At 47.9% G+C, this 144,179-nt stretch overlaps 1 protein-coding gene across 13 annotated transcripts; it reads right to left on the reverse strand.

Annotated features, from left to right (window-relative positions):
• Nucleotides 1–14,203: 14,203 nt before the first annotated feature.
• Nucleotides 14,204–119,816, reverse strand: Fgfr2 (fibroblast growth factor receptor 2). 13 transcript variants are annotated; one of them, XM_075972466.1, is made up of 18 exons: nucleotides 119,339–119,815; nucleotides 115,343–115,640; nucleotides 95,694–95,960; nucleotides 94,501–94,578; nucleotides 81,322–81,491; nucleotides 71,267–71,390; nucleotides 52,896–53,086; nucleotides 51,666–51,813; nucleotides 48,284–48,480; nucleotides 38,391–38,542; nucleotides 35,189–35,310; nucleotides 33,041–33,151; nucleotides 30,697–30,887; nucleotides 24,027–24,149; nucleotides 22,882–22,952; nucleotides 21,075–21,212; nucleotides 19,426–19,531; nucleotides 14,204–15,827 (listed from the first exon to the last, which is right to left on the reverse strand). In XM_075972466.1, the coding sequence occupies exons 2-18, from the start codon at nucleotides 115,506–115,508 to the stop codon at nucleotides 15,663–15,665; spliced, it is 2,520 nt and encodes an 839-aa protein (XP_075828581.1). In that variant the 5' UTR covers nucleotides 115,509–115,640; nucleotides 119,339–119,815; the 3' UTR covers nucleotides 14,204–15,662. The 13 variants fall into 13 exon arrangements, with proteins under 13 accessions (XP_075828581.1, XP_075828579.1, XP_075828582.1 ...); XM_075972464.1 differs by having other exon boundaries at nucleotides 38,391–38,541; nucleotides 48,277–48,480; XM_075972467.1 differs by lacking the exon at nucleotides 51,666–51,813 and adding an exon at nucleotides 50,419–50,563 and having other exon boundaries at nucleotides 119,339–119,813.
• Between the last annotated feature and the right edge of the window lie 24,363 nt (nucleotides 119,817–144,179).

Here is a 144,179-nt window from a genome sequence, read left to right on the forward strand (position 1 = left end):
TCTCATTCCTTCCCCATCACCCTCTCTCATTCCTTCCCCATCACCCTCTCTCATTCCCTCCCCATCGCCCTCTCTCATTCCCTCCCCCATCACCCTCTCTCATTCCCTCCCCATCACTTTCTCTCATTCCCTCCCCATCACCCTCTCTCATTCCTTCCCCATCACCCTCTCTCATTCCTTCCCCATCACCCTCTCTCATTCCTTCCCCATCACCCTCTCTCATTCCCTCCCCATCACCCTCTCTCATTCCCTCCCCCATCACCCTCTCTCATTCCCTCCCCATCACTTTCTCTCATTCCCTCCCCATCACTTTCTCTCATTCCCTCCCCATCACCCTCTCTCATTCCCTCCCCATCACTTTCTCTCATTCCCTCCCCATCACCCTCTCTCATTCCCTCCCCCATTACCCTCTCTCATTCCCTCCCCATTGCCCTCTCTCATTCCCTCCCCATCACCCTCTCTCATTCCTTCCCCACTCAGAAAGCCTCTTCTTTTTCCCACCAAGCCCTGTTCCCTTTTATGTCTTATCTTTTTGTTTTGTTTGTGGTCCACTGCATTGAACTAGGGTTTCTTGCTTGATCATGAAGGATTTTTCTACTTGAATAGGGACAGTTTACCAGTGGCTATGCTACTGAAGACTATGACTGCCTCTTCACCATCAACCACTAACTATCAATATAACTCCTTGAGGGGAAATAGAGCCCGACGAGTCCCTCCTTATCTGTAATGAGATGTTGATGGAGCCCGTATTGTTCAGATGGCCACTGTTGTTCTAGGTTCACGTGTACAACAACCATTCCAGTGAACCTGAGGTTTCTCACTGACTTTGCTTCTATTTGAAGCCCAGGAAACTACTTGTGAGAAAGAAAAGACAACCAGACAAAAATCTCTTCTTGTCCAGATGTCATTTGTGAGCCCTATATCATCAAAGACCTTGGACCACTAAGCTCCACTCAGGAGTGAATGGCTCAAATGTTCATAAAGACCAAAAGACACTTCCAGGAGTGAGGTCGGCTGACTATGTGGGCATTGACCAGATGAGACGTTATATCCAGTCTAAAAGGAATAATGTCTTCCACACACCCAAGGATTGTAACTGAAAGGAAAAGTGAGCCAAAGGCACCAGCATTGAAATTTCTAAAAGACTCCTTGAAATATGCACAATCTCTTGAAGGCCTCTAAATTTTAACATTGAGAACAAGTTCCAAAATATCTTAGACACAACACGGGCCAAACAAAGCATAGCACACTGGCGCCCTTCAAGATCTGGGCTCTGTTGCCTCCCAATGTTATCAAGACAGAATTTCAACACGTCAGTGGAAGGAAAGAGAGGCCTTGCAGCATGCAGAATCAGGGTGCAGCCAGCTCCCAGCCTGAGTCCCTTCTGCAGCTCATCTACCCACCAATACCTATGTAGCTCCATCTCAGTTTCTCAATCTATGAGGAGAGGGAAAGAGGCAAGGTGGACATCAAGTACTGTCTTCAGCCAGTATTCTCTACCCATGGTTAATAGACCCATTCACTGAATAAGGTATTTTCTGCAAAGCAGAGAAGGTCATTAGCTTTTGATGGCTCAAGAATTCAGGTCAATGGAGCCGTGGGTACAATGTTCCAAGTCTTGGGTGATGGGTCATGAAGACTCTCGCTAAAGTGGTTGAAAGTGAGTTAAGAAGATGAAGTCACACCATGTGAGATACATGTTTGCATAGGTATCAGACCTCAGCTGTATCTTTCATCATTATCTCTACAAGAGGCTCAGAAGGTAGGGACTTTAGCAATATCTTTATCTACATTTGGAAAAGGAGGAACTGGAGGCTCAGAAGGGCCAAGCCAGGCAGGTCAAAACAGGAGAAACAAGGAAAACATGAAGAAATGTAAACTGCTTCTTATTTACAACTGAATCCTGTCTGGTTATTTTCCGGTTTCAATATTGGTTAGTATACTCAAGAAACTTCCACTTTAAGATTGTCTTGGTTACTTAAGTGAGGTCGCTAAGAGGGAGAGGGAGAGAAAGAAATCATGGAACAAATATAGGAGACAGTAGCTTTAAAAAGTCACTAGAAAATACTCATAGATCTGTAAGCAGAGTCTGCTCATTCGTTTCCCGACTGCTCAGACCCAAATAATCACACAGAAAGTAGTTAATTACAACACTGTTTGGTCAATAGCCTAGGTGTCTTTCTAGCTAGCTCTTATATCTTAAATTAACTCATTTCTATTAATCTACGTATCACAGTGAGGCTGTGGCCTACTAGGAACGTTCCAGTGTCTGTCTCCTTCAGCAGCTACATGGCATCTCTCTGACTCTACCTACTCTCTCTCTCTCTCTATTTATCTCTGTTTGGATTTTCCATCTGGCTTTACTCTGCTAAGCCATTGGCTGAAACAGCTTTATTCATTAGCCAATAAAAGTAACACATATACAGAAGGACCTCCCACATCATAGATCATTGCCTAGCACAGTGGTCACTGGAGAGGCTCCACTGGCACCTGATGGGAGGAGATATAGAGATCCACATTAGGCACAGACAGAGTGTCCAAATCAGATCTCTATCAGGTCCTTCCCCTTGGAGCTCAGGTAAACCCCACAGAAGAGGGAGAGGAAGAATTGTAGGAGCCAGAGAACACAGCCCACAGAATCAACTAAGCAGGTCTTATAGGGGCTCAAAGAGACTGAAATGGCAATCAGGGAGCCTGCTTGGGTCTGAGCTAGGTCCTCTGCAAATATGTTATGGTTGTTAGCTTGATGTTCTTGTGGAACCCCTAACATTGGGAGTAGGGGTGTCTCTGACTCTTTCACCTGCTCTTGGGACCCTCTTCCTCCTACCATGTTGCCTCACCCAGCCTCGATAAGATGGTTTGTGCCTAGACTTATTGCAACTTGTTATGCTGTGTCCAGGTGATAACCCTGGGAGGCCTGCTCTTTTCTGAAAGGAAATAGAGGAGGGGTGGATCTAGGGAAGGGGTGTGGTAGGAGTGGGGAGAGCTCCTGTCTGCCCTTAGCCTATGCACTGTGTCCCAGGAATCTATACCCTCAAGCAAAATCTTGAAGAAAGCTTAAATCTGGGCCATGGTGCCCTTCCCATGGACAGTAGTTGGCCTTTTTTTTTTTATTGGTACAGGATCTCATTCTGTAGTCCAGACTGACCTTGAACCCTCAGTCTCCTTGCCTCAATGTGGTAGCAGATGTGTGTCACTACACCCAACCTATAAACTCCTCTGTTATATTTGTACATTTGCTTGTTTTGCAGCCCTAAAGATGAACCCAGGTCCTTGCAACTGAGCTATGTCCCCAGCTGATCTACTCGGATTCCTTGTTTACACACACCTATGTATCAGACCCCTTACCAGGGATTTTTCAAGGTTACCCGAGAACAGCCATTTAGAAAGCTGCGCTAGGGTTGTGATCTTGCCCTTATGCTATGCCTGAGAAATCTGGCAACGCAGGGCCTGAGCGTTTCACCAGGGTCACCTGGATGGTGGGGGTTGAGGTGGGTTTTTGAAGAACAACTTTCAGACTTCACTGATGCTGAGATTCCTGGCTATTGTACCCTCTCTTCTCAGTCTTAGAAAGTGAAGGGTCTCCTTGCATCCCACACAGTGTGTGTCTGATGAAGGAGGTAAATGTTAGCCTTGAAGCTGTAGTTGCTCAAAAGCTACCCCGCTGGTCTGGGAGTGCCCACAGCTCACACGTTCGTCTGTGAGGAAACCTAGCTTGTGTGTCTTCAGCGGATAATATCCAGGACTAAACATGACAGCGGGACAAAAAGCGAGAAAGAGCAGCCTCTGTGGTGTAATTCTGGGAAACTGTCATGAGTAAACTGAGCGCATTGAAAAGCCGGCTCTGAAAGTGGGGTTGCCCTCCTGTATTTCAGCCCCATGCATGTTTGTCTCAGTGTGTCTTCCACAGCCTCTTGTCTAGGGACGGGCTTCCCCTCTGTGACAGGGAGGAGAAAGAACATCAAAAGAGCCCCAAAATAAAAACATAGTATATCTTTAACAACAGCTAAAAGTGAAACATTTCCAACAGGGGCTACTAGTTTTTATCCCACAGTATAAAGATACCTCCAGTGGGTCAGGGAAGCCCAAAGTTCAGCCACGGAAGCTCATCTGTGGAGGGAAAACTCCATCATGAAATCCAGTTGGATTTTGCTGGATGTTGTAAGTGCTTGATGGGATGCTTTGTCTCTCTCTGTTGCTGTTTGTTCTTTGACTTGGAGGATGTCTTGCCCAAGGGGACATGATGTCACTATGTTTGGGGGCTCTCTGTTGGGATCCCCAGATGATTGCCTCAATGGGCTTCCTCAGTTGATTTTTACAGGAGGCTTTACGTCCCTGACTTGATGATGTCTTTCTATCCATCATCTATCAAACTACCTCTTGCTATTTAGTCTTCCACTTCAGCTTGCTGTATACTCAATAAACTCGCCCACTCAAAACTGCGAGCATGGCCATTGTAGACTGGTTCTGGGCTACGCAGAAGAAGAAATACTGAGTTGAGCACACCACACCTTTCCATCGTCACCACAGTCACACATTGATGCTCCAACCCCTAATGTGAACATAGGCTTTGGAGACAGGACTGCACTAAGGGTGAAAAGGGTCTGCGCAGGCGGGACCTTATCTTAGTGACTCTTTCTTTAGCTATGATAAAACGTCATGGCAAAAGCGACTTAAATTAAAGGGTTCATTTGACTTATAGTATACGGGTTGAGCTGCAGAATTTTGAGGCAATTCGTCAAGTTGTATCCACAGATAGGAAGCAGAGAATGATGAACGTCCGAGTTCAGCTAGCTGCTCTCCTTTTTATGCAATCTAGGACCCAGCCCTAGGGAACGGTGCCACCGGTTTGAGGGCGGGTCTTCCTGCCTTAATTAGTCTAGTCAAGATGACCCCTCACAGGTGTGACCCGAGATCTGTCTCCTAGGAGATTTTAGATCCTGTCAAAGTGATGCTATTAGACATCACAGGCTTTATCCAGGAGGATTGGTGTTCCCATAGGAAGAGTCTCTCTCTCTCTCTCTCTCTCTCTCTCTCTCTCTCTCTCTCTCTCTCTCTCTCTCTCTCTCTCTCTCCTCTAATGTTCCCCCCTCTCTGCCGTTATGACTAAGCACCAAAGAAAGAACACACATGGACTCAAAAACTTATGACCATCTGTGAGCCAGGAAGAGAGCCCTCAGCAGACCCCACCAGACTGCTCCCTGACCTTGAACTTCTAGCTTACAAAACTGTATGAAAATAAGCTTCTATTACTTAAGCTTCACATTCTAATGTATTTTTATCCTGGCAGCCAGGGCTAGAATCACAAGGGCAGACCTAGAAGACGAGGGAGAATGAGGCTGACTTTGCAAGAGCCAGGCACCACCCCACGGTCTCTCTACCTAACATTTCCTCCTTCCGTGATCTCCTCCACCCTAAGGTATCCCATTCTCACCTGTCTCCAAAATGCCTTTGCTCTCACAAAAACAGGCTGCGCCTATTGCTAGGATCTACCAAGACCCTTGGCTCTGGCAAATAGCAAAGCCCCTCCCTTGCGGGCCCAATATTAAACACTGACCTAAGTCCCCTTTGTCTCTGACTTGGAGGTCACTTCAGTTTTGCAAGCCTCATGTGCTGTCTGTCTTCCTCTGAGGGTCAGCCTGGCCCTCCAGATGATTCCACAAGGCAATGTAAGGGGTGTAGGCAGCAATGGAAGGATACCCCATCCTCCTTCTCATCTGGCAGAAAGAGGAGAAGGGGTGGTCAGACCTGGGATGTGATTGACTGAGATCCAAAACACTCAGGCTAAATGAGACTCCAGATGCGGCAAGGTCAAAGTGGGTGTCAGGGAAGATTTTGATACTCTCTGTTTATCTCAGACCCTCACATTCAACCACCACCTAAACCATGTGGTTTATATGCAAACAGTGTGTTTGATACACAAAAGTGCTCTGAGCCAAACCCCCCTACTCCCCAAACCCCTTTATATATAGACTTAAGCCAACTTAGCCCTAAAGAAATTCTAGAACCATCCATGCCTCCCTTGATCCTATACCCACTGTCCTTTCTCAGCAGCTTCTCTGCTCGCCAAACCCATCTGAACTCTCCTGTTAAGATGTTTCTGGGTCGTGTTAAGGATCGTAAGTAACCAGCTGGCCCTACATGGTGTGACCACTCTAAGACTCTTGAATGTTCTTATTGTTCTGAGAAGCTGTAAAAGCCTGATCTACAAGAGTGTGTGTGTGCAGATGCTCACACAAACAACTCTAAATGCCCCCTCCTCAGGCTTGGTCTACAGAGTACATGTGCACATGCTCACAGAGACAACTCTAAATGCCCCTTCTCAGTTTCCTCCCAGGGTCTTTCCCAGTCCACAGGTGCCCTGTGAAGCAGGAGAGGCCAACAAAGCATTCCTTCACTGGGCTCTCTGCGTCTTCACCTTCTCCCTGGAGCCCACCCAGTCTTTGAAAAGGGCCTAAGTTTCCACCCCGGGGATCTGCACAGGGCTCAGCTTCCCCAGAGCGGCTGTGTGTACCCAGCTTCTTTTATGAGGGGGTCACCCCTTCATCTCCTATCTCCTGCACTTGACTAAATTTACCCACTGTCAGGTCAGTAAAATAAGAGCTAAGTGCTTGATTGGCTTTCAGCCTCATTTGGAAGACAAGGGATGGTTGAAACCAGATCTGACCATTTTGATTATCAGTCTCCATCACCTGTACACATTTACAGCCTATGGAGGGTTTTCTGTGGATCTGTTTACATGGGGGAGTTGCGTGCGGATTTATGGGGCAAGTGACTCTTGGGTCATTTTAAGTCTTCAGCAACTGAAATTTTGTGGATGCTTTTAACTGTACTAGTTGAGAAGGAAAAAAGAAAAGAAAAGACACTCATAGTTATGTGTCCAGGTGAACTACAGTGGCTCTAATATAAATCTGCCCTAAGTGACCTTTGTGTTCTGAAGGAAAGGCAACAAAAGACCTCTTAGCCACAGAAATCTGAACACACACAACAGTACCACAGTGATAGAAACCCCAGCTGGGCCAGCAAGTCCATGAGAGGGCCACCTCCCCACCCCCGCTCTCCAGGCCAGTCAAGGAAGATGGTGTTACAGGGCGAAGTAGTCCCTCAATAGAGAGGACTGGTTTACTTCTTGCCAAACAAGCATCCCTCGCAGCTGAATGTCAACCTCTTGCCCTCTCTCCTTTTGGTGGAACAGTGCTATTTACTTAGCCATGGGTTTGTAGATCTCTGCGGCAACCCTCTTTGGAGGAACAATGGCATGCTGCTTACCTGGCACTCCAGGGGTGAGATGGTATCAGGAGGGCTGGGTTAGACATACACATGGGCCATCGGTTATCTCCAAGGCACCTTAGAAACATTTGCTTGGCCAGAGAGGCATGTTTGGTGATGCTCACTGCACCCCTCATCTCTCTCTTTTTAGACTTTTTTTATATGTATGTATGTATATGTATATCATATGAGTGTTGATCTCCATGGAGACCAGAGGTGGGCATCAGATCCTCTGGAGCTGGAGTTACAGAGAGCTGTGGGCTACATGGTGTGAGTGCCAGGAACCAAACCAGGGTCCTCTGCAAAAGCAGTAGGCGCTCTTAACCACCGAGTCATCTCTTCAACCCCACCAGCTCTCCCTTTCAACTGGATGCCATTCTTGAAGCATCATCTAGTTTCAGCATCTTGCTACCTCAAAAGTCCTGCCTACAAGCCTTCAGGGGCCCAGCATCCCACCAGCACGTCCTATCTAAAGCAGGGGCCGTCAAACAATGGATGGGTGGCAAGCATAGTCATTCTCAGCTCTGCTGGTCATCTCTGTTCAACCATCTACTCTGCCAACATCTACCAAAGCTGCCCTAGACATTATGTAAATGAAGGGGTATGGTCAGGTCCCAATAAAACTTTAGTTATGAATGCTAAAACTGGAATTTTATATATTTTGTATATATCACCAGATATATATTTTTCATCCATTTTAAGATGGATGAAAGTCTTTCTTCGCTTACAGTAAACACAAAAAGCAGGCAGGAGGTCCAATCAGGTCCACGGACCTTACTTTGTCACCGTTTGATGTAAGCATGACAGAGCGAGCTCTCCCACTACCGCACTCCCCGCCCAGGGGTTTGCTGTGGGCTTTATAGGTTAGTGTTTGGAATTTGCCTCTCTTCCTTGCAACCAGGGCTGCTCGTGGATGGTGACAACACATGAAACATCTTCTGCATTTTGGTTCAGCCTAAAGGCAGCAAGAGGCCACCAAAGGACTGGGCTCCTGGGGAGAAGAGCTCACAGCAGGAAAGAGGTTTCCTACTGCCTTCTCTACAGTGATAACATGCACAGAGAAACTCACAAGCTTTCCCATAGGAAAACAGCAAGGCAAGAGTTCTACATGAAGGGGCCACCCTGAGTCTGCATGGCCCTCCCTTCCAGCTGCCTTTTCCCACAGAATGCTCGGCCAGAAGGTTGGGGATGTTGATACAGGGCTTATCTTGCATGGAGAGGCCCTGGTTTATGCAGTCCACTCCCCAATACCACATAAACCAGGGATAGAGTTGTACACCTGCAATGCCAAGCCCTCAGGAGATAGAGGCAGAAAGATTAGAAGTTCAAGGTTACACAGGGGTGCAGGGTCAGCTTGGGAGGTGTGAGGCCCTGCATTTAAAAAGAAAAGAAAAACAAACAAAACCAAGATATTCTTCTGTTAGCCAGGACTCAGAGACCTTCCCATAGAGAGAACAGCTCATGCCAGGCTCTCCAAACCCCGCCTCGCACATGGCAGTCTATCCACACAGCCGAGTCAGCGGCTGACTTGAAGTGTGTCGGGCTGCTTGATTCTTTAATGTAGACTTTCCCTTCGTCTTAGTCCTCATTTTGGTTTGCTCATCACAACACCACCCCTGGAACTAGAGTCTTGCCCTAGAGAAACATCAAGAAATGCAGTTCCCATCTGGTTGAGCTTTTGGACCATGGTATGAAAATCCATTCACTAGCTTGGTCTATTTCATCCTCAAAGTGGAAAATGGTCCTTCAGAGACCTGGTGGAGCGTTCATGGCCTGGCTATGTCGTAGAGATAATGCCTGTTTAAATGGTGATCACACCAGGCTGACTGTTGTTCAAACATCATGATTACTCAAGATTTTGATCATTATTTTCAGTGATATAGAACACAGTAAATGTTTGTGTTTGTTTTTCAGAAGAACCCATTTGGTAGCTCACTGGGTGAAGGCCCCAAATCTGATGACTGCATGTGACCCCTGTTATCCATGTAAAGAAAAAAACTGAACTATTTCCACCAAGTTGTCCCTTGAGCTTCACAAGTGTGCTATGGTGTGTGCATGCCATACAGACATAAAAAGTAATAAACGCATTTTAAAAAAAGAGGAATGGGAGAGAGACATGGTCCTAGCCATATTCATAACCAACTAGCAGTAATAATCACACACACACATATACACTTATTTTATCTTTATTTTTATCTCAATACCTGCGGGGGGGGAGGGAGGGAGAAAAAGAGAGAACAGCTAATAGTTGAGTGCCATATAACAGGGATAATTTGGTTCATCCCATATAAAAATCCTATTTAACCCAAATTCCATTTGACATGGAAATCATTTATTACCCCATTTAGAATCAAGAAAACATTACTATTCTTTTTTATTTGCCTTGGTGTTTTTAACTTGTGTGTGTGTGTGCGTGCAAGCACACGTATGTACATGTGCTATACATGTGGAGTGTAAGTCAGAGGACAACTTGAAGGACTCGGCTCTCTCCTTTCATCATGTAAGTCTTGGGGATTGAACTCGGGTTGTCAGGCTTGGTAGCAAGCGCCTTTACTCACTAAACCATCTTGCCAACCTTCTGTTTGTTTTATTTTTGAGATAGGGCTTCTCTATGTGGGGTAGGCTGACCTCAGTCTTGAGATAGTCTTACCTCAGCCTTCTACATGATGGGATCATAGCAGTACACCGCCATTCTAAGCTCCTTCTTTATCGAATGATGTGTTCTGTCTCCTTCTAAGTACATCATGCTACAGATTTTGACTTGCAATGGATACAGGCAAAATTCACCTAAGTATGCTCAACAAAAGAATTACAAGAGGACCAAGTGCCTGAACAGACATCCCCCAAAGGACACAGAGTTCTTTGTGGAGAAGCAAAATCACTTGTCCACATATATGTTTTAAAATTAATGCTCCATGACCTGAGGCTCCACTTCAAAAATATTTGGCACTGACTGTCTGTGCCTCTCATGACTCCTGAGTCAGAAGTGCAAAGCAATTTTGAGGCTTCCATTCAAAACTTCCCCCAAAATGCCAAGAAAATGGGAGCCAAAGGGGGCTTATTCAGAATGGCAGGTAAGAAGCGGAAGGCTTCTCCTGTCCCTGCCCAGAATAGACTGCCAATTCCCTTGAAGGTTTCCTAGGATGAAGTGTGGGAGGAGATAAGCTCGGCTTTCATCTCTTAAAAACATCAATAAATAACTGAATAAATAGCATGAAAACACGGCTGGAGGGCCCGAGTGTGCATGCACGAGCAATAGAACACTTATCAGTCCCCACAGGCTGCTCAAGGTTGCCAGGCTGTATTTGGAAGAAAACTGGAGATTCGAGGTAGAGATGAAGCAGAAAATCTCTACCCATCATCAAGTGCAGGCTTCTTCCTTCATCTCTCAGCCAAGAGGGAAAGGGTGGGATTGTTTGACATCTCAGTGTTGTGTGCCTTTGTTAGGAAGACATAGTCAAATGTCCACTCATCCCACATAGGACACCAAGAGACCACCAAGCATGGCTTGGTTAACCACAAGCTACTAGGCATACTTACAGGAGCAGAGTTGAACAGTTACATACGGGAGCGTAGGTGACCCCCAGTTACATCATTGAAGTCACCCAGCATGGATAATGACTTCCCCATATCTGCATGGACTATCCCCGTAAGCTAACCTTCTATACTCTATGAGCCCCAGCATCTCCCAAGACCCTGTGTATCTGGGGCAGAACTACACATGCTGGGAGAGACGTGCAGAACAGAGGCAGATAGGGGCTGGAAACTCAAGTGGGTGTCTCTGGGGGAAGTGGGGTATCCATAACCACTCTGGATGCTACATTCAGAGGACAAAATCAGCAACACTCAGTCTTTTCATTCCAAGAGGACCCATAAGACCTCCTAATTGTTGAAGCTACCTTGTAAGTGTGGAAGGCAGGCCAATTCATTTGGAAGATACTGCCTTTCTCTGAAAAGCCCAAGAACGTTGTCTATGCCTTTGACCCATGATCTGAAGGGTACCCACCTGCTCAGCTATGAAGTCCATAGGACAGACAAATTCACACCTGGGAGTATGCAATAAAAATATAGACAACAGCAAGTATTAGCAAGGATGTGGGTAAATTGGGATATTGCTAGTGGGAATGCAAAACAGGGTAACTGCTTAGGAAATAAGACGATAATTCCTCCAAAGTTTAGACACTGAGTTATCCTGTGACCCAGCCATTCTAACCCTAGGCATACACCCAAAAGAAATCAAAACACTTGATCCCTCTCTCTTAGTTAGGATTTCTATTGCTGTGTCGAGACACCACAACCACAGCAACTTTTACAAAGGAAACATTTAATTGAGATGAGGGCTTATGGTTCAGAGGTTCGGTTCCATATCATCATGGCAGGGAGCATGGTGGCACGCAAGCAGACATGGTGCTGGAGCAACAGCTGAGAGTCCTATACCTTGCAGGCAATAGGAAATCAAGGGAGACACTGGGCAGTCTCCCGAGCATAGGAAATCTCAAAACTCACCCCAACAACGACACACTTCCTCCAACAATACCATGCCCACACCAACGAAGCCACACCTCCTAAAACTCTCTGAGATTCTGGGGGCCAATTACATTCAAACTACTACCCACCCCTGAAAACCCCTATAGATGGATGTTAAAAAGCAGGGTTATTCATTAGATCCATTAGTAGATGAACAAAAACGTAATACACCCACACGACAGAATATCATTGGAAATAAAGATGGCACACTGATACACTGCGATATGGATGAACCACATGTTAAATAAATAGAACCAGACATGAAAGCCACCTGCTGCAGGACCCAATGTATATGAATCGTCTCATCAGAGGACAGGTGAGAATTGCTAGGAAGAGAGCTGGGCAGTGACTGCTCATGGGTACTGGGTTTCATTTTGAAAACTTGGAATTAAATCTGAGACATTCTGATATTAGATCATAGTGAAGGCTGTATGACATTGTGAGCATACTTCACAAAAACTACTAGCATGCACAAAGAATCCCCATGAAGAGGGCGGCCGTCTGCCAGAGCTAAGCCTCTACAGGTCATCCTTATGGTAAGACCCATGATGAATGTCCAAGTAGAACCAGGGACTTGGCCAGCAACACCAAGCTGTACAAAACATACATACAAGTCGATTCAATCCCAGCTCACCTGCCAGGTCTTTCTATGGCACCAGGCAGGCCACAGTCTTAACTGTTTAGGCTATTTCCCACTTGGGTGACTCTTAGAAACCTGCAGTTCAGTTTCAAGTTTCTATCTGCACTACCTAAGCCCTCTGGAACCTTCTAGAAGCTTCTATTAGCCAGGGCAAGCTGGAATCCCAAACTGCTGCTCTCAGCATGGTAGTTGGGTCTATGAACCATAGCTGTGCACACATATGATAGGGGGAATTTGTTTTCATTTCCTGAGTGTGGGGTTCAAGACGATCCCCCAACATCAGATGGTGAGAAGTTCCCGGGGAAGAGGCTCGGCAGTGGATGAGAAGCCCTTTGTGCCCAAGGAATCCACAGTACTCTCCCAAAGGGGCTGTCTTTGTAGCCTGACCGTCCATCCTCCCTGTCCTATCGTAGGGCACAATTAGCTGGACTTTGAGGCAGCCTTCTAAATGTGCCCCTCCTACCTGGAAACAACGGGGCTCAGGACACACCCAAAACATCTACCATCATTTGGTTCTTCACAGATGAACTAATTTCCTGGTTCACTGACAACCGTCTACTTCCCAAATCTTTCCTTCGGTCTGGGGTGGGGTGGGGTGTGTGGATGTGGCCCTGAACCTCAGGATTCTCATCAAGCTCTGTTTATATTTCTTTGAGGTATTTTTTAAAATGGTATTTCCTATCTTCCCCTCCATGACAAATCTCTCAAACACGATTCTAAAACTAAAATCGCCAATAACTACTTTAGGATTCCTGGCTGACCTAGCGCCCTAACACAGCCAAGAATGGCAGTCCTTGGTGTCCTGTGAGGTACGGAAGGCTCATCTAGCCAGAGACAAATGAGCATTAGATCCTGAGCCTGAGTCTAAATACATGGATAACACCATCCTGCCCCATGCTGAGGGCATCCAAAGGATGGGGATGGCCGGGCAGCAGCAGACCGACTGTTTTCACATCCTCACTCTCCGAATGCTCTACTGGAGACGGAACCCAGGCCCTGAAGTTTGTAAAGCAAACACGCTACCACCGAGCTGTGCCCCAGGCCACACCCACGTGCTTTATCATCTTTCCTTACCCACATTCTTTGGGTGGGGTCATTACCTCGGTCCACTAGTAAGAAACCAAAGCAAAGACCAAGACCTGATGCCACCCTCCTGGTGCCTAGTGAAACTCTGGCTTCCCCCACGACCCAAACCTAACAGGGACAACAGAACAGCACTGTTTAGGGACCCTCAACCCCGCACAACTGCAATGCCAGTGAAGAAGCGGCTCCTGAGCAATTATATCGGAGCCATATTGACCTCCACACACAGACAAGCAAAACACTCTTCCGAATTAAACCATCTCTCCACGCACCACAAGGATGGCAGGCTAGAAGGCTGCAGGTCCCAGGACACAGACAGTCTAAGGATCTTGTCTTTGACACCTCTTCATCCTTAGGTTACCTTTAAGGTCTCTTCCACGTTGCTTCTCTGGGAAGTATAAAGGACCCAGGAAGGACATTGTCTCTCTCTGTTGAGGTGTCGGTAAGTAGCCTAGCCAGGGTTGAACCAACTTCTGACGTTCCACTGATCAACCTGCCCCAGGAACTGCTGTTCCCAGGCAACCCTGGTAAGTCACCTCACTATGTGGCCTTCCAGATTTGCCTTTCCTGCATCCATAGCACCACGCACTCTGTCAACACCTCCAAGCACAGGAAACCATTGGGGAAGACACAAGTATTAAAAAAATAAGCTGCGTGACATTTATTTTGTCTTGTTAACATTAATATCTGTAGAAACATTTTTATTGTCAGTATAAAAATTAACAGGTTTTATTAAATACTTTCTCCAATTTCAAAACACATAAAAATCAGTGTAATCTGCATTCATGTCACATGACTGTAGCAAAGTGAGTGGGTGTCTCCAAAGCAGAACACAATACTTGAATACGGAAATCAACAATAACCGGTCTCTTGTTGGGTGCAGCTATCAGGCCAGCTCTTTGGGTGAGGTCTTGGCAGACGAAGGCGGAAGCCAGAAAGAAACCCTCTACAAGAAGGAAGATGCTCCCAAACTCTCAACAGAGTAACACTGGGCTTTTGATATTCGGAGAGAACGGAGAGTCCCCAAAGGAGTTTCTGAGGCTGAAGAACATGAAGCTGTTACTAAACCTCACGGAGGAGAGGTGAGGCTCGCGTGATGGATGTGTAACTCAGGCAGAAGGCCAGCTGCCAGACAGAACCCACCCTGCTACCATTCCGATGGACGTCTGTTCCCAGAGAGCGGATTAAGGCATTTTGGGATGAGGACGCTGGTACCATTGGTCTTGGGAAGTCTGGGTAAATGTTACACGAGGGTGACAGAGCTTAACAGGTTTCTTGTAAGTGGGCATTGAGGTGGCTAAACATGATCATCGGACAGCAGAGTTGAAACACAGATAAGTCGAACACGTCACTTCCCCCCACATTAATCATAGATCGTAAATATTTCTCTTCTTAAAGGATCCAATAGCCAGTTAAGTCCAAGCATAGATTAACTAGTCCTCTGTGCTGCCTGCATAGAAATGCCACTTAAATTACAAACAAAACTATAAATGATTAATCATTTCGTATATTACCAATTGGTTAATAAATTAATGTGACACCATTTTCCCTGAAAGCAAAAAGTATTTTCCCACCTCTGCTCGGTGAAAATTAAGAAATTCTAAGAACAGCATTTAGCAAATATCTATTTAAAAAAAGGAGAGACCAATTTTCTAGGTGCATCAGGAACATCCATTTAAAATCAATACAAAAAATAATTCCTTGTAAATATATAATATATATTTATACATAATTTGAATATATTTACATACATCCAGCACCTATATACTGCATTTGTGCTCTGTAAGTGTGTGCTGACATATATTTTCTCCAATTCTTACAAAATTAACAAGGAAGGCAGAATGCGCGTCTGCCTTGAGTCCGACCGGGGCACAATCCAGGACACACGGTGGGTCAGAGAGGGCGGTGTGGTGGCTTGTGGCTGTCCACTTCTCAAGAAACATTCTTCCTCCCCTGGGAAGGTGACATGTTCCCGACTCTATAAATCTTTACACATGTGCCAAACATGCTTCCCATTATGTACTCCTCTGTTCCATATATATACAAGTGGAGGTGTGTCACATGCTCTGGAGGCTCAGCCTCTCTGTTCAGTGTATGTAGGTTCCTGGTGCCGTCCCATTTGGGGACAGGAAGACACGTTCGCTCATGTTTTAACACTGCCGTTTATGTGTGGATACTGAGGCAGGCAGGGTTCATAAGGCATGGGGTCTGGAGAAAACACAGAATCGTCCCCTGAAGAACAAGAGCTCCTTGTGTCGGGGTAACTAGGAGAATACTGTTCGAGAGGCTGAGTGAGGTCCAAGTATTCCTGCAAGAAGGGAAGAGAGACGTTTTTATTTCATCTCGGGTCAGGATAACAAGGTGAATACGGTTCGAGTGGCTGAGTGAGGTCCAAGTATTCCTGCAAGAAGGGAAGAGAAGAATCTCATTTCAAACAGGAGTTTCTGAGACAACTCTATCAGACTTGGGAAAGGCCAGGCTCACCCCCCACTGCACAAAGACCTCCCCGAGACCTCAACTCCATTCATTCCAGGCTGCCCCAAACTTTTATAAGAAACCACCAGCAAGTAGCCGACGACAAACACACCGTGAACTGCTGGTACTGGGCGGTCAGCTCTGCCCACAGGACCGAGGTGACCTACCATAGCCCTCCTCGCTAGAGCTCGTGGATGGAGTTCAAGATTCAGCGAAGCAGAAACACAACAGGACCCCTTTAAATAGCCAGGCCATGAATATGTATGTTCTGAATCACGTTCTACAGTTGTCATTTCTAGGATCATTTGAGGGGAAGGCTCCTCCGTTCGTTGCATAATTTAACAGATGTAATTCATTACTCCCAGAAGCTCTCAGAGTTAACAAGGTAAACAGGTTGGGGAAAGGCTTAGATACCCTCGTGAATGTTAAATCCATAATGGGCTGTGAAAGAAAAGTCTAGGAAAAAGGGTTCCTCTGCTCCCCAAAGCAACTCTGGCTGTTGCCGAGGTCCCTCTGGCTCACTCAAAACTCCTCTTCCTCCAGCTCTGGGCAGGGTGCGTGCCCTTGTATGTTTCTGTTTGGCCCACAAACTAAGGCTGCTTTTCAACATTAGTACATGCGTAGTAGAAAAATCAAATTAAGAGTCATATCTCATGCCAGCCAATGACATGAAATGATATAAATTCCTATGAAATTATATAAATTTCCCCATTTCAGAGTCCATAAAGTTTTAGTGGAAGACAGGCACTCATTTATTTATGCAGAGTTGGGGCTGCTCTCATGCTGGGACCACAGAGTTTCGACAGAGACCATATGGCCTTGAAGCTGAAAATGTTTACTCTCTGGCCCTTACAGAAAGTACTAGACAACACTGGTCGGAAACCAGGAAGAGATTTCTCTCTGTGTCTCTTCCTCAATGTGTCTTTCTCTGTCTCTCAGTGTGTCTCTGCATCTCTCTGTGTCTATGTGTCTCCTTCCTTCCTTCCTTCCCTCCTTCCTTTCTTGCTTCCTCCTTCCTTCCTTCCATTTTGAGACATGGTCTCAAGAATTCAAGGTGTCTCCTTCCTTCCTTCCTTCCCTCCCCTCCCTTCCCCTCCCTCCCTCCCTCTCTCCCTCTTTCCTTCCTTCCATTTTGAGACGTGGTCTCAAGAATTCCAGGCTGGCCACCAACCTGCTATGTATCTGAAGATGCCCTTGGACTCCTAATCCTCCCGCATCTATCTCCCTGAGTGCTGGGATCACAGGTGGGCACAATCATGCTCAGTTTACGTAGGGCTGGGGGATGGAGCCCAGGGCTGAGTACACGCTAAGCAAGCACTCTTATCAACTGAGTTACATCCCCAGCTCTGAAAAGATTTCTAAACAGGGGCCTTTCTTGTCTCACTGCTTAAAGGCACTGGCACAGTAGGGTAGCTTGGCTTACATACCCAGAAGCCAGCAACTCCTCTATGACATGTGGTTTTGCTGAGAGGGGGCAAAAAGCGCAGACTACAGCATAAACAGCCCCAGCGTTATCAGCAGAGAGTCCATGGAATGTTGGCGACCGTACGGTTTAAAAGACAAAAAACCACCATAATTCATCACCAGGGCTGGCAAGAGAAAGAGTCGCCATCCCAGAAGGGGGATGTGTCGGCTCCAACAACATCAGCATTAACCGCACAACCAGAAACAAACACACCCACCACATCAAAAGAGGACTTTTTGCTTACAATGATAAAAATGAAATTTTGTCCTAAATGGAACCATTTTTCTTGAGCATGTGGTAATGATTTTAAGAAGGAAAGAAACTTCGATTTTTATATCCGCTAGACAATATGGCACTCTGCTCTCTTATTTTAGGATACGCATATAAAGTTCAGTAGAAATGGGTCCCACTTAAAACATAAATATATCAATACACAACATTGAGTACGGACCTGGGACCATTAAATGAAAACTTTAGTACCCTTCCCAGTTTCTAAATGAAGTTGTAACTATTCAGATCTGATAGGAAAATAAAAAAAATCACTGGATTCCAAGCCTAGGGTTAAAGGAACTTAGGCTAGAAACAACAATTTTGGCAGGAGAAGAAAGTTGGGTTCCCCCCCCCACTTGAACTATTCCTTTCAACTTCTGAAGGTCAGCTGTGTTCATTTAAATGCAAGCTCCCCCTTCATCCAGCACAAGCCACCGCCAAGAGCACGAGATAAAGTTGCCACAGGAAGGTTTTATATCTCTACATTCAACTGTTTCTCTTTTTCTCTTTAATCATTCTATTTTTTAAAACAGAAATTAACTCTATTCTTTTCCTTTTAAGTATTTGGGAGATATTAAAAACTTTTATCTACTGTTGTGAAAACATCAACCTTTTTGTCATAAGGGAATATTGCTCGGCACCTTCAGGGAACATCTCAACATTCATTTCCAATTCCTAGCAGGAGGTTTCCCTGGACTGTGAGGCTCTCTCAGCTTTTCTGCTTGTACAAAATTCTTCCTAAAACCCTAGAGGTCATTCGGTTAACGTTGAAGCCAGAGACATGGCTGTATTTAGGCAAAGAGTAACAGAAAATGGTGTCTTTGGTTGGCGTAAATTATAAATACAAAAACTGACATATTCTGGGTGTATTCACGTGTGTGGGTGTACGTGCATATGGAGGCTTTGCCTTATGGGACAGGATCTCTCGTTGGAGCTTGAAGTTTGCCCGTGAGGTTAGATTAGCTAACTATTGAGCCCCAGGGATCCACGTGCTGGGATTACAAGAGAACACCATCACACCAGGCTTCCGGTGAGAGTGCAATGCTCGTGTGGCTATCACTCTACCCACAACTAGCTACCACCCCTCAACTCTGCCCCAGGGTGAATATTTTAACAACAGGCACCAACTGTCAACTTAAAAATCCTCTAAGTCACTCATAACAGAATTATTACGCACATATCAGCACATACAGGATATCACACAGAAAGACCCAAGCCACATGTCTTTCCAGACAGGCTCACCCAGGGCAGTAGCATACAGAAACGACAGACTCCCACTGCCTTCCATCAAGCTGGTCAGCCCCTGAGCAGAGACAGCATTCACACCAACCACCAGGACATAGAATCCAAGGCTCATATTACATACCAGTGCTTCCGCACACACCAAAGCACTACCACAGAACATTCCCGCCTCTTCCTCCCTCTCCACACGCCACACACACTGGGTGACACAGCACCACCGGTTGCCATGAGGGCAACTCAGGAGGCCTCAGCCTCATGAGTCAGAATTCTCAAAATTCAGTTCTGAGGGAAAAAAAAAAAAACTGACTGAAAAGGAACACACAGTTTAACTCTGCCCAACTCCTGCCCAAAAATGATAAAAGCTACCACTGGCTCCAACAGGGGAGCTTGCATTTAACAAATGGGCACCTCCCAAGGCAAGCAGGTCTCTAGGCTTCTGGAAGGAGGCTTTTACCTCATTGGTTGTGAGAGTTAGAATCCGGTCCAAGTCTTCCACCAACTGCTTGAATGTGGGTCTCTGTGAGGGTACAGCATGCCAGCAGTCCCTCATCATCATATACCTAGGAGAGAGGGTTTCTCCGGTGAGTTGATGTCACTAAGGACTTGATATACAGACACAGATGGTTTTCACAGGTGCCATGGAGACATACCCTAAATAACAAAATATAACTACACAAATACTAGCGTCACAGAAACTTTTCTGCAACCCAGAATGCTTTAGGAGGGTGACTCTGCATCCAAAAAGGGACATCTATGTGCTTCTCTACTACCTCTGCGACAGTGTGACCAACCATGATGTCAACACACTTTCCCGCTCTCTCTAGAGAATGGAAGGAGACACGTTTGTAGTCTGTCTTCTCCCTCCCAAACACTCCCGCCTCAACTACACTTTGGTTTTTTTCCTTTTTTTTAAAAGTCTGTTGACAAAAGTCCCTCAGTTTAATATATATATATGTATTCAGAAACCACAACTTGAAGGTTTATGCAATATGCAAGTTAATCCGCCACCACGGAGCTTTGAGCTAACTTCCTGATTAACTCTTGGATAGCTCAAGCTTCCCGCCTTATCTTGATTATGAGTTTTGACAGACCCTCTATGTTAGAAAAAGCAACAGGAACACAGGCACACAATAAATGCCTTTATATAATTCGCTATAAAAAGTGGCCATTCATCAGCCCTTCACTGTACACCAGAAAGTACTTGTCGGGATTACTGTTCTGAAATCCCCATGGAACACACAATAGAAGGCAGTCTCTGGGACAATCACTTTCTTAGTTTGCCCCGGAGGAGGGGCAACACCTCGCTGCCCAAGGCACGCGTCATTAACACAGCACAATTTCACTTACAGTGTGGGGAAGGTGTTCCTAGAAACCAGCTCACACTTTCAGAAGCAGAAATGGTTCCCTAACGGGGGCACCAGGATAAACCTTGGGTTCTCTGCTTTAAAATATGGGTGACCAAACACACTAATCCATTCAGTCTGAGTGAGCGTGGTTCATGTAATGGCAATTTTCTCTCTCTGTATACTTGTGTGTGTGTGTGCATGCGTGTGTGCACACGTGGAGGCTAACCATGGGTACTGTTCCTCAGAAACCATCTGCTTTATCCTTTGAGATAGGGTTCCTCACTGAGACTCGAGGTTTGCTGTTTTAGGCTAGGCTGGCTGGCGGGCTGGCAAGCCCCAAGGATCCTCCTATCTCTACCTCTGCAGTCTGTGGGACTACAAGTGCATATACCACGGTGGCCAGATTTTTAGGTGAATGTTGGGAATGAACTCAGGTCCTCAGGCTTGTGTGGTAAGCACTTTACCAAATGACTGACTCCCTGTCCCCATCACTATGGACGTTCATGTCGCTGTGGCAGAGCTCACTCCTTCCCATTCCAGACACTTCAGCAGAATGTTTTCTTTTGGACAAGCCATAGTTGTCTGTGTAACCTTCTATCTCGGGGCTAGGATTGAGCCCAGACCACCTCAACAATCTGTCTTCTTAGAGCATGTTTAGAAAAACGGGGGCCTGAGGAACCCAAGCCATGTCTGGAGAAACGGGACAGATGCGGTGAGCCCGCTACATTGTCAGCAGGGGTGGCCATGGCGCCCTTACAGCTCATTGGTGCAGTTGGCAGGCTTGTCCATCCTGTGTCCCTCCTTGAGCAGCTTAAAAAGTTCCTCCACGGGAATCCCTGGGTAGGGTGAGCCCCCTAAAGTGAAGATCTCCCACATTAACACCCCAAAAGACCAGCTGCAAAGAAAAAACACAGCATTAGTAATGTGCCCGGCTTGCAGAAACCTAAACATGTCAGTTAAAAAAATAAACAGTCACTCACTTCTAACATCCATAGATAAATGAGCTCTCCCGCAATCCATCCTACGTGCCCTTTCCTGACCCCCCAGGAGCCTCCCTAAATGAGGACGACAGTGGACGGTCTGATGGAATTTTCCATTAATTGACAAAGCCGCACCCCTGTCTCTTAAAGCTCTTTGTCTCTTATGTGGTGCTAACCAATGTGGGAGGTCTAGACGCCTCGACTTCAGCTTCTTCTGTCTAAATCACCCTTCTCCCTTTGTGGTTGACACAAGAACCAGGATCTACAGATGACAGAAAAGGCTGTGTGAGAGGACGCCTGCCCTAGAGGGCTGGCGGAGCACCCGCAGGGCAAAGACTCCGTGATGCTGTGCGGGGTGAAGGGAGCCAGCACAGGGCCCGGGTGAGCATGCCCAGAAGAAGAGGCTCATCCAGCAGAAAGTGAGAAGACCTCACAGGGTGCTGTTTATATTCGACTTCTCAGAGAGCCACAGCTGATTTCCCCAGCCTTGTTTGGTAGACTCAAGGCTCGGAGACAGTCAAGCCGAGAATCGTAGGTTACTTGTGTCCCGAGGTTCTGGAAACTCATGCGTTCCGACTCCAGGAGGTCGGTCCCAACGCTGAAACTGTCCCTGGTTGTCTACCAAGTATGAGCAGGGGCCACAACATAGCTAAAACAAGTTCAGAGCCTCAGTATATTGTGTCCAAATAAAAACTATGATTCCTTCCTTCTAGGAAGGCTGGCGGGACCAAGCATGCTGGTGGTGCAGAAACAACAGCCACATCAAATGCCTTAAAAGAGAGAGAGAGAGAGAGAAGAAAAGAAAGAAAAAAAGAAAAAAGAAAGCTTCCAAAATAAAAACAAAATAATACAAAACCCATAGAAGCTTGCAAAAATAAACAAACAAACAAACAAACACAAGACATCTTTTACCCAGTTGTTTCTCCAGTAACATCTTTCAGCTAAATTTCCCAATCTACAACATCAGTTGGAACCTGGCTCTAACAGTAGCTTCAAAGATTCATCTGAGAAATATGTAGCTTCTATTGTATTTCTAGAATGCTATCAGAGACTAAGACAAGACTTAAAAATTTAAAACAAGCAAAGCGAGCGGATGTGTGCTCATCCAAACTGACCACGCCTCCTCTAGCACCGGCCTCTCTGAACAAGCCCAGGACCACAGAAGAATCATAGACACCTAACTAGGAAGGGCTCAGGGCCTTCTCTTTTCTAATTTTTAGAAAGATACATTCATGATACGTATCCCTGGCTGGCCTGGAACTTGCTACGTGTAGTCTAGGTCGGTCTTGAACTTGGGATCCTTCTGAGTATTAGGATGAACCCGTGCACTTCCAGGCCCAGCTAAGGGAGCAAAGAGCATGCCACCCAGTTGACCGAAGTGCTGAGTATCTGCCATTTGCGATGGGCGCATGGTGCTTCCACGTGGCAGCAGGAGGATGGTATCCCCACCTTCCAGAGGCAGACAGGCCAGTAACCAAACCCTGGGTACCAACCTCCCGCAAACCCATGCCTTCGATGAGCATGTGAAACCTGAGTATTTCTGCAGCGTAACCCTTAAAGGAGTCAAGGACAGAGGCTACTTACACATCACTCTGATGGGTGTAAACCCTATCAAAAAGGGCTTCAGGAGCCATCCACTTGACCGGAAGTCGCCCCTGTCCAAAAAAAAAATGTAGAAAGGCCTAGGCTTTACAAGAGTACTACAGTAGGCCCAACAGGGTCATACCCTATGTAAGAATACTGTCTCATTTTTGTAGCCCAGACAGGTCCGCCACTTACAATTAACCCAGGGTAGGATCAAACTCTTGGCAGTCCTCCTGCCTCAGCTTTTGAGCTCCCACGCCTGGCTTCCTAATGCTATCAAAATTTAAAATAAAGGACTCAAAAACTACACCAGTTGGTTAGGTCCTAGAGGGCCTTCCCGCATGCGTGTAGGGAGACGGTGTGCCTAGGAGACAAGTCTCTGCATTGGTGGAATGCAGAGGGAATTACTGCGGTGACAAGCACAGGTCCCATCTGCTTGTCTATAGAAAAACCAAGGTCCCTGATCAAGTCAGGACTTCCTGGCTGGTTCCAAGAACCAGGTCTGAGAAGCAGATTTAGGTCCCTGTCTCTTCCTCATTTCCCTACTTCAGCCTGCCTTGAATGTGGGCTCTGAAGCTGAGCTCCCACTTAGCACCCAGGGGTGGGTGATCCGTGCTCCCTCCCTCACCACTCCGGGGTGCTTCCTTGCCCTCTGAATGAAGAGATGGCCTTCTAATGGCTTTCATCAGTTTACCACTAAGGGTAAACTTAGCTCCAGCTCTCTCTGTACACAGCGACTAAGATACATAGTGTCAAAGTGTGTCTCTTTTTGCTCTCTTTGTCACCCATCTCCCTAGTACATAGGCATACCCCAATCAGTCTCTAGGTGAATTGAACGGAGCAAACTTCAAAGCTCTCATCCTGGCTGTAAGAGCTGAGCCATCTCATCATCCCGCAGTTATGAAGGTTCCTAAGAAAGCCGCAGAAAGCCGTAGAGGCTACTGACTGTTATTCCATATAAATGAGTGCTCCAGATATACTAAACCTATCTCAGATGTAGCCTAAATTGGCTGATTGAGAGTTAAGCAAAAAACAACAGAACGTAGTAACGTGGAGGGAAGCCCCCAGGGTTCTCCCACTGATAAACTTGGCATCCTTCTGCGACCTTCCCTGCCCCGCCCCCAAGTGTGACGTCACACACTCACATTTGTGGTCTTTTTGTAATAGTCTATATTGTTGATATCCCTGGCCAGGCCAAAGTCTGCTATCTTCATCACGTTGTTTTCTGTTACCAACACGTTTCTGGCTGCCAGATCCCGATGGATGCACTGCAACCGAGGAAGAAGAGAGAGAAATAATCCCAATGTGTTTTAAGACTCAAAAGAAAAATAGACCCTTAAAAGAAAATTGTAAGACAGAAAACATACGCCAAGTCGAAACTGGGTGCAGAAAACTGCAAGAGGCATGCTGGGCTGTAAAGTCCACAGGCTGCCTAACATTGTCAAGAGCCCCAAACGTGACACAACAATCACTCAGTCTAATTTAAATAAACAAACAAAGGCCCTAATCATCTTCGAAAGTAAAGGGTGATTACATAAGCACATTCTCTTTTATCTGCTAGTGCTCCACAACACCGGTGTCTCTGGCAGCTTTACACAAACTTGACATCAGATACCAATCAAAAACCTCTGAGTGTAATACCTGCTCTCCCCAGCCCACGAAAGCCCAACTTTCGGGTGACAGGGTTAAATTCCACTGTCTTCTTCATCACATGGTCCCTTCTCTAACAATGGGACCTCATGTCCTACAAACACTTGATGTTGGCAAGGTCTACTTCTGTCATGTCTGTCTTTCCTTTTCCTATGTGATGTCTGTCCCATCCTTGCCTAGGCTGTATGAGGACCATCCTCACTGTTAGACCCAACTGGCCTCCTCTACTGCCCCCACTCTTCCCCCTCCGCAGATAGACACTGTAGATGTCTGTTTCTAGAGATGGTGTTGTTACTGCAGCCTCCCCTGTCTTCTCTCTCTTGCTTGCTTCTCTTCTTCCCCTTCCCTCAAAAGCAGAGAAACTACTATGCACTGTGTTTCTACTATCCTCGTGGCACTAATTCTTAGCTACATAAAGCAATTGCAAACCCCTACCTCCCTCCTGGCCTCTGCTGGGACCGGAGGACTCACTGTCCAGTCACTCCGGGACATTCCCACAGCCAGCCATACCCTCTTGACATCTCAGAGTCAACGTTGCTACTCCCCGGACTCCTATCCTGCTTGGTCCTTAAACAGAAAGGTTCATACTCTACACTCAAGCCCTGATCATTCCAGCTCCAAGTTGTCTCAAAGTCTGTCCTCTACTGCTTATCCCTTAGGCCAGGCTGTGGTCACTGCCTTTCCCCTACCTCTGGGGACTGCTGTGTTGTCTGCCCAAAGGCTTCTGGATTCCCCTTTTATACCATCTACACTATGTGTGTCAGACACAGCCCAGCATGTCCTTCCCTGGCTCACTGCCCAGCCAATGTCCATCTATCCACATTCTCGGTGCAGGCTGTGCAGAGGCAAAACTGTGTCTGCGCATACATCAGGACCTGGCACTTCTAAGCTTGTTATGATACGTCTGATGGGGGATGTACTGCGCCAACACTAACCATGGCCTCAGGAAGGTCTGGCCATCGTTATTTATGAAGGCCAGGCCTTCCAAAGCTATTGTGTTTCAGCGGCACTTTAACTGTCTACAGTTTCATTAAGATACCCGGCAAACAGAATCCCTGACCACCCACCTCTATTTTTAGAAGAGATGTGGTACAAAGAAGCAAGCATCGCCCTCCAATGCCTTTACATAGGTGAGGAATCAAGGTTAATGATCACGGGAAGCAGAGATACTCCATCCAATGGATGAGCAAACTGGGAATGACCTATTGTAAGCTCTCCATGAAATGACCGCATAAAAATGGAACAAGCCTAGCTGCTTCTGAAACATGAATAAGGAATTATTTTAACTCTGCCCTCGCCCACGCCCGAGCATCCCGTGCTCACTTGCATGCGTGGGTGGGCCAAGATCAGAGTCGAGGAAGCAGCGAGCCACCCAAGTCTGCCTGTCCCTGGCCAGACTAGGAGCGGGAAATGTGAGAGCCCCCAGGGCTGCCTGCAGCTCTGCCTGGGCTGGAGTGCATTGCAGATTTGGAGGCCTTTTCATATTCAACTTCCAAGGCCTGGGCCAAGTCCTCCTGGTGGTGTGTGTGCTCCCGCTGACATGTGTTCTCTGTGTTTGGCAGGCTGAGTGGTCAGAGGAATCTGGCTTCTCCTGCAGGGGGCTCCGACCACACATGAGGCTGGGACAGAGAGGCTGCTGTAGGCTACTGCTACCCTCGTGTTCACTCTATAGCCCAGGGTGCTGGGAAATACCGAGGGCCAAACAGAAGATGAGGAACCAGCGCTCAAGAAGAAAAGAATTAAAGGTAAGCCAAATCCCACCACACAGAAGTCTGAGCTGTTTTCCAGCCTAGAGTCCCTACTGTCAACAGAATGAAGGCCCTGGGGAAGCTTCCCCACAGGTTCTTAAGGAAGGGAAGCCCAATGGCCCTGTGATGAAGACAGGGTGCTGGGCCGCATGTCACCTTATCTAATTCTCATGGTGACCCATGACATGGATGTCATAGATGGGGATGTGGAGCTTTCTTTTAAATAAAGTTAGTGTCCTAGAACTGGAAATAGCAAGGGTTTTTTATAAATACTTTAAAGCAAAAATACCCCCAGTGGGTATTTTGCTGTCTAGTTAACTGTATGTGCCATACCGTCTCTTTCCTTGTCTGGCTCCACCTCCAACCCACACAAAAATGACAGCGGACTGAGGTCAGTCATGGTGGCTCCTCTGGATACTCACTGGGCTGGGCATACACATCCATCCCAGAAACTGTCCTCTGGGTTACCTTCAGAGTTCTTCGTCACCTTCTACAAACTGCATCTCTGAGGCCCACCATTCCCCCACTTCCTCATCTTTCCCGTTCCAGAGCTTGCTCCTCATTTCTAGAAGGAGAGCCTCCTAAGGGAAGCCTTCTTAAGACCTCCATCCAGCACCCTTGCATCCCAGCCTTCACTGTAGGTAGGCATGAGCTAGAGGCGTCAGGGCAACACAACAAACCAGAAAGGCACGTAGAAGCATTTACCCTGGGCCCCTCTGCAAAGTGATGGAGCCAGCCACACAGGGTGACGATCCACAGCCTGGGGCAGAGACTCTACCGATCTGCCTGCATCCAGAGAGAATCGGGAAAGCCCCAAGGGACCCAGGTCTGGAACCAGTCTTTCCCCTTTGACCCCTAGACATACAGGTCTCATCCCAGAAGAGAAGACAGTGATTCTGCCTACCTGTACACACAGCATCCCTAGCATGCCCTCGCTGTCCCTGGCACCCTCCTCCGTACAGGGATCCAAGCCTATCTATGGTGGATGACCTTAAGCACCCATGACGCACGTGATGTCAGATGTTTGCCTCGCTGTGTCTGGCTGATGTAGGCTCTCAAGAGGTAGCTGGCAATTAGTAATAAGAGTAACGACAAAGGTCATCATATTTCTGCAAGGACAACCTATTCCCACTGCTTCTCAGCCCCAGGTGTACTCAATCCCCCTTGATTGATGTGACAAAGTTGATGTGACAGCCCTTGTTCCACTGTACCTAGCGGCTGCAAACCAAGAAGTCTCAAGTCCACAACACTGGGGGGGGGGGGGTGCGGAACCACCACCAGTTCTGTGGCCACACGGAGCAGCCCCTCCCCCTGACTCTGGGCAGGGCTACACAGCTGACCTCAACGTCAGTCCAGAAACCCTTTTGGGGGCACCCAAGAGTGACTTCCTCACCTCTCAGCCTCCCTCACCTCAGCTTCCCCCCAGTTCACCACCATAATGACAGCTGCCTAAAAGGTGTGTGTGTCTCAGGGCTGAGTTCCAGCCTATGGCTTGCTGGTTGACACCTTCCCTTAACCAGCTCTCCAATGTGAGCTCTGTATTTTCTACTGAAATTACTTCCTGACCCGCCTCCAGGCTCCCAGGTCCTCCTCACTATGGGAAGCCACAGGGCCATTCAGTTTCTCAAGTTGGGCATCAGGTGACCTTTAATCACCCTGCTTCCCCTCGCCTAATCATCCCACTACATGACAGTAAAATGTGCCCAACTTCCAACTACCAACTTCTTTCTGTGTCTTAGGATCTGATAAAGTTTGGCCCATAGAGGAACTCAATATTTCCAATGCGCCACCCAGGGGCAAACTATAAAGCACACACCTGACCCTAGTACTCACTCTTGATAGCTTTGCACAGCCCCAAAGGGTCAAGCCCAGGGTCCCTGCCTGGCCCTGCAAGGCCCTGAATGAGTAGGGCTTTCTCACAATGTTTCCAGTTGTTTATCTACGCAGTTTTGTTCTGTGTTTATTGGCATTTTTTTTCATAACTCGTTACAAGAAATCAAAGATGACACATGTTCTGGTCACCTCACTGGCCATCCCAGTCCAGAGAGCAGCCATCAGTGGAATCTCGAGGGCTGAAGAGAATGAAGAGGCACTTCTTCATTGCATCAGCCACAAGCCCTGCTCAATACAAACACTTCCCCCATCTCCCACCAAAGAGGATGCCTAGCAGCGAGCAAGCCTAGAGAAGTTACTAGGCTAACTGCCTGGCCCAGGCTTCCATGTGAAATAGTTCAAGCATGTCAAGGTCAAACAGTGCCACAGCTGTGCACATCGGCCAGATTCATGATGCTCATTCGCTCACTCCACATGCAGCCTACACATACAGAAAACACATATACACACATGCACGCATCTACATACACCTGTACACACAGACATGCATGCACATATGTACACACAGAAATGACACAGGCACACACATGCACTCACGTGCAAGCACACAACCTGCTTGTTTTTATTGCCAATCATTTTAGAAGTGAGCTACAAGCATCATGGTTACTTTACATCTTGGTTCCTCAACATTTCCTAACACTGTAGCGTTGACGGAAAGCCATGAGTGGAAAATTACAGACCATAAAACCTTGTTTTATGTACAAAATCATTACAAATACTATGTAAAGGTACCTTTTAGCTATGGGAATAAGGATCACAGAAAACAGTTGATTTTAACAGACTTGGGCTTCGTTTAGATCATGTCTCATTATGTACAGGTAAATATTATAAAAACTCACCCTAAACCTCTAACTCTGGTGTTCTTAAAAAATTTGCGGCAAGAGCTATCCCAACTGTGCATCCTCCATCTTCACACAATGCAGGGTTACCCCAAAATCCAACTTGAACATAGCAATGTCACTGAAGATTCAGGCCATGTTCAAGTGCCAGTCACTTACAGTAATATCTGACCTTCAGCTCCCACTCCAAAGAGCCAGTCCAGGACTGTCATACCTCTGCATCTGGTTGGTCTGTCTCTCTAGTCTCTTTAATCGCATCTGTCTGTCTGCCTCTGCCGGTGTGTGTCTCTCTCTTGCTCTGTACTTCGGGTCATCCAGGCTGGCTTCAAACCTGATGCTCAGCTGAAGATGACCCTGGATTTTCCTTCTTCTGCCTCCACCTCCCGAGTGCTGGGACTATGGGTCTGTAGCTCCACGTGCGGTTTATGTAAAGCTGGAATGGAACCCGGGGCCTCATATGTGCTGGCCAATAGCATTCTACTACATCCCCAGCTCCCCCGCGATTTTTTAAACCGACATGAATGCAGATATTCTGAGGCAGCATCTTGTCCCACATTTTAGGTCTGTCTGTCTGTTTCTTGATGTCAAGGATTTTCTGGGGCAACCCCCCCCCTGCCATGTGCACATATACGTGGATAAAATCAGAACTCAAAACTGCTCAAATTTGGCGTCTAAAACCCTGTATGTCAAGAGATTTTACAGTTGCTAAGAAGAAAAAAAAAGAAAACATAGGTTTTATAAGCTATAAACTCTGAAGAAAATAAAAAAAATAATAAAACAAAACAAAGTGAAACTGAGCACAGGATAACTCTAAGCCATGTCCCCAGGAGATGGAGAGCAGGGCTCAGGAACACACATCGCTGCCACCTGCACCATCAACACAGGCCACCTCCTTCACTCTAGACACTAGCAAGGCTGTAGAATCCAGATTCGTGACTCTTCAAGCAGCCCAGGCTCAGAGTGACAGAGGCGCACCCTGCCAGGGGATCTTTTTGTCTTTGGCAACCACAGGAGCTAAGGACAAGGGAACCGCAGCCAGCTCCATTCCAGGTAGGAGCTGAGCCCATCTCTGCCCACACCCTTGTGCCCTGCCTCTGAGCGTGGGGTTGAGGAAGGGTGCCCTAGGTCCTCAGAAACACCCATGAAAACTCTGAGCACCTGCCCAACAGCTTCTAGAATAACTAGAATGCTTAGAGTTCCATTGTGAGTGGTTCGCTTGGAATGCCAACCATTCACCTCAGGGGACCTGGCCAACTTCTGACCACAGGATCACCGAAGGAGACAAAATAAACAGAAATCCCAGACTCTCAATGTCAGGACTACTCCTGGGCTCAGTCTCCGTTCTCAGATCATTTAATTCCACATCAAGCTCATTGTTCTCAACTTCACAGCCAGGTCCATGCCCCAGGCTCACTCTGAATGAAGCCCGAGCATCCCAGGAGCATCCCACCTGCCCGCCTCCACACAGAGCTCACTCTCCTGCAGCCATTCGGAGTCTCTGAGGCTGCTCTGGTCTTTCAAGAGTCCATTAAACTGGAACATGAATAAAACCACAAATACTTTCCAGGGTGTACAAGACATGCAAGGACTTGATCAAGCAAATGAACATGTCTGAACTGCCCAGCTTCTTCAAAGCCTCTTCACTAGCTTTTGCCTCTAACCGAGCAGGATGAGGAAGGACTCACTTTTTGGGAAGCCAAGTACTCCATGCCTCTGGCCAGCTGGTAGGTGCAGGACACTAAGTCCTTGAAGGTCATCTGCTCCTCGGGAACTCGGTTAATGTCATAGGAATACTCCATGCCAGGTGGCCTCCGAGCTCGGAGGTACTCCCGGAGGTTGCCTTTGGAGGCGTATTCAACTATGACGTAGAGCGGCCCTGTGACAGAGAAAAGAAGCTCCCTAAGGCAGCGAAGGCAGGAACTACCCTTGGGTGACTCAGCAAAATTTCTTTCTTTCTTTTTTTTGGTTTTTCGAGGCAGGGTTTCTCTGTGGTTTTGGAGCCTGTCCTGGAACTAGCTCTTGTAGACCAGGCTGGTCTCGAACTCACAGAGATCCGCCTGCCTCTGCCTCCCAAGTGCTGGGATTAAAGGCGTGCGCCACCACCTCCCGGCCTCAGCAAAATTTCTAGTCATTTACAACCCACTGTGGTTCTGTAGTGTTTGAGCATTGAACCCGGAACCTTGGGCACACTAGGTAAGTGCTGGGTAAGTAGTCTATCACTCAGCAACAACCCTCACTTTTTTTTTTTTTAGTGTTATCACATGCAGAAAGGCATGGATAAAAATAGACCTCCATTTATAATCTTCCCAGAATGATGATGACCAACATGATAACTTCAAGGATTTAAAGAAATAAAGGACACAGTTGGAGGAACCTTCTTGTCAGTGCACTTCTTTCTCTATGGCGGTGGTTCCCAGCCTTCTGGATGCTGCGACCCTTTCGTTCAGTTCTTCAGGTTGTAGGGACCCCAACCAGAAAATTGTTTTTCCTGCTACTTTATAACTGTAATGTTGCTACTGTTATGAATCACAATGTAAGTATCTGATAATATGACTCTTGTGAAAGAATCATTTGACTCCCACTAAGGTTGTGACCCACAGGTTGAAAACTATTGCTCTATGTCTTCCTGGAAAAGCAACAATCACCAGAAGCCTAGCCCTTCTAGTTCCCTTGAGCCACTGTGTGTGTGTGTGTGTGTGTGTGTGTGTGTGTGTGTGTGTGTGAGAGAGAGAGAGAGAGAGAGAGAGAGAGAGAGAGAGAGAGAGAGAGAGAGAGAGAGAGAGCACATGCACACATACACAGATATTGTAATGATAAATAAATATTAAGTTTGGAGGATGAAATGAAAGATGAGAATTTAGATGGCTTCAAACAGTCAGAGCAATAGTGTAGACTCCAGGGCTGGGAAGAGCAGTCCCCAGGCCACATCCTGCTCAATTCCAGTCTGAGTCATCGTATTTTATTGTCACACAGCCATGCCCATTCATATCTGTCTCGTAAGGGCTGATTTCCCAATATAATGGCAGCGATGAGTATTTGTGACAGAGACCACAGGTCTGCAGAAGTCTAAAATATCTACAATTGCCCTTTGGAGAAGAAGGTTCCAAATCCCCGCACACCTGAAGAAGAAGCTGCACAAGCATTTTTCAGGTCTACTAATTACTGTCAAGTTGATTTCCAAAGCGCCAGTAGGCACTCCGGCGAGCACCCAGGGAAGTGGTCCCCCTGGGGGAGACTGCTCTTTCCTTCCACTTTCATTCTGGGAAGCTATTCTTGAGAGCTCAGCCATCTGCTGCCTAGAGCAAGACAGGTTTCCTCAGTCCCCACTTTAAGGGAAGAACTTCTCAAGCAAAACAGACTGACCTTATTTTAAGAAATCTCTCAGGTCCTCACACAACAAAAGCATCACAAGAAAGCCCTTTCAAAACAGCCCCCATACCCCCAGGGGCAGCCACAGACCTGCTGTGTACTTGTAGCTGGTAACATCTTCCTAAGGATAGAATAGAAGTCACCTTTACAAAAATATGTACGTGTATGTGTGCATATGTTTGTTTGTATCCGTGCACGTGAGGACACATGCAGGTATGTGTGCTTATGTGTGGCAGCTAGAAAACAGTCATGCTTTTTAGACAGGGTCTCTCACCGACCAGGAACTCACTGAGAAGGCTAAGCTGGAGGGTAGTGAGTCCTAGGATCCACCTTTCTCCATCTTCCCAGTGCTAGGATCATAAGAGCTCAATACAGATTTGGCAGGTCCTCGTTGACTCTATTGACTGAGCTATCTCCCAGCCTCTACTTTTTTGTATTTTTGAGACAGACTTACTATGTACCCCAGGCTGCTGTCAAACTTGTGATCCTCCTGCTTCAGCTTCTTGAGTACTGGAATAGGTGTGCACTACATGTCTGATGGGAATAGATACCCTTGAGATGCCCTAAGAGCAGAAACCCTACAGCCCAGTTGTTTCCAGATGAGACCTGCTAGCCAGCAGTGCAGTGTGGGGACAGAAAATACACCCTCCTCCTACTTACCATCTTGAGTGCAGGCTCCCAGGAGGTTGATGATGTTCTTATGTTTACCAATCATCTTCATCATCTCCATCTCTGACACCAGATCAGAAAGGTCCTTCTCTGTGGCATCATCTAGGAACGGGAATCATAAATCGGTTGGTTCCTCCCAGTTCCAAGGATGTCACTCTTAGCCATCAGATGATCAACATGGTAACTTCAAGAGTTCTTACTTAGAACACCATGGAGTTGAATTTTAGAACCAGAAATATTTCTCCATCTAATCAGCGAAGGGTTAAAAGCTGAGGCAGGGGAGTGTCATGCTCAGTATCAAAGTGGTCACATGGGCAAGAGTTGGGATCAAAACTAGGCCCCCAACACTAAGGTCAAGTCTTTGGCAACAAAGTTCTTGATCGTGAGCTAACCTCATCCTCTGCTGTATCTAAGGTACGTTCTAGAATATACCAAACTTCCCAATGCCCCCCCCCAACAACTTCAAGAATGATGGGGAGGAAACTGTAGGAGAAACATTGAGAATCACTATAAAATTTGTTTTTACAGAGAAACAATTCCCAATACAACCTTTAGGTTCTTAGAAGGTAGGCCCAGGAAGTAGCCCATAAGTGGCTCTGCAAATGCATGTGCACACCAAAATAGTCTGATGAGCAAAAAGCCTTCTCAATAGTTCCTGATTACTACCCTCAAAGAGAAGTACAAGTCACGTCTCACAGGCATGGCATATGCACAGCAGAGGCCCAACACACACGGGCTCACGGGGAGTTTCAAATAAGACCATTTTCAGTGTGCCCTCTTTAAAGTTAATTCCTCTGTTGTCATTCTGTTTTCTGTAGTTTTAGGATTCACAGTGTCATGTGCCTGCCACTCAGGTATTCTATCACTGAGTTAATTCAATAAAGAAAAAAAATCTGAGCTAAAAGAAAAGAATAAAGGCTGAATGTGTCTCTAAAAACAGGGGCATGGATCTATCCTGACCTTTACGGAGAAGAGGGAAGGGAGGTGGGAATAGAGCAGCCTACAGACACATGGCTCAGCATGCTGCCTTCCCTAGACCTTAGTCGTACTCTGGTTGTCAAAAGGGATGCTAAGAAGGCTTTGGGGTTAATATCCTCTGACTGTGATGAAAAAAAGGATGGTGGACAATCTTGTTTAAAGAGAAAGGCCAACCTCTAAACCTTCCTTTCTGCAACAGCCCCAGGCATCTCAAAACCAGGAGTCCTGTAGAAAATATGATGCCCAGTCCTCCCTACCTTGCCTTTGCTCTGGTACCTACACACTTGCCATCTCTTCCCTGGTATCAACCTTCAAGGCAAGGACCATCCCAGAGTTCCCTGGGAATCTCAAGTCAAAAGCTAAAAAGACAAAATGAATGGTGTTCTGGCCCTTTCTTGTCTGCATGTTCTCAGCAGAAAGGGATGTGGTAAGCATCCTGCTAAAGAAAGAAACAGCCTAACTCCTGAGCATGTATAACATCCTAATGTTCAGGACAGACCCCTGCCTACAAGTCGGGGAACCATCAGGCATGAAATCTTTCTTTCTGAGGTGCCCACAACAGAATTTATAATGTGACTTTTCCCTTTAACTCTTCGTATAAAAGAATACCATGCAAGGATAAGTTAACAGTGAAAAGTAATTTAAGCTCCTTGGGCATCAAGCTGGAAAGAAAGGAAGTTCATATGCTGGAATTATCATCTACATGTCCCCGAGATTCTACATCAGCTCCATTTCTCGTTATTCCTTTTCGGCTTCTAAGTGACTCTTTGGATCCACATTTTGACAAAATGTGGCTTTCTGGTTCCTGCCCTCCCTTATTCCCACTCCAGTACCTACAACTCTTTTGCATGTTAAAGTCTGCGTACCAATTTACCCCCTAAACTTTCTAAGCCCCTGAGTACACACACGAGAGGAGAATCAATGAGGATTTCTTAGTAAGAGTCGGTCAGACAACGACTTGACCCAGCAAGCTACCACTGTTCATAAACTGTCTTCTCTTTTAAGAGCACGCAGCTCAAAGTAAATCCTCTGCCTCAGATGCTCATTTATCCTGAAAACCCCTCAACCTCCAGGTCAAGCATGTGCTCTCTGCCCCCACGTCATTGCAGAGTTCACGTTCATCATGGCGGGCCCTCCCTGCCCTCCCATCCACCCACTCACCTTTCAACATCTTCACTGCCACGGTGATGGCCTCCTTGGGTTTGTCTTTATCGATTCCCACTGCTTCTGCCATGACTACTTGCCCGAAGCAACCTTCCCCCAGGGGTTTGCCCAGCGTCAGCCTAGATGTGTAAATAGGGGATTAGCACAGCGCGTCTGGCTGAGGGGCACAGGGAGGGAAATTCCAGAACTAAATATAAAAATCTTCCAGAGGCATGCATATGGAACCAATGAGGCTTTGGGGCACACACGGGGTATTTTCTTAGTGACGTTTTTCCAGAACGTCAATTACTGTTGGAGCGGCTATTAAATTTCACGTTTGTGCTCTTCATTTGTTTTCTTTTTCTTTAGGGAAGGTGTCCTTGCTAGCGAGGTGGTCAGCTTCGCTGCGTGCCAACTGTGAGGAGCTTTGGTCTTGAGCCAATTAAATATTTGTGATTTAAAATGGAGCCGAGGAAGAAAAAAAAAAAACTGTGAAAGGCTGCTCTGATTTGCTGTCCCTGTCAAGGGGCAGCCTTCAAATGACTGTTATGCAATAGCAGGGGATTTTATGGTTCCTTTGCTTGTCCAGGCTACAGGGTAGGAGCTTCTGCTTGTTTCAAAGCTTCTGTAGTTTCCCACTGAAGGTAACTTCTCGAAAATGGGAAGGACAGTTTTTCTTTTGACAAAAGGTTAGAAATTCTTATCACTCCCCAAAATAAAAAGAAGGAAGAAAGTAGAAAGCAAAAGGGCACAAATGCCATTTTTAAGCACAAAAGTCCTATGCATGTCCGATAAACAGTCTGATATTGTCTTAGGTGTTCCTTAGGGACACTTAGGGAAGTCTTTGGAACACTTTCGAGTGTGTTTTTTATCTTCATTTGTTTATTTTTTAAACTTGTTTTTTATTACGTTGTAGTATGTGTATATGTGTTTCTGGAGAGGGGTATGCACATGTGGCTGCCAGCGCCCATGGAGTCCAGACATATCAGGTCCCCCAGATCTGGAGCTACAGGAGGTTGTGAGTCGCCCACCATGGGTGCTGGGAACTGAACTCTGGTCTTTTATAAGAGCAGTACCCACTCTTTACCACAGAGATCGCTCTCCAGCTTGAGTGGGCTTTTCTTCCTTTTTAACATAAGCACAGTACAGCCAAGTATCGAGCCTTTCTCAGAACACAGCATTTACAGTAAGCACCCGATATTTTCAAAAGCTCAAAAAAGAAAAAAAAATGGAGGGCAACACATGCCATGCTGAAGGGCATCCCCTTTCAGTCCAGAAATAAAATTAAATTGAACATTTTGGCAGAAAATAAACATTTGCGTTGGAAAATGGTTGATTTATGCCCTATTGCCCCGCTACTACATGCATAACAACCCTCTCTTTGTGTAACTTCGGCCTCCAATCTAATAAACCGCTTCTAAATAGCCTTCATTCATTGGAAATCTGCTCCACCTACATTTGTGCTAAACACTGCTTGGAAATGCACGGGGCTCAGATTTTCCACACTTAGGTCCCCCCAAGTGGGAACCGCTGCACAGCATAGACTCACGCTGTTGACTGCTGTCACAGGTGGCCAAAATTACAGACTCAATCTGAAAGCTGCGAGTTTGTAACGTATGAGCACAACTCTCCAATTCAGCTTTGTATACACAGGAATGTGCACACGAACCCAGCTATGTATGGAATCACACTCAGCTAGGGGGCTGGCAGGGGTCAAGCACAACATCTCTTCCTCCACCAAAAGTCTGCAGGTAAAGAAACCATTCTTTGTGTTTTCTCTGGTACCTCACCAGTAAAAATGTCCAGTAAACATTCCCTGGATGAAGGAAGGAAGGAATGAATGCTCCTTTCACCACAGCATACAGATAAGCTGGAAATGATTTCATTGACATAAACTGAAGGCTGCAGCGACAGCTACTTAGCCCTGGATTAGGATATATGTGAGGATCTCTAACAACAGTGGGAACCAAAGTGCTGCAATTGTGTGACTCAAAGACCCAAGTGAGGCTCAAGCTTCCTTCCCCTGCCAATTAGAACTGGCCATCCAGTCTCAGGAAATCTTATCTTTGTGTTCCTGAATCTCTGTTCACACACACACACACACACACACACACACACACACACACACACACACACACAGTATGTGTGTTGAATATACCACAAATAATCTCAGGAAGACACTGCAAAGATCAGGATAGGTGGGCTAGATGTTTTCAAGCAAGCTGAGAGCTTACTCCTGGGTATCTGATGCAGAAAGAGCCAATTATTTCCACCTTCCGTGACCCTCAAGCTGTCTAGACTCTGTTCCTACAAGAAGGAAGCCGCCAGGGTTGATCCCTACCTAGAGGGCAGAGGCTGGTGGGCCACCATCTGCACTACCAGCTCTGTTAAACACACCATCTTGCTGAAGTTTGCAGTTCAAAAGGCCCTGATTACCAGGGCACAAGTGAAAATGAGAGATTCTAACAACCCAGCACTGTGCTCAGTCTTAGGAGGAGAAGACCGTGACCCTCATTTTATAGGCAAGAGGTTGGGAGGACTGAGCAAATCCCTTGGGTATGCCCACCCACTGACTGGCAGAACTGGGATTCAAATCTAGCACAGGCACAGGCCAAATTACACGAAGTTATTCAGCTGGGCCAAAAGACAAAACAACTCCCAGCAATATCCGTGCAAGCCTGCATGGCAACCTTGTGCTTCGACATATAACTAGATAACTCCCTATCAACCAAAAAGCAAAAGTATTGTAGATCATAGACTCAGGTGTCAGGGGCCAGACTTGAAAATTTTCAGTCTAATATCATATTAATAACTACTAAAAGCAAAGCAAAAACAAAACAGCAGCAGCAACGGAAAAAAAAATATCCCAGATCCCTATGGCAATTTCTAGTAACCAGAAGTTTTAAAGTCTGTACAACTCCACTGTGTTCCATCTGACTAGGTTTGAATTGTCTAGAAACTTCAACAATGATAAGCACATGCCATCTTGCTTGGTTATTAGGCAGGACTTTGTAGCTCCGCTGAAAAAGAAATACTAAAATTTTGTTCTTAAAAATTCTTTTTTTTCTAGGAGTTGGTTATTTAGAAACACAATCTCACTCCTGTTGACAATGTCAGAGCGAGACCTTTGCAGCTAAAGGCCGTGGAAAGAAAATGTCAATCCAATCTTCCCATTTATAGCTAGGCGCACACTGGGGCTGTGTGCAGAAGAAGTACTCACTTGTCTCTGGGGAACTCCCACTTTGGATCCTCTGGCAACTCATACTCGGAGACCCCTGCTAGCATTGGGGTATCTGCCGTGGAGGACAGACGAGTGGTTATCCTCACCAGCGGGGTGTTGGAGTTCATGGAGGAGCTAGACTCAGCCGAAACCTGGATACAAAATGCAAAGAGGCAGATGTAATCCTGGCTCTACCTGCGAAGCCTGGAGGTGAGCTGGGACCCAGCCAGAGCATCAGTTCTTACAAAGAAAGGGGAAGGAACCAGGCCAAAAAAAAAAAAGTGTGGGGGGGGGGCAAAATGAAAAGTCACAGGAAAGATCGGGTTTCCTCAAAAAAATTATTTATAGAAGTTTAATCATGGTATTTCTCCTTCTCATCTTAATTTTTAAAGACAGCCACTTAAGAATGCATAGACAGACACCCACAGGCATCATTACTGTCTTTTGGCCTTTCTTCGTTCAGAGCCCTGCATGAGGAAGATTTCCTCAGTGCTGTTCAGGCCACAGACTGATGCCGTGCCCCTGAGATTCACTAACATGAAGGCTGGGGCCAAGTACAGGGCGCTGGCTAGACATGCGCAAGGTTCTAAGTTCCATTTCCAGCACCATAAAAGAAAAACACATCCAAAACTGAATCAGCAGCAGGGATTCACAAGCACTTGGCGGATGAGATCTCCGCTGCCTTTGCCTCCAGAATGTAAAAGGGTATCTCAAGGAAAGAGGGGTGCGTATGCGTGGGAAGGGCATTCTGGGAACTCAAAGGTCTTTCATTCGAGGAAACCCAAGGCCCAGGCACTGGGAGGTCATTCTTCATCTGTCCCCAGTCCTTCTGAAACTTGATGATGCCAGGACCATTTAGTGAGAATGGGCTGGCTCCTGTCACTTTGGCTTCTTCAGTAGGCAGGGCAGTGAACACATGAGACCAAGAGTTGAGGGAAAGACACCGCCACACTGAACCACATAGGAAGGATCCTCTCCCACCTGGCAACACACAGGGCTTTACCAAGTGACTTTCTCGTTTCCCTTGATCCGTATCAGCCTAGGCCAGACACGGTGTTTATCTCTTAAACACACGGTCTCCCCTTGACTGATCCCTGAGAAAGAAAATTTACCCAGAATCCATGTGAAGGCTGTGCCCGGGTATGACTGTGGGCTGCTGGGTACTGCTTCATTCTAGACCACGACTGAGGGTTTGGCCAAAGACACATGGATATGAGGTTAGACAGGCACCATCTAGGCCTCACCCCAAGCCATCCTGGCTTCCATCCATGGCATGGCTGGGGATCCCCAGCTGAGCACACAAACGCCTCCTCAACCCAACTGGCAAAGATGAAGCCAAAAGAACTTTTTCGCAGGTGAATCCTACACTCTCGTCAGAGGAACCCAAGGACCTATGTTGTTCCTGGGACTGTCCCATTTGTCATGCCTGTCTGTTCTTCGTAAATCCCTGCCACCCTCAATAAAAGTGAAAAAAGGTGCCTGTAGTATTAAAATCAAAGGCGTTCAAGGTTATCCTTGGCCATATAGTGAGTTCAAGCCCAGAGATCCTATCTTGGGAGGAAAAAAAAAGAAATAAAAGGAAAGGAAAAAGAAAAGAAACAAAATGTTAAAATCAAGGGATGAGTTTTGGCGTGAAATCCCATTATTTAAAATATACATGGGGACATTTCTGAACCTTCTGAACTTGCCTTTGGGGAAGTGGAAAGGTGATTTCTTTTTAAAATGAAATCTATGTGTGTGTGTTTGCTTGCGTATCTGTGTGGAGGTCAGGGGACAACTTCTGAGAGCCAGTTCTCTCTTTCTACCACATAGGTTCCAGGAATTGAGCTCAGATCATCGGGCTTGCAGCAAGCGCCTTTGCCCATTGAGCCATCTTACCAACCCCTAGAAGAATCTAAATTTTACTACGGAGACAGGGCCTTTACTCATTGTGGCATGACAAAAATTGTTTCTTTTTTTAAAAGAAGGAACCACAGGACTGATAATTGTGTAATAGAGAGCCATACCTCAAGGGCCCAACCTCAAAGGCAAACGCAGAAGTGGCAGGAAGAGTTGGGCTAGGGACGTGTGAGCTCCTCTAGAATCCACTCCCCTTGCTCCCTACTAAAGCCACCAGGTGGGAGCCACTAAGTAAGAGCCTCACCCAGAGCATGAGGAGGAAGACTCCCAACCCCTTTCACGGTCTGCTTGGTGTCCAGCCTCCAGTGGTGAGCTGTCTCATCTGCAGGCTGCGTCAGAAACCGGTTTTCTGACCACATCATGATGTCTGCTTTGCACTGGCCACAAAAAATATCACAAGCTTCATCCACAGGAAGGGGACTCAGAAGATTCTGGAATGGGGTTAGCCTACAGCGCTTCCCTGGAAGCACCTACCTGACTTATTCTGAATCAGGGTTATAGGTTATGCTTGCAAAGAGTGCGTACTTTTTTTATTTAATTATTTTGAAGATCTTTCTGGTAGTATTTCCACACAAACAGGCAAAAAAAAAAAAACCACAACAACAAAAAAACCCTCCAAAAACCAAAAAAAACATCACTTACTGTAGTAGAAATTCACGCCAGAGGATCAGAGGCAAAAAGTCACAGTCAAATTAGTAAGCATCAGCTCAGGAAAGAAAGAGACAGGCCCCAGAGAGCAAAAAGCCAGCAGAGGCTGCTACATGCAGCCAGGATGCTCTTCACAGGACCATCAGCTGGGCCGACATCACAAGTTCCAGAACGAAAGCGTCAGGAACCATGGAATACACACAGACTGCTAGGACCATTGAGGAGGAGACACTAACTGGGAAATTGCAGGGGACCACAGTGCTAAATGGTGCTGATGTTCAGAAGCCAGTGGCACACGGCAGCCTCTGTGGTGTGTCCCTGGGAGTCAGTGCTCACCCTGGGGATGCCACTACAGGCATTTTCTGGAAGGATATCTAAGGCTAGCAGTGGTCACCTTTTAAGGAGAGAGATACAGAGTTGAGAGCAGAGGAAGATACAGGTCTTATTCCAGAACTCTCTGTATCATTTAGATTTTATTACCACGATCTTATGTCTCTTTTGTGTTTTAGGAGAAGTTCTTTCTTTAACAAAAATATCATTTGGAATCAAATAAGAATGAGTAAAGAGAAAAAGGAAGGCAGAGGCTTGAAAAATACAGACTTCAGTCAGAAAGCAGCCAGATCCGTGCCTTCGCCCCCTCTCTTGTGCCACCAGGCTGCTGTGTGATGTTTCCACATTCTTCAGTGTGCAAACCCAGTGACCATCCAGGGCCAAGCTGCCCTGGGTCTGGTGGGCTGCATCCTGCTCAATGGCACTGGGTGCTTAAGGTCAGAGTCCCGGGTCTACGTGTGAGTCTTGGGAGGTCTCAATCCCAGCTCACAGAGTTAGCAGGGCAGCAGGAAGCCAGCGCAGGCTGAGCAGCTGCTGCTGAGCTGGGACAGCCATAGCTCTTCAGAGCGCCTCGCTGTGTGGGCTTGTTCTGATGCTAGACAGGATACACTTTAATTGCATACCTTATTCACAAGATGGGACCCTCAGCTGCCAGCCAGGATGGCCTGGGGCTCCAGTGAGTGAGAAATGCCAAGGCTGTAGGAGTTAGGGGACAGTCCTAAGGTGGAGGAAGGCAAGCTACGGGGTAACACAGTCCTGCTGGTGAATATGACTGAGGGGCTACTGCAAACTGGAGAGCTTTACATCTGGTCTGACAGTAACTGCTCTATGGAGAACCTCGGACCCAGTGGGAATGAACACCAGAGCCCTGCGGCACAAGTTTACCATACACATACACACACACACACACCCTGCAACAGAGCCTCTTCACAAGGTTTTAATGTGAACACTTTTCAAAATGGAAAACAGAAAAAAATTAAAAATAACACAGAAGAAAAAAACCTTGACAGTCTTTGCTGCAGCCCTTGCTACTAAAGTATAAAACTGTGTTTACGTGGGGGAGTTTTGTTCAATAGAAAGTGCAGATTCAGATTCAATGACAAGCCTGGGAAATACCTTTGTAAAAAAAAAAAAACACAAAGAGAGAGAAAGGATAAGAAAATACCCAAAGTATCTGAACATACAGAACCTGCTCTCGCTGTCTACAGAGGTATGTCTTAATTTTACCTTCATGCATTTTACTATACTGTTAAAATCCCCTGTGGGACCGTAAAGTATAACTGGCTTTCTTTTCATTCCCCTTCCTCAGAAATTCAACCTGTCTGGAGGGCTTGGCAGCATCTCCGGCAGGGGGTTCCCCCAGGAACCCTGTGTTTCAGGGGCTCCTTCCCTATGAATTGAGGCCCCGCCGCCCACCTTGAAAGCCATCCGTTTCCTTAGAACCATCATATGGCTGATTTTCTTTCTTTTTTAATTATAACTTCCCTCTTCAGATAGTCTTCAGTCCTTAATCTAGAAAACTTCAATCTGGGAGTTTCCCCTTCAGTGTGCTTAAAGCCATCCCACAGTGAGAAGTTACTTACAAACAATAAAAGCTAACACTCCAGTAAACGGTTCCCCCACCCACCCAAATCTTGGCAGGCGGCTTTTAAAAAGCCATGCGCTCTTCCCAGTCTCCAGCTCGGCTGCCTTACATGGCGGGATCCCTTTACCACGTGCCATAAATCAAGCTTTGAACTCAATGTGCTTTTCATATATTTCCATAGTACATGTGGGAGATTAAGGGAGGAAGTGGGTTTTCTCCCCATTTCTTTTTAAAGGGCCACCAAGAAATAGCTGCCATATCTTTACTGTGGATTAAGCTGAACATTCAGAGGGGACCTCACAGACGACAGAGTAGGCAGAAGCAAAGACGAGGTGGTGAGGAATGTGTCATGCTTGTCTTTATTCCTGAGGACTGACACACAGCCTTGGACCACAGCCTACTGGAGACACCCTCCGACTCCCAGGCAGATGCGGAGCCTTCCACATCAGAACAGAAGCCCAGGGAGCACATAATTCTATTATAAGTCTAGCTCCACACATCTCTACCTATAGCCAAGCAGAAGGTCTGCATGACACCAAGCTTCAGGGGATCTCTAGGGGTGGATTTCGCCCCCCCCCCCCCCGCCTTCCATAACAAAAGTTAGGTAATTACTCAGACTTCTCCTTAAACAGTCCCTACCACACGTGGATGCTTGAATGGCCTGCTACAACAACAAAACACTTAGCCCAGAAATTCTATTACACTTGGGCCTCATCAGAGAAAGGCCAGGCTCAATGGGGGAAAAGAAAGGCGGAAGATTCCTATGAATAAGTGGACTCCACTTGGGGCATCTACAACTATTCAGTTACCCAGATGTTTTCGAGAACCAGTACACGGCAGCACTGGGTTGATACATCACAAAGGGGATTCCAGGTCATGGTGTTGAGCTGCTCAGCAGTGAGCAAGTCAGAACTTACTTTCACTGAGTTTGGGATACTCCAAGACCATGAAAACGTCGCCCCGAGAGCAGCTCTGGAATCAAGGGTTCCTCCTTCCCAGCCCTAATGACCAAATGCCTCAAAGGCATTATGAAATTGTTCTCTGGTTTTCTCAGCTGCCCATGTCAGTGGCTGAGGCTGGGGACAGACACCACAGTCCCTTGTGTGACTGGGTAGGCTATGGATTCATCTGGACACGGCCAGCCAACAGCTGATTCTCCATCTTGCCCTATGCAAGCTTCCGGCTTCAGAGGAAGAGCTGACACACCCTGGGAAACCTCAACAAACACGGCACCCACCGCCTTTTAAGCAAGGCTTCCTCTGTCCATCTCTGCTGACAAGGGACTTGTGGAAATAACAAGGCAAATCCCTCCCCTTGGACTCAGGGCTACACAAAAACTATTTCTCATTGGCCACCGATGGTCCACTTGGCTCACAAGGTGCTTCTCTGGGTTGGCTACTGCCATTTAACACCCTAAGTACCAAGAAGTAAGAGGCAAGTGAGCGGATGCCTACAAAGTGTTCAGTCCCAGCCTTGGAAGGGAGGGATGAATCCCTATTATAGGGAGATCCCACAGGCTTCCTACCTGCTTATAAAGTTACTTTTCTTTCTCCAAGAATCAAAGTATACAAAAAGTCTCCCCAAATCAACGTTTACTTTTAAAAAGGCTATAAAGAATTTGATATTGAAACAAACAAACAAACAAAAAAAACTCTACATTTTTGCCTCAGAAAAAATAACATAAAGTGAAATATCTGTTTTAAACAAGGGCTGGGCAGGGAAGTAAACATCAAGAAGGAGAAAGAAGGGCTGAGAAGGAGATGGTTCAAAGGGTAAATGGCCTTCCTTGACCTGCGAGCAATCTCTAGGACCTACATTAAAGAAGAAGAAGAAGAAAGCAGGCCCTGGGGCTCACAGGCCAGACAGCCTAGATGACTTGGCTAGTTCCAGGCCAATGAGTGAGAAACTCTGCATCGAAAAAAACCAAAAGGGGTAGGGAGTGGACCACATCTGATGAATGACACCTAAGGTTATCATTTTGCCGCAGCACACATCTGCACATACCTACACATCTGCACATACCTACACATCTGCACATACCTACACATCTGCACATACCTACACATCTGCACATACCTACACATCTGCACGCACAAATGCAGCATGAGTAAACACAGCAACAAAGACAAGGGTGAACCGCGTGGAGAGAGCCTGTGAGTCTCCATGCTGTGAAGGTCAAGAATCAAGGCCAGGAGGATCAAAGGTGGACTGGAAGCTGTATCATACGGGAGCTCAGGCTAACACAGAACGAAGCCCAGCCTCTGAATGCCTGGGAGCAGCCGTCCTCCAGACATCTGATTACAGGCTCATCTGTCGCCAGGTAAAAGGCATGCTTGGCATCCCTGTGGTATGCACTCTGTCATTAACCTATCTCCAGGCCTTTGTGGGACTTTTCCCTCCAGCCACAGCCCAATACTCTCTTTATCCAGACACAAGATAAACATCTCCTCCTCCCCGAAGGAGGCTGTGCTTTGGGAAGAGCAGTAGCACACTCTAGAAAATGCTGGGGTCCATCAATCCCTCTTTCACCCATTTATCTCCCAGAGACTTATTTATCCAGAGGGCCTGGTACCCACACACTTTTCTTATACAACGTGACCCTGCTGAAATATTTCAAAAGGACCTTGAGTTAATGGCAAATGGGCAGGCTTTATCTGCCATAAAACTGTTTGATTTATTATTAGTAGTATTACTATTAATATTAGTATTAGTAAGTAGTATTAGTATTATTGGTGATGATGGGGTTGGGCAGGCTAGGCAAACACTCCTATACTCAGCCACAACCCCATCCCAAGAATCCTGGCGTAGGCCCATGCACTAAATTGGGTGCCTGGTTTAAGCTGTGCATTTAGTAAATGACAATGAATGCAAGAGGAGGGAAATGAGAAGAAACCCAAAGTTTCCCTTTGGTTGCACAGGGAATATTAGAAGAATGGAGGGCTCAGGGGGAAATGGATAATGAGGACAGTCATTGGGCCAAAGAGAGGAAAACATGATGAGCACGTGTGTCCAGGGGACCTCGGGGGCAGCTGCCTTCTTTACAGGAAGCGGCAGGAAGAACATGGCAGCCCATGTGAAACTTCTTCTTTAAAAGATGCTGGAGCCAACAAGATGGCTTCTCAGGTAACAAACAGTGCTCAGTACCAAGAGCCCTACCTGCTTGATTCCTTGGAAACACTTGGTGGAGGAAGGCCCTGGCTCCCATGGAAGTTGTCCTCTGGTCACGATAGACACGCTATGGCATGTGCATGCCCACATGCAAACACACACACACACGCACACACACGTACTGCATAAACAAACAAAAAAAAGTAAGAAGAGTTTTCTTTAAAAATGATGAGGGCTAGAGAGATAGCCCAGTGATTAAGAGCACTTGCTGCTCTTGCAGAGGCCCCAAGTTCTAGTCCCAGCACCCACATCAGACAGTTCGAAACTACCTGTAACTCTAGCTACAAGAAATCCAGTGCCTTCTCCAGGCAACCCAAGAGTTCCTGCACACATATAAACATACATACACATAAATAAAGATGCATTTTTTAAAACGATGAATTAATTATGGGCCAATGGCCTCGCTATACCATTACAGATTTTACTTGCTCCTCCTATTATAAAAAAAAAATAATGGAGATGGGGACATCACTCCCTTTATTTAAACCCCCTGTGCCATAGTTCCAATGTGGAAGATGTCATGGAAGATGGACGATCAGGGTAAGAGATGAGGAGAGGCTATGAAGGGGTGGCTATTCAGCCTAAAGCCTTAAAGTACCTGGTCAGGTAAGAATTATCTTACGATCGAACTCTCCCAGCAACTCACAGGGCAAGGAACTGACTTCAGCCCCATCTTGCTTCTCTGATCCCACAAATGACAGTGGTGTCATTCAAAGTCACAATAGCTTTCTCAACGGCCAGAAGGAACCCACAGGACCTCTTTGATCCGCACACTTAACACAGTTGGTCACTGGCTGCATCTACCATGCGCTTCTACTTCAAGCCTCTGCAAGAAATACCTGTTGGGAATGAGGTCTCAAAGCTGACAAGGACCTGCTCAGCCTGTAGTGTGAAGCAGGGCTGAGAACAGCCAGGCCTGTGTCAAAGTCACCACTGGCCAGCTGGTCCCCAGTTCCTTCTAGAACCTTGTCCACAGAAAGGACCTTGCTAGCTGAAGGCCCAGGAACGGTAGAATTAGGTCAAACCCAGAGATTCTTAAAGTGTCGCCTGAGGAAGTGTTTAAAATGAAGGCTTCTAGATCCACTCAAGATCTACTGAATAAGAATCTCAGAGACTAACGAATCTTAGTCTTAATGCAGTCTTAACAAACATCTCCGGGTTCTACTAACATACACAGTGGAGCACAGCCAGTATGGGCCATTTCAATTTCTACCTGAAAAATAATGACAATCTTATCGGAATCAGTTCTAAATCCTTTCTGAAATATTTGCATCTACACACCCTGGCTCTGAGCCTCCACGAACAAGCAGAGGAGAAGTCAAACATTTCCTTTCCTATCCACTTTTGAAGGGCTTTGTTTCCTGACACAGTCAAGGTTCCCTCTAGCCTCACTTTCCCCACAGCTAGCCATCAAAGACCAAGCTCAGGGTTAAAGGTAACCTTCTCCCTGTTCCATACAACAATCATGTTATCTGGGGGCTGGGGAGATGGCTCAGTAGTTAATGAGGGCTTGCTGCTCTTCTAGAGGACCGGAGTTCAGCTCCCACGACTCATGTCAGGAAGCCGTCAGCCGCCTGCAACTCCAGCACTGGAGGATCTGACGCCTTCTTCTGGCCTTCACAGGCACCTGAACACACGTGTTTATAACACACACACGCACGCACGCACACATGCACGCACGCACACACGCTCGCACGCATAAAATCTTATCACTGAATCCCTAGCCACACCTATAACCTATAGGCAATAATATAAGCATACACTGTTATTTTAAAAACCAGACAGATTCAGCCCTAACCCAGTTTAGAAGAAATCGCAGTCCACTCTCATGTAAGCAGTAGTTCAGTTGAACCTTCTGACTGTATGTTTCTGATCTCTACTTGAAACAATAAAGCAAAGAAAACTAAAGTCTCTTTCTTGCCAAGGCGAAAGCGCCATGTGAATATCCAAGCCCGGCTCCCAAAGAGGCAACGTATCCCAGACATTGCTGATCTTCCTACAGACTCCTGTCCTTGAATCTTACCACCAACCCCAGGACGGGGCCTCCCGAGAAACTGCCCCTCCCTCGGAGCAACTCTGACTAGCACACTGCTGTGCTTTCTTCCTTTAAAATTAGACCCCGCCCACTCATCCCAGAGCAACACAGTGACCTGAGGTTCGCAGACATTAGAGGGGGGAATCAAGATGGAGGAAAAGATCCAGGAGCTGGCTGGGTGGTAACGGGGAGTAAGTTTCTTCAAACTCTTTATCTACTTTCTGTTACCTGTCTCCGCAGGGGGATGCGCTTGGTCAGTTTGTGCACAGCCGGCTGGCTGCTGAAGTCTGGCTTCTTGGTCGTGGTCTTCATTCGGCACAAGATGACTGTCACCACCATGCAGGCAATTAAGAAGACCCCTATGCAGTAAATAGCTATTTCCAGGTAATCTGGTGAAGCTGTGATCTCCTTTTCTCTCACCGGCGCTAGATTGCAGATCACAGAATAGGAACAAATGAGTAGGCCACAGAGTTAGGATGCCGGAGGGATGCATCATAGTGTAGCTAACAGAATCACTCCAAAGGCCCCCGTCAATAAGTCAATGCAGAGGGATATTCAGGGGCACAATAGCCGTGTGCCTCCAGCCTGGGTCTCTCCAAATGCTAACAGTCAAGGGCTCCTCAGTTAATCACCACAACCCAGATAGCCACCTTCTCTGTGATCAGTGATCAGCATAGCTGATACCAAACTGTAATAGGAGGTTACAAGGCCACATTTCATGAGGCCCCTGGACAGAGCAGGACACCCAGTTCCCCACCATAGGAATCTCTGGCGATGTCGCCACTAAACATAAACCAAACTGAGAATTGTTCAAAAGAAGCATGTCCACTTTGTTTCTAAAGAGATGGGGACGATGCTTTGTTGTTCCTACGGGGGCACTTCAAGGGAAGGCTCAACGGGGCCCCAGAGGACCACAGCTCCACATGGACTTTACAGCCATCTAATAGGCTAGCCCAAAACATTTTGGTGAGTCCCTTCACACTGTCCAGAATATTATCCAATTAAACAATCAGATGCATCAACCATGAGACAGTCACATATATAATACATAATATATAATACCTAATAACCACTAAAATGTTTGTATATCAGGTTACATTAACTTGTTACTGAACCTTTTAAAAAAACATAGCACCGCATATGGGTAGAGATGTGACTGACTTAGCACATTCTTTGGTCAGCTCTATCAGCCCCTCCTTGGTCCTCAGATGATCCATCTACAAGCAGTGTATTCCCAAACAGTATATCCTCAAGCTGCACTTCCTCAAGGGAACGGTGCTATCAGGCAAATTGGTTAAGAAGTGCCAGTTGGGCACTTACAGAGCACAGCATTGCAAGTATAAGCAAGCTCAACAGGAGAGGCATCTCTGTTTCAAGAATACATACTCACAGAGCAGATTCATAACCAAAGGGAAGACGGGTGCAATGCTTATTATTTTAGAGCTTATATATTTTAATCAGAAAAACTACTTTCTGCAAAGACAGTCAATACTCTCAGCAGCACAGCACAAAACGAAACGATCGATTTACTTTTTTTTTTTTTTACAAGCCATAAAACAAGCATGCAGTACGCATGGTCCTCTAGAAACAAGGCATTAATAACTGGAGTAGACAAGCGTCATGAGCCGCGATATACGGTCTATGCAGTTTTCCAAAGGAAACGCGAGGCAAAGCGTGAGTGAGGGCAGGCACTTGTCAAGAAAGTAGGACTAGAACAGAGGCACTGGTTAGAGACTTGGACAGCAAGGGGCTTTGTTGATGTTGATTTCTCTAGAAGGCAGAAATAACATCAAGCCCGAGACGGCCTATGCATGCGCTGCAGTCAAAGCAAACTGAAAGTCCACCCTAGCGAGGCATGCAGCAAGCCACCGGATTCCCAAGGTAACACACTGCTTCTGCACACCTGCATCCTGAGGTGCTTCCCAGGCACCCTGATCTACATCTAGCTGTACTCAAATGAAATGTAAGCAAGGTGGACCGAGAGGCATCAAACCACATAGGGGATTTTTTAGCAAAGTGAGATTTGCAATGGGAAAAAAAAATGACTTATGAATTTCACAAGTAATTTTGACTTCCCTCTTAGGAGTAGCTCATTGAATCATCAGCTTAAGGATTCACTAAAATTATGAGATCCCTTTGGGTTTTAAAGGTGAAATTTGACTCGACATACGAGTATGGGATCTCCTTGTACATGAATATCTAAGGCGGTTTCTTATCCCTGGGGGTCACTTTGAATATTTATTTTCTCTGCATCTTTATGCAATAGATAAAAGGGGCTATTTCTAAGAACAGAAGCTGTGTTAATTTTATAGCAATCAACCAAGAAAAGAGAAAAACCCACGGAGAGAAAGAGCAGTATGTACCTGGCAGAACTGTCAACCATGCAGAGTGAAAGGATATCCCAATAGAATTACCCGCCAAGCACGTATATTCCCCAGCATCCTCAAAAGTTACATTCCGAATATAGAGAACCTCAATCTCTTTGTCCGTGGTGTTAACACCGGCAGCCTAGAAAACAAAGGAAGCGAGAAAAAGGCTAGACATAGGAATGATTGTGGAGGGGGCCTTGGAACCAAGAGGCCTCGTACCAGCAGCTCCAGGGGGTACCGGCCATCAGGAGATTCCGACTGCAGCCCATCCACAAAGCCCACAACCGAGAGACACCGGCCAGCTCACCTCTGCAGGCCCGTCACCACACCGGCGTCACCACCTAGACATGCATGCAATTGAACACATGGAAAAATGAGCCCACAGAGTTCTCTGACTGTTTTCACTTGGGTTTGGGGGGTGGTTTTTCCAAAAAGTTTGTGGCCCAGAGGGGCTATGGGTTCTGGTCTTGTTGGATGCAAACTCCCACTGTGAGGAAAGAGAAGGTTCTCAGGTGTGATGGAACAAAAAACATGGGCGATAAGCTGTGAGGTAGTCAGCTCACACATTCCTTGGGCTCCATGGGAACCAAGGTGGGAGGTTATCTTAGCAGAGTTTGGTTGATTTCTCTCAGGCTGTTATCATCTTGTCTTACAGAAAAACTGGAATTTCTTTTGTTTCCTTTTTTAATATGAATGTCTGAATGTGGCTACTTCAGTATCGCCCAGTCACACATTCACGAGACGATCACCAGCCTCCAGTGTTGGATAGGACCGGGTATGGAATCAACACAAACAAACAAAAGTTTGGTTGGGCGAATCCTATCATGCGAGCATTTCTCTACACGACCAGTGTAAAGAGCAATGTGAGTCCTGCCTAATAGACAGATACTGCAGACTCAATGCATGCAAACTCGAGGTTCACATGGTACTCAGACAGTGATCAGGGAAGGATGCAGTCCAAACACGACAGACCAGAAAGGAGGGCTTGAAAACCGGGTGGGGGTGGACGATAATCTTCAAGCACTTTGAACATTGTGGGCATTTTTCCATGGCTGCTGGCGTGGTGCCAGCTGCACCACCAAAGAAAGATCATTATAAATATACCAAGGCCACAAGAGTTATTCTAGAAGCTGCCTGCTGCCTCCCAAAGCACCGAGTCTTTTCAACTTCTATATCCAGTTTTCTTTAAAAAACAAAAACAAAAAAACAAAAGCAAAACACAAACACAAAAACGTTGTTACCTTGCTGTTTGGGCAGGACAGTGAGCCAGGCAGACTGGTTGGCCTGCCCTATATAATTGGAGACCTTACATATATATTCCCCAGCATCCATCTCCGTAACATTGAACAGAGCCAGCACTTCTGCATTGGAGCTATTTATCCCCGAGTGCTAGAACAGACATAGGAAAACAACATAATGGCCAACCGGGAAGGACTCGGTGCTGCCTATGGTCCCACCACCAACACACCACAAGAAAACAATCTCCATTAATTACTTCTAAAGGGCTGTGGGTGAGGGAGGAACAAAATGAGTCGAGTTGGTGAACAGCAGTGATCTGATAGTGTAGGGGGAAAAGGGCGAACAGTCGGTGGGATGGGTGTTGCTCTCCCGGCTGGCCGGCTGTCTCCAGCACTCTGGATCCTGGGTACGGCTGGCTAGAGAGAAGACTTATTGGTTGTGAGTTCTTCATTTGCCCCCTGTCGCTCCTACGGTTGTACAGGAAGACTGTTCTTGGTGAGTACACCCCCTGTGAGCATGGCAGACAGGCAGGCATGGCTTAGAATTGACAACGCAGACCTAGCTCACCATGCTGGAGGGGAAGCTAAGACCTGGAAACTAAAGAGTCTGAAGCCACAAAAATGGGAACTTGAGGAAGGGGAAAAAATTGTCTTTTAAGGATAAGTACAGAGAGAAGGGAGTTCTCCTCATTCATTATTTTACAGGTGCAGAAAGAAGACCACACGAAAATCACAAAGAGGTGAGAGAGAATGTTTTGAAAAAGAAAATCGTTGTTCCTAAAAGGTGGCTACTAAAATTTAATTGTAACAAATATGACATCAAACATCATAAAATGTAAAACAACATCAGAATAACATTGGCACAGTGTCTAGAGCTTGTCAGTTGTTCCCTCTATTCTGCCCCATTTACTCTGCACACTACCTTGCAAGCTGCACCTCCGATCCCGGTTTTGAAGATATACCATCTGGCTAACCCTCACTAGCATCTCCTGTAAGACTTCAGGGCTGACCAAAACAGCTGAATCCACCAATTGCATAGGAGCAATTCCCCTACTCCACAGCCCCCTTCAGAACTATTACTAGCAGGCCTGGTGGCTACTAGTTGCTTAACACACTCTACTGACTAGCCCATAAAGAGACCAATCTCTGAAATTCAACAGGAAGTCAAAGAATCTGGCGGAAACCCCAAGGGAGCCCTCACTGTAGGCCCCTTGGGATCTAGAAAGTCCTCACCTTCAGGACCTTGAGGTAGGGCAGTCCATCGGGCCCGTATTTACTGCCGTTCTTTTCAACATGCTTGATCCACTGGATGTGGGGCTGGGCATCACTGTAAACTTTGCAGACAAACTCCACGTCCCCTCCGACCACTGCAGATGCATTTGCAGGCAGTCCAGCTTGGAGGATGGGCCGGTGTGGTGATCGCTCTGACGAAGAGAGGGAGAGAGGCGATGGGAGGGGGAGAGAAAGCAATAAATGAGTTGTGTTGTCCAGGAGGCTGTCGGGGGAACTCAAGCCAAAAAGGCCTCCCGTCTGCTGGCTGACTCTTTTGGAATAACACGGGGGGCCCCATGGACAACACAAATGACTTCAAAGCGGATCGCTGGAGCACACCCCTTGTAAAGGGTACTTATTTACAGAATTCAGCATGCACTACACCGCGAGTTACGGGCTACCTAGTGAATGAGGGGAAGTTCTTTACTTCAGCCATCTGGGAGTCAGATGGAGCTGGTGGAAGGTCCTTACTCACCTATTTGGCTTGAGATGATACCCAGTGATTCACTATGGATGTAATTTAGACAGCATGGGCATGTGACATGGCTAACTTGTCAGGTCACGCTGACCATCAAGAGAGGTTCTTCTATGCATGGTCTCTCCCAGTTCATTGCTAAGAGGGTCTGGGAAGTCTTATCTTCCCCACTTTAAAAAGTAAATTGCAAACTAATGCCCCAAGTGAGGTTGAAACCATACTAACTGGATCCCTCTCTTTTTATCATGACACAGATGCCATTCCGTGGCCTTTTCTTTAGTTGTTCGTTTATTTGACAAGTACCAAGTGTCACTAAGTGCCAGGCACCCGATGTATATACGCAGATATTCCTTAGCTTTCTCAGGTGTGGCACTAAAGAAACACAGGGACAGACCCATTTTCAGGCTGAGTTTCACAGTATCAGAGGAACCCCACGGGAAGATGCTTGGCCATTCTTTTCTAGCCTCAGAGAAGATTCTCAACAAAGCACACTCCTCCTCGTCTTACACCAGAGGGTTCCTCTCCAGATGAGAGGTGTTCTCAGCAGCTATCCAGAGAGGGATCGGGTCAGGTGTGCTGGCAACTATATGAGATGCCTCAAGAAACTAAGTAATAGCCAACTAAAACTGGACTAAGAACTTTCTCCAAAGACATGCAAATGGCTAACAAGCAGTTGGAATGATGCTTAGCATTTGTAATCATTGGGAAAATGCAAATCAAAACTATCATTTAAAGCGTAATATGACCAGAACTATTGAGGGCCTGGAGGGTAAGGCCCTGTACCACTTTCAGTACTGGGGTAAGTATCGGAAGTCTGAAGTAAAAGCCAAAGCAAGTCATCTGATCCAGCAACCCTCACTTCAGTGAAGATCAGAGAGAAACACATGTATCACAGAACTAATCACAACCACCAAGATTTTAATTTGATCAACAGAAGAATGGGTAAAATAAAAACTCTGGTCTCTATAGGCAATGGAAAAACGGCTTTGAAAAGAAGGGAATCGTGCAATTTGATGCCCATGGACAGCAGGAGTGGACCTGGAGGACACTATGCTAGACAAAACTCATCCGTCATTGGACAGATACTGTTTGACCCCACTTCTAGGAGGGCCGTAAAACTCTCAAATCCATATACCAAAGGAATGGAATAGTGGTGGCCAGGGATGGAGAAGAGAGGAAAAGCAGAGGCTAATCACAGACATTCGAGAGATCTGGTCTACCCATGACTGAAGATAAGGCTAAAGCTACATTAGGAGTCCACCACACATAACTGCTCTTCCAACAGCAAAACAAATGACTGAATGAACAAATGGATGAATAATCGAGTGAACAAGAAAGAATTCACAGACTGGGCTGCTGTTTGATCTCAAATACAAAAGCACCGTCATTACGAATTTACTGGAACCTTCCCCACAGCAGCGCTATCAATGGCTGCACGCCATCCAGTTACCAATCCCTTCACAAGCGCAGGCTGATATACTCCAACACTTCTCCTTTCCTCGTTCTCCAACCATGAGTTCCACTGTGCCAGCTTAACAAAGACAGTTCAGACAGAGCTGGGCATGGTGGCACACACCTGTCACCTCGGCACTTGGGAGGCAGAGGCAGGTGGATCTCTGTGAGTTCGAGGCCAGCCTGGTCTACAGAGTGAGTTCCAGCCAAAGCTACAATGGTAAGACCTTGCCTCATAACAACAACAAAAAAATAGTTAAGAGAAACAAGGAGAACGCCAGCTCAACAATGGTCCCATGTTTGAGGTTCCCTGTGCACTGGGCTGGACGCAGCAAACTAGAATGATAGATCTCCAAGTCTTTTTGTATCGGGGGCCTTCCTGATGAAAATATCATTCTGTGGAATTTGCTGAACCGGAGCCAGACTATTTACAAACTGACTCCACTCCATAAGCCCGTTGCTGGCCCTTAAGGAGCTTTGTAAAAAGAAAGAAAAGGTTTGAGCACATTTCATTCTGGAATCTTCCATCACTTCATAGACACCTACATTTCCATACAATAAAGATAAGGATGTCAGAGCCCCCCACAAAGAGTCATTCGTCTGCTCCTTTATCACCCACGTAGGTTGAGCAAAGAACAGAGAAGCTAGACTGTTCGTTTTTGTAATCAGGAAAAAAAAAGTCTCAAAGCTTCATTTCTTCACACATCACAGGAAACTCTCCACTCTTTGGGATGGTGTACTGCTTCTAGGGTGGACCAGAGGGACTTGTGTGCCACAGGGAATGAATGGAGTCTGCTTTAATCCCAGCTGGGCCCATTAATGCGGGAAGTCCCCTCATGCATGTCTCCTCTGTCTTCACCAAGCCTGTGTCTCAGGAGTTCTACCAGCAGGATGGAAGCCCTCGGCTGGGCTGGTTGCTGCTCATTTCTACCCGTCAAATATCAAGGTCAGTTCCTTCCCATAAAAGAAGGAATTGGAGGGCTGAGGTCATGGCTCTGTCAATCAAGCACCTTCTACATAAGCTCGAGGGTCTGAGTTCAAACCTCTAGACGATACATTTAAAAAGTCAGGGGTGACAGCACGTGCCTGAGAGAAACTGGAGAAGTGGAGAGGGGAGGGTCCATGGAATGCCACGGCCTGCCTCGACAAATCTGTGAGTTCCAGGTTCAATGGGAAACTAAGGAGCATCAGTCTCTAGCCTCCACAAATGTATACACATACGTACCTATACACACGCACGCACACACACATACACAGATAGGTGTTTATGCAGATATCTTAGAGGCCAGAGGAAGGCACTGCATCCCCTGAAGCTGGAGTTACGGGCAGTTGTGAGCCCCATCATAAGTTCTAGGAACTGAACTTAGGGGTCCTCTGTAAAAAATAGCACACACTCTTAGCCATGAAGCGCGCTCTCTCTCTCTCTCTCTCTCTCTCTCTCTCTCTCTCTCTCTCTCTCTCTCTTTCTCTCCAGATCCAAGGAAGGAATTTTAAGCATCAGTTCATTCCTTGCCTTGGTTTTCCAATTTTGCATTCACAAGCATGCTTTTGTGCATGTATGCACACGTGTGCATGAGCGGTATCCCTATTGACATTCTCGAGAAACAGGAGTACTACAGGATCTACAGGTTCTGAGCCAGATTGACTGAATTTCACGGCAAGCCTTTTTCCTCAGCCATACTTGTTTCTAATAAACGGCCTCACTGCAAACACTACACACGTAATACCAAATAACATTGCCTGTGAACAAGGAGCGCTTTCAGAACGCAACATCTCCTCCCGAGCCAGCCCTGGGCAGGGAATCCGTCGCTGGGGTAACACTGGCAGGGCCTGGTCCAGAGCTTGCAGTCTTGTTTTACTTGTGGTCAAAGGGCTGCTGAGCTCTGGTTATTAAGTTATTCCAAGCTATCCGGACTATTTTCACCCAAAGGGAAAAAAAGAGACCTTTGCAATGGTTCAATGTTATTGCATGTGCAAATTACAGCAAGCCGAATGTTAGAGCTCGCAGTCTTGAATTCATCTTTTCAAATTTTCTCACCTTATGTGAAATAACCTCCTAACTACTCCCTCTCCCCTCTCTCAGCTCTTTCTCACTTCGGGCAGAAAAACTGCAAGGACGGTTGCTGGGTAATAGAAACCTTACACCGTCTCCCCAAACTTCTTACAGCTGCGCTCAGTATAAAATGAAACCTCGGAGAATGTTATTTAAAATGTTTTTAAAAAGTCAGTAGGCCTCATGTTTCATTTCTCCACATCAGGCTTTGATTTCCTTTGCAACCTTAGTCTCTGCCCTTAAACAAGTCGAAGAATGAGGCTTGAAACGTCTTGGAAAAGGACCCAGGATGCCAGCTTCTGCCAAGTACCACGCTCCTCTTCTCATCCTCCTCAACCCTCGATCTTCCACTGGCGTCTGTGGACCCTTAACAACAGCTATGGGGCTACCAGGGATGGGGGTGCACACCTGGGATCCCAGCACTCAGAAGCCCGAGAGAGAGAGAGAGAGAGGAGGACCACAAATCCAAGGTCAACATGGCCTACATAGCGAGTCCTTGTCCAAAGGGGGGGGGGGCAGACAACAGCCACCAGGAAGTTGGATAAAAATAGATGGAGAACTTCTGGAAAGTTGGGGTGCAAGCAAGTCAGATGAGGAAGCAAGCAAAGCAGGTGGCCTTTCCCGTGGGTATAGGAGAAGAGGGTGTGGGCCCCAGAATGACAGTCCTCCACATAGCTCCCCTGAACCTCATCTAGCCTCAAACAAATCAAGGTCCGCAGGTCTGCGACTTTCCACAGCGCCCTGCAATAAAAGGGTTAGTCTGAATTATTTCTGGATGAGAGACCGGCGCCCAGTGCTGGCTCAGCTCTTCTCTGTGACAACAAGGATCACATCTCCTCCAGTAGGCAGGATTTACAGGGTGAGGCAAGCTTCTCTTATAGCATGTTGAACTCGCAGATATTATAGAAAACACATTTTTTTTTCTCCTTCCAGGGGAGTGAAATAAATACGCGGAAGGCAGATAGGCCGACGGGCAGCTTACCTCTATTTCCTGACTGCAGTTTAAACAGTTACAATTTGGTCTTACAGGTTGTAGATATGTGGACCCAAAAGGGGGAGGGGGAGAGAGGGAGGGGCTTTCAAATAACCATTTGAGGTTCCTGTGTGAATTTCAAATTAAGCCACAATGGCAGAGCAGTCCAAAGTGTGTGGCTGGGGCCTATGGGACAGTTGGCCACAGCTCTGGAATGAGGTTTCTCTGAATAAATGCTTAGTAAATACAGACTGGAGTGCTTTAAAAAAAAATACATGCCCTCCCTCCTGTCTCTCCCTCACTCTTGCTCTGGCCCCCTTGCTTCAAGTGTCCACTTCACTATAGCAGAAAGCCCAGCTGCTGAGAAACTAAATAGACACATTAACTCTCTTAAGCCTTGCTCTGTAGCTGGGAGCCAAGACCCAGCCACCGAGAGTAGGACAACAGCCTGCTTCATTCCAAAGTAATCATGGAGCCGGCAGGAAGGGGGGGAACACCTGAGTGACGAAAAATAAATCTTTGTTAATTGACCATTGAAGCATTATAACATGTCAGGACTCCTCTGGACAGGATGATATGTCGGCCTGTAAGAGACCTACAAGTTCTTCTGGGACAGAGTAGAGGTCTCCAGTCTTCGTAAGCAGCAAACAGGTAGCTCAGAGATCAGAGAAGGACTGGGCTCTTAAATCACACCTATAAATTAATCAAGCCCAGAGTCCCTGGATTCCCGGTATGGCCCAGTATCCTGAGATTTTTCTCCTCAAAAGTTAAGCAGCACTTATCACAGGAAGGAAGGAAGGAAGGAAGGAAGGAAGGAAGGAAGGAAGGAAGGAAGGAAGGAAGGAAGGAAGGAAGGAAGGAAGGAAGGCAAAGTTGAGTTACTTTCTTTGAAGTACACCTGAAGTGTCCCCAGGAAGGCCCTCAATGCAGCCAGTGCCCTCTTGAACAACCCACTCATTCAAGGAGTATGGATAACTTCGCCTGCTCTATCTTTAAATTGAAATCAAATTTTAATTGCCCTTCTTCCAAACTGGCAGTTTCTTAGCAACTGCAAAGGGCTGAACAGAGAAAAGAACGCTCTGCGATTTGGAAGACAAGTGAAAACAAGAGAGTTCTTTTCCTAAAGCCAGCCTGGCTTTTCTCTCAACAATAGGCGGTGGCTGATTTTGCTGCATGAGAATGCCCTAGATCAGCTCATGAGGCATGGCTATTAGGGAAGGCAGTCATCAAAGCTGCTCGTTCATGGGTGTTCAGGGCCCAGAAACCTGCTAAAGGCCTCACGCTCATTACACTCAGCAGAATGAGTTCACTGCCCTGTCAGGCCTCTGCTGACACAGTCACACCAGACGGGCTCAATCCAGCTGGATTCTGAGTTTTGTTTTCCCTAAGCTTTTCCCAGCCCCCAAATATCAGCGCAAAAGATGGCTGGAACTAAAAATGATCAACAGAGAAAGGTAGTGTGGAGCTGGGATCAAGGGAGCACAGCACTTTCAGAATGAGTGCTGGTGCCCAGGACAGGATATTAGTGCATAGTCCTTCCCCCCCCCCCGCCCCCCCGCCATAGCTCTGGCTGTCCTGGAACTCCCTGGGTAGATTAGGCTGGCCTTGAACTCACAGAGATTTGCCTGTCTCTGTCTCCTGAATTATTATTCTATTTTAAATGTGGGGCCCTGCTCTATAGCCTGAGTTGGGCTTGAACTCACAACCCTCCTACTTTGGCTTCTCAAGTATTAGGTACCACTAGGTCCAGAGCTCTTTATTACTTCTTTCCTTCTTTTCTCTTTTCATCTCTCTTTTCTCCTGTGCACACACCCCCGTGCGTGCAGGTGCACACTTTCATGTGGCGGCCAGAGGTCAGTACCGGGTGTGTCTCCCTTGGCTACTCTCTCCCTTAGTTTATGTTACTTATTATCATGTGTATGATGTATGCAGAGAGTGCACACTTGCCACAGCACTGGGTACAGCTGGTTCTCTCCTTGCACATTCTGTGGGTTCCAAGGATAGAAGTCAGATCATCAGGATTGTGTAGCCACCACGGTAATCCCTGAACCATCTCAGCAGACCTTCCCCCTGAGGTCTGAGGCAGGCTCTCACTGACCTGGGTTGCTCAGCGACTTACTTGGTTGGGTGGTCGGCAAACCCAAGGTCTTCCTGTCTCCCTAGACTTTTTGCATGGCTACTGGGGATCTAAACTCACATGCTCATGTCCACACAATAAGCAACTTTACCCATGTAGCCCTCTCCCCAACTCCTTCCCACTCCTGCATCACTTTAAAAAAAAAACATTTATTTTTGTTACCTTTAAGAATGTGAGTGGTAAGAAGGTTCAAAGTATGCACACTTCAGAGCTCAGAGACATTGGATCTTTGTAGAGCAGTTGAGTTTCTCTGTGTAGCCCTGGCTGTCCTGGAACTCGCTTTGTAGACCAGGTTGGCCTTGAACTCACGGAGATCCGCCTGCCTCTGCCTCCCGAGTGCTGGGATTAAAGGCGTGCGCCACCACCGCCTGGCACAGTGTACACTCTTAATGGCTGAACCTCTTTCCAGCCCTCTGTACCACTGAAAGAACAGAGCTTGCACTGGGAAAGGTGCCTGGTTTGCTGTCTTTCCTCTGCTCTTCACTGCTGTTCCAGCGGGTGGCCACCCCTCCTGCTGGAACATCTGCCTATGCAAAGCCCTGCAGAACCCGGCTGGGGCTCTGGCTGCCTCCAACCAACCCACCCCAGACCCTCTCCCACACCTCTGCAGAGACCCGCAAAGTCTGAGGAGCAAGGTTGTTTAGGGAGAGATGAAGTGTCTTCCCTCCAGGTCCGAAGTCACAAAGTTTGTTATGAAGGATGCACCATGCAAAGTGCTAGAAGCCAAACACGGCTGATTCCTTTGTGCTTGCTCACTGGCGTGGACAGGCACAGCAGAGGCCTGGCTGGCTGGGCTCTGGGCTGGGGAGACCAAGCACGAGCAAGCGAAGGACTTTCGCTAAAGAATGTCACAGACGATGACTCGGTTTGACATGGAGCACCTTCTACCTGCTGGGTTGTCAATTTAGATCATCTAAGGCAGATTACAGGAGCGGGGCTTGGCGTCACTTATACCCCCAATGTTTAGGGTGCCCTTGAGCTTTACGTCTTCAGAGGTGTGTCAGCACCTACAGTGCTTACACCATATAGATCTGAAAGTGCCTCTGCTTTTCTTTAAAGGGGACTTGGCTTTGGGGAGATAAACAAGTTCAGGAGACTAGACAAGTTCACTAAACCATACCTTCAAAAAAAAAAAACAGTTTAAAAGGCTCAGTTTTATGCTAGACATGTAGCCCAGGCTGGCTTCAAACTAGCCACATTGCTAACAATGACCCTAAATGTCTGATCCCTCTGCCTCCACCCAGGATTACAGGTGTACACCACCACACCTGGTTTCTGTGGTACTGGGGATGGAACCTGGGGCTTCACGTGTGTTAGGCAGGCACTCATTCCACAAGTGAGCTACAATTCCAGCAAAACCACAGTTTTTTGAGAAGGAGACAGAGCAAATGTGGCAATATTTTTGAATCAATAAAGTTTATTCCTAGGGTCGTGGCAAACCCACACTCTTGGCTAGCAAAGTTTATTACCTTGCTCAGTTTACTAAATGATGGTTATTCTCTCAACACCAAGTCTACACAAGGTTCCCCCTACACTGGGCTTCAGTGTGGATGCTGATGTCAACTCAGACGTCAGCTGTCCACAGGCTCCCTCCTGAGGAGCAGAGGTAAACACAGCTGAGCCGCCCCACTGGGCAGGACACCATCAAGCCCTGCACCCCACTTACCCTGGGGGAGCAGCACAAGGCAGGAATGTGTGATTTTAGCTGGAGTGTGCAGAGCTGGGCTGCCCTCACAGGAAAAGCGTGCTGGACAAGGTTTTGTTCCTTTTTAATTGCTCAGGCATTAAATACACCCTCTTATTAGAAAGGCCGAGCTCTGAATTAGACCACATCTTCTCTCAAATGATTTGCAAAGAAACAAAACGGGGATCACTGGGAAACCCCCAAAGCCAAAATGCTATGCCTCGGGTTTCGAATGCTATGCAAATCCATCTGAAAGGATCAAGTTAGCCTATTTTTAGAAATATGTCCTTGAAAAGTATTCACCCAGGTGCTCAACTAATAGTTGTGTACAAAGCTATCCGAGGCCATGTTTTAATGGAATAAGGGTATAAGCATGATGACATATTACAGCTCCGGCAGCAGCATATGGGTGACAAGAAGAACTGGGGCAGACTGCTGTGTGTGGGCACAAGGATCTAGAAGACGACGTGGTTCCCATCATTAACTTTCACCATTGAAAAAGCCTCTCTTAGAGGAAGTCCAGAAAGCTCCATGCTAATCCCTCAGATGCCTTAATTTGCTCCTGGTGTGGATCAAGCAGAAGCAAAAGCCTTCGGCCCATCTGAGCAAACAAGAAATGCCTTCCCCCAGGTACTGACAACAGGAGAAGCTGAGCCATCCACTGTTTGTTCTCTTGGAGCCAAAACGAGCAGGCGGAGAATTACCGGAGGCCCGAGATGCACTACAGTCGTGGAAAGGCTCAGAGTCATCACCAGATCCCAAACTCTGCACTGTCAAGACAGAGGATCCACCGTCGCAATACAATACAGAGGACGTTTCTAACATTGCTTCTAAACCAGTGACATCCTCTCTCTTCACAGGAGAGATGGAACACCATCCCCATGGCAACATCAGTGTCCTCGGCCACCTCCTCCCTACAGCCTCCTGCCCTGGACCTGCTATGTAAAAACCATACCAGTAAAAAAAAAAAAAAAAAAAAAAACTACACCCTTCCAAATCCAATCCACTATGTTAGCAGCATCTCCCAGCCACAGCCTCCCTTCTCCTCGTCTGTGGGCACAGAGTAAACAGGAAGATGATGAACACAACAGCTGGGTGGCGTAAGGCTAAGGGGGGAGTCCAGGGGAGCGAACCTAAATATATCACTTACAAAGGGGAAACCAGGTGGGAGCTGGCAAAGACTCGACTACACAACCCTTTGGCTCATAACAGCGGGTGCTGACTAAGTTGTATGAATACATGTATTAAAAACTCCACAGTTTTTCTGTTTCAGAATTTGAAATACATTAGGATGCCCCAGACGAAGAGAAGTTGCTCATGAAATTGCCTGCTCCAGAGAAAACGTGCCTCATCCCAAATGCTTGGGCCGGAAGTGCTCCCAATTAGGGTCTTTCTCAGCTATCAGGATATGTGTGCATCTGCTTTACCAGTTGAGCATCCATAATCCCCAAACTCTGAAATCTAAACTTCTCCAAACTCTGAAAATTGCAATCAGTGAGGGAATTAAAATGTTGGAGGTTGACTTGGCAGGTTAGGGATGCTCAACCCGAGGGGCCCATTACCATATACCCTCCCTGCTGTCCACACAGCATCCAGCTATGCTAGCTTCCAGTGTAGTTGAGTACCTTTCCTTCTGCCTGCCCTGCCTGCCCCGCCTGCCCCGCTGCCCCGCCTGCCCCGACCTGCACCTCCTGCGTACAGTCCCAGGAGAAGTCATCTTCACACACTGAACTGTAAGACATTAACCTGACCGCAACACTTCTACATCCTCCCACCCAGATGCCATGCCAAAGATCAGACAGCCAACCAAATATTAGCCCTCTTTGCCAGTCACCTCTACCAGGACTCTTGCCAGAACAGAGGGGAATCAATAACCTTCCTTTCTCAACTGTGGGTCAAAGGGCATCTGAAAGTTCACAGGAACCAAGAAGAGTAGACTATGACCAAGTCCCGACAGGTTCCTGGCAGGTTGGTACCCATGAGCTGTCATCTGCTCCCAGAGCTTGCAAAGGGTGACTTCTTCCGGGGAAAACGCTCATTTGCCAGTCAATGCCTTTGAAGCAGCTGATCACTGACCAGACTTTGCCCCCGGGAAGCCCTGTGGTAAGGCAGGAATGCGGAATCATTCTGGAGCAATGAAATCTCATTAAACGGCTTTGACCCCAGGGAGTTTGGAAACCCCCATCCAGAAGAAAGTACTAAGCCTCGGGTAATGAAAAACAGGCTGAGTGTGTGTCTCAGCCTGGAGGCAGCAAAGAGGCACAGAACTGCCTAATAAGAGTGACCAACGGTCACCTGTGCCATGAGTTAGAGCACCGCTCTCATGGCAACTCTTTCTTCGGTGGGTGCTATAGAGAAAGTAGGATATTGCCCGTTATGGTTGGAATCAGAAAAGGCCCCCATAGGCTCAGGTTTTGAATGCTTGATTCCCAACTGATGGCATCACCTTGAGTGCTCTACGGCCTTTAGCGGGTGAGGCCTGGCTGGCAGAAGTGGGTGGCATACCTGACTATGCCCTCCCCGATTTCTCATCCACTCCACCTCACACCCCCACCACAAAGCCAGCTCCACCCTGCCTTTCCTCCAGCGATGGACTGAAATACCTCTGAGTCTGGGAGGCAAAATATGCCTTTCTTCCCCAGAGTGGTACAGGGCATATGATCACAGCAATACACATGAATCAAAACACCCACATTGTCCAGTTAAAAAATCAACACGCAGAGGTACCAGGGCTTCCCAGGGCCACAGAAGGCGAAAGTGGGACTTGACCGCTTACACCCCACATAATTCTCACCGGACTCCCCAAAGACACAATGTGACAAAGAGACTCTCACATCCTGTGACAGCCACGGTTTGGAAAGGTAAAAACGGCTGGGGGAACCCCAGCGCAACAGTGATGTGTTTCCCACCGGCTCCCACTCGGGGCTATGATTCTGTGTTTGCACAAAGGCCCTCACTGCAACCTTAACCCTTAGCCCATTTGCAGTGGAGGAGCTTTCTGCCTCCCTCCAGCTAGACTTCCTAAGTCCAGAGCTGGTGGTGAGAGACAGCCCTAGCATAAATCAGGTGTCAGGGTACAGCAAGAAACGGGACAGTGTCAATTGGTAGCAAGATCGTAAATATGGACAAATCTAGGCAAGGCCCGGGACACCAGGAAACCACTGCAGGTCCCCCCGGGGGCCCAGTGCGGAAACCTGGCTGGCCCTGGAGGAGCATAGGCCTTCCAACTAAGAATGGAGGGGAAATCGGCATTCAGTGCCTTGAAACCTCCAGATCATGTTCCGGGGTTCTCTCAGTGCTCTAGCCAAGACCGTTCCTGTCACATAAAGCTCTGAGAAGCCACTGTCAGAAGGAAACTGACGCACGTAAGATCTTCCTCATCAGAAATCAAGACGATCCTCCTAGTGGCAGTTTCTACAAGGAACTCGATGGTCAACTGAGTCATTATTAAACTAGCTATTGACATTTCTTTATTTTCATTTTGATACAGGATCCAATATACCCCAGGCTGGCCTCAAACTCACTTTGTAGCCAAAGATGACCAAGGGCTTCGAATCCTTTCCCCAAATATAACCAGGTATGGTATGGCATCACAGACATGCCATACCATACCTGGTTATATGCAGAAATGGAGATGGGACACAGGACTTCACCATATATGCCAGAGAGCTCTCTACCAACTGAACCACACCCCAGCCTGAGCCCCTAATGTTACTTTTCATCAATGACTTGAATACTCCAGACCCACGGCAGGTGCCACACCGGGTAAGCAGACATGGTTTTAGGAATTCTGACTCTTCGGATCCCTCCCTCACTGCTCTGAGATCACACTAAAGTCTTTGCCATCCCAGCCTCTGAGCAGCAAACCAAAGCTTTGTGCAACCTCTCCCTCTCTCCCTGGAGCCTGCCAGAGGTTCCAGGCCATGGGCTGGCCAGACAGCAGGGCTTAACGGTCTACCTGGAAAAAGTCAGACCTCATTCCTCTCGAATGCACACCTGAGGAGCTCAGTACATGCTGCCAGGCTGTGTCCCATCACGTCTAGAGCTGAGCTGTAGGGGATTTGTGTCAAGGGCTAGCCAACCGAGTCATCCTGGCCTGCCAGTGACAAGTCAGGACTGGAGGAAACGCTGAGCCACCCTCAGCCAGCCAGAGGTGAAGAACAGCATATGACAGCCCCGACCATCCAGCGCCGGGGCTGGGAGATGAGATTCCAGAGAACCAAACTAAGAAGGGATCTGAGGTCCTAACTGTACCTCCAACACACTCTGCACCCCCCCCCCCATATCCAACATCAGGAGAAGGGGGTCACCAATAAGTATCCAATAGATTTATAATGATTAGCAAGATCATAATTCAAAGCCAAATGAGGGAGGAAGGGTACTAATCCCCCACTTCTTCATCTGTGTGTAAACATGTATGCTTGAACTTGTATGGGTCCACGAGCGTATGTATCTGTGGAGGTCTGAGGTTCATATCAGGAATTTCCTTGATTCCTCTTCTACTTTACTCTTCGTGGCAGGGTCTTTCAAACTCAGAGCTCCCTGGCACAGCTAATCTCTCTAGCCTGCTTGCTCAGGGAATCCTGTCTCCACCACACTCACCCAGCATTTACCTGGGTTCAAGGGTCCAAACTCTAGCCCTTGAGTCCATTTGCTTGGCAAGTGCTTTATCTACTGAGTGATCCCTCCCTTGCCTGACACTAATTGTCCGAGAGCCATGGAGACCGTGTCTGAGATGCCTGCGCCGGGGTCTTCTCAAGACCTTGCAGACATCACTGACCCAAATTTCCTCAACTTTAAGACGGGGTGAGGGAAGGAAGAAGAAAAAGGAGGTTCTGTGATCCTCTGTAAGCCCAACAGCCAAGCCAGTCTAAGATGGCCTGGGTAACATCAGTAACCAGGGGCGCAAAGTCAACAGGAAACAGAAGTCCACCTCCTGGTCCCCAAATGGTACTCGGTTTGCCTAGTTAAGACACCTGCCTTCCAAGTACGAGAACCTGGTTTGATCCCCAAAACCAACGGATAAAATCTAGGCATGATGGTGTGCACTTGCAAAGCCAGTGCTGGGAAGGCACAGGTACTCTGATCAGCCAGCCTAGCCTAAGTGGTGAGCCCAAGGTCACAGTGGCAGACCAGGGGGAGGGAAGGGGACAATGAATGGCTCCTAAGGACCAGCACAGAAGCTGAAGTTGTCCTCCAACATCCACGCACATCCATGCACACCCCACTAGACACATTCTCTGTCTCTGTCTCCCTCTCCCTCTGCACCCCCCTCTCTCTCCTGGTTGAGACTAACAAAAGTTATTGAAGAGTAACCCACTCGGGGACATTCGTTACCGAAGTTTTAGGGTACTAAAACACCCATCCCACAAGTGATGATAAACATCTTCTTCAATCTTACTGGTTATAAAGCAGGTTCAGAAGGGCTCAGTAGCTCTTCTGAGGCCCAGATGTTCCTGCCACTGGGATGGCTGCTCTTATCACTACACCGAGCTGTATTTGTTCCTAAGATGCCAGGGCCTCAGATCTTGGGTCAGACCCAGTGAAAAGAGTTAATGACTTCTAGATGCCTCTTGATGGTGGCGGGGCACCCATCAAATCAAGAACTTCAGCATCCCTCACTGAGGAAACACGGTGAAGACTCACCAGTTCCCACAGCCATATACTTGGCAGGCTGATTTATTATTGCTACAATCACCGAGACGTGGAGCTTCGTGCTAATTTTCCTTTGCTATAAATGGCTGGAAAGTAATGGTGTCCGTTTTAATGAGGATCAAGCAAGGCTCCTAAAAGGACCTTGTAAATGAAGCGCAATCTCCTCACACACAATGGCCTGCTGTTTTATTCCAGAACACAAGAGTATCGTTTAAATTACACGGCCTTTACACGGCCGTGTGGAGGTGGAGCCTTGCGGTCCTGATGCTGCGTAACACCTGAACCCCAGATGCAGGCAACACAGCATCACTCCGACAAGAGCCAGACTCCCTGGTCACTGAAAGAGTTTCTAGTCTTCTGTGAAGTAAGAGGTAACTGAAATCCTGATACCACACAGCAAAGTACCGCATTTGGACTCCAGGGCCACCAGGAGTTTGTTGCCTAAGCCTGAATTCTTTCTGTTTCCACTTGCCAAGATGTTCAGAATGACTGCCAACCCTGTAAGTCTCTATGTGGCTCCTCAGCTGGCTCAATTCTCATTTTATTAGTGCTTCTCAAAGCAACTGCTGGGGTTTTCAGGAAAAAAAAAAAAGAGTATTTCACACCTCCATCCTTACCGAGAATGTCTTATATTCCATTGACTTTTGGCTTCTATTTATAAAGAAGGTTCAGGGCTTAGAGAAAAGAAAAAAAAACCCACTGGAGTTGTGCTTTAATGGCTATTCCCAACCAGCATTGTGTCATTATTGGCCCGGGCTGAGCTGGGCGATCTCCCAAACTTGTGACATAATCAGGCCTCTCTCTGCATTACTCCATACACTCCACGCTCCCTCCACATCACACCACTGAATCATACGCTCTTTTCAGCAAGACTGATTGCCAGGGGATTAACACGAGACAGCCCAGTGCCATTATTCAGCAGCCCCATTCAAATCCCAGCCCTGAACTCTAAGAGAGATTTCAGAGCTTTCACAGGGATGAGCTGCCAGGGAGCTCAAAGGGGAGGTGGGGCGAGGGGCTTTTGAATGTTCAGCACAACAACTCAAGCTAAAACCTGCTGTAAGCAAGACCCTGAGGCTACAGCGGCCCTGCCTTGACTCCTCGGTTCTTGGAATGGCCCCAATCATGAATAATTTTGTAGACCTGTGCTAGGCTAAAATCCCAAAGGACTCCTACAGAACGATTTTTTTCCTCCGTAATAAATTACTTAATTTTTAAATCTAACTTTCTTTTCTTAATGCAAACACTCCGTGTCAGATTCAGTCCACGCAGCCTGAAGTAAGTCCCAAGTCATGTGCTCTTTGATGAATGGATTTAGAGCCATTTGTGACAAAAGAAATCCCCTCACACGTCACTCCTCTGTGTGTGTGTGTATTTACTAAAATATCTGAGCCTGGCATACCACAAATGTCTCAATAAGAAACAGGACCAGAGCCAGGCCTGATGATGCAGTTTGTAAGATGAGCTACTCAGGATGCTCAGACAGAAAAAATCAAAAGGTTGACCTGCCTGGGCAACAGAACAAGTTCAAGGCCAGCCTGGGCAACTTAACAAGCTCTTGTCTCAATATATCATGTACATATTTTTTTAATTGTCTGGAATAGCTGGCTGATGGTGGTGCACACCTTTAATCCCAGCACTCGAAAAGCGGAGGCAGGTGGATCTGTGTGAGTTCGAGGCCAGCCTGGTCTACAGAGAGAGAGAGAGAGTTCCAGGAGAGCCAAGGCTATACAGAAAAACTCTGTCTTGAAATAAACAAAACAAACAAACAAGAAGACAATGTCTAGAATATAGCTCAATGATAGAGCACTTGCCCTGACTTCAGGCCTCAGTGTTTGTGGATGGGGAAGTGGGAGCCACAAGCTACATTACAGGGGCAAAACCTACAATCTCCAAGCTAGGGAGGCGGAGACAGGAGGATCAGGAGAGTTCAAGGTCATCCTCAACTACACAGCAAGTTCAAGACTAGCCTGGACTATGTGAGACCTCTACCTCAAAAAACATAGAAGCAAATAATTAAGACATAAAAGAAGGCTCTAACACTCTTTTAGTGGATAGAGGGTAAATATTGTGCAATGGCCTATCAAATGTCACATTAAGCCTTCTGAACCACTCAAATACTCTTGTCCCTGAATGCTTATACTCAAATGGAAGTTAAAAACGATATAAACAAGGCTCGGTAAGGCATAGTTTTTGTGACTATAACCTCAGTTAACCAGACAGAAAAAAACCAATAGGATTTTTCTGTTTAACTTTTAGTTAACCTAAATCTTCAATTAAACAAAACTATGTGATTTGGTTGATCCTCTACTGAGGAAGGTTTCTAGTGGTTCTTGGGCAGTTCGAGAATTTGCAAACTCTCCTTTCAAATAGTTTGTATTTTTGAAAGAGACAGAAATACCCCTAAGTAAGAGAATAACCAGGACCATGCATAGGAAATGATGTAGGAGAGCCTCTGTTGACAGAGTAAAGTGGGTAGACGCGAGTGTGGGGTCACCAAAGGCCGTGAAAAATCAAATTGGAATCCCATAAGTGCAGAGCTGAGTCCTCAGTCCACAGTCTGCACATGGAAGAGAGACCCAAAGAAGTGACTGAGGACACGGGAGGAGAGCACAGACAGCTTCTACAGGGAAGAGATCTGAACCCACCATCCCTGCAGCCCAGACAGCCCAGACAGCCCAGCTGAAGACTCCTGTAGGGATGTGTGACAGGGATGTGTGACAGCAAACACTACCAACTTGACAGGGCCTCGAATCGCGCAGGAGACAAACCTCTGGGCAAGTCTATGCAGGAGCTTCTAGGTTAAATTCATAAAGGTGGGAGGGTATATCCTACAAAAGGGTACCCCATTAAATGAACTGCACAAAAAGAAGGACGGGGTGCCTTGTTCCTGACTCCATGCGTTTCCCATCATGATAGACTCAAACTGTTTTGAGTCCGAGTGAAAGCCTCCTTCAGTAAGCTGCTTTTGTTGAGTAATAACAAGAATCGTAACTAAAATAGCAACCAATCAAATCTCTTCATTAGTGACAACAAAAACTCACTATAACCAATAAAACTGTAAAACTTGGGAAGAAATGTTCCTTTCGAGAACTACGGGCTATGTAACCTTACGATGGATAACAAAAAAGGACCTACTTATCTGCGACAAAAATACATTTGTGAGCTCTCAAGCATAGGCGGCTCCTTTGCTCAGAGAAATGTCTCCCAGGAAGAGACACTGAACTACCTAACGACCATCTCTGACACTGACGTTTTTCTTCCAGCCAGACACAGCTCCATCATATTAACTTTTTCTTTCCTCTTTAGCCAGTGTCATAAGCTGCCCTTCTTTAAACAACGTTGCCTCTCTTTAAAAACATAATTTTCCAGGGCTGGAAAGGCATCTTAGCAGCTAAGAGCACATACTGCTCTCTCAGAGGACCTGAGTTCCGCCCTCAGCATCTACACTGGGCGGTAGACAACTGTCTATAACTCTAGCTCTGGGAGACCTGAGGCCCTCTTCTGGCCTCTACAACTGCCTGCCCTCTTTTGTACATATCCATACAGACACACTTAAGTACACAATTAAAACTCTCCCTGCACAGACTAAGATTATTCAGAATAATCTTAGCTTCCAGAATAAGATGATTTACACTGCAGGCACCCGATAAAAGATAATGCTTAGGAACCCAAAAGATCTGCACCTACGACCCCACAAAGGCTCTATAACCTGGCTACCTGGGAAACAGAACACAGTCATATGACAGAAGCAACCTTCTCAAATGACATCTTAGGGGTACAAAAAGGAGACAAGCTGATTCTCCTTGAGTGTGAGGAGAACAATACCCTCCCTGCTGTGGTTTTAAATGAGTTGCGCTAGAACAGACTGGGGGTGTACTGCTCCCAAAAAGGCAAACTCACCAACAACATCGAGGTGGTAGGTGTGGTTGATGGACCCAAACTCATTCTCCACTAGGCAGGTATAATTGCCTTTGTCCGACGGGACCACGCTCTCCATGATAAGGCTCCAGTGCTGGTTTCGTACCTGGAAAAGCCAAAGGGAAGCTGATTACTGATAACAAACAGCACCAGATACCTGTGGTATCCTTCCTTGACTTAAAATGAAGTTGGCTGGGGCTGAGAGTTTAGCTCAGTAGACAGAACGTGTGTTCAACACGCATGTGGCCTGGGTTCAATCCCCAGGAAGTTGCTGGAAGTGGAGTATAGAGGAACTGTAAACTGCCCTCGCAATTAATATTCAGGACGATGATGAACAAAAGGAAAGGTTTCTCTAGAACAGGCAGGTATTGGCATACTTTGAACACATAGGGCTATCCAGGGGTACACAAAGGTGTGCCCCTGTCTTAGATTCGTGGTTCCATTAGGAGAACCTACATGGCCAAGAGGACCAATCACAAAGCCACACAATGCCACACATCACTGGCAGGCAAACTCCTAAGGCTACCCTTCAGTGGGAGCCTGCAGTCCCCAGGGCACCACGGAACTCCCTGGGGCCAACACTGATGATCACGGACTATATACCACACCTTCTGCCCTTGGGTCAGCTCTATTCTTGTTCTCAGAGCCTCTTGTGTCTTTCTCTCAAGAAGCTTCAACTTGAATAAATGGCACATGTTCCTGGTTTTCCCAGAATTCCAGACATGGGAACCAGGACTCCTAGTTACGTATCTGTTTGTAAGTTCCTTGAGACACTCCAAAAGATAAGAAGCGCATGTAAAACTGACCTATTATGAGTCCCAACCCAGTCTGTCAGCTCACACCAGGTTCTAATGAACTCGTCCTGTGAGAACCTAAACTAGAAAGTAAGGAGAACCACCGCATAGCCATGCATTTCTAAGAACAGGGGCAGGGCAGTTGTCCCATGATGCACCTGTGAACAGGGGTAAGAGTAGCCTGTCACTGTGGCTGCAGAGTGGGGTCACTGCTACTGAGCTCACAGCCAAGATCATCATTCCCCAGCAGTGCATCACGTGGTGCCATTGGGGAGAGGAGCTGGATCACTCTTAACAACCCAAGCAAAGGGTCAGGAACGAGGCTGAGCAGTCACCCCGCTTAGATGATGCCACTGACCCCAACCCTTGCACAATCGTGGAGTTGCCTCAGAGTTCAGCACAGGAAGGTAGCAGAGGAAAACTGACTCCCAAGCGAGGCAAGAGGGAATGAATCTGAGGGCTTAAGACTGATAACAGAGAAAGCCCGTGCTCTACTCAAAAGAATCACATTGGTCTCCTTGCAAGGCCTACAAGGCAGCCTGAGAGGAAGTCAGATGTCCCACCCCCAGCTAGAAGTTCCCTACTCCATGCAGTATGAGTTGTCCCAATGGGGGAAACCCATGCCCCATTCCGTGGTCTTGCGGGAACCGATCTAACTCCTGCCCCAGGGTGCTACCTGAAGCTGTCACTCTGGGAGGTGGAGAGGAAGTGACCAGCTCTCTTGCAGAACTCAAGGCAGACCTTCTGCATCCCAGGATCTCAGGAATATCTGAAATGGCTCTCTCCTTGCCAGACACATGGAGGGTAATTTAGGGATGCAGCCACAGGCTCCAGAGTCACCAAGCCTCATAATCCAGCCTTGAGCCCTGCTGTAAATATTCAGTTCTTTGAGCCCCCGCTCAAATGTCATGCCCATAAGCCTTTAATCATGGCAGCGCCTCACTCTGGACCCCATCCAAACTGTCAATGTCTTTCTTGTGCCTGGATTCAGACTCTGGTACATGGCATATTCCAAATGGATTTGCCCCTGAACTGTGAAGGGAGGTGACGTTGGCTGCCCAAGACATCTGATTTTGGCTTGGGGCAGCAGAGTCTGGCAACTGCCTTTTGGGGTACCCCTCCCCACAACCTCCCTTGCAGAACACACGGTCAGTTAGGAGTTTCCTTGGGTCTATGACAGTCTAAGAAAGAGCCCTGAATATTAACTTCTTGGAGATACACTACAAATACCAATAAGTTAACATGGATAAAATATAAAATGCTATTACAATACGAAGCACCTATACCAAGGTGGGTACCTCGACCCTTCTAGAACCTTGTTATTCGAGCAATACCCCAGCAAAGCAGTGTTATTCACATTTTCTTTCCGACACCACTGCTCCCACCATCAAACCCGCACTTTAAAGCTGGGCATTTTTCAAACCGATGCTCTTAGAAGCTGCCCACAGTGGGACGTAGGTACTTCTATACGAGAGAAGAGCCTTATGTTAATTAGGGGCTGTTTAACAGCAAGTCCAACAACGACAGCAGCAACTCTGTAAGACACGGGAACCACAGGCCCCAAGTTCAGAAATGTATTAAATCAGTGTTTGCACATCAAGATTCTGTGTGACCCTTGCAGCCAGCACTTGAATGGCACCTCGCTCGCCCTTCCGTGTGCTCTTCTCAGTGTCTCAGATCTGCAGGACCACAGTTGTTTTGGCATTTGGGGCAAATGCATATACATTGTTTTCGCTTTCAGAGAACAGGGAATATAAATATACCCCCCGCCCCCGTGGGGGGAAAAATCTGCTCAACCTCATTAGCAATCAGGGGAATGCAAATTAAAACAATAATGAGACACTTGTTCACCAGCTGATTAACAAAAATTAGGAAGATCAGTGTCACTTTAGAACTTGAATGAATGTGAGGGAAAACAGACACAAGTGGAGACTTGCGACAGAAAGCCAGAGAAAGCAGTCGAGGAATAATTTGGTGGCACCCATTAAAATTAATGACACTTTTTGTTGTTGTTTAATGCTACGCCTGGGTATCTTGTCCACAGAAAATAATCAGTCTAGCCAACCAGCGAGTTCAAGACCTTGTCTCACAAAGTAAGATAGAAAGTGATTGAGGAGGACATTGGATGGCAACCTCCGGCCTCTGAACACGTGTGTGCACACGCAGGAACACACAGACACACGAACTGAAAGAGAAGGGCTCCTCAGCCATCTGATGATGGGTCCTAGATCCTGTTTTGGGGAATGCCTCTAGCTGACCAAGGACAAAGGGCCAGGGACAGGAGGAATCCTGCATATAGCAACATTCCTGTGACTTTATTTTCATTCCTGCCCACAGCCAAATTTGTGTGGAATTCGTTATTTTCCAGCTGCCAAATAACAGAATTGGCGAACAGAGCTCCAAAACTATGTTCACCAAGGTCTTTCTTGAAATAACATTTCAGCACTGAAACAAAGCAGGCCAAAGCTAAACCCCTGAGCGTGTTAGCTTGGAACACAGAGAGCAGATTCCACAAATGCTCCACACCCCACCCACGTGAAGACAGAAGGTGGTCTAGACAGTTTTTGCTGCTGTTGTTATTTTTGTTTGGTTTGGTCCCCCCCCCCCCCAGACTCTTTCTGCTATCTCGAACCTCTCTTAAGTGCCTGTGAAGGCCTCAACTATGTTCAGGTGACAATAGGGTATGACAATTTAACACCAAAACAAAATCAAAACATATCGCCAGAGAGTCAAAGGCCAAAGGCCCCAACTGTCACCTGGATGTTTGGCTTCCTCATTGCAAAACAACAAAATACTCAAAGATTTTCAAATACCCAGGTGTTTCGCTACCAAGTGGAATAAACATCCAGAAGCTGCACTCTGAGCCAGCTCAAAGGAGGTGTCCATGTGTCAACAGATGCCCCCGTGACTTCCCGGAAAGCAGCAACTGCCGTAGCCTGGGCTTCAGAAAGGTGGTCCACAAACACCCTCACTATTCCGTCTCCAGCCCTATTTCCAGAGGGCTCCCAGGGATGTCAAACCATCCCTTCTGAATACAATTGCGCACGGGGCTCACACGTGCAGAGGGACTGGCACTTGGGGCTGCTTGTCATCACCCAGAAATGACAGCAAACACTTGTTAATGCTTAAACCGGCATTGATGGGTAGCAGCGGTTTGTTTTGCAGGGGTGGGGGGGGGGTGTCCAGAGAGCAGGGCTGCACCATCACTCGGGGAAACTAGAATCTCTTCACTCTGCCCAGTCGGCAACCCCTGAACCTCTGCAAAGGAGGTACACCCAAGGGTACCCACTCAACAGCCTGCTGCCTGAAGGTGCTAACAAAGTGGGTGGCAACAGGGCCTCCGACGCCTTTTGAACTCAGCTCTTTAACAACGCTGACCCTCAAGACCTAAACAAAGGATTGTCATATGATCCAGCAATTCCACGAAGGATATACCCCAAAGAACTGAAAACTACAACTCAGATACAGGCACACAAATTATAGCAAAAGCTGGTAGGTACATCCATCTGATGAGATAGTGATCAACCATAAACAGGAATCAAAACTTGACTCATACTAGAACTTAGATGGATCCTGAATACATTATTTGAAGTAAAATAAGCTGGGCATAAAAGGCAAACATCCTGCGATTACATTTACATGAGGTACTAAGAATAGGCAAATTCATAGACAAAAAAAATTAGACTTGAGGGTCTCAAGTGCTAGGGGAGGGGTTATTTCTTAACGGGTGCAGAGATCTTATGTGGAGCAACAAAAAAATTTTGGAGATAATAAAAATGGATAAACAATATGGTATTATAGGTATTCTAGGACAATGTTTGGTGGGTTTTTAAGTCTCATAACCCAGAGAGGGGACAGAGTTGGAAGAACAAACACACATAGACAGAGGGAGAGAGAAAGAGAAAGACAGACAGACAGACAGACAGACAGACACAGAGAGAATCATGCTTCTGGTCAAGCTTTACTTAGAATCCAACTGCCATCCCCTCCCCTTTCTGCACATACTAAAATATCGAGATGCTAGTGGTGGTGCATTCCTATCGCCTAGTGCTAAGGAGGCAGAGGCAGGAGGATTGAATTTAAGGACAGCCTGGGTTACACAGTAAGTTGGAGACCAGTCACAGCTACCCAGTCTAATTAAATGGCAAGACTAAGTGGAGAATGCCAAATACTTCTATACTTAAATTAGTCTAGGTCCTTTTGGGAAGGTAGGGGTTGCGTGTGTGTGTGTGTGTGTGTATGTGTTTTCCTTTGAGACAGGGTTTCTCTATGTGGCCTTAGCTGTCCTTGGCTTTCCTGGAACTGGCTCTGTAGACCAGGCTGGCCCTGAACTCACAGAGATCCACCTGCCTCCCCCTTTTAAAATTACTTAATTCTTTTTATTTTAATAATGTGTATTACATGGGAAAGAAATGTGCACACAAGTTCTGGTGCCCGCAGAGGCCAGAGGCACACCTGGGTGCTGGGACCTGAACCTGGATTCTCTGCAAGAGCAGGACACGCTCTTCGCCACCAAGCCAACCCTCCAGCCTGAGTTTTGGTTCCGTTTTGCATTGCTCTGATTTCAAGTGACTTTGTGTTTTCCCTTCTCCCTAAGACGGCCCCATGCCGTCATTCCAGAGCATGCTGGGATGTGGTGGCCAAGGGCCACAAAGTCATAAACAAGTAAGAAAACTTGCAGGGCTGGCCTGGCCATCAAAGCTGAGGTGGGCTCCAGAATGACAGGGTTTATGAAGAAAGAAGAAAAGCTGCACAAATAACCAATGTTCCTTTACGGAAACTTCCAGGTCACTGGCTTTCTGGGAAAACACACTGTGGAAAACTTGACACCTTGCTTCATTACGAAGCAAACAGGCAGGAGTCAGAGGAGTGTGGGGTTGGGACTTAGCAGGCCCTTTCTGCGGGGGTGGAAGTTAGGTGGGTCTCTTCAATTAAGTATCTCTTGAAGGATGGCACCGCTCAAGGGGTAAAGGCAATTGCCTCCAAGATTGATGGCTTAAGTGTGGTTCCCTGGTACCCATCCGGTGGAAGAAGAGAACCAACTCGCTCCCACAGGTTGTCCTCTGGCCTCCACATGATCCGCCCCCTCCCCCAACACACAGTCAAATAAATAAGCTTTTCTTGTTTTTAAGTAGGTCTCTCCTTTCCACCTCTGAGGGATGCAAAGCTACAGCCTGTTCCAGATGGCGCCTCAGGTCAAATGTTGGCAGGTGCATTTGTTTAGAAGTTCACATAGCAATGAAGAAAATATCCAAAGGAGAACCCCACACAAGGACCAAGACACCCAACACTGTGCCCTGAAGATGCAGGGGAAGTCTCAAGTAGGCGGTGGTGCCACACCAGGAAGAGGGACCCAGCCCTGGGAGGTGTTGGTTGCGGAACCTCCCACATGTCAGGACCCGGGAACCCTGGGGCAGGTTTAACACATCTTTAGCAAGAATTATGCTTCAGGGAACCATGTTTGCCAAACTGAAAGCTGTTGACTTTCCTAGATCCCAGAAGCCCCTGGGGCTCCACAGAATCTCTAAATTTCCAGTATCACCAAAATGATGTCCCACTGGTATCAACCTTAATTGCCCTGTTGTGAAAATCTCTATTGCAACATCATTTACATTGGACAGGTCATCTCAGCGGCCACCAGACCACAACCTCCTTCTGCACACCGCAGAGAGAGATTAGAGAGCAGTGGGGTCAGGACCACACATTCCAAAGGCCAGCTTTCCCTTTGTCCTTTACACCCCTTTCCTCTATCTTTTGGGGGGTGGGCATGCATAAGTATGTTTCTGTGCAAGTGTGTACAGATGCCAGAGGTCAAATTTGGGTACCCCATCCCCACATTATTTTTGGAGACAAGATCTCTCACCAAACTTGAGGCTCACTGATTTGAAAGGGCTCGCTGGTCAGTGAACCCCAGCCCTGGGGGTCACAGGCACACACTAACATATCTGGCTTTTTTCATGGCTTCTGGTGTCAAACTTGGGGTTTGCACAGCGAGAACGGTTTACCAGCTGAGCCATTTCCCCAGCCCTCAAAAAAAAAATTTTTTTTTAAACATCAAAATGTCCTTCAGATTTAGAGTTTTGCCCCATCCATTCAAATTCCTTTCTTGGCCTCCAGTAACAGCTTAACACTAATTAACAAAAACCCTCAGGGTGGGGTGGGAGGGTTGGAGAAATACCGGGGATAGTTAAGAGCATTTGCTGCTCTTGCAGAGGACCCACGGGGCAGCTCACAACTGCTACTCCAGTTCCAGGGATCTGATGCCTTCTTCTGAACTCTGCAGACACCGGGCAGGCACGTGTGCACAAACACACACGCAGGCAATACTCAGACACATAAAACAAATTAGCTAAATCTTTAAAACAAAACAAAACAAAAAAAACCCAGCAATCTGGGCATGTGTCCTCACAAGCTACAGCCATTCTTCGAGGTCCTCCTGGGTGTTCTTATTTAGCACGGTGTTGTCATGGTTAATTAAAACTACCTGCACCTGTTAAAAATCAAGGGCATTCCCTCATTAAGCCCCTGTGTCTAACAGCTCCATAATCGTAATCACTCACTCACATTTGCGAAATGTTCCTTATCCATAATAATGATGTGCAGCCCATTTATTTTAAGACCAAGAGTCTCTGGAGACTCACAGGCTCGCTTTGTACCTGCTGAGAGGTTGTCTTCCCAAGCAGAATTTGGATCTGACCACCGTTCTCACAGTAAAACAGCTCTTAAGTCAACAGTTCCAACGGCATCGATTCTGAGTTTCCGCGAGCCGGAGTGGACACAGTTTAAGTGGTGTGACCCTCCTTTTCTTTTCTTTTCTTTTTTATAACTCATTTAACTTTATTTTATGTGCACTGGCGTAAAGGTATGAGATTCCCTTGGAACTGGAGTTGCAGACAGCTGTGAGCTGTCATGTGGGTGCTGGGAGTTGAACCTAGGTCCTCTTGGGAGAGCACCCAGCTCTTAACTACTGAGCCATCTTTCTAGCCCCCATGGCCCTCCTTTTCTAAGCAGCAAGGACTAATAAAATCTGTCTACTTGTTAATTTTACTTACTTCTTTTAGGGTCTAAACTAAGAAGAAACGGACAAATCAACCTCATGATTCCTGCTTCCACCAACAAATAGGAGTCCCCGTTGATGATGGGAGAGTTTCCATGTCTGAGGTTTAGCAGAACTGCCCTTCTTTGGTCCTACCCTCAACTGTCCCCAAAATTGAGACAGACTTACAGGCTTTCCCCTATCTTCCTCTGGGTTTGGGCCTCTACATGTTCATTTTTAAAGGTTAAAATCAAATGGCCAAAATTACAGAAGCAAATAAACCTTTGAGGACGAAAGCCTGTTCAGCCAGGCCCCGATCTCTGACAACAGGAAAGAAGCCCACAAAAGCTCAGCAGGCTGGCGTGGGGGCTGGGTCCCACAGTACCAGGTTACACACGGGAGAGACCGTTCTTCCACACACCCTGATGCTGCTTCCACGAACACCTCTCCCACCGGCTTTCAAGAACTGGGCATGGGTGACGTCTATTTACCTACACTGGGAGGTTCTTAGATGGGTCTTAGTGATACCCACACTCTTGGCCTTCATGCCCTTGGTCCATCTCCTCCCTGGGGACCCATTTAATAAGGGAGAAGAGCAAAAGAGCTGGGACATTGCTTCCATGATGAGGTTACAGGAGGCTGTGACATATTTGTTCTTCTGCTCTAGTTCCTAGTCTGCTGACCCTGAAGATGGCAGCTGTCATGCTATCACCTGCTCTGCGTTGGCCCATGTGACAAAAAGCAAGAAAGTAGATCCTAATGGCAACTGAACAGTTCCCTCCCTGGTGTATCCTTGGAGGGAAAACCCAGCCTTGGCTAAAACCTTGCACCATCCTGGGAAAGACCTAAAGACCCCACCAGCTGTACTTGATGTGCAGCAGGGCTGTGAGGTACTGACTGCAAAGCCCCAACCTGGTGCAGCTTGTTACACAGCAACCGATAACTAATACACCCTCACCTCTTCCAAATGCACAGCAGACCTCATAATAAGGTTACCTTACATCCTCTCTGCATGCAAAAGTCTTAAAATTCTGTCTGCGCTGAGTAATTTGAAAACTCCATCTCTTCCTCCCCCCTCAAAAAAAGTCAACTAACTAATCCTCGAGCTTTTTCTGCTCCCCTTTTTGGTTTGTTTGTTTATTTTGGTGGTGGTTGTTGTATGTAGCCCTGGCTATCCTGGAGCTCATTATGTAGACCAGGCTAGCTTGGAACTCAAAGAGCTCTGCCGGCCTCTGCCTGCTGGGTCCTCTGATTAAAAGCATATGCTACCACACTGACTTCCCTGGCTCTCCCTTACCTCTATTCTGCCACTACACTAGTACTCCATTTCCCTGCCTATCCCCCCACTGTGCTAACACTCCATTTCCTTGCCTATTCGCCCATTGTGCTAATACCACATCTCCTCTCACGCCCACCTGACGCAGCATGCACTTGTGACTTCATCTTTATCAGCAGCCTCCAAATGCCAGCTCTTACATTGGCCTCCCTGCCATACCAGGGTCCTTTGACTTAGGCCACGTCCAGCCCTGCTTGCGTTTGCTTCCCCAGTGCCTAGACATTGTCCTAAATAAGGGTACTCAATCAGTGATGCTGAAATGGGTGAGCAAAACCACAAGGAGTATCCCCAGGGGTGTTTAATCAATGATGCTGAATGGGGGAGCAAAACTATACTTAGCATCCCAGAAGCCTCCTCGGGGATGTCATAGACATCCTGTTGCCCAACTCCCCACTGAGTGACAAGACTAAATTTTAGGCCATTCTCTGATGGGCCCTTGAATATCTCTGGCGATGGAGGATGGGGGGTTGCTGCCTCAGTCATTGTTCAGCGTCTCCCCCTGATAACAAATACTAGCTCATACTCCCTCCTCTAATCCAAGCGATTCCCTCTAAATACAACCCCGCCCTTACAGGGCAGCTGCACCAGTTCACGTTTTACAGACCATAAAGCATATAGAAAACAGACCCTCAACTTTCGACCCCCTGGTTATTAGACTTTCCTCGTGTAAACAAGAAGGAAAACGGGGACTAACTTTAAAACCACAGGGGAGTCCAGGGTGATCTTTCAAACATACCAAACAGTGACGCGATCAATTACAGTAATTACGTCTTTTGAAAAATACATATTCCTTCTGGTCCTGCCAGCTTCAGAGGACTTTAAAAAAAAATAAACATCTCAGAAACACAGGGCTTCGGGCGCTCAGTCCTACCTTATAGCCTCCAATGCGATGCTCCTGCTTAAACTCCTTCCCGTTTTTCAGCCACCTCATTGTGGGCGTTGGATTCCCCCCAGCTGGACAGCGGAATTTCACTGTGTTGGCAGCAGGGACAGCATGCAGCCGCTTCTCCATCTTTTCTGTGTTGGTCCAGTATGGTGCTCCTGAACGGGGAAGACAATGAGATGCATGTAGATGAAGGGACAGCCTCGTGTCTTCCAGGAAGGTAAATTGGCTTCGGGACACAGGAAAGCATCTGATTGTTCTTTGGACTCCTTGGATAATATTTATGTTAGGGAAATATTTTCAGAAGTCTGGTCCAGCTGGCCTAGCAGAAAGTCCCCAGAGGGGCTGCTTATTGGGTTATGACTATTAACAGGGAAAAAAAAAAACATTTGAATCACCTTCTCTCTGGCTCCAGTCTGGTGCCAAAAAATAATTTCATGTCAAATCATGCTTTAAAATGCTACTTCATATTCAGAGAAACAATCCACGTAACAGCAAGGGCTCAGCCCTCCAAAAACACATCATTTTAGACCGCCGCACCTATTAAATGGTCATATATACACACTGTAAAAATAAATTGTCCTTGGAGACCACATAAACTTACCCATCAGAACGTTCTTTCTGTGTGGGCATGGGCAGAGGGGTACAAACACATGTGCACCTGTGTGAGGCCAGAGGTCAACCTTAAGTGACGTCCCTCAAATGCCAAAAACTAAGCGCCTTATTTTTTGAGACAAGGTCTCTCAGTGGCCTGGAACTTACCCAGCAAGTTAGGCTGGCCCACCATTGAGCTCCCAGGGATCTGTGTGCCCCACTTCCCCAGCATTGGGATTACAAGCATGTGGCATCATGCCAGGCTTTTTCTAACATGGGTTCTGGGGATCTAAGTCAGGTCCTTTATACATGGATCTAACGCTCTAGACAGCCCGACCAGTCTTGTAAATGGCCATCAATAGCCTGAGTTCTCATCTGAGCATGGTAAAATAATCTTGGGAGCCATCATTAACCTCCTAGTATCCTGTACAATAAATCAAAAAACTGTATAGATAAGTATATCTTAATTGTTTAATGAAAGAGATCTTTTGTCTTTTCAGGGGTGGCAATGCCATGCCTAAACTTCATAGGAGGCAACTAATCAAATGCTAAATAAAAGTCATGGCCCCTAAACGGCCTTCACAGTCACAGGAACAAGTGATTTTAAAAGCCCAGAAAAAGAGAAAGGTCTTTCAGTGACCATTCTATAAGCAGGCGCTACATCATCAATCCAGAGCGCTGCTACTGATTCTTCATGCCTGTACTAATGGCTCCAGGCTTCTAGTGACCCAACGTGTGCTTGCCAGGCACTGTTCTAGAAGCTTGTGCATGCTTAACATGTGAATCACCTCAACAGCTCAATGAGGAGCTACTATCATCCCTGCTGCAGGCCAAGGAAACTGAGTCCCTGAGACCTGACCTCCAAAGAGCCACAGCACCAAAAGTCATGCAGCTGAGATTCAACCAAGATCAGTCTGAGGCCCAAGTCCCAGTTCTTGGCCCTGGTCTCCTGGCTAACGCAGACCAGCTTCAGCAGGAAGCCATGCCTTCCATCATACCTTCTAGACACTGAAAACTGGACTCTGAAACAGTCAGTGGGGGGCAGACACTTCAACCTCCAGTACTGTTCAGAACGCCCACTGAACATCTGGGCAACAAATATACTTCCCTCGCGATGAGGGACGGCAGGAGCAGCACACACACTCCACAGACCAGAGGCAAAATAGTCACAGCCAGGGAACCTATTTGGCAGCCTCCCCTAGAGCATATGCTGGGAGAGGTTCAACCTGAACAGCAGGCTCTCCTGTTACACTCACTCTCTGGAGCAACTGCCCCTGCCCCTGGCTGCCTTGCCTGTGTTTGACACCTGCTATGAGAGGTGGAGCTGGGATGTCTTATCAAGGACACACTGTATCTTCTTCAGGCTGATGCATGCCCAAGTGTCAAGGTGGTGGGATTTAGGTGGTAACATCCTGACGCCAAGGCTGTGCAAAACCACAGCTGCTCACCCATTCGGAGAAGAGGGAAATCAGGGAAGGGAGGGAGCAGAAGGGAGGGGAGGGGAAGGAAGGGGAGAGGAGGGGTATGGAGGCCAAGGGAGAAGAAAAGAGGCTGCACTATTTCCTTTCCATCCAGTTGCATTTGCGATATGCATCGTGAGGACCTTGTAGCTTGGGCACTGGATGCATGTAAACACATCTATTCTTCTGAGAGCTCACCAGGGGACCACTGGACTCCCACTTATCACAAGACCCCAAGGGCCTGGCATATCCTGAAACAATCTCAATCATCTTTCATTTTAAAAGCTTCTACTTAGAGAAATCCATCCAAAGCCACTGAAAGCAGCCATTGAGATCCCAAAATAAATAATGAGCTTTGTCCCTACACAAAGACTTTAACAAATCTGACCTAAATGGAAAGCATACCTCAGGCTGTCAGGTGTCCGGACTCATGTCATTGTTTAAGTAAACACAATGGCCTATTCACATGAATTAGCTAAATATTAATGCACTCACTCAGATAGCATCAATTACTGCTGGGCTGAGCTCTGGAATGTGCTTTAAAAAAAAAAGAAAAAGAAATCAACAAATAGGTGCTTACAAACCATTAGGCATGATTTTCATGTTCTCTGAGATCAAAAAGTAGGGGTTGGCCTCAGGAACTAGGAATGTTCTTTTCCACTCTAAGCCATCAATGAGGCTTACCACGGCAGGGGACTGACCCCCAGCCACACGCAATGTGCTGTTCTGACTTGTGCCAGCAGCACGCTGGCAACCCAAGCCTTTGTCCTGGTAGCCAAGCCAAGGCATAACTTAAGGAAGAGGATAAAAGACCGCTGCGGCATTTCTAGCAGGTCGCTGCTTTCCTAGAGTAAAACCGTACGTAGAAAATCTGTTCTCACGAAACAGACCCTGGCCGCACACCACGGTGTGGGCGTCGCTTCTTGTCTCAGCCTCAGGGACCCACGGTGGGTGGGGGCACTATGAAACCCAATCACTCTGGGGCTGCAGCTGGAACTGAATTTCACAACAGTCCTCCAGGAGCCGAAAGGTCATTGAGCTAAGCTGTTCAAGGTGCCAGAGCCAGGAATGGGCTGTCCCAACGCTCTACCGGGCTTCTGACTTTCTGGCCACTGCCACTCTGCTGAGTACTACGTCGTCGGTACAACAGCCCTTGCAACTGAGCTTCTGCTTGGGATGTCAAGTGTATATATTACTAAAAAATAAACACGATACTTGGAGAAGAGATAAATCTATTTTATTACTCATAATAACACATTTTTAAAAAATTTATGGCTCTTTCTGATATAAACTTAAAGGACCTACATAATCTAGAAAAAGAACACTCCTACAGGACCATCCTACTGTGTTTCCTTCTGTAACAGTCTCCTGCCCCTTGAGACAGTCTTGTCATGTAGCCCAAACTGGTATCAAACTCAAGATCCTGCCTCATCCTCCTTGGTGCTGGAATCGTGGGTCCAACACTCCAGATTCTGCAGACTCTCCTCAATATTCCCTGCCATTTCCACAAAGTAACCACGTCCAAACGTCCAGGCACCAAAAAAGTAGCATATACATCCAGAGAATCAAGGACCAGGCATCTTGGGGGAGCCAAGCCAGCCTTTTCCCTACCGACACTTGGGAGCACTTCAGCAATTCCATGGGGAGCAGGAACTGCTGCCAGGGAGTAAAAGCCTGCAGATGCGGAGTAGGTCCTGGTCCCTAGCAGATAGCCACACGCTGGTTACTCAACAACCTGACTGGGATGGAATCGGTAAAGCCAAGAGCACATGAGGCTGCCTGAAATCAGGACCTCGAGCAGCTGCCTCCCTTAGGGATATGCGGCACACAACCAAGTCACCTGACTCATAAGAGCGGAACCTCCAAAGGCGGGAAAACGCGAAGCACACCAAGCCACTTGGGAAGTAAAAGAATGGCCTTCCCTTTGGCTCTGATGTTCACAGATCTCCTCATGGCATACACAGCAAAAGAAGAAAAAAAAAAGTTCTGTTAGTCACTAGATACAAACAACAAACAAATCAAAAGAACGGTGAGAAGCAGCCTAAGATCCCATCAGAAAGATACAGGCAACCCACCGAGAACTCTCCTCCTTGATACCAGCTCTCATCACCTCTGGGTGATTGTGTTAAGTCAATTTTCACTCTATCAAAACTCAACTGAGTAAAGAGAGGCCCTAACTCCACTCACAGCCCTCCCAAGTACCCCATGGCCATCCTTCACCATTCTGTCCCACCATGGAGGCCCGCACTTCCTCCTCTGTAAGGGTTGCTTCGTCATCACCAATGCCAGCTTCCACACTGGGTGTCCATCCTTGAAAGTCCACCTGCTGGTGGCTGCCAGCTAGCAAGCGGAGAACAAAGTAGGCCACTGCTTGAGCTGCAGACAGGGTGTGAGGACGGATGACTGGGAAAAGCTTTGCTATAAACCAGGGAAGCTGTTCTGATAAGGTTCTAATATTCTTTCCAGGCATCTGTGAGCTACGCAGGTATTGATTTTGTCAACAAATGGGAGGGCTGCAGGGGTTTCTGGCCCTGCAATTTAAACTTAATGATAAAATGTAAGCTGCTGGGCCTGCCCCGTAAAAACCCGTACAAGGCCCAGTATTGACATCTCAGGTTTACAAGCTGTTCTCTGTTCAGAACCTAAACGCAAACACAGCCCAATATTTTCAAGGGAAAACTGGGACTCATATTACAATGTTCCTCCATCTGGCTTGATGACTGACAGGATCAATGTCACCCAGAAAGGTTAAGCGATCTGATCAAGGTCACAAAGCCAGAGGCCGGACCAAGGCTAGCCCCGAGTCCCCAACTCCCTTAGCAATGCTCTTCAAGCACAGCAGGCTGCCCTGTGAACTCTCCCACAGTAATTAAGTCAAAAGTTCAAGATTTATGTGAGCCGGGGACACTGATGACTGCCAACTTTATTTTTATTGATGCAGAAATTTGAAAACGCACAGGCTGTTTCAGCTCTTAGATCAAGTCTCCCCAACTCCCTAAAGCCTCACTAAGGCCCCTGCCTTACGTCTATAATTAGGCCTTTTAAAAATATCTCTAATCAGGCCATCTGAATGCTATGGCCCCTGATATGTTCGGGTTTTGTTTTGGGGTTTTGTTTTGCTTTTTAATATCACTGTTCTTACAGCAGGCTGCCATTTGTCAGCTTTTGGTTTGATATAAACCGAGAGAAATCAAATCTAGTAGAGTTAGAGATGGGTTGGGGTGGGTGGGGACTTAGAAAAGAGTGTTGTCTTAGTCACTGTTCTAGCGCTGTGAAGAGACATCATGACCAAGGCAATGTTTTATAAGAGAAAGCATTTAACTGGAGCTGGCTTCTAGGTTCAGAAGTTTAGTCCATCATTATCACGGAGGGGAGCATGGCGGCACGCAAGCAGACATGGTGCTAGAGAAGGAGCTGAGAGTTCTACATCCTGATCCACAGGCAGAGAGAAAAACAGAGACTGGCAAGGGTTTTTGAAACCTCAAAGCCCATCCCCAGTGACACACTTTCTCCAACAAGGCCTGATAGAGGAAGGTCATTGGTTAAAAAAATAAAGAAACTGCTTGGCTGGCCCTCATAGGTTAGAACATAGGTGAATGGAGTAAGCAGAACAGAATGCTGGGAGGAAGAGGAAGTGAGCTCAGACTCTGACAGCTCTCCTCTAGGGAGCAGAGACCTCAGAGAGAGGCCATGCCCTGCTCCTGGGCAGACACACGCGATGAAGCTCTGACCCATGATGGATGTAGGCTAGAATCTTCCCAGTAAGACTGGTGCTCACAGATTATTAGAGATGGGTTGATCGGGATATCAGAATTAGCCAGTAAGGGCTAGAGCTAAAGGGCCAAGCAGTGTTTAAATGAATACAGTTTGTGTGTTGTTATTTCGGGCATAAGCTAGCAGGCGGCTGGGGTGTTGGGGACGCAGCCCCGCCGCCCCAATTACTACAAAGGCCACACCTCCTAATCCTTCTCAAAGAGAGCCATTCTCTGGTGAGTAAATATTCAAATATATAAACCTTTCGGAGCCATTCTTATTCAAACCACCACAGGTACAGTCTGGCTTCCAGAAATCTCTATCTAATAGCCCACTGACCACTGATGTGTTTTAGCCAAAACATATAGTGGGTGGGGGTGGGGTATGGTCAGTCACTCACAAGAGAAATAACTAGAGTCCCCTGGAAGGTTCCACAGAATTCTCAGGGCCTGTAGAAGCAAGCCTGTTCCAACCACTCACGGTGCAGCTGGCCAGGGAGGGCCACCATCAGCACCTTCTGTCCTGAGGCACCTGGGCCCACCTATGGATGAGGTTTTCATTAGGAGGAATTTCCAGAACATTCGACAGCCTACCCACTTGGTTTTTTTCACCCTTTTCAATTCTTACATTCACCAGCTTGGATACCATCTCTTCCAAGTATAAAAAAAAAAACAAACAAAAAAACAAAACAAAAAACAAAAAACCACATCAGAGCAATGGTGACTCAGGGCTGTTAGCAGGGACAGGCATTGCACTAAAGAGTCTGGGACCTCAGACAATGCACTTTGGCTTTCCCTAGTGCCTCCTAACTTCCCACCTCACCCCCACCCCCTGACGCTGAGTCCCCCTCCTGGAAAAAGAAAAAAGTAAGATCTGCCGCTTTTCTCTCTCAGGTGGAGTAAGTGGCATTTGCAGATCTCAACAAAAATGAGACCAAAATGAAAAAATATCCCTGTCACTAGAAAGGACAACTCCAAAAATGGGAATCTTGATGCTGCTCTCCTGCTATGGAGCCAAACTTCTGGTCAAACACCACCAACCCGAGAACTAACCCTCCGAATCTTCAGAAACAATCATGTTAAACACAAGAGCAAGGAAATCAAGGAAATCAATTTTTTAAAACCTCCATAAATCCGCTGCCAGATCATCTACAAAGACACTTAAATTCCCAGGAAAGGCAAGAACTAGGTGAATTCCCTTTCCCGTGCTGATGCAGAAATGTGGAATCTTTCAGGACCCTCAACCTGGATGAGTTTCAAAATTCAGCATTTGAATTGGTAACATTTAGTCCAGAGAAAACAAGCTGAACCTCCACTTATGATGACATCACAGGATTGCTAGTGCTGGCAAGGTATGAGGACATCAAGCTAGTCAGCTAAAATGTGACCTGGGGACACCCTTCACACCGGCGACAGAAGGATTTGACATAAAAGAGGATGGGTGGGGAGCCCTATCCATCCAGCCATCAGCCCATGCAGGGATGCACAGTGTGTGTGTAACCAGATGTTAGGAGATGCTAAATTTTAAAGAGGTCTTAGGGTCACTAGGTCTGAGAAATCCCGGGACAGACCATTAAACAGATGTTTCCCTAGAAGACCCCTCAGAACGTGGATGGTGTTGTTGGACTCGTTCTCTAAGCAAGGGTCACAGCACGAGGTGTTTCCTAAACTTCCTACAGGATTCAAGTCACTTTCAGCAAAAACTTACTCTGAACTAGGGTTCCAGAGAATATTCTTTAAGAAACAGTGGCTTGGTTTCTTTAGATGTGGACCAGATCTGAACACGGCTCTCTTTTAAGGTGAGACCCATAAAAGGTGCTTGGGAAGCTTGGAAAGCCAAAAACAAACATTCATTCTCTACCAGGCTGGTCCTTGCTCTCGAGAAAACAATGGGTTATTGAAAAAGGCAGGCCAGAGATGCGATGCCAGGTCCCGTGGTAGACAATGTCACAAGGTACAACAGATGAGTTTCTACAGCCTGTATGAATGAGGTGGGCTCCACTCTGAACAAGATCAGGAAGAACAGAGTTAGAAGTTAGGAGCAATCCAAGTGCTCAAGAATATCCACCTAAAACATCAAACAGCATCTTCTAATTAAGGCCACCAGCTTCTTAACCAAAACCACATTGTTCTGCCTCATTCCATTTGGGTTTCTTTCTTTGTTTTCTGCTGCATTAGTGATGAACAATCTCGTGACTTCATCTTAACGTCTTAATTCTTTTTCTTAAACATGAGTGTGTGTGGGTGTGTGCACGCATGCACATTCATGCTGACTGTGCTGGCTAGTTTTATGTCAACTTGACACAAGCTGGAGTCATCTGAGGAGGGAAGCTCAATTAAGAAAATGCCTCCGTAAGATCACCCTGTAGGCAATCCTGTAGGAATTTTCTTAAATAGTGATTAATGGGGGTGGGGTCCAGCCCATTTTCTGTGGTCCCACCCCTGGGCTGGTGTTCCTAGGTTCTATAAAAACAAAAAGCGGGTTGAGCAAGCCATGGAGAACAAGCGAGTGAGCACCTCTTCTCCATGGCCTCTGCTTCTGCTCCTGTCTCTAGGTTCCTGTCCTCACTACTTTTACCTGTTAAATGGAGCTGTGGGTGAAACAAACCCTTTTCTCCTCAGCGTGCTTTGGTCATGGTGTCTTATCACAGCAATAGTAACCCTAACTAAGACATCGACTATGGGTGTCTGATCTCATTTTGCATAAGGGGGGTTCCGAGAACTAACCCAGGTTCGGTGCCAAGCACCCTTCTCCCCTGAAGGTGCCAAGCACTGAAGTATCTCCCAGCCCTCTTCTTAATTCTTGGTTGTTGTTTTTGTGCTTAGACTTGGTTACCATGCTTTCTGCACTCCACGCAGAACTCTGCTGGTCAGGGAAGCTTGTCTTCCTACACTGAGCCAACAAAACCAGATAAATGACCACCTAGCAACCTGGCAGAAGGAATCACTTGGACATTTTTCAAGCTGGACAACAGAAACTTGAAACACGCAATGTCCCAAAGGGAAACAGGAAAATGGCACTCACAAACCCAAGACTACCACAGTAGGCACAGCTACCAGGGCACCCCTGGCTAACTTGACTCAAGTTGACTATTCAAGTACACTCCAGTGGCATCACGGGAATCAATGTGGACACAAGAATGTCTGCAGGTGTCTGAAAATGCAGAGAACTCAGAGCTTCTGCATTTTCTCTAGGAATCGGGTCAGGTACTCGACACTTGAGTTGGAAAAAAAAAAAAGAAGTTTGAACAGTAACATCCCCTTTCCCTCTTTGCCAAATATCCTAGCCCCAACATTCTTGGGTCCACACACACAGGCCACAGCTGCTTAATCTCAGCTGCCCCAGGCTGCACCTGTGAATCAGACCAGGCTAATCACACTAACAGATGGCAGAGGCCAAGTCGCCAGCTAAGAACTGCTATCACTTTAACTAGCATCTAAGGTTTCACCGGCCCCTCCCTGCAGCAGTGTCTCTCTGGTACAGCTAACACCAGCCCTTAATCACCACACTGCACACATCTCGGGGACAGAGCCGGTGTCATTTGAGAGCTAATTACCAAAAGCCCTGTTGCAAGGTGAAAGTGTGGCAAGTTCTCTATGGGGTGGCACCTTTAGGCGCTGTTCTCTACTACCCAGCCCATCTACACAGTCGCTGAGCCATTAAGCAAGTAGTCGTAGCAATATCCCTAGAGGTCCCCAACAGGCAGACTCCCAAACACTAGAAGATTCCAATCACTCAGCCTCGGTTATAATATAACCTATACCTGCTGTTACGCGCTATGACATCACGTGTGCTCCTGATGATGTCGTCAGGGACCCAGCACAGAACAGTTCCCAGGTGTGCCAGCAAAACCAAGGAGGTGAGACTTGATGTCTCAATCAATCATGGAGACACCCACACATGCTATCACTTGAGAGCTGTAAACAATTGTGCAAACATGATCATACCACCACCACCACCACCACCACCCACCGTGGAGACCTGGGATGCCCATGGGTACTAGGCATCGAGTGGCTGGACACTTCCCTTTGTTCCTAAGACAATTTTCTGGTAACTATAAGAAGACTTGCTGCTTCTGCATTAGGGGTTACTGGAGGCAGTACCTGAGCCAGGGCCAGCCCCACTGCCCTCCAGAGCCGGTTGGGAGGGCTCTGCCTCCTGCTTCAGGGAGAGCCAAAGCAGCAACTATGAACATTCTGCTGAATCCATGCTGTTATCAGAGGATAGTAAGAAAAGTAACAAGCCTTTGTGAGGCTGTCACAACTCATAAGGAACACACTTCCACTTGAATGTGACTGGTGGTATGTGCTTGTTTGGGGCAAGTGTGTGTGTGTGTGTGTGTGTGTGTGTGTGTGTGTGTGTGTGTCCCTAACATAGCAGTTCTCACACCCTAATGTGAAATGAAACACACACACACACACACACACACACACACATGGACACCCCCCCCCCATCTCCACTAACTAGCTAGGTCTGAAGAAAAGCGTAAGGAACGTGCATCTCTAGAGAGTTCCCAAGTGATGTCAACACTGCTGGTCTGGGCACACTTTGAAAACCGAAGTGTTCACTCTCCCAAAAATAAAAATTATATTCTCCAAATCATTTCTCCTTATGCCCAAACCATTGAAACTTAAGAACAGAGCCAAATCTTCATTGGAGTGACAGTATGTATCCTAGGATTTAACGACACTCTCTCCATTAGCTAGCCCAGGCTAAGAGTTGGTGTTTTCAATGAATGGTACAGGAATAACTGAACATCCAGAGGCAAGAGAAAATGAATCTCGATGCAGACCTTGCAAATAGATCACAACTGGGGTATAAATGGAAAGCCCAAACTGTGAAGCCCCAAGGAGCGAAAGGACTGCCCTTGGGTTTGCTCCTGACGTCTTAGAGACGACCCCAAAGCATGAGGGGACCCATGAGAGCCAATAAGCAAGCCTTAAAAATGCTTGCTCTGGGCCGGGCGATGGTGGCGCACGCCTTTAATCCCAGCACTCAGGGAGGCAGAGAGGCAAGTGGATCTCTGTGAGTTCAAGGCCAGCCTGGTCTACAGAGTGAATGCCAGGAGTCCAGAACAGCCAGAGCTACAAAGAGAAACCCTGTCTCAAAAGAAACAAACAATAACCGGAGGGGGGGGGGGGCTTGCTCTGGGAGATGGTGTTGAAAGAAAGGTATTTGCACACCAGGAGAGAAAATGTGAAAAGAGAAAATGGAGCAGAGGACTGCCGTCCAAAATACACAAACTCTTGAAACTCAACAATAACAAAACAAACAACTCAATTAAAAAATAAGCCAAAGCAATCACCAGACACTCACCAAAGACACATGGAGACGGCAATCGGGCACATCTCAAGATGCTTCCTGACCTTGTCATGAGGAAGCGCATTTCAGACCAGCAGAAATCCATGGCACCAGCATCCCCAAAGGCTGGCAAGGATGCAGCGCGAGGGGAGTGCTCCTTCATGGATGGCGGCAACGCATAATGTTGTGGCTGCTTTGGAAAGCGGTTTGGCAAGCTTCCAATGAATCTGAACTTACCACAGCATCTAACAGTTACGATCCGAGGAGAAGAGGAAATGTGTATCTAAACAAACCCACACCTAGTGTGTGGCATCTCTGCTCATGCCTGCCAAAACTAGGCAACAACCAAGATGTCTTTCAACGAAGGGATACAAAAACTTTGCACATACAGATAACATTAAGTACTAAGGAAAAAATAAGCTGAATTTACGGAAAATTCAGAAAAAAAATGTAATGCATATCCCTAGGGAGACGGTGCCAATCTGAAAAGTCTACATGGTAGATGAATCTAACATGTGATATTTCTGAACAGGCAAAGTTATGGAAAGATGGATGGTGGCTAAGAGCTGGGCGTGTGTGTGTGGTGTATATAAGTGATGCCCAGCAAGTTTAGGAGAGTAAAATTTGGGTGACAGCACAATGCTAGAGACATATTATTCACAGTCCCAGGGCCTACAATGAACCCTGATGATCACAGACCTTGGACTCCAGGCTGAGCTGAGGTGGGCTCTTCGGAGGTCTCAAGTGTTGTACACAACAGGAGATGCTACACTTGGGGCCAGGAGAAGTATGTGGGTAATCTCTTAATTTTGCTGTGAGCTATTCGAATCATACCCTCTTTCTTTCTGGTCCTCCTGCCTCCACCTCTGAAGCTGAGACTACACGCAGGTACCACTATGCTCAGACATGTAGTGCTGGGGGTTGCAAGCAGGCCTTCGCACATGCGAGGGCAAGCACTTCACCAATCAAGGTACGTCGCCAGCCCTAAACACATAGTTTTAAGGCCACGGGTTCATTTTAATAACGAATTGCTGTTATTCATGACTCATTGAATTCACTTGTGACGAAAAAAATATATCCTTTCACAATAATGCTAAATACAACAGGCATGGGGGAAAAAGCAAAACAAAAGAAACTGCCCTCTTCACAACAGTCCAGCGCTGCCTGGAGAACGTTACCGATTCTGTGTTCTGCTTCTTTGTGGAACAAACATTCCCAAGCACTGAGCCTTCGGAGCACATGCTCCCTTTCGCTCTCTCTAACTGGAGCACACGCTCCCCTTCGCTCTCTCTAACTGGAGCACACGCTCCCCTTCGCTCTCTCTAACTGGAGTACATGCCATTCCTTCCTTTCTCATCACCATCCTCAAGGTAAGGCATCCTTTCTTCTCCTCAGCAAGAGGCAACGTTGCAAAGGCTAGGGTCTCTCAGCCTTAGAACGCTCATATTGTGGATCAGACAATTTCGTTAAACTATATACCATGTATAAGGAACATCTCGGACCTCCAGCCACAAGCCGCCCCCAGGCCCTAGGAGGACTTTCCAAAATAGATCAGTCAGGCAAGGTCGCTCACACCTGTGGGCCCCACTACCCGAGAGGCTCATGGAAGGATCGCACAAGCCCCGGAGTTCAAGTCCAGCCCGAGCAACAAAGTTGAGATGTTGTCTCCATAAATGGATATGATACATCAGTAGTAGCAGTGAGATACTCCAGGGAGGGAGGGAGAGTCAACCCCCCCTCCCCAAGTCAGGAAAGGCATCATGGGAGTTACGAAGAAAACCAAGATGGCCACAAGCCCTATGAACACCAGGAGACGGAAGAAGAGAGTAAAACCACAGACAGAAGGAGTATTTGACACAAGCAGAAAGGACAAGTGGCGAGAGGTGGGCAGAAACACAGTTTATTCTCAAGCTGGAAAACAGGGACAGCAGACATAGTGGAGGAAGGGGGTGTGAGGACCAAGGGACACAGCGCGGCGGTTTGGAGGACTCGACAGAAGACAGGTGAGGGCTCCCCTCGTCACTCCTCTCTCGGGGACCTCTGGAGGCAGGTTACTTACTCTGGTTGTTCCTGTTCTCACTGACAAAGTCTTCGGAGCTATCTGTGTCGTCCTCGTCATCTCCGGACGAGATGGCATCTGCATTCAAAAGAACATATCCATGGATGTGTTTGCAGAAGTAAGTCACCATCACCTGCGGCTGCGCGCTGCTCAGATGAGCGCTCAACCGGGTACCCAAGAGCCCAGGAGGAGTGTCAGAGACTATAGTGACTTCAGTGACTCAGGGTTTTCTCCTTTCTAAACCCACTCTAAAACTAGGGTGGACTGAGCTTCAAAAACTGTTCAACTCCCTTTCCATTTTTTAAAAATTTTGAAATATTTATTTTTTTCTTTCGTGTGCATTGGTGTTGTGCAATCACACAGTCTGTGTGAGGGTGTTGGATCCCTTGAAACAGACAGTTGTGAGCTGCCATGTGGGTGCTGAGAATTGAACCCGGGACCCCTGGATTCAATTCAGAGCAGCCAGTGCTCCTAACTGCTGAGTCACTTTTCCAGCCCCATGCCACCCCCGACAAATTTTGACTCCATACTAGCCAAACATTGGTTTTATTTCCCTTTTTCAGCATTTGGGGCTCCCTTCAAGATAGAAATAACTCCCTCACAAAACTCAGGATCCTTTGGGGGCCTTCTGATTGCTAACTAACATTCTGAAGGAGAATTCCCAGCGGGCCACAGAAGAGGCCTGCTGCTACCCACCCCCTTCACTACATGGAAGGAAATAACAGGGGAGAAAATCAGAGTGTCATAAAGGAACCGAAATCTGGATTCCCGTAATTCAAGTGTATACTGTAAATGCCAAGAATGCTGGGGTGTGTGGGGTGAAGAAGACTATGTTCTCTGCTTTGGAATATCTCTGTCACTTGAGACATCTGTGGTACACCAGGTTCCAGTGAGGGATTTCAGAAACAGATCAGCCAGGCATAGTAGTTTATGTCTGTGGCCTGAGCTCATCTGGGGGGAGCGGGGACAGGGAGGATGGGACGGGGAGCTGATGTGAGTCTAGGAGCTCAAGTCCAGCCTGGGCAACAAAGGAAGACCTTGTCTCGAATGAATAGCAAACTGACGCTGTATGTGCCTGGCAGTCAATGAGTATAGCTCACTGTGATTTCACTTGGTCGAAAATAATAACGATTTTTTTCAATCAGAGAACAACCACAGAAGAGACAGAGCGTCACCCTTGCAAGCCAACTCACCTGTGACATTCACCATGAAGTACCAAGTGTCACTGTCTACCGTGCTAGCTGCAGTACAAGCATAGAGGCCGGAGTCTCTAGGTGTGGCTCCTTTTATCTGCAAGTACTCCCCAATAAGCACTGTCCTATTGCTGGGCCCCAAGCGCACCCCATCCTTAGTCCAACTGATCCCCGCGGCATCTTTCAACAGGCAGCGCAACTCTAGCGAGTCCCCGGGGGCGACCACGTACGATTCTGGTTGGGAGATTTGGTATTTGGTTGGTGGCTCTGCAGAACAGGTGGGAGAGAGAAGACAGAGGCAGATGGGAAGGAGGGAGAGGAGAGAAGGTCCAACAAAGGTCAGTGGAGGCCAGCTCTTTCCCAGGAGACACTTTTCTTGTTGTACAAATGGACTCAGGAGGCGCCCAGCTCTCACCACACCCCGAAGCCGGGAAGCAGCCCCCACTCAGACTTAACTGACAGCCCTGGAAACCACGGCCACAGACGCAGCCAGCAGAAGCTATCCTGTGTTGGTTTGTTTCTACATACTGTATATAGGGCTTTAAAAAACAACCGCGCCCAGAGGAGAAGGAGAATCCACGAGAAAAGTTTAAAGGGCATTGCCAAGCTAGTCATTCAACATGACAGTGTGTGTGATAATGCTCGCATGCTCTCTCTCTTGCTCTCTCTCTCTCTCTCTCTCTCTCTCTCTCTCTCTCTCTCTCTCTCTGACTTAACGACTTATTTGTGTCTCACTTAGCCTGTTTTTGAAATATCTCAAATTCAAGGACAAACAGACTCATCTGCAAAACTCTTGGCCATTTGGAAAGCGGCAACTGTTGGCTTCCTCATTATTATTAGCTCTCAGGGTCTCATCAGTACTGAGCTGGCTCTGTCCTGGGTGAGCTGGGAGAGGGATGCCGTCTTTCTCAAAATGACAGATGCCTGGTGCTTTTAACATCAAAGGAGAGAAAAGGAGTGGATCGTGACAATGAATGACTTTTGTAAATCAGCTTTTGGATAAGGATACTACCTACATTGTCCACCCCTCGTGCTACTAGCAAAGCCAGATCTATCCTGCCCCAGTCCCTGGCCTCCTCAGCCTCCTCTTTTCTATGAATACATCGTCCTCCCTCCCACTCCTATTTAACCCAGCTCCTCTGATGCCCAGATTAATCATGGCCCTCCATGATACACCACCCCATATCAGTCACCTGGCTGGATATAAAAAAGGTCTCTCCCACTCTAAAGTCCGTCTGCCTGCCCCCCAAAACTACCGGAGTAGACACATTGCCTACGAATGTCCTGACTTTCTGAGGAAACCTTCAAATCCCAGACGGAAACTCAATTCTGATAGATCGTCATGCCCCATTCCCATCTCCACCTTGGGGCACCTTTGACATACACAGAGAAGGCAGCCATATTGAAGACCAACACAGTCCTCAAAGAAGTAGGGTGGGGTGAGACCACTGGCCTTCCTCAGGGCCAGAGTGACCCTGAGGGTCCATGAAGTAAGCTTTCTTACTCCCCGTGAGATCTGTGAGTGGTACCCAGGGTCCCAAGCCCAGAAAAACACAATGCTTTCCGTCCACTCTGGGACAATCCCAGATCTGGGTAGCAACATCACAAGGCACTTATTCTTCCCAGAGCCCACTCAAAAGAACAAATCTCCCACATGACTAAAATGCAGTCCATTCATGCCTTAGTCTCACTATTTAATAAACATCTGGTCCAAGAAATAGCAGCAGTGCAGCAGCGGCCAACGCAAGGGGCCCGAGGCTTTTCACGGGGAATCCCCTCCAAATGCATGCGAGCCAAGAGGGGCACAGGCGTTAAACAGCGCGTGAATACAGAGAGGGAAACCCACCTGAGGAAGGGAACAGGAGTTGATGAAAGATGGAACACTCCCCAAACACACACACACACACACACACACACACACACAAATGGGGGCAGGGGAGCAGAAAGCAAGCCCCAATTGACAGCCAGGTAAGGTTTCCAAGGCTTGCTTCTCTCAATCGCCCACTGTTTGGTGAACACCTATCACAGGCCAAGGTTTGCTCTGTATGGTCAGGAAGCGGCAGGAGACAAAGTGGAGTTCCTGCCCTGGTGGACCTTCCCCTGGAGTGGGGCAAATGAAAGCAAACAGAAAATTCACAGAAAACATGAAGGGTGTGAGGTGGTCTTAGGGGGAGGTACCTGGTATCAGTCCACGTGGAGATGGTGGGTGAAGGCCCCGTGGGCTGTCTGCAGAAGCCAGCAGAGCATGGCCCCAGGGCCAAGCCAGCCACTTGCTTTGGTAAACAAAGACTTCTTCAAACAGTGCTGTACCCCTTCGGGTGTGTATTGTCTGGGACTGCTTTTGTATTACAAGGGCAGACTGGAGGAGTCGTTGCAAAAGAGATCTTCTGGCCTGCAAGCCCCAAGCATCCACAGTGTTGCCCTCACAGAAGGTATTCCAGCTTCTGCTGCTGGAGGTGATGGGAGAAGCAGCCACCCTGTGTGCTGACAGGGAACACACAAAGCCAAGCTTGAAAGCTGTTGAGAGTTCCGTTGGAAGGTTCTCAAGTCAGGTCTCAGGCCTGCTTAAAACCAAGAGACAGCTGAACTGAGCAGCTAACAGAATGAGGGAGAGGCAGGTCTGGCAAGATGGCTCAGAGGATGAAGGCATGCTTGCCTCAAGCCAAGACTGGTCCTCAAAGCCCATGAAAAAGTGGAAAGAGAGGAGAAAACTGACTCCACAGAACTGCACTCTGAACTCCATATACACAACCTGGCACAGGTGCCCATGCATCATACACACTCAACAATAATGACAATAACAACAACAAGAAGTAAAATAAAGGGTTTATAGGTTGTTTTTGTTTGTTTGTTTGTTTTTTGGTTTTTTTGTTGTTGTTGTTTTTTCGAGACAGGGTTTCTCTGTGGTTTTGGAGCCTGTCCTGGAACTAGCTCTTGTAGACCAGGCTGGTCTCGAACTCACAAAGATCCGCCTGCCTCTGCCTCCCAAGGGCTGGGATTAAAGGCGTGCACCACCACCGCCCGGCTAGGGTTTATAGTTTTTAAAGAGCAAGGAGGAGAAATACGGAGAGAAAGAGGGGTTCAATTTGACCCCAACTCTCATACCATCTGCCCCTCTAGTCCCAGCATCTCTGAATGAAAGATTCCAACAACATTAGAAAATAAAAGGTCTTAAAGGCTACCCTAGCCACTGAGAAGCCCTTCCTCCACAAAGGCTCAAGACTTGCTGAATTCAGGCTGCACCACCAGACCACGCTGGACGAATTTGACCATCCTGCACCACCATTTCTAGCTCTGCCATGAGAAACGCGGGATGAGGGAGGCTCTCAGGTAGGGCAGAACACTGATGTTTAGTAAAGGGGCCATGCCCGGGGTGCAGGAGGACACCTGAGTCCATTTCCTCTCTGCCCTGCAGAGCCTCTTGGCCACAGGGCCCCCAGGATACAAGAATCTCCAGGCATTGTATGGAAGGCACCGAGGAGCCACCCACTGTGAACTTGATCCTGCAGCCACAACCCACGAGCTGATGTCAGTTATCACACTGGTCTTCTAAAGCTGAAGGTGTTCGCCATGACTGCACTATGCTGTGTTCAGAGAGGAAGGCGGAAACCACTGGGTTTTATCTCAAGACTTCACGGATGGGCTCACATCTCAGTGAATGGTGGGGACAGCCTGCCATGCTCAAAATAGGATCTGATTTCTAGTGGGATCTCTCTAGCTTCCCCGGAAGATGATTGACTTCTGAGATAGTAAAAAAGTATCGTCTGCAAACACATAAGAAAGATAAGTATCTATGAAATCAAGGCATTCTAACGTCAAGGCCTCCTCCAAGGCAACTGCCTTGCATAAGGCAGAAAGCACAACTCCTCCTGCCTCTGCAATGGCCTTTTCACAAGAAGACGCACTTAGGGGGCGGCAGTATCGGTAGTTAGCCATGCTACCTCCTCCTCGGGCATCCTAACAAGGAGGGAGGATGGGTGAATAAAAGCAAAAGAGAGGGGGAAAGAGAAGGAGAAGGTCAAACACTGCAGAGGGAGGGAAGAGATAATAGAGAAGGACACTATCATAATAGAGAGATGGGTAGAGACATAATAAAGAGGGAGAAAAGCCAAACCCATGGCATCCCAGGCCATCCAATGTTCCCAGTGATCCAGGTGGTAGGTCCCCGCAAATGGAACACATATGACATGCATCATGGACCAGGGTACTAAGAACATGGGACCCAAGAGGCATCCTGGGAAGAAGCCATCCTGCTCCTGCCTGACCCTGGAGACTCATTTGAGAGCAGAAGTCTTCTCTTCTGTGCCCATATCCTTCAGGGAGCGTCAGGGCTGGCTACTCACACAACACTTGCTTCCTAGAGTCTGCAGTATTACCTAACTCTATGCCATAATCACCTCACAGTGTCCGACAAGAGGCCGAGACCCCAAAGACACCTCGCTTACCACCCTACACCTGACTTTCCCACTCAGGCAGCCTTCTGACACAGGCCGCTCCTTGCCTGACTCGGCCAAGCTGCTCTGTGTAACACGTGACAATTGACATAGGGCAAGGAACTCCCTGGGAAATCCAAACAGTCCCTTTTATAGCAATATCAACATTTCCTGGACTCAACATTTCTGATGCCATGCATGGCTTACCGCTCATTCCCTTCTCTTCAGAGCACTCCCTTCCAAGCTCCCTCCTCTGCACGCTCCACAGCACAATGGGCAGAAAGTTCCAGAAGCTACTTCTCTTGACAGCAAATGCTCTTTCGGAAGTTTCCACAGACAGAAAGTGTGCTCTCATACAGTTTTCATAATTAAATGGAAACTTGGAAAGACACACAGGAGCTAGGCCATACATTGTCATTGTTACCCAAACTCTCTGAGCAAACAAGGTGACATGTGTACTTTCTGGGAGGGACCCACTCAGCTGTTTCTACCTGCTACAAACACCACAGTGGCTGGAGGCTTTCTCCTGTGTTTCTGCCACAGCCCTAACCTCTTGAGACACGCCAGCAGTGAGCTGGGTAGTAAGTACGTGTGTTTTCAGTGAGTTGACTACTCTGATAGTCGGGGGGAGGGGGTAAAAAGAATGTTCTTCACGGCATCAAAAATCAATAATGAAAATACCAACAGTGTTGGGGCACGGTGGTACTGGCTGAGCATGTAAGAGGCTGGGTTAGGAGAGTTGTACAGTCAAAACCTATATTGGCTTCAGAGTGAGTTCAAGGCCTACCTAGGCTACAGAATGTGTTCACAGCCAGCAAAAAAGCACATCTATGGCCCTCACCCTGCCATGAGCCTCCTTCCTGTGCAAGACACCCCTCAAGTCACTATGCCTTGGAAGGCAACAGAGGTTTCGAAATAAGGGGCTTCTGACTCAGGTGAAAGGAAACTGAGGTAGAATCTTCTTAATCCCCCAAGTCCTTCTGCAGAACTAGGTAGGTCATGGCCTCTGGGTGGGAACTACCTGGATGTCACCAATGGCAACTTGTGTTTACCCTCCTATAACTGAGCGGAGTGGGTTGACTTGCTTCGTGTGAGCCACTGTAGGAAGGGACCCTGCAGGGAGTAGATGAGGCTGGAAATGAGGAACCTCACAGGACACGGATGGACTTCTCCCTCAGCACCAACAGGATGGTCGTCTTGAGGCTCCCAAACAGCTAGGGCGGCTAGAAACGAGAAGCTGCTTCAGGTAATGCTTTCTGTTGCCAAGCCAGCGATAGCAGCACTTCAGACTGTCACTTTTTATAATGTTTGCCTATAAACTTTTCCCGTGTGGTTTCTGAAATGGCGCCCAAGTGCAAACAGAGAACAGATGGGAGCCCAAGTCCTGCCTTGGCCAATCATCTCCTGCAGAAGGCATGGCAGATTCTCACTGCTCAGGGAGGAGGAGACACCTCTGCAGACTGCCTCTGGGACAACTAACCACACCATATTTCACACACCAAGCCACTTCTAGGGTGTCCTCAGGGCGACTCCACTTCCAGAGACTAGATCGGAGTTAATGATACAGCGGGTACCCCAAGCAGCCTCAACTTTGGGAGCAGGGTATCTGATCCCAAAACACATTCCTCTAGAAGGGAGAGAAAAGGAGACTGGAACAGATTCACCTTGAAGAGGAAAAGGGGGAGATGGGGAGAAAAGGGTAGAGAGGATGCCCAGCTCAACTGTCCCCAGCCACCTTCCGGCACCCCTCTAGACCATCAGGGCGGCACAAGAACACTGCGGCAGAGGACAATAACATGGCCCGGTGCTCTCCCAGACCGCGCCATCCAGTACAAGACAAATAAACACCACAGACACAGGACTGCCAAGAGACTTGACAGAGAATGGGAATCAAGCTGCCAAATGTCACTGCAAAGTCACAGGACACCAGGTTTGTGACAGGCGAGTAGCAGTGGGTTGGCCCACTCTGCCCTCCAGACCACAAAGATGCCCTGTAGTGCCCTCCCCACCGTCCTGGTGAGTTGTGGTCACTGGTCACAGAACAGTGTACGGAACCTGAAATGGTCTTTGTAACCGCAAGTCAACGCCAAAGGCGTCCAGAAAGCAGGGCAGGTGACACCAGGCATGCCCACCTAGGTTTTTAGAAGCCTGTGACATGTGGCAGCATTGGGACCTTGGAGGAGCCCCATCTGTACATTTTTTTGCAAGGCATGGTTAGCATGGAGCTGGCACCAGAGTTCAGTATAAGGGCAAAGGTCCTTAGGTGGAGTCAGAAAGAACCAGCCTGGAGGCCTGTCCTTAGACACAAAGGTGACATCCCAGAGCTGGCTCTGCAGCTCCTGCTGGTTCAGAGCGTCCCCTTGACAAGAACCAACTTGCAAATCCTTATATCAAATTCAGGCCTTATAAGGCCTTGGTACAGTTCATTCTTAAAGAGAGGAGGGGGTCAACACCCACACAGGACCAAGATGGAAGTTCTCTACCTAAAGAAATATTGTTCCATAAAAAATGGGGGGAGGGGAAGAAAGAGATGTAAAGGCTAGGGAGAGGAGAAAGGTGAACGGGCTGCCGAGGCTTTCTGTTTACAACCAATAGCTGGAGTGCCTATTCAGACACACGCTGGGACTGCAAACGCCTTGTGTTGTGTCTGCGTCACCCCCACTAATAGCTACCTCAGCCACGGTAGCCTGACAGCCCCAGAAACTCTGGGCCAGCTCAAGCGGCCCCATCTGAGAGGACCAGTAAGCAGTAAATGCTTCCAATATGGGAGCCATTACACATGACGTATTGAGGCACACCCCTCGTAATTTAGGTTTGGCTTTGAGAAACAGGGTGAGCGGCCCTCTATGTTTGAAAGAAATTACGCTAAGCCCAGGAGAAAATGAAAATACAAAAGGGGCAGAGGAGCCTAAGAAGGCCCTTGCCGGAGACTGAGTCACTGTGCCGCCCAATACCTGGACCCCTTCTCTGTCTGCAGCCCCTCCCCTACCCCACGCTAACATGTGATGATACTGTCCACGTGACAAAGAGACGATTTCACTCCTGGTCACAACATATGTGCTCAATTCATTCATTGACACGAGTTGAAATTCCCACTGGGCTATGGGTAGAAATCAAACCAGCGCAGTCCACACAAATCCCCTAGCTATTAATGCTTTGCTTGAGCAAAAACTGCAAAATGGAGCCTTTTGTTCAGAGAGTATATCCCAAGGAACTCGGCCATGGGATTCCACAGCACCCAGGAAGTAGAAACTGGCATTACAAGTTATGTCAAAGCATTTAGAGCTGGTGGCTCAACGGTACAAAGAGGAGTCTGTATCCAATCTGGCTAGCCAGACCCAGGTCCCCTGCGTCCCAGAGGCACACTTGCAGAGAAAGCGCGGGCTTCCTAAGGTCTGCAGGACTCCTTGGGACGTGTTGTTCTGGAAACCTTGCCACCTAGGGCTGGATCCACAGACAAATGCCACCAGGCAACATTGGTGAATCTCAGCTGTGGGAGCAGGCGTATGCTTGCTGTAGCTACATGAAGGAATGGGGGTAAGGAGGTCTAACGAGGCAAAGGCCTGAATGGAATATATCTACTCTACAGTGCACAGTCTTAAGGTCTACTGACTTGTCTCTCTGGAAAATTAATTTACAACATTTCCCAGGTCCCACATTCCTTCCTCCCTCCTCCCCTCATTCATCCAGAGGGTATACTGTCCCTTGTCTCCAAACTGCCACTGCACCAGAAAGGCTCCTATGCAGCTTTCAAAATCCAACCCAAATGTCACCTCTATGAGATTTCCTGATTCCTACTATGACAAATGCCATTACCCGTCTCCATGACGTCACAGCCTTTGTTTTATCCATGTAGTATGCGCAACAGGCAAATGCATTCACCCCTTACCCAATAGTCTCCTGGAGAGATTCTGAGAAGATGGGAGGAGGGGAAACAAATGCAAGGACCTTGGTTTATCCTGCATAAGGACCATCTTCCAGGGTCAACCTCTCAGAGGAGGATAGCACTGCCAGTTCAGAAACCTTTTGTACCAGACCAGGGGCCTGCTGCTGTCAAGAATGAACGTGGTCACCTTGAACAGCACCCTGCGGCTGAGACACCAGCAAGGCCAGCTGCTGGCAAAAGGCAGCACACAGGGAGTCCAAGGGAAGTCCCTCCCACGCCCTGATGTAAGGAGCACACTGAGAGAAAGTACTCTCTGTATGGGAGGGCAAGCGCTCTACCTGCAGCCCTGCCTGCACTGGCCAGGGGCCACCTGGGGCTTGGGTGCATGGGTCACAACCTGATTGTAGCAGGTCAGCCGACGAATCAGCTGAGGATTTACGCAGCCCCGTGGGAATATCCACTTGCATTCCTCTGATTCCAAACCAGGGTTTTCTCTCGAACGAACAAATCTGTCATCTCTTACGTATGCTGCTTCCCTGCATGGGAATTCCTGCAAGGTTCTCAAGTGGAACTAAACATCTGAAGGTCTTGGGAGGTTTCTCCTCTCCCAGGCCACATCTCATATCCGCTAGTGGGCCAAAGACATACAGTCTACTGTACCTTCGGGAGCTGCGGAGGGGATGGCTCTGTAGGTAAGGTGTTAACTTTGCAAGTATGACTTTGATTCCCCAAAACCCACATGTAACAAAAAAAAAAAAGCTAGTTTAGTGAGAGGGCAGAGACAGATACATCTATCTTAGCCTATATGGTGAATTCCAGGTCAGTAAAGGACTGTCACTAAAACCAAGGTGGACAACATCAACAATACCAGAGGAAAAGCAACTGAGGTCACCTTCTAACCTAAACACAAACGCAAAACATACATGTGCTTGTACATACACATACACACACATACACACACACACACACACACACACACCTACTATTCATCCATTCAATGAATACACACACCAGGTCACAACCTGTAGGAAGTCCCTACAGCCAAAGACGCCAACAGGCTGTTATCATAGCCTCCCAGATGCTAGGGATGAGGCCTCCCGACACCAGACAGGCGACAGGCACAAGAATCATGGTGCCTAAGTCAGCTACAGCTTGAGGGCCTGCTAGTGATGAGCTGGGGTAATTGGCAGGTGTTCCCCAGGCGGAACTACATTCCAGAGGCCAGTTCACTGGGACCTCATGTTGCCTGTGGCTCTTTCGAAGCTGCACCTGGAACAAGCTTGCCTCTCTGACTCTGAGATAAACATCCAATAAGTGGTATCCACTCAAGTGGAGATATTTGCCCTCTAATTCCCTTAAGGGGCAGATCGATGCCCAAATCCTATGTGACATTTTCCCTGTACAGAGCAGGGCCTCCCTCCTCTGCCTGGTAAGTACTTTCTGAATAAAAGAATAGTTTTTAAAGTGGCCTGGCTACAAAAAGCAGGGTTAAGAGTTAGCCCTAGAGGGCAGGCTGCCTCTGGCTTCTTTGACTCCAGACCTTTGGGGGGTGGTGGCGGGATATTGTTCAGCTCGTTTATTTAAAGGGCTTGGCCTTTCTTTTCCCAGCAGGACCCTAGTTACAACACCATTCAGAGGCTGCAGATGTGTCCCCAGGACCAGTCCCCTCTGCAGCATCCCGGCCAATTCAGACGAAGGGCCAGCAGCTGGAGGCTGAGAAACAGATGGCCTTCTTTCTTGGGATGGGTTTGATCCTGTTGCCCCATCCTGTTGCTGGGGCTCAGCTAGCTGGGGCCTGCATGGAAGCCGGAGGAGACGCTGGGCTGCAGGACCGAGAAAGGCAGACCAGAGCCTTAAGGATCCCTTTTCTGCAGTGTTTTGTAGCAAAACGCAAGGCTCTGGGGAGTCTATCCAGAAGGGCTGAAACCCACATTTGCTTGAAGTTTCTAATTAAGATGGCACCACCATGGTTAACCTTTCTCTCCTGCCTTACAGACCTCAAATTTGCCTGGAGGGGAGGCTTTCAGAAAGCAAACAAATCTGAAGAGTGGCTACCTTCGGGATTCACCACTGAGTCTAGGAGATCCGGGCAAGGCGCCCAAACACTGTGGCTTCCTGAGGACAAGGTGTGTCACTGTGCCAGGCAAGGAAGGAACCATCAACCACTCTGCCCACGATCAGCAGGGCTTTCCTGGCCTCCATGATGACTGGGCAAGAAACCAATCAGAGAGATGAAGTGCCAGGAAATGGACATCAAGGAGCAAACAAAATAACCCAGCTGCGGCATGGCGCAGCCTCCTCAGACTGGCCACCCCTTCGAGGGGAAACACCTTCCCACAGAAAAGATAAGATGGGAACTGGACGTAGTAGTTCGCACGTGCTTGTAATTCCAGCACTCAGGAGGTGGGGACAGGAGAATCAGAACTTCAAGGGCATTCTCAGCTGCATAGCTCAAGGGTTACATGAGACCCTAGCTCAACCAATTAACCAAGAAGTCGGGAAACTGACTCCAAGGTTATTAATTACCCTGAGCCTGGAAACGCACATCTATAACATCATCTCCCTGCCAGCTTGGGAGGCGGCCACTGAACTCAAGGACTGTGTAGTTCTGAGGGAAAGCTGCCTCGCTTCCTTCATGTCAACAGTGACCATGCCTCACTTCCGACCTGCAGCCCTGAGCATCTCCAACTCACTGCACAGTGACATCTGTGTCCTGGCCAGTGCAACTCATCTCCACACCTGTCTGGGACCAGAGTGCACTATTTTTTTTTCAAGCCCCACCAAAGTGAACTTTGCTTGCTTTTTAAAAAAACAAGCTTCATTTCCTGGCTTCTTCTGCCCCTAGGGACACCCTTCTCGGCCAAAGTTGGAGGAGGAGTGGGTGTCTTGGCTTCCAGCCTTGAGTTCTTGGAATTTTTTTTTCTCTTTTTCCCTTGGGGAAGAGGAGGAGAGGCAGAAGGTGGATAAAAGAGTGGGGAGTCCCTAACCTCTGTGACATTGAAAGGGCCCCCACACCTATCATTTCCATAACCACAGGCGGAAGGAGTCCCGGAAGTCTTGTGCAGGTGGGCCTTTGATTTCCCACCTGGTTGCAGGGCAGAAATGCCTGGAAGAAAGGATGGAGATGCTAGCAGGATGGCAACCCAACCAAGCTAAGGTTTGGCGGGATCTGAAGCAGACCTTCAGGGTACAGGGGGCAAGGAAAATCTGGGGGTGACTGAGGAGCAAATGAGCAAGAGCAGGAATGTCCTTCCTGTCCATTAACTCAGCGTAAGTCACCATCCAGGACTCTGTGCAGTCTTCCACTGGTCCCCCCAGCAGCAGAGGGTAAACCTCTAATCAATTCCCTACATTATCACCAGAGGCCATTACAGAAGAATCATAGACTGTAATTGGTGGAAACTTTTCACTGCCTGAAACTCTTCTCAGAATGACTTAAGAAGGAGTGTGGGTCTTGAAGCAGAACCAGAATCAGCTAACCAGTCCTTGAAGTTCAATGTTCAAAGTAGGGGGTAAGGAAGAAAACAAGTGGGGTGCCCAGCACTCCACCAAATTGCCTCTTGCTGAGGAAGGAGGAATCAGCTGTGAAATCCATCTTCCACCAATACATTCACCTAAAGCCTAGGTACATACTCACTGTGAAGTTGTCCAGAAATCACAGTATCTCCAAGAACTGCAATGATTTTATTCACGAAGTGGGATGCCTGGGGGTCTGCTTGTTTACTGGAAAAGGACAAGATGTCAAGGTACCTAGTACATCTGGGACACCACGGGTACTTAATACATGCCAGGCTTCTCCCATCATCGTCACCTTCACCATGATAATGGCAAGGAACGAAGAACATGACCTCATCCATCCTCACGGCAACCATCATTATCCCAAGAACGGAGCTGAAGTGGCATGATCTCACCCTGAACCTGGGACCTCGTGGACCCTGCTAGAGGAGCCACGCAGATCACTGCTCAGTTCCGTCACGACTCTAGATCCCATCGCGGTCAGACTGGAAGCCTGGTACCTAGCCACTCTAGCAGGCTGCTGGAGGAAGACATCACAGGAGACGGTGGCAAAAGGCAATCACCACCTGCTCTGGGGGCAGGCTCTTCGCTGGCCTGGACAGAGCGAACACACTACAGCACGCCCATCCAAGCCCACAACAACCTCTCCACCATCCTTCGCTAGGCCTATATGGATCCTTTAGAAACCTCATACCGAAGACTCTCCTGCCAGAATTCAGCATGCCTCATGGAGTGTTCTCACTATGTACTGTGAGGCTACAATTGACTTTCTTAAAAAAGAAAGAAAAAAATATCAACCTCAAACACTTGAATTGGAAGCAGCAGAAGGGTCGCATCTCTAAACTCCAGGGGGCTCATAAAAGTCCAAGAGGGCAAAAGGAGTAGGCTAGAGGAAGGTCTAACGTTCTTTTCTATTTAAATGTCTGTAAATTCACCATTTATCATTATAGATTACAAGGCAGGCATCTTACAAGGTCTTTGAAATATGGGTTCTATTTACTTTGACGGAGGGTGTGGGGTGGGAAGAAACCAGGGCTTGCCGAGCACCTGCGCCGAGCCAGGAACTGCAGTCCAGTTTGCACCCAATCTGCACAATTTAGAGAGATATTATCTTGGTGTTTCAGAGGGGTTATCTCTCTTGACTGAGGTCAAGAAGATAGTAGAGACATTCAAACTCAGCTCCCAAGGGCAATTTCCTCTAAGAATACACCTCCAGAAAGCAGGTCACACACTATTCAAACCAGCCCCCCTTGGCTCTATTGAAAATTCTAAGAGTCAAATGTCGAATCAGGACTCCTTGGTCTTTAATCTGAGCATTTCTCCATACAGGTCATATATCCCGCAGTGTGCCTGCTACAGCTACAACCAGTTAAACAACAGTCTTAGTGGAAAATCCACAGGCCTGGGGAGGAGCAGGAAAGAGGCGCCCTGAAGCTAGCCACATGACTCTAGGGCTAGCCAACTGTCAACTCTCGACGTGAACCTGAAGGGTGTCCAAAGAGAATAAGTTTTACAAAGCTCTCCGGCCGGAGATCTCATCAGTACCAGACACAACAAGTCGGCCATTTCCAGGGTCTAGTTACCTTTAAAGTGTGGTCCCACGTGGGAAAGAATAGTGTTTGTAAACTATCAGGTGTAACAACAGCCTACTGTGTAATAAAAGAGAAATTCCAGGGTTAGAAAACAATCATGGAATTTATGAGTTTATTTAGCTAGCGCTCAGGATTGAGATGTTTCGGGAAAGGTACTACATAAATAACAGGAATAAACATGCCAGCCTGGTTCTCACTCCCGAACCTATGGGCACTCCCCTTAGGAGCTACTTTTAACATCCCCATAAAACACGCTCACCATAGCTTGAAACTCTGTGCGCACATTCTGTCCAGAAAGGACTTGGGCTTCATGCTTCTTTAGTTGGATAAGAAATTAAAGGAGAGGATATGTTGGGGTTGGAGAGATGGCTCAGGGTTTGGGAGCACTGACTGCTCTTCTAGAGGACCAGGGTTCAATTCCCAGCACCCACATGGCAGTTCACAACTGTCTGTAACTCCAGCTCCAGGGGATCTGACACCTTCACACCAACACACATAAAATTGTTTAAAAAGCTGGGCGGTGGTGGCACACGCCTTTAATCCCAGCACTCGGGAGGCAGAGGCAGGCGGATCTCTGTGAGTTCGAGACCAGCCTGGTCTACAAGAGCTAGTTCCAGGACAGGCTCCAAAACCACAGAGAAAGCCTGTCTCGAAAAACCAAAAAAAAAAAAATTGTTTAAAAAAAATAAATAAAAGAGAGGGTATGTGACAGCTTAGCTCCCTGACTTGGCGCAGACAAAGGCAAGCAGTGGATTTTCTTCTATGCTCGTAATGTTAAAAAAGCCCACAAAGGACATCGTTACTTATAGTGGCCACAAGCGAGCGGGCAGCACATTCCAGATTTAATCACAGGGCTGAAGACATGGCTCAGTGATGAAGACCATTGGTTCTATTTTCAGAACCCACATGGCAACCCATAACCATCTGGAACTCAAGTTCTAGAGGACTGGATGTCCTCTTCTGGCCTCAACAAGCAGCAGACACATACATGGTACATATACATACATGCAGGCAAAACACTTATGTACATAAAAATAAATACACCGTAAAAAAAAATAGTGCAAGTTTTCCAAACTTACTGAAAATTGAGACACAAGCTCCTCAAGGATGACAGACGACTGGGCCTGGAAGCTGAGACAGGAGGACTGATAATTCTAGGCCAACCTGGGCCACAGGGCAAATTCCAGGCCAGTCTGGGTTAGTAGTGAGATCCTCTCTCAAAAAACAAACCATCAGTACAAAAGAACAATCACAGTTTATCCTGATGGTTGAATACACTTTTGCAAAAACAAAACTCCAAGCTTTCTCCAATTGTGTGTGTATGTATGTGTGTGTGTGTTGATTTTTTTTTTTGACAGGGTTTCTCTGTGTAGCCCTGGCTGTCCTGGAAATCACTCTGTAAACCAGGCTGGCCTCAAACTCAGAGATCTGCCTGCCTCTGCCTCCCAAGTGAGTTGAAGCCACTACCACCTGGCTCATCAACTGTATATGAAGAGACCACTACTGAACCTTTGGCCACCACTCACGGGTTTTGCTAACAGTAAGGGCAAGGGAAACACGTGTGTAAAAAGGGCACGTGCAAGCAGCGGTATGTCAGAGGCATCCGATCCCCCTGGAGCTGGAGATAAATACAATTAAGAGCAGTCCCCTGTGGGTGTTGGGGACCCAACACTGGTCCTCTGCAAAAGCAGGAAATGCTCTTAATCATGGAGTCATCGTCTCAGCCCCTACAGGGACATTTCTGCACAGGAAACCCATAATTACCTGTAAAACAGCCTGCAGCGCCCCCTCCCCCAAAATAACTCCTGAGCTTCTGACCAAGCCAAGAGACCCTGCTAGATCCAACTTGCCAGGGATTCGATCAGAAATGGGAAAGAGAAAGGCAGACCCTGATGAGAGGGACTGGCTGTCTGTGGAAGTAGCCAAACCGTCTGCAAGCAAGGGCTACTGCATGCCCTCCACAGAGAATGTGAATGCTAAACATCCCCTTCCTGTTTAAACACCACCCCAGTTATTTCATAACCATGTAATTATTCATTAAATCTGATATTGGAATGCCTGGTTATTTGAATTCTCACCATCAACAGAAACAAACAAACAAACAGAACCAACTTTGAAAGATCTTGGAGCAGAAGAGATGGCTCAGTGGTTATAGAAACATTGCCACCCTGGCAGAGGGCTTACATCACCTCCAGACCCAACTCCAGGGCATCCGAAACCCTGGGCTCCACGGGCACCTACACTCATGCACACACACCCACACAGAAATACACATACGGGCATTCAATCCAAACAATTACAAAGTAAATCTTGAAACTACAACAACCACAGATCTTTAGTGCTGGCTGGGAAGTAGAGGCGGGAGGCTTTTTTTTTTTAAGTAGATGATCAATCTTTTAACTACTGAAATAAATAAACAGCACAGACAGACAGACACACACACACACACACACACACACATACACACACAAAGCCTTGCTCTATTTGGATCAGCGGAAGCCAGCAAGAAAAAGTTATATAAATGCCAATTTTCTAGGCTTGCCAGATTTTTGCTCCAGAAGTAATATTAAACACAGTTCTTTGTCCACGCATTGTGAAATACGTTATATACTAATGAAGAATGTGTACTCCTTTGTATGTTTAACAGCATGTGCCTGCATTTGCTTTAATTGACCAAGAATAAGCCCTTGTTCCTCGGCGAGCTATCAAGTTACAGTCAACTCTTAAATATTCACACTCATACTGAGGAAGAAAAATGCAGAGAATAGGAAACACAAGACTTATTTTAAATCAGCCACTTGCAACACACCGATACCTCTTTTTCTCTTCTCTGAGCTAGCAATCAAATGTGGAGGGCTGAGACCACAGCACATAGGGTACTCTCGGGCGAAGACTTACCCTACCCTGGGAAAATCTTAAACTGGTCCCTCACACTCAAAATCTCTGCTCACCTGAATCCAGGGCAGCATGGCCCTCACCCCTACACCCCAGAAGACTGCCCCAGAACTAGTGGTTTCTTTTCAAGGCATGCAAATTATTCCTCCCCCACCCCCACCCCGGGTTGTTGCTTTGCAAAATTTCACTTTGCAGAGAGGGTGGGAAAGTAATTAAGGGTTTGGGGTTGGAAAAGCCCTTTTATTTTAGCTCCTACTGGGCTGGGGGTAAACAGATTCCCTTAATGTCAACAATGACTTAATTAACCAGAGCAGGTGACAATGTCAGGGAGAATCTGGAAGTAAGGACCAGAATGGCAGTAATCAAGCTTGACCACACTGGAAAAATTCAGACTATGAATCAACAGAACAGGTCTTAGAATCAGGACCACCCCTCCCTGAACAGCAACTGTGGGCACTATTGTCCTTCGTCACAATGAGGGACCAGCTGGATACAATCATTTCTATTCTAAAACGCTGAGTAAAATCTTACGGAGATTACTTTCTTCTTAGGTCAACTGACTTGACCCAACCCTGCTGCTGCCACTTGAGAAAGTGTCCAGAGACACGCGGGACAGGATGGGCTAGGGGATGATGACACACATTACATGATTAAATATACTACACAGAACTCCATAACTGGACATAACATTTCCCTAAAGCGTCAAAAAAAGAGGGGGTCCTTAAAAGGGGGATCAGGGGCTCTTTCGAGAAACTTACCAATTTTATATTTCTCTGGCCCAAGAGACATCTAAACTGAACTTCCAAATTAGCAAGCCAAAGTCTTCCATTGGTAAAGCTTCAGATGATCAAAGGCAAACCTAGTGTTAGCTAAACTTCTAGTTGCACTAGAAGACAACTGCTTGAAGGGATACACACCCACACATTCCATTCCAGGGGAGTCCCTGGAGCCTAGCTAGCATGGATGGTCTCCTCTATCTCGATTACCTTCTAATCACCTGGACACCAGTGGCAACGCTGATCAGACAGACAAGGAGAGAGCACCAACCCTGCAGAGATCCAGCACCGCGGCCTCCTCCCAGAGGCACCTTCATCTCAAACATAGCGTGCTTGCTGCTGAGAGAACTGGCACCAACTTGTCTCCAGCTTGCTGGGGATGGTGACAGCCATGGCCACCATCAACGCCAGAAGCTGTGCTTTCTGCTCTTTCTGTCCAGATCACTGGTGAAACAGAAACCTCTTGAAGAGGTCGTCAGCAGGCATCTGGGGACATTACTGTTCAGTGACTACTGATAAAAGAGAGTCCCCAAACTCATCATGTTGAACCCTCAGCAGTGGACAGGGAAACGGAGACCCTGAGATTTCTCTGCTTTATCCAAGCCTGTTCCGGGGAAGCTCCACCTCGTAGAGCAATTTTTCTCTCTTCCTTTTTCTTTCCTTAGCATCTCCCAACTCTGGACGTGACTCGAAATTCATGCAAACTCTGAATCTAGCGAAGTGTACCCAAGGGCATTGGCAACGTGTGACCTACAACTTCTGGGACTTCACAGCCTTCCTCCCTAGCCCTGCGTGCACCTACAGGTCCCCAGGTAGTGGGATCTGCGTTCAACAATGTTCACATTGTTAGGTATCAGTTCTTACACAAAGGGCCATTTGGGGGACTCCATCACACTGCCCTTCCTTCCTCGCCCCCACCTGTCTTCTCCCTGCACGTCCACACACATCTCGTAGCCTTCCTTAGGTAATGAGACGCAGCCCAGGAAACCCTTCAAGACCATGTTATAACCCGGCACTGAAATCAACTCATAGCAACACTGCCCCGAGAGTCCAAATGAAAAACGACAATTCCTTTCCTAACTGGGGCTGTTTCTGAAGCCCACACTGTAGGAAATCCCAGCTCAGCTTCCTTAGTTTGTGCTGAGCCACACACTCCAGGGAAAACCAGCAATTAGGGGAACATCCATTTTAATTATTAGCAAAATTAAAAGAAGTACAGGCCCAGACTTTCAGAAACCCAATCCTTTCCCCCTCGCAGTAAGCCCTTTGAAACACATCACTGTTGCAAATCCCACTCTCCCTGATGTCACCGGGTAAGTCACAAAGAGGTGGTTCCAAACACGGGCATGAGGCTCTATGCTGAACAAGCCTCACACGCAACCTTCTACCACACTTCCTCTCTGAAGTCGTGACAGGTGCCACGATGTCTCACCTGGTGACTGATAACATTTCCAGGCATCTGCGGGGCCCAACGTCCCCCAGTCTCGGTCACACAAAGCCAGTGACCCATCTCTCCAGCCCCACCTCTCAGATGAGTACACAGCCCTCCTTGTGGACATCTTTGGGGGTTCTGTCCACCCTTACACTGCTCCTCGGGACTCTGATTCGTGATTCGGGGTGCATAAGCACAGCAGCTCAGCCGACCTGCCAGCCAGCTCCCAGGGCCATGACGGACTCCAAAGCCCAGCCGGCACCAGGTGGGCCCTCGGCAAACACGTTCATTACGTGGCGATGAGAGCTGGGATCTGCAGTGTCACGCTCGGATTACCACTCAAAAAAAAATAACTCGCCTACCAATATTCCCTCCTGATGACAGATCTCCATGCCGCACCAAGCAGAGAGGCTTGGCTATCGACCACGTCTCTGAAGGCCCTGGGAGAAGGACCAGATCTTTGCCCCGCTCAGAATTTCAGCATGTTCTCCTCACAACTTAGCTTTTCCCATTTGCAACCAAGTGTCGAAAGCCAACCGCCAGTGAAGTCTGGCGTGTCCTCGGATGGGGGAGACCCCCTCGCTATATTCCCTTTGGAGTCTTCCTAACATAAAACCTGCCCTTCTGCGATGCTGGACTTAAACACAAAGAGCTTAGCCACAGCTTAAACACCATCCTGCATGGCAAGGTTCTCAGTGCTCAACTTCAGAACCTTCTTTGCTCTTAGACAACGCAAAGAAAACATCAGCTTTCGGAGGCTGCCTGTTTCCTTTAGCCAAAACACAGGCTCTTCCTCCAACCAGAAAGTAACTGCAGGAGGCCTTAGATGACAGTCATCTTGCTAAGAGCACATCCCCTCCAGAGTGCTGTAAAGCATTGGCTGAGAAAGAACTGCCGCGGCCTCCCTCACCCAGCACAGAGAACAGAACAAACGAAACCATTCCACTCATGCCTGGGAGCCAAGACCCTCCCTTCTACCCTCTGCTGTGGAAGATGTAGAGAAAGGTCACCCTCCTAAGGCAGCTGGCTGACAAAAAGGCCTTTCCTTTAATGACCACTTCCCCCAGACATAGCCCCAAAACAACTTGAAACCCTAAAAAACGGCATGCGGGAACTTACCTTCTGGTTCTAACGTGGTATCCTCAACTAAACTGAAGGAGGGCCGGGCCAGGGACAAGGTTGCCATGGTGACCAAGACCAGGCAGATGAAGTGCCCCCAGCTGACCATGGTCATGGTGCCAATCCCTGGTCCTCTTCCATATCTCCATGTGGACGGCAATCCCATCTGCTCACTTCCTCAAGGACCATGGGCTGCCTGCAATGCCTTCAGCCCACAGGGGGCTCAGGAGCCAGAGCGCTGCGGCGGTGGCTTGTGCTCAGGCTGCTGCTGTTGCTGCTGCTGCCGCTGCTACCGCCACTGAAAGAGATTCAGCCAGTTAGTAACTGTCTTTCTCCCGTGCCAACTCGCTTAAACCCAGATGGGATAAAGCCGTGTCTCAGCTGCGTGCGCAAACACATCTTTTTCATTATCAACAAAAGCCTGCATCCTCACCTCAGCGCCCCAGGTGTTTCCAGACTGGTCCACAGAGCTGAAGTGGACTAAGCTTTTAAAAAGCTCACTTTTAAGAGACACCAGGATCAACCATCGCTGGAGGACCCAGTCACCCAGTTACACGTGCCCTATGCCCTTCCATCCCCTAGCAAAGCTACCAGGTTGCAGAAGCAACCTGACCTTCCTTCCTTTCAAGGTCAACTACAAAAAAAATAGAGAGAGAGAGAGAGAATGAGAGTGAGTTGAAAACGCTGGGCTTGGCACAAGCAGCCTAATTAGTTTCTCTTATCCCAGCTGGCCTTTAAGAGGCTGACAGGAGGAGGGTCTGCCCAGAGAGCTGAATTTCAGCTGGGCTGGAGCTGAGCGGCACGCACCCCCCCACCCCTCCTCCAGTGTGGTTCTCGGGAAGAAAGGAAAGCAACAGAATCAAAGAATCCCAGGAAGGCTACAAAAAAATTCCCACCAGTTTACACTTGTCAGGATTCATTTTCAAATGCAGGCGTGTATTTCAGCCTTTTGCCAAGCCGCCACTTACAAAGAGGGAGTTTGATCCAAACAGGGGTTTCAAAGCCTGAACTCCCTTCCACTGACTACACAGCAGGGCACAGGCAGACTAACTAAATGTCTTCACCCTACACCAATGGGGGGTAAGAAACAGGGCAGACACAAGCCTGGATGAATAAGGCAAGAGTTTATTAGTAATGGTGATGATACGTGTAAGTTGTCCTGGCATGTGATTGGCCTGGGGACTTTCAATACGCCAACCTATTGGCCAAACTTCCCAAGTGTCAGTTACAAGGGGGCACTCAACTTACTCTACCCCAAGCAGGGAGAATTTCCCGAAAAAGCTTGCCACAGTACCAATAACTTTAAGTTTGTTCAGTATCCTCAGTGACTAAGCCTTGAGTCAGAATGCACGAGCTTCGTCGAATCTGCTTAAGACAGCTGCGGGGAAGGAGTCGGCAAAACCTTGGGCACTGGATTCTGTGAGGGGCATTTTATGGAGGCTGGGGATAGGCTAGGGTTTTAACGCAACAGAAAACAGTCTAACCCCGGCTCTCGGTGCTTTCAGTTATGACACAGGATCTCGACAGTGCCAGAACCTCCCTGAAGCCCTGTCCTAAAATCTGTCCCTTCTAAGAGGCTGCACCATCTTCAAGTGGGAAGTAAAAGGCTGCCTTTGTTTCCTAAGCACAGGTAAAATGTTTATAAATAACAATAAAAGCCAGAAAAGTGTATGTGTGTGTGTGTGTGCCCGCGCGCGCCTGTGTTTAGATACCCAGCGTTTTCTAGATGCCTTGAAGGATTTTTTTTCTCCCCAACACTTTTTTCTTTTTAAAGTCAAGAGTCCCCAAAAACAAACCCTGACATACCTGTCAGAGGAAAGTACACAAACATTCTCATTGATTGACTAAGAACTTACAGAATTCAGGGAAATTTTCCACCTCTCTAGCAACTTTACAATCTCAGACCACCTTCCCCACAGTCCCTACCCAGGAGAGCCTCAGCTGGAGGAGGAAGATGGTCAGTGCCCCGGATGGACTCAACTTGGACTTTGGTTCCTCGCAGGCCCAGGCCCCACAGCTGCCCCCTCCTCAAACCTCTGTAAGGCGAGAAGGAAGGCAGCAGGTCTGCGCAGCTCCTCACCGGAGTGGACAAAAGTGCTAGGCGACCTCCTAGGCAGGATAATTAGGTCCCAAGGCTCGGTGTTGGGAACACAGGCCCAGCATGCTGCTGGCGGCCACAATCCCAGCTTCCTGCCTTCAATACCATAATCCTTCCTGACGGCTGAGCCCCAGTGAAAGCCCCAGCGTGTTTATTTTTCCCCCCTGAAAGGGGAACTCTCTTCTCAGTCTACGAGGGAGGAGTCCTCACCCTCTCTCTGACGGATGGCTCTTCACGGGCCACCGGCCCCTTGGGGTCACCTCCGCGCAAGTCTGCCTCCAAAGACAGGCAAAGTGACCGGCAGAAAGGGCCTGGCTGGTGAGCCTGCTCAGTGCTATGCAACTTTGCACCCTCTCCCCATCAGGCTAATCGAGGACCAGCTTGGGGGTAGGGGGTGCAGCCTGCTACCTCAATCCCAGGATGCCTTAGCGGGCTGAGCAATTGGCATATTGTTCCCAAGAGGATTTCTCATGGGAGAAGTCAACACTACCAGGCTAAATGTCGACCCCTATCCGGACCCAAGGTTTCCTTACTTCTCGCCGTAGCTAAAGAGGGAAGGGAGCTGTCAACAGGCTGGACGTGGGGGCGGGGGGTAGACTTAAACACAAGGAAATCCCCAAAATGCAAACTGCCGTAAGATCACAATCCCTGCCCTCCTATTTCATTGGATACTTTGAGGAGCTTAGGGGTGCACATCAGCACCTCACTCATTGTAGCATTTCTTTCATTTGTCAGCCTGGAATATCCAGTTTTGTCCTCCTTCTTGGGGCGCTAAAGAGCTCTGAGAAATCTGCATTTTAATTGACATTCCAACGAGAGGGAGAGGGGCGCCTGATTGCTTTTCTATTCAAACTAAACAGGCTTTTCAGATGAAAATGAGTCGAGGCTGGTGGAAGATTTACAGGGATTTGGGACACCGGGGACAATAGAGTTTTAAATGTTGATAGCATTTCACACCAAACACATAATGGGTGCCCTGAGTTTGGAAGCAAGTCTTCCTTTAAGGGTAGGTTTTATTGAACTGGGGAGGGGGGGCAGTGAGGAAGGAAGGTCTTGGGAAGTTTGCAGGAACACGGAGGAGGCTCCGCGCCTGGAGCCGGCCTCCCCAGCCTGCCCCCTGGCCGCGACGGTGGAAGCCAACGCCACGCAGGGCCCTCGGCCGATTCCCCAGCGCTGAAGAATGAGCGCGCAAGTTAGAACTCGCCTGCGCTTTCGACATCTCGGCGCGGCTGCGGTCAGAGCAGCTAGAAGAACTAGGAAAAGTCGGTCCAGTTCGCCCCCTAGCCCCAGGCGCGCTGCGATCCCTCCTGCGCCAACCGCTGCGGCGGGCAAGAGACGCCCGGCACTGGAATCCGGGACCCAAGCCACTGCTGACCCTAAGGTGCCACCCGGGCATCCCCATCCCTTTAGGGCTGCCGCCGGACACTCTTTAGCAGTTTCTCCGCCCCCCCCCCCCACACACGCAAAAAAAAACCCTCTCCCAATGGCCTGTATGGTGCTGGACTGGAGCTCCCAGAGCCCAGGCACCCTGAAGATGCCCTTCCCGAGCCCCCGCCTTTGGGCTGTGCCACTGGCAGGCGGCCCCATGGCGCGCCGGCTCTGAGCTCAGAGGAACGCGCCCAGTCGGCAGGACTGCCCGCCGGAGTCTGACAGGGAAAGGGTGCCGGCGGCAGACACAGATGTCAGCATCTGGATGGAGGTGCTGAAAGAACTCCCCCAAAGCCAGCCATCCGCATGCATCCACTCCCCCATCACCAATCCAGCCAGAGACCGACAGGGCGCGCCCCCAAATCGTTTCCCCGGCGCCCTCCTCCCGGGGATCCTGCACCCCTCGTCCTCCTACGGCGCCCACTTTCCCAGCTGGCGAAGCTCCCAGAGGCGTTCGGCACGGCGATTACCTTGAATGGCAGCGCTCCTCCGCGCTCGGTGCTGTGCCGGAGCCCAGAGTGGGTCGGGATGGAGCAGACGATGAGCTCGGAGAAAAACTCCAAAAAGAGAAAGATCCCTTGCGTTGCAGCCGGCGGCAAGGTTCCGAGGCTTCACGCACGCCCGGGATCGCTGAACAGCGAGGACATGACGCCGGGACTGCCCTCGGATCTGGGCAGCGAGAAGAAGAAAGGACTGGGGTTTGGCGTTGCCTATTCCAAACTTTGCTGGCGAGTGGCGAACACTCGCAGCGCGCAGGAACGCTGAGGCCCGGGGCCTCACGCCCGGCCCCCGCCAGCCCGGAGAGCAGTCGCCACGCCGGGCCAGGGACGCGGAGGCAGCCCCCGCGCCGGAGCTCGTGCGGCTGCGGACTAGATCGTCCGTGCGCCCGTTCCGCGCCCGCCGCCGCTGCTCGCCTCTCTCGGCGCTCTCCCCGCGCAGCCCGCGCCGCCGCCGCAGCCTCCTCGGGCGGGTCACGCCCCCCGCTGAAACCCGAGCCGTTTCCTGGACGGCGGCTCCCGCTCTGCCAATCAGCGCCGCTCGCCGCTCCCGAGGACTAGCAGCCGCAAAGAGACACCCGCCCGGGAGGCTGGGGGCCCTGCCGCGTTGCCCGCAGGGGTGCGAAGATGACCTCTCAGAACCTGGCTAGCGACCGCAGGGTCGTACGCCCAGTATCGCTGCGGTCTCCTTCCCTAGCTCGCTTAGATGTACAGAGTGGATGCTTTACGTTGTTTCGTCAAGTTAAGAAACAAACAACAGAATGCTGTGGACCTTCAGACACCTTAGAATATGTCTGCAGGGTACTGGGACCAGACATTTCACGCCACGGAAGCTTTGAGGGTGGGAGTAACTAATATTCGTGGGAGATGTTGCGTTATCTTGTCCTTCTGAACAATAGAGGGGATTGGAGGCGTGTGTTTGGGAAGCCCTCCCTTAAAAGGAATAGGTAATTGTACTTAATCCGCACATCTGCCTGCAGAGCAGCATACCCAGATTCTGAGGGGGAAACTGCAATGGTTGTTGTTAATGTGGGTGTCTTTGAAAAAGCCAAAATCTGCAACAGAACATACCTTGCTCAATAGTATCAACGTAGATTAGCATAAAGAAATCCAAAGGAGCGTTGACTGAGGAGATGGCTCTACAATTTAGAATGCTTCTGGCTCTTCCAGAGGACCAGAATCCAATTCCCATCATACTAGCAGGCTCTCACAAGGGTCTGTAACCTCCTTAGGAAACTGCACTCAGGTGCACCTACCCCACACAAAGACACAGACACATAATCTAAAATATAAAACTAAATCTTTAAAATAAAAGAGAGGCTGGAGAGAAGGCTTGGTGGTTAAGAGCACTGCCTGTGTGTTCCTCAACTCTGGTTCAATTGCCAGCACCCACATGCTGGCTCACAACCACCAACTCTAACTCCAAGGGGCCCAAAGCCCTCTTCTGGCCACTGAGGGTACTGCATGGTGTACAGACAGACAAGCATGCAACATCCACACCCATCAAAGAAAATTAAAATAAATAAATGGATGGATGGACGGACGGATGGATGGATGGACGGACAGACAGAAAGATAGAGATGAGAAAGGGAAGAAACCCAAGATCTAGAGAGCTTGGAGATGTCGTACATTGATAGATTACTCACCTAGCATGTACAAAGACCTGCGTTTGATTTCCAGTCCAAAAAGAAAGAAAGGAACTTACATACTCAATTCTATCAGAAAGAGTCATCTGATCTTGAGAAAATTGGATTCTTCTTTCTCTGAATCTTACATTCTTCAGTTGCAAAGCAGGATTCCCTAACTAAATGTCAGGCCAGACTCTCTTGGGATCATTTGTCTTTCAGTACACCCTCTCACTCATGCGACCCTTGAGCAATTGTGCTTAAATTCAAGAGCACGTTAATTGTAATCCTAGCACTCAGAAGTGTGAGGCAGGAGGATTGCCCTGAGTTTGAGGCCAACTTGGTCTTCATAGTAAGTTTGAAGCCAGTCTGATCTACTGAGCTACACTTTTTCTCAATAAATGACTTTTTTTTTAAATCTTAATTATTGAGCCAAGTATGGTACCACATGCCTGTATTCCCAGAACTCAGCAGATGAAGAAAACTTGAGGAGTTTGGAGTCGGCCTCGGGTACATGTTGAGTGTGTGTCCAGCCTGGGCTACTTGAGACACTCAGAAAGGTCACTAAGTTCAAAAAGACTCCTTCTAGTGCCTGAAGACAGGCACAACCAGACAGTAAAGCCCACCCAGGAAAGCAGGTCTGGAATGGGAGCGGTACCAGAGTCCCTAATACTTCGACTTTATGCCATTTCCACACATGGATTCCTCAGGCCCTGCATGATTAGAAGATCATTTTTATTCACAGAAGAGCCTGGGAAACCTTTATGCAAATCACTCAAAAGCTAGGAGTAACAAATCCATTTTCTATGCCTCAGGCAGATAGCTATGAAATTATAGTTTGGAAATTCAACAAAAATAACAACCCGATTCCCAAACAAAATGATCTGTCTATATGTTCACTGGGAAAGGATGCATTTTGGATGAGCCCTCTGGCCTGAATCGGGACACCTCAGCCAGGTGACACTGAACCATTCACCGGCAGTGCCAATGTGTGTTCCTTCTCTGACCTGGAATCACAAACGAAAGGCTAGGGTCCCGCTCCAAGCTGGTACTTCTATCTTTATGTTCCCCACTGATGGGAAACTCCGTGTCTCAGAACACAGAGAGCCCTTTCCCATACTGCAGTGGGTCCACCAGCCATTGAAAATGAGGTTAGCACATTCTCACATAAATTAATGGCCCAGGAAGCCGCTGTCCCTGTCCCCCCATTCATCCATAGCTTTATGGATGCTGAATGGGAGGGAAGTCTTCCGCTGAAAACAAAAACACCTTCTTTAACGTCAGAGGCAGTGTGCAGAATTTGTTCTTTACGGAGATGAAAAGGTAGCCATCCATCCAAAGTCCCTGATTACCAAAGAACACTCATTTTTTTTTCTCAAGTGAGCAAAGTCCACAAATCCACAATAGGAAATTCTTAAGTTAAAAAAAAATAAGTATGCCTGGAATTTTTGGAAGAAATCAATTTTGCATCATATTTAGACTTCAAGTGACCTCAAGGGTCCAGGGAAGCTTTTGCCCCAGCCCGGCTTCTGAATGAGAAAATAATCTCTTTGCGGGTTTTCTCCCCTCTCCCTTCTTCAAGTGGCTGGAACCCCTTTTGTCAATGGTCCCCCGTGAATGCTGTTACTAATAAGCCTATTAATGAGTTTCCACGGCCGAGTGTGAATAGGTAAATAAGCCCCAATCTGTTGAGGTTCTGGGGGTGAGGGCAGAAAAGCCAGCAAGAACTGAAGGTGACAGTTTGAAGTGAAGGCGGTGAGGCGGCAGGCTTCTGCTGAAAGAAACCCTAGACAAGGCCACATTCTCCACCCTCCACCCCCTACGGGGGCCTCCTTTCTTCCCAATTTTCCCCTTTTACAAAATGTCTTGAGTAGTCACCCTTTTCTTTTTCCCCCAGAAGGGCTCAGGACGCCCCCTCCCCCGCTACTCTAGTAATGATACATCAATAGGATGAAAGAAAAACGAGGGCTCCAGAACTTAGCTATCCTATACATTTCAAGAAACAAATTGTGCGGTTAGCCCATCGCTGTGAGAGGAGAAAGGGGGCGGGGGGGGGAGCTCGGCCTCTCTCTGTTGAGATTCTGACGTTTCCTTTTAATAATTTGTGTTCTAATGGGTTGGGTTTCCTTCACCCTATGAAAATGTTGGGTGAACAAAGGCTGTGTGACATTGAAGGGTTCTCCAGCCCTGCCAGTGTGGGCCAGGCGACATGCAAAATGATGGGTTTTAGTCTTTAAGTGACGTCTCTATAAAGTCCAAAGAGATCAGGCAGGCTCACAGTCCAGGACCACAGCCTGGAAGCTTTGGATGAGAACAGAACCCAGTCTCTCTGCCCCACCCATCAGTGTGTGGCATTTCACTAAGGCAAAAGGCATTGTTCCCATATTGCTGACGCTGAATGTCATCCAGGCTTCTAAACTGATGGACCTGCTTCCCTGGGGATATGGAGTCCTTCTAGGACCCAGACATGGTGATGTCCCAGTACTAGGGCAGGTAGAGACAGAGAACCAGCAATCCAAAGATAGCCTCAGGTAGGGAGCTAGGGGTCATCCTGGGCTACACGAGACAGTGTCTAGAAATGAAGAATGGCCTCCTTAGCAGGACTATCTCACTTTGATGCCATGGGGATCCGCTCCTTTGACAGTGGGAGGCCTTGTGGCAGGCCTTCCTCTTCATTGTTAGCTCTGTGTGAGCCTGAGCCAATTCCTTCAGTTCTCTGAGAGATCCGTTTTCTCTGTAGTAAAGGAAGGGAAGCAGTGATTCTTATGATGCAGCTGCCTTGTGAATTCCAAAGAACATGAGTGGACGAGGATGGGACAGACACAGGGATTTCCAGAAACTTTGGTACATGGGAGAGGCCACGTGTCTTCTACAATAACCACCAGCCCACCCACAGGTTACCATCCCCCGTCCCAGGGCCATCAAGGGACTGAGCTTGGAGCCTGCTGTGGCTGCGCTACCATTATTGTACTATTACTAATAATTAGTAAGGACCTCCACTAATAGATTCTGGACTCACCCCTGCTGGCATGCCCTTTCACCCCAGCAGAACAGCCCAAGGAGGACCGCCTGAGAGGTTAGCCTTGCCACAGTGGTGTCCTCGGTTGCTCAGACATGGAGGCAGGGAGGGGAGTAAGTAAGGCACCTCAGTGCTGGTCAGTACCTCCTGCTCCTATGCAGGAGTTCCTGGGGGATGGTAAAAGGCGTAAATGCACGGGTCCAGCCAATCTAATAACGTGCGCCTCCTCTCTCTGGAGTCCACACGACAGCGGTGTCATTCTTCCTCCTTTGCTGGATATTTGAATAATTTCATTTAAAAAAAAAATCAAAGCACTAGAGGAGACTCCACAGGTGAATGGTGTGGGCTTTCATCTCAACACTGCCCCCTTCTGCCCTGTGCCCAGTGGGCAGGGAGGAGTTCCTGCCATCTGCTCACCTGACTATGAGAGGACCCAGTTAGTTAGCCAAGCAGCCACCTGGTCAGCTAGGACGCTGTGAGTCTCTTGGTGGTGGACAAGCAGTATGGGGTGGCAGAAACAGCACAAGGTCCAGGCACCCCAGGTTTGGTTTTCACCTCACTCTTGTCAAAGGGCTGTAGTCATCACTATTTGCATAATTGAGGCGCCCTCCCCCACTGCGTCCATGCCTCCCCTCTATCCTAAAGGACAGAGCTCTCTGATGATCTCTTGAGGGTCTTCTGGCCTACATCTTGAGGTCCAAAGAAGCTGAGAGGTTGTCATTTACCTGTCGCCCAAGGGCATGCTGTATTTCAGGAACTCTGTTTGTGAGGAAGAACTGACAGCCACCTGTGAGCGCTGCTGTTGACCCCTGCCCATTCATGAGCCTCTACCAGAAGACTCCTCTAATCCTGGCCCGTCGCTATTCAAGAGCAATGGATAGCTGCAAGCCTCCGGGCCCTTCCGTCGTCATCCCCACCCTCAGCACGACAGCAGTCCACCCCACACCCCCTCAGCAGACTGCACAGAAGTTAGGCATACGCTTGTACCCCAGTGCCCAACAAACAGAAAGAGATTCACTATTGTGTTCAATTCTACCCTTGGTTCCCACCTGCCACACATCCCCGCCTGGAGCCCCCTGCTCCAATTTGCTAGCACTAGCCACATTCTGAGAGTTCCAAAGCCATGTGCAGCTAGGGTTGCCACGGTGAACAAGAGATGTAAGAAGCTATTGCTATCATGACACCGTGCTGGATGGTGCAGGCCAAGCCCCTTGCTTACCCTCCTTCTCCTCCAGGAGGCCTTCAGGGGTTGTTCCTTCCTACCCAAACCCATCTAGACTGCTCCCATGGCCTGGATAGGAGCGTCTTGCATTGCCAATAGGACTCAGGACGGTGGTCTCACCCTTCCTAGTGCTGTGACCCTTTAATACAGTTCCTCACGTTGTGGTGACCCCCGCCATAAAATCATTTCATTGCTACATCATACCTGAGTTTGCTGCTGTGATGAATCATAACGTAAATACCCGTGTTTTCCGATGCTCTTAGACAACCCCTATGAAAATGTTCTTCTACCTCCAAGGGAGGCATGCGGCCCACAGGTTGAGAATCACTCGCTGGCTTAAAAGAATGCACTCTACTATTTAGCATGGAACCGCCATGGGGGAAACACTGGAGAGGTTTCTTTCAATAAATACAATGTTTACTGTTGACCCCATGAACCTATGTCCTGCATTTCCTTCCCACCCTGAGAAGGAAAATCAGCCCTTACTCTCAGAGAGACTTTCTATGGGCCTCCAGCTCCCTGCACTGAAGTTCACTGTTCCCTCCAGCCTTTGGGAATTCACAGCTGTGAGTGCCCAGTGAGAAGAACACTCTGAACCCAGATGGCCCTGGTCCCGGGGCAAGCGCGGCAGAGACGCACCTTGCACACTGGTCCTGGAGAGAGGAGGTGAGTGGCGAAGAATCAGACTACCACAGCTAGAAAGACACAGCCTCTGCCTCTCCGGGTTCACAGGGCCTGGCCTGCCTGCCACGCCAGAGCGGTTTGGTGAGCTGTGCTTGTAGCTGCCGGGACTGCAAATAGATTCTCGCTGATTGATGGGGACTGAAACATAGCCTCCTCCAATCTCTTCATGGGGTGCCCGGGAAGCATATTTCCGTGAGGTTTTACACAGTGAGGTCTACCTGGAAATTAGGGAGAAAAAGCCATTTTAGGGCAAGACTGACTTAGCTATGTGTCATTTTGTTTGCGGTGACCCAGTTTCCACGGTGCGGGCCTCCTTTTCTGCCGATTTCTGCTTTTTCGTTATTCTGGTTCTCGAGGGTGTGTGCCTATTTTGTCTAACTGTGTAAAGAAGCTGCCTTAATAAACCAAAAGGGAGGAAGCTGCTGCTGCCAGGATCCTGCTGAACTCAGAGAACGAGGCAGGGAATGCAGAGCAGGGTGGTGCATGCAACCACAAGACTTGCAACCCTTTTAGGGTCCCAGAGCTCTTGTATTTTGTCCCCAGTTAGGGAGAAAGGCCCCCAAGGAGGGGGAGATTTCTTTCACAGACCTCTAAGAACAGCGTTGAGCAAAAGTTAACTTCTTCTCTGAGCTGATATTCGGGGACTCAGGAAGCAGGTGGTCCAAGGTGAAAGAGACTTTGGACCTCAGGCCAGAGTCTGGGGGCTCTTTGTTCCTCAGGAACAAGGAGGTAAATGAACAGCGGACGCTAGCACCCCCGTGTGGCCGTGGGCGTACCTGCGGGCAGAAGAAGAATGGTCACGCGGGAAGCCAGCACACTGGCTATGGGTGGCCAGGCGGTTAGCAAGAGAAGGGCTTTCCAGGACTGTAGGAACTTGGTCATGCCCACACTGCTCCTGGCTTCCAGGGGTTCCTGCTGTGAAGCTGGTGCGGTGGTTAGTGGGAGGCGTTTCTGCAGCAAGAAGCCAGGGCTTGCCCAGCCAGTCCCAGCTGAGACGGACTGTCTGGGGCTGGCAGCCAGCCTGAAAGACGAGCATCAGCAGTCCAGGGTGTTACTACCTCTTCTCTGTCCATAGGGTGGCTGAGGTCTCCAGCTCCCTTCCACCAAGTGCCCTACTCAGGGCTATGTTCTGGCGAAAACTCAACTGTCCTTCCAATCTGAGGACAAACTGTATTGTCTATCTCCTTGCTATGATCCATTACCTGAGAAAATAACTTAAGAAAGAAAAGGTTTCCTTTGGATCAGTCATGTCAAGAGAGTCATGGCAGCAGGGATGGGAGACAGCTGGTCATTTTTGCTCCAGTCAGGAAGAAGAGAGCTCTGTTTCTCCAGTTTACCCAGTCCAGGACCCCCCCCCCCCACTGTCCCTCCCCCCCCCCATAGAATGGTGACACTCACATTTAGGGTATGTCTCCCTTCCTCAGTTAATCTAAACTAGATATTCCCTCACAACTATGCACAGACACTTGTTTCCATGGAGATTCTAAACCCAACCAAATTAGTAGTCAAGCTGACTGACCATTCCAGATGCCTTTAGGATCCCAGCCAGTTCTGCTTTCTCTCCGTCAGTCACCTCGTCCAGAAATGGGGGCCACTACCTTCATTGTCCAAGAGGTCACTCTGAGTTTTGGAGGGTCCCCATTTGCAGGATCATGACTTAGCATGTTCTTAGCATGGGACAGGAGGGCTTTCCGGCAGATGTTCACTGGGTGTTTCCTGTCCTGTCAACTCCATGGTCTTTTGGGCGTTATCTGTTTTCAAACTCTGTGAGGTATCCCTAGGTGATCCCTGATAATAAGAAAATCTACGGCATTGGGAGCTCAGCCAGAAACACTGACGGGGGAAGTGGATGCTGACAGTGGCTTTCGGGGCTGCATCCCTGGCTGACTGTAGGGGGTGTGGCTGTATGAACCTGGGATGTAGAATCCAGCCATACTTTGTGTCCGACCCTTCTTCCCACAGATCCATGTGTACAGTGAGGTACAAGTCACTCTGCAGATCGCCAGGTCCTGTGTCTATGGATTCAAGTACTTCCCCGCCCACCAGAGGCAGGGTCTCTCTGTGTAGCTCTGGCTGTCCTGGAACTCACTTTGTAGACCAGGGTGGCTTTGAACTCACAGAGATCTACCTGCCTCTACCTCCCAGGATACTAGAATTAAAGGTGTGCACCACCACCACCTGGCTCTATGTCCATAGATTTAACTATCTGAGAGAGAAATTTGGCAAAAAAAATATTATTATTTAATGTGCACATACTTTGTGTGCTATGTCATTGTCCCCAAACCATGCAGTAGAGTGACTCTTTGCATTACATTTACATCGTCTCAGGTATCACAAGTAATTTAGAGGCTATTTACAGTTTACTGGAAGATGTGCAGTTTATATGCAAACACAATAGCATCATACATAAAAGAGTTGAGCAAGCACAGATCTGAGAATCTGTAGGTGGCCATGGAGCCAGCCCCTCACAGACAGAAAAGGACACATGGAATACTGACATCTACTTAACAATCCGTAGGGACTGAAAGCACAGGCTTTGCTCTCTGTGAGCGATGGATCTGATGTGGGATGTCTCTCTGTATGCTGTGAATATGTTCTGTTGTCATTGGTTAATAAAGAAGCTGATTTGGCCAATAGTCAGGCAGAATAGAGTCAGGCAGGAAATCCAAACAAATACAGGGAGAAAAAGGGCGGAGTCAGAGAGATGCCAGCAGCTGCTGGGGAAGCAAGATGTGAGTTAACAAGCCATGAACCTATAATAATAGAAATGGGTTAAGTTGTGAGAGCTAGTTAATAATAAGCCTGAACTAATAAGTCAAACAGTTTGCAATTAATATTAAACTTCTGAGTGGCTGTTCGGGAGCTGGCAGGCAGGAGAGAAACTTCCAGTTACATGGATTCATGTTCTTTGCATCACTTCCATACCAGAGCCTCTGGCCCACCCTTGCTGGAGCCCTATTCTAACCCTGGCCTCACTTCCTGCTCGTTCTCTCTGCAGGCTGACGTTAGGCAAATGACGTGGTCCTCCCGAGCCCCTGTATCCGTATTTGTGAACTATGACTCATAGACATTACTGGCTTTGAGACTATCAGTAGGCTTTGGTTTACACTGTCTAGGGCAGAGTGCTCCCTCTATTTCTGCTAACAGACCCTCCACAAGGCCCAGAAACCCACCCTGTTGTTAGTTTCTCTGACAGCTGGAAGAGACATCTTTATCACTTATATTCCCATTTGTGCCATTCTGTAAGAGGGGGAAAGATCCATTTGTTTTCTTTATAAAATTCCACAGTGTGCTGAAAAGAGGTTTAGAAACCATTGGTAGCCTCATTTCCTCCAAATGAGACACCACTTCCGAACTCTGAGGAACCTGGTTGCCAAATCTGATACATATACATATATATATATATATATATATATATACACATATATATATATATATACACACACACACACACACACACACACACACACACACACACACATATATATATATATATATATATATATATATATATATATGGGATTCCTTATTATATCTGAATTTGAGGTAAACAGCAACTAATTATTTTTTATTGTATTTGCCCATATAGCATCATATGAACAAATATCACATGGGATATATATACACATATACATATATCAAAGCATTATTCACCGTTTATCTGAAGTTCTGATTTAACTGAGTATCTGGTATCGAATGCAGCTTCCTTGTGCTGGGTAGGAGTCTGTGTCATTGATGTCCTACCTCGCTTTTCTACTGCTATGGTGAAACACTGACCAGAAGCAACTTGGGGGAAGGCTTATTTCACCTTTTACGTTATATGTGGTTCATTGTGGAAGGACATTAAGGCAGGTACTCAGGGAAGGAACCTGGAAGCAAGAACTAAAGCAGGGACCATGGAGGAACGCTACTCACTGGCTTGTTCCCAGACACACACTTAGCTACCTTTCCAAGGATGGTACCACCCACAGCAGACTGGGCCCTCCTGCATCAATTAAGAAAGTGCCCCATCTATATGCCCACAGGCTGATCTGATGTAGGCAATTCCCCATTCGAGGTTCCATCTTCCTATGTGACTTTAGTTTGTGTCAAGTGGACAGTAAAACCAAGGAGGACACATGGGTAGAGTGGCTGGAGCAAATCCAAGGGAGCCAGGCAACTAAAAGCCTTCCATTCTGGGTTTACACAAGAAGAGCCTTGTGGGGACGGAAGGGTGGGTCTGAAGAAAATTCTGTAATGTCTTACTTGGGTTCTGTTTCCTGAGCCACCGCAGCAACCTGGGCTTGCTCCATAGTGCCTAGTGTACACATTGATAGAGCTGTCCGTACCTTTGGTCATAGTTGTAATCACAACTTTTAAATCCAAGCTTCCTGTTCATTGAGCTACCACCCTGAGGTTGAACCTGAACCACTGGAAATGCTGGGATAGCTGGTTGTCAACTGTGTATAGAGCGTGTCCATCAGATCTTGCCACCATGATGGTCACTATGGAAACCCCCACCTAGGATATCAGCTCCTCCAGGAGTCACAAGAGATTCTGTATGACTCTCGGGAGGAAGCCTGACCACTGTCCATTCCTCAGCATGCAGGGACCATGTTCCCCAAGAATGATATACCATTGGTTCCCTGGTGTTTTGCTAAGTTATATGGGGACCTAGAAGGGATGGGTACCAGCCTATTGTGGCACTCCTCTAAGCCCCCATGTCCCTTACTCCCCATCATGACAAAGCTATAGGGAGCTCGGGTACAAACGGAGCCTTTGTCCTCAAAAGAGCCAGAGGAATTCCTGCTCCAAACATGTCCTTCCTCCAGCTCCTTTATTTCTCAGACCTCAGCCCTGTTATGGGCTCTGGTCCTCCGAACATGCTTCGTGTTGGAATATTTTCACTGTTAACAGCAGTCTCTGGTGACCCCACCAGGGTTGGCCACACCCCTGCCTCATCATTTTTACCTCTCTGCCAACTGTCTTATCCCCAGATCCACTCTCTCTGAGTTCCAGGACAGCTAGGGTTACAAAGAGAAACCCTGTCTCAAAAAACCAAATAAATGATAGATAGATAGATAGATAGATAGATAGATAGATAGATAGATAGATGATAGATAGATAGATAGATAGATAGATAGATAGATAGATAGATAGATAGACAACCACATAAAGGTGTTCTTGCTGGCCCATGGACCAGAAGTCTGGGTGGGCTCTGCTGCTCACAGAGGATCTGGGCAAGCCTCTACATTAGCACAGGGTGTCAGCTGGATTCTGCTCTGGCATTCTGGATCTCGGGGCAGATTCCTCATGCATTCAGCAGGAAGCATGTCTCAGCTCCCCTCTATATTTTCCAAGTCAGCAGAACATACAAGTGCCTCTCAGTGCCATGTAGCACTGATCTGATAGGCCATCACATATCTTTGCCCAGTGCAAACATCGCCCCTTTTGTTCACCTGCTCGAAGAGAAGCCACATTCAAATAACTTCACAGTGTAAGGAAACTCTAATTCTCTCCCATCTGAAAAGTCATCTTTACTGGATTTGGGGTATTCAAGCAAGAACATCCTGAGGGGAGCAAACAGAGAATACACCTTGCTACAGAAAGAAAAAAAGATAAATATTCTTCTCTTGGAGTTTCTGTAACAAAAATCAACTGGCTGGAACATAAACTGTCTCACGCATGCTGGAGGCTGCAAGTCCCTGGTAAAGGTGTCTGTGGGACTGGACTCTTTCCAAAGCCCGTCCAAGACTCCTTCCTTCCCTTTCCTAGCTGCTAGAGGTCATCGGCACCCTGGGCCACCCCAAGCATTCTTGGGGCTCCATGACTTGTACCTCAGCACTTCAGTTGCTAATGTCACATTCCTGGTGTTCCTCCTGTGTGTCCTTGGTTAATCTGCCTCTTAGAAGGACATCTGTCCTACTCAATGAGAGCCAATCTTAAGGTACCTATGCTAACTTGAGGACACTTGTGAGACCCCATTGTCAGACAGGATTATATTCCTAGGTGCCCCGAAGATGATACTAGGCGAGCGTTCAGCACAGGGCTGACTGTTGTGGGAACTCATCCCACCAATAGCCTTGGGGTACCAGCCTTAGGGTGGGGCTTCTTATCTGCAGACTTGACTGCTTAATAAGACCCACTCTAAGACTGGTACCCCAAGGCTACTTACTGGCAGAATGAGTTCCCACAACAGCTGACCTCTGCTGGGCATGGCCAACGGTAGCAGTTGTCCATGCCCAGAGCAGGTCCCCCCTCAGGGTCACTGTGGGTGCCAACCAGAATGGCAAGTGAGAGCCTGTCCAAAGTCATACCTCCCTTTAGCCTTCCAGCCTATCTGATCCTGGCTCATATTAAAATCAACTTCTCCGCTGCTCTTTACTGGGCCTGGATCCTACCTGGGAGTGACCTTTCACCTCTTCTGGGCTCTCCAGGTCCCTATTGTGAGCACTCTTAAGATCTCACTTTTCTGGGAAGCTGTTGACTTCTCGTCCGCACCCCCACCCCAGGGTGCTGTGCTCTGTGGCAGGGCAGCCTGAGTAAGGAGCCAGCATCTACACCATCCTGCCACACAACTGGCTAGAGAAAGAGCCAGGCTATTTGGAACTCACAGCGAATGCCACTCACCAAGGGATAAAGACTCAGGACGTTCTGCTCTGAGGGCTACCGTTTAGATGACCAGTCTGCCTGTTCTGTGCCCACAATAATCCATCTTACAATCATGACCTTCCCTTCATAGAAACAAAACAAAACAAACAAACAAAAACCAAATTTCAAAACTTTTGGCCAGGGTAGCCTACCCTTCTTTTATTGAGACAAGCTCACATAAACCAGCATTCTTCATGACAAACAAGATGCTGGTACCGACTGGTGTGAAGCCTCACCCTCGTTCATTGCTGACCTCACATTGGCCTGCCTTAAGCTGTCGAGGGGGAAAAGTTGATACATCCCTTCAGCCGTCCAGGGATCTCACTCCGTATTTTCAAGACATCCACATTTAATAAATCAGAGCACATGGAGTCACAGGGCAGTCCCTAGCCACAGTGGAGTTCTGTGGAGAGCAGAGAATGACTTCCAAACACTTCGGCTTCCTGACCTTCCTCATTTCCGGAAGTGTCTTTAAGCTCACTCCCCAGGCGCACGTGGGAACAGAGCTGGAGGAAGATGAGGGACAGCTGTCGCAGCTGGGGGACGGGAATAAGCAGGCAAAGTCTCTCAGGCCATTGTTCTTCCTTGGAAGGGAGGGTTTCCCAGCGACTGGTTTTACCGCTTTTGCATCACCGGAGTCTAACACTGCCCAAGAATGAACAATTATGGTTTGCTGGTTGAACAAATCAATAAAATTATTTTAGGCTGCCGGAGAAGGTTCTAAAGCACCTCTAATCACTCACCCCCAACCCCTCACACACACTGCAAACAGAAGCTTCCTTTTAAACCCAGGCCATGCCCAGAAGCAGACTGCCCTCCTCTTGCAGGCCACCTGAGGCCTGGCTGAGGGCAGCGTGGTCAAGAAAAATGGAACCACCACTCAGCCACGGAGGGTTAGAGCTGAGAGCCACAGCGCATGGGAGGCAAAACCACTTGCAGCTGTTTATGTGATGTGCATCTGACGGATAAATAAACTTCATTTTCCAGGGCTGCCACTCTCTAAACACGCAGAAATATACATTCGCTCAGAAACTTAAAAAAAAATAAACAACTATGGTATGTTTGACTGGATCTTCTTGGCGCCCCAGCTACATGCCTTTCGGTTGCTTAATAAACTCAGTTTATGGATCCCTCCTACGGGCCCGCATGGAGCAGTTCCGCTCTGAGGAAATGGCCCCTGGTAGGCTGGAGAGGGAGGGAGAAGGGGAAACAAGCGGAAAATCTTTCTGTTACAGCACCGGATCCTTCTGGGCAGGTGACATTCACGGGGTCTAAGAGGTGGCCCAGGAGTTGCAGCTGCCAGCTTTGGCTCAGCCTAAGGTGGGGAGGCTCCCGAGATGGCAAGCTGACACTGCCTTGGCACCTGCCGTTGGCATCCTTTTTTTTCCTGTGGACCGCACCCGCCAGGGCGAGAAGAGATGAGGGAGGCTGGTTAGGCTTCACCTTTCCCTGTGTCAAGCTGGAATCGGGTGCCAGAAATTCTTTCCCCTTCATCTCTTGAACCAAGCTATCATAATGGGGTGTATTCCTCTCACCCAGGACTCTCCCACGATGGTTCTACCCACCATGAACGAATGAGGCCATTCATTCATTCACAGAGAACCCACGTGGTAGAAGGCCCTCGTTTTTGTGCCCATTGGTCACAATGTGATTAGCAAGACAATCCAGAGGCACAGAATCTAGTATCAGGAGATGGAGGCCCAGACGTGTCTTAGGAATTTGTCCAAGGACTTAGATAACAAAAGAAGACCCAGAGCCTGGGGGCTATTTCTCCATAGAGAATCTTTCTAACAGCCTCCATTTTTCTTCCTAACAAAGATTAGAAGAAAGCAGGGTGTTTTTCAACTGTGCAAACCAAGACTGAACTTTAAAAAGCATACAGTTACAGACAGGCTAGACATGGGGGTGGAAAGACGTGCTGACTCTACGTGCAACCTGTAAGAAGGTTTTCCCCTGAGGTGTTAGGGAATGAACCAAAGGTCTTTAAATTGTGTGTGTGTGTGTGTGTGTGTGTGTGTGTGTGTGGTGTTTAGGTTTGAGCACGTGAGTACTTGTACCTTCAGGGGCCAGAGCAGGGCATCAGATTCCCCGGAACTGGAATTATAGATGGTTGTGAGCCGCTCAGTGCGGATGCTGGAAACCAGACTTGGGTCCTCGGGAAGTGCAGGAAACACTCTTAACCAATAAGCTATCTCTCCATCTTGAACCAAGATTCTTTCCCATGTTAGATAAGAACTCTCCAACGAGCTACACACCCAACCCTACAACCCAGATTGTAAAAATAATTTGAGATGATCTCCCAGGAAAAGACCAATCTCTCATGCTAGGGGAAGCCAGGGATGCCCAAATGATCCTGGGACAAGGAAGGAGTCTGCCTGTGAAGCAAAAGGTGAATGGGGTGTCTGCAAGGACTCCTGTGTCGCTGGTGATGGAGAAGTCATGTACCAGGCCCAGAGTATATTGTAAACTCACGCCCTGACCATCCATAACACTTCATAAGAAATGAGAAAATGTATTGTCAACCCTCAGAAATCTTACTAGCAAACCCATTTCTGAGTTTCTCAGTATATTAAGTGATTCAAAATGCAACCACCACTGGTTATCACATAGTTCTGCTGTCGAATGAGCTCAGAAGGGTGGTTCTTCTGCTTTAAGGTGGTGGTCCCAAGAGCTGCTTTTATCCTAAACCTCAGACGGGTGGTGGTCCATGCTGGCTGTCATCAAAAGTACCTCAGTTTCCCTCCCTGCACCTTTCCACAGACTGGGCTTCTCAGTGTGGTGCAGGAGCATCCCAAGCGAATGAAAAGCTACAACTCTCTAACAACAACCCAGGAAACTTACTGGGCAATCTTTTCCACATTGAGCACAGCAAGTCAGAAGCTGTCTTCTCCCCAGAGGGGAGGCCTGACGAGAAACTGGAAGTCTTCGCCCCGCCACAGGTCACTATGGGAGGACAGCGAACACGTTTCGAGTGCATCCTTACCATGCTAAAGACCTCGCTCATGAGCTGACTTACAAGGGAAAGGACAGAAGGGTGCTCAGTCACAACCAGTGAGGAGACCCACAGTTCGGAGACGCAAAGTCCTAGAAGCAGAAACAACCGCACCTTCTCATCTACATATGAGATGGGTGGGGACTGGGTGCTGAAGCACCACTGGCCATAGTGTCTTCTCTCCACTAGAGTTAGCAGGTTATAGATGCCAACAGGAAGTCTTTGTTGATCATAAACACCCACTTCAGGTCCATGGACAACATCAGACAAGGGACGCTACTTCCCCCACTGCACCCAAACTCCAAACACTCTTCTCAACACAAGCCTTTCACCGGTGGCAACGCTGTGCACTAAACAAAATGGTGACGGCTCTAGAGCTTCTTTCGTATGTGGGAAGTCACGGCTCCACAGACACAGCACACACGGGACAGAAAGGTTCCCCCTCACACCTGTGTTTTAGCTCATTTCCCCAGCCCTGCCTAACACACTTATCCACACCACAGATGTTACATCCTCAGCCCAGCTGGGCCCGCAGGACCCCCTGCATGTCCAGAAGGCCAGCTCTATTCATTCCGGGGCAAGTTGGGGAGGAGGTGTCAGAAATCACTTTAAATCACTGTAAATGCCTCTCCAGAGTAACACAGAAAGCACAGCGGATGTCCAGAATCTCTCACCCCCAAGGCAATTCCAGAGCACAGGAAGGGGACACCATCCCCTGCAGCTCAGCGGCCTGCACAGGGCTGGCCACTTCCCTCAGACATCTCTGTCCCCGCTGCCCTAAACAGCATGCAGCCTATAAACAGTTGTCACATACTTGTCATTGTTTTAGAAGTTACATTTATCCTCCGCCACCGTGTGTGTGCGCACACACACAAACATGCACACCCATGTACCACACCATACATGTGTGGAAATCAAAGTGCAACTTGGTGGAAGCTGGTTCTCTTCTTCTGCCTGGTGAGTCCTGTTGATGGAACTTGGTTTAACAGATTTGGTAGCTGGCGCCTTTGCCCGCTGAGCCATCTTGCCAGTCTGCTACATGGCTGTCTACCTCCTTTTGTGAGGTTTTCTCAAGACAAATTTAAAATCAAATGCCTGAAACAAACAAGATAGTTGGTCCCTACACCAAAGCATGACTAGATTTGGATTTTTGGGGAGGACAGAGGTTGTTTGTTAGTTCGAGACAGGGTTTCTCTGTGTAGCCCTGGCTGTCTGGAACTCTCTCTGTAGACTAGGCTGGCCTTGAACTAACAGAGATCCATCTGCCTCTGCCTTCTGAGTGCTGGGATCAAAGGCACTGGGAAGATTATAGGGGCTGGAAAGATAGCTCAGGGGTTAAGAGCACTGGCTGTTTCACCAGTGGACCCCAGTTCAGTTCCCAGCATCCACATGACAGCAACAAGCACCTGTAATTCCAGTTCCAGGAGATTCAATGTCTTCTAGCCTGCTTGGGTACCCGGCACACACATGATTAAACACATACATGTAGGTAAAACCCTCAAATGCATAAAAATAAAATGAAAATACACTTTAAAAATGTTATATAGACAAACCTACAATAAATAATCAAGAAATTCTAGGCATGTTTCACTGAATCACTGGTTGGTTTATTTATTTATTCAACTGTCACCTAACAGCAAGCAAGAGCAAGACGCCCCTGTGGCTGAGAGCGTGCAGTGAGGTGGGGATGCTGGTGCTGAACAGACAATTGTGAGAGGAAACGGAACTGCTTGCAGGGGAGCCCCCGCATCTGTGAATACATGCATACGTACATACATACATGCACATATACTTACATACATTCATACATGGATATAACAACAATTAATTAAGAAAGAGGTCATGAATTTGAAAGAGGGCAAGGAAGGTTATACAGGAGGATTTGGAAGGAGAACTGGAAGAGGAAATGACATAATTATATTAGAATCTCAAAAAATAAAAGAAGTAATAAAACAATAAAGTGAATCACTGGCTGGCAGGTGGCTCCGGTGGGGAAGAACCTGCCATCAAGTCTGATGATTTCAGTCCCCAGCACTCACGGACAGGAGAGAAGTAACTCCAGTGAGGTAGCGCCTTGACCCCTCACGTGCACTGTGACACACAAGCTCCACCCTGCCCCCTGCACACACAATAAACAAATCTGATATTTTTGTAATGAATGGAAGTATCCTTCTGTGCATTTCAGTCACAAAACTGTTAGCCAGAGTCTTATCTGAAAATGGAACACACCTTGAACAAATGATTAATGATCTGCACTCCCTGCCTCAGCATGTCAGCTGTCCCCTGTCCCACACTTAGGGCAGGGAGCTAGTGACTACATATACATACACAGCTGTGTCTAAATGTCACACCACTGGAGAACTCTCAATAAATAAACATGACCTCAGTGGAAAGCAAGCTGCCTCCCCTAGATAGAACCCCAGGGCCCATCAGTTAAGACAAACACCAGCACTTAACTTCTTTCAGGTTTGGTGTTGGTTGGTTGGTTGGTTGGTTTGGTTGGTTGGTTGGTTGGTTGGTTGGTTGGCTTGTTTAGGGACTCAGTGCTGGTCCCTCAACCTCTGTTCTAGGCACCCTTTCCCTGTATCCATTTTGCATGATGAGAAGTTCACATTAGGACTAGGGAGATGGCTTACTAGGCAAAGCATTTGCTGCTCAAATAGGAGGGCCTGAGTTCAGACCCCCAGAAAGCACTTAAAGCCAGATGTGTGGTAGCGCACATCTGTCACCCTAGCGTACCTCTGGTGAGATGAGGAGCAGAAATAGGAGACTTCCTGAAAGCTTGTTGTCCAACAAGGCTGATACACATAGCAACAAACCAAGAGCCCCTGTCTTAAACAAGGTGGAAGGCAAGAACTGGCAACTGAGGTTGTCTTCTGACCTTCACATGCATCCTATAGCATGTGTGTACCCCTACTTACCCATGAACACACACAAAGATAAAAAAAATAAATGCTCATAATAATAGCAAATCGCCTTATGTGGGCTCAGTAAGATTGCCGGTTTCAAACTGTTGCTCCCCATTGCTGAAGGCCTGTCCTGTGAGGGTCTTGAGTGACCTTGGCCTCACCTTGATGAACCATCAAGCCCTATTCTGAACCTGTGAAAAGAGAGGAGATGAGCGTGTGTGTGTGTGTGTGTGTGTGTGTGTGTGTGTGTGTGTGTACAAATCCTTTGCTGTTCTGGCGACACACACAAGAATCCAAATAGAAGGTACAGATCAAGGGGTCCTCGGAGCTAGCTTCAGAGTGGTCCCGAGGGAGAGCCTTCCCTCAGCTGGGCATGTTGGTTCCCTTTGATCTGGAATTTCGGGGCACTGAACGCTCTGGCTGCGCAAGTCATCTCAGTTAAGTCATTGCGTAAGACTTCTCATGTGATAACTGCCGCCATCAGGAGTCAGGTTCCTTCCAGCAACTTCACACCCAAATGGGCACCTTTCCATGACTATCATCACTGTGGGAGGTGAGGAGCTAGGGATCCCGCTTCTGAATAAAACATTATCTGGTGCCCGTGAAGTTTGCATTCCAGGAGAAACAGATCACACACAAGTAGATAAAAAGACTATCAAAGCCCATAATGGTTGTGGAACATTAGTTTAAGATGTGCGACATTCGTTTGTGCTGTCGAATATTTGTTTAATGATGCAAAGATGTGTTGCATTCTTTTATGTTGCGTTTGTTTAACCCTGTGAAGCTGTGTTGCTTTGCCCATCAAAAGCACCTGCTTGGTCTACTAAAGAGCTGAATGGCCAACAGATGGACAGAGAAAGGTGGGGCTGACATGCCGAGAGAATAAATAGGAGGAGAAATCTAGGCTTGAGTGAAGAGCAAAGAAGGAGGAGTAAGAAAAGGAGAAGGGGAGGAGGACACCAGGGACCTGCCACCTAGCCACAAGGTCAGCCCCAGAGGAAGAAGAAAAGGAAGCTATATAGAAGGAAAGAGAGGTTAAAAAGCCCAGAGGCAAAACATGGTTAAAGGGATATGGGATACCTTAAGTTATGAAAGTTGTCTAGAAACAAGCAATCTAATGCTGGGCATCCATAAATAAGAATAGGCCTCCATGTATTTATTTGGGAGCTGGGTGATGGATCCCCCAAGAGTAAAAAATCCAACTACACAAAAAAAGTCAGAAGAGAAAGGAAGTTGGTGGAGGTGTGCTTTGTCTTCTGGGCCTTGGCTGCTAACTCTCAGTAGGTTGGCAGCCATGTCCTAAGGCAAGCGTCTACCTGAAGAGTCACACATACACTGGGCACGTGGAAACCTTTAGAAACCTACAGCCACTAAGAGACTAGGGACCGCATGTACCCTAGCCAGAGAACTCAGTGTCCCTTGCTGAGCCCCACTGGTTTCTTTCTACATCAAAGACACCTAAGGGAAGCTAAGGACAGGGCCTGAAGGGCTGGCAGAGTTGCAGGGATTGTAGAACCTAGCCCAAGAGCAGATGGGGCGACCTAACCCACACGCCCTGACTCACATGGGAGCTGCAGCAGGGCTACAAGATAATAGGTCCAGCAGCCAGGGGCTGCCAGGAAACTGTAGCCAGTAAATCTGCCTCCACCATTAAAATAGTTATCTTCCAGTGTGTGTGACACACACACACACACACACACACACACATACACATACCAGTTCTAGTCTCTAGAGCAGTTGGGTTTGAGGTGGATTTGACCTGAGGATATGAGATATAGCTCCACACCTGACCATGGCTACAATCACTCAGAGTAGGAAATCCGCTTAGAACCTGCCTCTTCATGCAAAGACCCTGAAAGCTGCCCCCAGTCTGACATCCCCCGAGGGCTATGGGAAGTGCATACCTTGAGACTCAGTGACACTCAAGCCAAGTTTCATTCCTACCAAGTACTCACCCTCCCAGCTCCAGTGTCCCCACTCATCCTCGGGGCCAATGCCACCTGCCTCACTCGCCTTGCTCCAGGTAAAAAGCAGCGGAGACAGACAGCTTTAGTTCCGATCAGGAAGCCTGGAGAAGGGCACCCATCCGCAAGATAAACAGACAGACCAGGACCCTTAGCTGAAGTTGGAGGAAAACTGAATGGGAGCTGCCAAGCCAGGAAGTTCTAGTAGATTTAATGCAAGACAGAAAAATCGTCAAGAAAACAATCAGAAGCCACAGAAAAAGAAACATTTAGAAGAACCACTTGAAATTGAGGTCTAGAGGGCTAGGGGGAGGGGTCAGTCAGTAAGTTCTTGCCTTGAAGGCATGAGGACCTGTGTTTGCGCCCTCAGAACTCACATAAAATATCTGGGTGTCAGGGCTGCAGAGATGGTTAAGAACATGGACCTGAGTTTGGTTTCCAGCACACCCAACTCACAATTTCCTAAGACTCCAGGTCCAGGGGAATCTAATGCTCTGACCTCCCGGTACAGGCACCTGCCTTCATATGTACATACCTACATTCACGCGCGCACACACACACACACACACACACAATTTACAAATGGTAAAAATAAATATATTTAAAATCCATATATGGCATGGCTATTCCTACTTGTGAATCCACCATCGGACAGGTTAAAATCTTAGGCTCTCTGGCCAGCCATCCTCAACGAACTGACATATTTCAGGTCAGTGAGAGACCCTGCTTCAAGAACACGGTAAATGGTACCTGAGGAATAATACTGAGGATTGGCCTGTGGCCTCCATGTACACACACACAACACACACATACAAGCAGGTACAGGCGTGCACACACTTAGAGGATCTAGAGACCCCTCTCTTTGACCACCTAAGCCTTTACTTGTTTCCCTATCTCAGACCCTGTTTCAAGCCAAGGAGCCACACTTGGGAAAGCAATATTGTCTCTTTAAGGCCCTCTTAGATCTGCCCAGCTTTCTTTGGCATCAGGGTGGGGCATCTCTGGGAATCTGACCCACATCTGCCCAGGATAAAGAACAATTATCAAGCTGAAGCATGCCCCTACTCAGCACACCTACTTAATTGGTGCTTTGCTTAAGCTAATGTTTTGGATGATGTGGGCCTCCCCAGAGCGCCAAGCCAAAGGGAAAGCACATTTGCTGAATGCCTTCTTTGATGCCTGATGCCTCCTGCGCACACTGGCATCCTCCTGTGCACACTGCATCCTCCTGTGCACACTGTATGCTCCTGTGCACACTGGCATCCTCCTGTGCACACTGTATGCTCCTGTGCACACTGCATCCTCCTGTGCACACTGTATGCTTCTGTGCACACTGCATCCTCCTGTGCACACTGTATGCTTCTGTGCACACTGCATCCTCCTGTGCACACTGTATGCTCCTGTGCACACTGCATCCTCCTGTGCAAACTGTATGCTTCTGTGCACACTGCATCCTCCTGTGCACACTGCATCCTCCTGTGCACACTGCATCCTCCTGTGTACACTGTATGCTCCTGTGCACACTGCATCCTCCTGTGCACACTGTATGCTCCTGTGCACACTGCATCCTCCTGTGCACACTGTATGCTTCTGTGCACACTGCATCCTCCTGTGCACACTGCATCCTCCTGTGCACACTGCACCTTCCTGTGTACACTGCATCCTCCTGTGCACACTGCATCCTCCTGTGCACACTGCATCCTCCTGTGCACACTGCATCCTCCTGTGCACACTGTATGCTTCTGTGCACACTGTATGCTCCTGTGCACACTGCATCCTCCTGTGCACACTGCATCCTCCTGTGCACACTGCACCCTCCTGTGCACACTGTATGCTCCTGTGCACACTGCACCCTCCTGTGCACACTGCATCCTCCTGTGCACACTGCATCCTCCTGTGCACACTGCATCCTCCTGTGCACACTGCATCCTCCTGTGCACACTGCATCCTCCTGTGCACACTGCATCCTCCTGTGCACACTGTATGCTCCTGTGCACACTGCATCCTCCTGTGCACACTGTATGCTCCTGTGCACACTGCATCCTCCTGTGCACACTGCATCCTCCTGTGCACACTGTATGCTCCTGTGCACACTGCATCCTCCTGTGCACACTGTATGCTCCTGTGCACACTGTATGCTCCTGTGCACACTGCATCCTCCTGTGCACACTGCATCCTCCTGTGCACACTGCATCCTCCTGTGCACACTGCACCCTCCTGTGCACACTGTATGCTCCTGTGCACACTGCACCCTCCTGTGCACACTGCACCCTCCTGTGCACACTGCATCCTCCTGTGCACACTGCATCCTCCTGTGCACACTGCATCCTCCTGTGCACACTGCATCCTCCTGTGCACACTGTATGCTCCTGTGCACACTGCATCCTCCTGTGCACACTGTATGCTCCTGTGCACACTGCATCCTCCTGTGCACACTGTATGCTCCTGTGCACACTGCATCCTCCTGTGCACACTGCATCCTCCTGTGCACACTGTATGCTCCTGTGCACACTGTATGCTCCTGTGCACACTGCATCCTCCTGTGCACACTGTATGCTCCTGTGCACACTGTATGCTCCTGTGCACACTGTATGCTCCTGTGCACACTGTATGCTCCTGTGCACACTGCATCCTCCTGTGCACACTGCATCCTCCTGTGCACACTGGCATCCTCCTGTGCACACTGTATGCTCCTGTGTACACTGCATCCTCCTGTGCACACTGCATCCTCCTGTGCACACTGCATCCTCCTGTGCACACTGCATCCTCCTGTGCACACTGCATCCTCCTGTGCACACTGCATCCTCCTGTGCACACTGCATCCTCCTGTGCACACTGCACCTTCCTGTGTACACTGCATCCTCCTGTGCACACTGCATCCTCCTGTGCACACTGCATCCTCCTGTGCACACTGCATCCTCCTGTGCACACTGTATGCTCCTGTGCACACTGTATGCTCCTGTGCACACTGCATCCTCCTGTGCACACTGCATCCTCCTGTGCACACTGTATGCTCCTGTGCACACTGCACCCTCCTGTGCACACTGCATCCTCCTGTGCACACTGCACCCTCCTGTGCACACTGGCATCCTCCTGTGCACACTGTATGCTCCTGTGCACACTGCATCCTCCTGTGCACACTGCACCCTCCTGTGCACACTGCATCCTCCTGTGCACACTGGCATCCTCCTGTGCACACTGGCATGCAGGCCTGCCGGCGGGAAGCCTGAGCACCAGCCTAATGCTCTTAGCTTATTAGCAATGACCAAGTTCGTATGCCAAGCTTTTCGAACTTGTTTCTAGAAACCTCTCCTGAGCCACAAGACTAGAACAGAAGAGCAGTGGAAGCAGAGGCTGAGGGGTTGGGGGGAGATGTTAGAGTTATGCAGCTAGGATTGGGTCTTAGTGTCTACACTGGCAGTGTGGCCTGAGGGTGTCTGGTCTAACCTTTTCATGGCTGAAACAATGATATGATGTTCTATTTATAAAGTGCATTTAAAAAATGTTAGCTGGAGCTGGGCGATGGTGGCTCACACCTTTAATCCCAGCACTCGGGAGGCAGAGGCAGGCGGATCTCTGGGAGTTCGAGACCAGCCTGGTCTACAGAGCTAGTTCCAGGACAGGCTCCAAAGCTACAGAGAAACCCTGTCTCGAAAAACCAAAAAAAAAAAAATGTTACCTGGGAGCTTGGGAGATGGCTTAATGGGTAAGCATGCCTGCTCTACAAGACCGGGGACCTAAATTTGAATCCCTACGACTTTTTAAAAAT

The sequence above is a fragment of the Microtus pennsylvanicus genome, chromosome 5, assembly GCF_037038515.1.
Source record: "Microtus pennsylvanicus isolate mMicPen1 chromosome 5, mMicPen1.hap1, whole genome shotgun sequence".
Classification (NCBI taxonomy): Eukaryota; Metazoa; Chordata; class Mammalia; order Rodentia; family Cricetidae; genus Microtus; species Microtus pennsylvanicus.

Excerpts from the sequence above, each read along its gene's own strand:
- Fgfr2 (XM_075972464.1), bottom strand. The coding sequence starts at position 115,508 with ATGGGATTGCCGTCCACATGGAGATATGGAAGAGGACCAGGGATTGGC. Across the intron at positions 94,579-95,693 it reads CTTCATGGTGAATGTCACAG|ATGCCATCTCGTCCGGAGAT; the intron begins GTGAGTTGGCTT and ends TTTTGAATGCAG. Across the intron at positions 81,492-94,500 it reads TGAGAACAGGAACAACCAGA|GAGCACCATACTGGACCAAC; the intron begins GTAAGTAACCTG and ends TTCCCCGTTCAG.